General features: G+C 36.1%; 3 protein-coding genes, 1 long non-coding RNA gene and 1 other non-coding gene across 8 annotated transcripts; 3 read left to right on the forward strand and 2 right to left on the reverse strand.

Moving 5' to 3' along the window:
• The first annotated feature begins 16,182 nt into the window (after positions 1-16,182).
• On the forward strand, positions 16,183-54,402 carry LOC149081732 (uncharacterized). Its single transcript, XM_089237155.1, has 3 exons — positions 16,183-16,485; positions 28,567-28,662; positions 49,542-54,402. The coding sequence occupies exons 2-3, from the start codon at positions 28,627-28,629 to the stop codon at positions 52,107-52,109; spliced, it is 2,604 nt and encodes an 867-aa protein (XP_089093281.1). The 5' UTR covers positions 16,183-16,485; positions 28,567-28,626; the 3' UTR covers positions 52,110-54,402.
• Positions 54,403-57,599: 3,197 nt separating this feature from the next.
• LOC149081733 (uncharacterized) lies at positions 57,600-65,377 on the forward strand. The gene is made up of 4 exons (XM_089237156.1): positions 57,600-58,066; positions 59,770-59,838; positions 62,533-62,654; positions 64,917-65,377. Exons 1-4 carry the CDS (start codon positions 57,985-57,987, stop codon positions 65,241-65,243), a joined length of 600 nt encoding a protein of 199 aa, XP_089093282.1. The 5' UTR covers positions 57,600-57,984; the 3' UTR covers positions 65,244-65,377.
• A 3,055-nt stretch (positions 65,378-68,432) lies between these two features.
• LOC149081734 (uncharacterized) lies at positions 68,433-82,092 on the reverse strand. Its single transcript, XR_016193331.1, has 3 exons — positions 81,739-82,092; positions 72,575-72,680; positions 68,433-71,189 (listed from the first exon to the last, which is right to left on the reverse strand). It is a non-coding gene; the product is annotated as an uncharacterized LOC149081734 (long non-coding RNA).
• A 17,757-nt stretch (positions 82,093-99,849) lies between these two features.
• Positions 99,850-99,922, forward strand: TRNAA-AGC (transfer RNA alanine (anticodon AGC)). Its single transcript has one exon. It is a non-coding gene; the product is annotated as a tRNA-Ala (tRNA).
• A 2,415-nt stretch (positions 99,923-102,337) lies between these two features.
• On the reverse strand, positions 102,338-128,199 carry LOC149081736 (solute carrier family 41 member 1-like). 4 transcript variants are annotated; one of them, XM_089237157.1, is made up of 12 exons: positions 127,985-128,199; positions 124,002-124,107; positions 121,868-122,284; positions 120,383-120,490; positions 120,072-120,143; positions 119,775-119,919; positions 116,449-116,595; positions 114,562-114,706; positions 113,196-113,269; positions 109,199-109,333; positions 107,763-107,911; positions 102,338-106,829 (listed from the first exon to the last, which is right to left on the reverse strand). In XM_089237157.1, exons 3-12 carry the CDS (start codon positions 122,258-122,260, stop codon positions 106,644-106,646), a joined length of 1,554 nt encoding a protein of 517 aa, XP_089093283.1. In that variant the 5' UTR covers positions 122,261-122,284; positions 124,002-124,107; positions 127,985-128,199; the 3' UTR covers positions 102,338-106,643. The 4 variants fall into 4 exon arrangements, with proteins under 4 accessions (XP_089093283.1, XP_089093285.1, XP_089093286.1 ...); XM_089237159.1 differs by having other exon boundaries at positions 128,112-128,190; XM_089237160.1 differs by lacking the exon at positions 124,002-124,107 and having other exon boundaries at positions 106,517-106,829; positions 128,112-128,178.
• Between the last annotated feature and the right edge of the window lie 4,180 nt (positions 128,200-132,379).

Consider the following 132,379-nt stretch of genomic DNA (forward strand, 5'->3'; position numbering starts at 1 on the left):
CTCACAAAAGTGAGACCTGTTTGGAATTTTCCAGAAATTGCCAGATAGGGCCTCAGAAAAACCACTTGACCCGTGGGCCCCATGATGCTCTTAAGACGGCCCTGGTTTCAGATTGGGAAAAAGAAATACCGATTCCTGAAAAAAAAAAATGATGAAACCTTAAAAAAAAGAAAACGAATTTTCCGAAACGTAGGAGGACGCATCCAGGGGCGGCATAAGCGAGGGTACAAGGGGTGCGGCAGGTTTAAAGGGGCGGCAAACTAGACTTTAGTTAAGACCCCAAAATTTAACACAGTAAAAATTCACATGACATTACACTTTTGAGTCATACTTCGACAACGGAAAAGTTGAGAAAATAGATGGAAAATTCCAGAAACAAGAATGTAAAGCTATAGGTGTGGCTGGAGAAAAAATCTGTACCCGTGCGGGACTCATTTTTGGTGGTGCTTCCTGTCTGTGCCCCCCCCCCCATAGCCCCTACATCTTGCGCCAGGACCCCCAAGACTGGAATCGCGCGGCGGTAGCCCCGGTCGATAAGATACTCGCCTAAAGTAGCAAAGGATGTTTAGATGTGTCGCGAGTTCGATACCCGGTTCGTCCTTGTCAGAAAACTTTCCTGACACAGGGGTACAACAGAAACTTCGACGTGACCCCAGAAAAAATTGCTACCGCAGGGAGCTCCCCCATCGAGGGGTTAGCGCACCAACCTATCGATGAGTATTAAAAAAACAAGCCTGCGTTCAGAATCTGCAATAAATTGTAGGTCCCGGTCTAATTAGCCTTCGTGTGCAGAATACATAGCTGCCAACTTTTGAAAATGAAAATTCGGGAGATTTTCGCGCAAACCCGTATTTTATGCTAAAACCACTCCCTAATAAATACAATAGGGATTTTTCCAAATAAAATAGGGATTTTCCAAACATAAAAGTTAAAGCGTAGGGAATAAAATCCCTACTGAAGTCAAATTAAAATAAGTATTTCACACACATGGAAGTTAAACCCTTGGGAATAAAATTCCTACTCAAAAAACAAGTGAAATTGGAGGTAAAAACTTCAATGATGTAATAATCAATATTGTGTTCAATCAGAAACGCTGTGAAAAAACATTCTGCGCGAATGACCCCAAAATCATCGGAAGATGAAGGAAAACACCGTCAATTTTTGAAGAACACTGACTTTTTGTGACTCTTGCTTGATGTTTTTTTTTCACTTCACGAGTGATGATGGCAGTCCTTCTATGACAGATGTTTATGTCCGTAACACAGCTTGTACAAAAAGGAAAAGTCGGAACTCTTCTGGAACGTTTGATGAAAGGAAATTCATCGGAATAAGTATCTTTAAAATTGATTAAATATGTTTTTGCTTATCAGTATTCATGCTTTGTTATATCGCACGTACGTAACTTAAACAAAAGAAATTTTGACCACATGCGCGTCACTAGAATCTTCAATTATTATCCAGGACTATTGGCTGCTAAGCCATTTCCCTGCACGATAAGACAAACAACTTTCTTGTTACCATCAGAGGGTTTGTAAAACTTCCTTAAAAAGGGAATTTCCCCATTTACGACGTGTGACGTCATTTCGAAAGGGAAAAAAAAAGAGGCTTCATGCCCCACAAGAAATTCCTTAGGGATTGTTTTCATAAGCGGGGATTTTTTTTTAATGAAGTGGGAAATTTTTAGGGACAATTAGGGATTTTTGTGATTTTCATAAAAATTCGGGAGATTTAAGAACTTTTCGGGAGGTCGAGCGATGAAGCTAAAATTCGGGAGATTCCCGAAAAATTCGGGAGACTTGGCAGCTATGAGAATATGACCGTGGTGCGACAAAAATGATCAAATAACCAGGCTGGAATCTTTCGCGGGACCCAAGCCAGATTTTCCGCAGGGTCCCTTCTACAGTTAATTTACAGTATGGGAAAAAAAAGAAAAATTATAAAGATTTATGTCCCGGACCCAAGCTGGAGCCCTGTCAGCCCAACTCATGGGGGTCATGCCCCTCCCTCAAAACCGATCCAAACAATTCCGAACAAAAAATTCGCCTTTTCATCTCGGATTTTGCGTCTCTCCAGAGCAGACAGAAAACATTTCCTTTGATTTTTTTTCGGCCAATGGAACTTTTTTTTTACTCATTCACTTCGGATTTGGCACCCGTTTTGAGCGGCACCCCGTGCAGCCGCAATGGGTAGCATGGACAAGAGCCACTCCTGTACTCTATCACATGGCAGCAAGTGTGTATTTTGGTTCTCTCACCCAGCATTTGTCCCAGAATAGTCAAATGAAAGTAAAGGAAATATTCGGCTTCACACTTGTCCGGGGCCCTGGAGTACCAGAAACATCTTTCAAAAAAATTTCTTAATAAAAGTAACAAATACAAATACAACGCCACAACAGGCAAATTGCCCAACGAGGTGGCTGACTTAAGAACATCATGGATCCCCGAGCCATTTTTTGGAGGCCCTACCTACTACTGCTACACCCCACATGCACCCAGCCCACCCTCACCCCCCTTCCCCCGCGGAACCCCCAACGAATCGGTACATGCGGGAATGTGCGTGTACGTGTAGTGTAACCTGACGTGAAGGCTTCACGTGATGGTATATGAGGCTTCACACCCGGGCGGCAGGTAAGATCGAGCACCCTTGGAGGTGTCCTTCTAAAGCCGGGTTTTCCTAAGAGCAGGTTACCTGCACCCGTGTGCAGCGTAGAAAACCCGGCTTTAAGAAATATTATTGGTAACCCTATTCCAAAACTGTAATTCTGGTCTGGGATGCGATAGTGCTGCTATCTCGTTCAAAATAATTGTACTACAAAAATGACTACAGTGGTATGGTGTTAGTGCTGCCATCTAGTCAACTAATTTACAACAAGTTGTATTCAGAAATTTTTTTTTCCCTTTTCTGGAAATAGTTTTTGAACTGTGCCTTTCTGTTTTCTGAATTCCCGCCCTATTCTTCGAAAAGTTTTCGCCCCTTACTTGCGTCGGATTGAGTTTCCGACTGACTCATCCTTCTTTTGAATTTCAGCTCCAGTTTTTCATAAATTAGCCCCGGGTAGCCCTGGGGACGCGGATAATTACCATCACTTTTTGTTTCATACTATAAATTCATTATAGAAGCACCCGTGATAAGTCTGGTTTGGAGGCCCGCTTTGCTCTATTTTAAATTTCTATCCCTTGCCCCCGTTCGTAATTATGCCCTCATTTCCCTTTTTTTTTAATGTATAATTTTTTAAATATAAATTATTTAATTATTAAATAATTTATATTTAAAAATTATACATTAATATAAATTATTACCATTTTTTTAAATATGAATTTATGTACCCCCTGTATCGACTTTTTTTAAACTTTTTCCCTTTTCTGAATTTTTGCCAACCCCTTTTGCCTTTTCCGACTCTGGTTTTGCTTTAACCCATGTATGTTTAACCTACGACCAGCGGACCAAATGTGGCCTTCGAAGTCATCTGATGTGACCCGTGGCACATTTACAAACCATTGAAGTGACCCGCGACATATTTGCAGATCACTTAAGTGATATGTAGCATAGTTCCAGAGCATTTAAATGGACCGCGGTGCAGTTCCACATACTCTAGTTACTCGTGGCACAGTTGTAGATCACTCAATTGGCCCAATGCGTATTTACTGATCATTCAAGTGACCCGTGGCGTATTTGCATATTACTTGAGTGACTCGCGGCATATTTACAGACCACTTGAGTGACCAGCGGCAAACTACCATAACACTTAAGTGGCCCGTAGTGCAGTTCTACATCACTCAAGTTACCCGCAATATATTTTCAGATCACTTAAGTGGCGGATAGTGCATTTCCAGATCCCTAAAGTGACCCGTGGCGCAGTTCCAGATGGATAATGTAAGTGACGACCAGCGCACCTCCAGATGGATCATGTAAGTGACCAACAATGCAGTTCCACATCAGTTGAGTGACCCGCGACACAGCCATAGATCGCTTAAGTGGCTCGCACTCACCCAAAGCTTCAGTATTTTTGTTTTAATCGCTATCAATGATGCTATGGAGCAGCGTTTCTTAAACGGTGCTTCGCGTAGCCCTTGGGGCACCGTGGGCACTCCCCAGGGGCTCCGCCGCCGCGCGAGGAAAATAAATAAAAAAACAGCCAGTTGAAAAAATAATAATTATAAATATTTTAAATAAATATGAATAAAAATCAGTAACTTTGATGAATAAATAAAAAATAGGCCTACGGGGCTCAACCATGGAAATTATCGACGAAAAGGGCTCCACGAGTCAAAAAAGGTTGAGAGCCGCTGATATAAAGATAGTCTCGTTCTGTATGTGTACAATAGCACAATGTTCCTCAATCATACTGTCAACGGGCCGGGTGCCGATCAGCGAACCATTTCACCAAAAATTCTTAAATTTGCTGTTACATGATTGGAGAGCTGCATTGCGTCCTTTACTCACCAACCGTCCGTTTTAGAGGAATAGTTTCAATTTTAAAAATGCTCGAAATTCATTCAAAAAATTGCGCTGCACCAGTTTTGAGAGTGGAAACACAGCGTGTAACAAAGTTAAAAAAAAAAAAAATCTAAATTTTAATACGGTTCCCCTGTCTTCTAATTTCCAAGTAGAAAGTTCTTTCCCTGTCTCTGCCAAGGCCAAAAAAAAAAAAAATCCCTAGTTTCTGAGTGGAATATTCGCTGAGATATTCGAATTCCAAAATCGTAGGGCACGTACGATTCCATAGTGAACACGTATATAATACTACACGGTTATAATACTACACCACATGAAGAGAAAACGCGTTAGTGGAGAAAGAAGAAAGTCGAACTCTCTTGGCTCCTATAATGGGATTGAATATTTCAGTTCATTTTCAAAGAGTGGCAACTTGCTTCTGGTGGAGAAATTTACATTCGTTGGGTGTTTGGCACGTAACTGACCATTAGAAAAAAATGACACGTCACAAAAATTCAAAACGCTATAACTCATTATATATTTGTCAGATCCTAAAATGGAGAACACGAATGGTAGCTTGCAAAATGATGACTTTCAAAATTGGGGAATGATTTGGAATTCTATTTGCTTCCCGCTCTGTGTAGAAGAGAAATGCTCATAAATATTGCTTAAAACAAAGAAATCAAGCAATATTTCTGCGCATTTGTTTTCTACACAAAAATCGGGAAATTTTATAATCAAAAATACGGGACCCTGCTGCCACCTATCAAACGAAAATTAAACTAACTGTTACGATTTTTTTTTTTTTTTCTTTTTGAAGTACATTTGGTTGTTGTTTTCAAACCGGTATGCAGCATGACAAAGACCAAAATATGTTATACAAATACAAAAACAACGCCACAACACGCAAAACGCCCAACGAGGTGGCTGAGAAACATATATGGTATAATTTACATTTTGTAATGCTCACCGGTGTAAATTTCATGCGCTAAAATACCCGTTGCTATGTTTTTACTTTTTTCGCGAAATCAGTCCTTGTAAACGCCGAAAACATATCAATCGGCATTTTGGCGCATAAAATTAACGCTCGTATGCGGTATAAAAACAAACACTGTACGGTATACTACATATTTTTATAACGGATCTATTTTTGCAGTGTGGACATTCTTGCTAACTCTCTGTGGCCTAACAGCACATAATGCGTTTTGTTTGTTTATACGTTGTTAAAAGAAGGTGAGAAGAGAAAATCCATCTTCCAAGAAAGGAGAACGTGAGTTGGAATGTGGCTTCCGTCTTGGAAGGTTGTCTGTTTTGAGTGTGCTTCGAAATAAAGGCTTCTTCGTTAAGTTCCGTAGTTTCGTGTATAAATCGGACACCCATCCAACATCAAGTGTCTAGGGATATTCCGGCACCTCACGGAAAAGAGATGCACCCTCCGACACGATGCCCCTTATGTCTAATGCCCAACGTGGGGAGCAAGAGTGATAGATAGAGGTAGCATGCTCTTGCCCGGTTTGCAAGAGGGCCTGTGTTCGAATGCTGGCGGAGACCAGATGGCTTTTCTTTCCGAGTTCATCTTGGCATAATATCCAGAAAATACCTGATTCCTTGATATTTTGGGCTGAGAGAGAGAGAGAGAAAAGCCGTCTATCATACCATACAGCCTGTTCATTTTTTGGCTTACATGGCCTCTACATCCTTTCTTTCTTTCAAACCGAGTAGCAGCCGGGCTCCTAGGAGCTTTGACAGGCCCTTGTATGTATGGTGAATTTATAGTGTGAAAAACAAAGAATGATAAGAATATCGTCGCGGACCTCAAGGCTAGAGACCTGTCAACCCGGCCCTTGTAGGTTTTATGCACATGTGCCGGTTTCATACCAATAACTAATTTTACTTCAAGAAATATGACAGCTAGTTTTGTATTTATTCGGTTGGTGGCAACAGATGTCCCAACTCAACACTGTTTCTCAAAGTAAAGAATAAAAATAAATACTCTCTCAGAATAAAAATACTGCTCTAGAACAGGAAGTGCAAAATCATATTGTACCATAGACTTTAGGTTAACATTAAGTGTTGCATTATAATCTATGTATTGCACCTTAAAATTTTAGAATTCAAAGCCCGTTAGGCGCAGAAATCCACTATATTTATAGAGTTTTGCTTATTTATGAATTTATATATATAGACATAATGAGTAGAAAGAGTTACATTCCTACATGTGCGGAAGGGGGGGGGCAGAGGGTGTCACGAGAAGAAAATGTGAGACACGGTTAAAAGAAAAATTGTTACGAAACACTACTGTATATTGTATTATCATCAGTGGCGCATTTACAAGGGGCTTAGCTGGTCAGAGCGGCGACAAATTTGAGGAATGGGGTTGCCAAAAAAAATTAGTGGCGTGAAAGAGCGGCAAAATTTGTATAGCCTACCATAAATCCAGCTCAGCCCAGAGAGCAACTAGTTCAGTGAGTGACCTTGAGAGTTTGCAAGCATGCGAGTGAACAAAATAGTGTGCAGACATGTGAGTGAACAAAATAGTGTGCAGACATGTGAGTGAACAAAATAGTGTGCAGACATGTGAGTGAACAAAATAGTGTTCAGTCACGTGAGTGAACAAAAGATGTTGCAAACATGTGAGTTAGCAAAAGAAGCAAAAGAGTGAACCGGAAAGTGAGGGACCAGATTAGTGATTGACCTAGAGCGTGTGCAAAAATGATCGAAAGAGTGACCTAAAAAAGGAATGACCAGGTCAGTGAGTGGCCAAAATAGTGACCTAGAGCATGTGCAAGCATATGAATGACCAAGAGAGTGTTTGAGCATGGAGTAACCAAAAGAGTAATGTAAAGAACAAGGAGCTAGGTCATTTAGCGACCAAAAGCGTGTACAAAACAAATGGGAGTGACCAAAACAGTGTACATGTGAATGATCAAAATAATGACTTAGGAAGTGTGTGAGCATGAAAGTGACCGAAAAAGGGACTTAGAAACATTATCGTATTTGCAGGGGCGAAGGCCAAGTGGGTATAGCACAGGATGGTGATTCCGAGGAATAAGCTGTCGAGAAAATTGGACTAGAATGGGAGAAGGACGGGGCAAAATTCGTTGTCCCATACGCGGTAAAACCATAAATCCGCCACCAATTATGATATTTGTGTGAACTGGTATCACATTCCATATAACTTGATCCACGTATAAAAATAGACAAGTAATGCCCGAATCTCGATCGATTATCCTATCATAGGCACACATAAACTAGAGCGTGAAAGCTTCAGGTTATAAAAATAATTATAATAATTACGAACAGTAAGCATTTAATGAACACCTTTCAATCCATAATCACAGCGACAACCTGGATATACAAACCAACAATAAGCAAACTATATCATTGTAAAAATTATGTGATAACCTATAACAAAACAAAAAACGTGATCATCGGCGTCGACGTTGGCCTAATTTTTCGGACGTATCCGGATCACGGTCTTTATAGATACCACACGGGGCTCTCCCTCTATATGTAATAACAACGCCTACGTTGTATGAGACGAGGGCCCCCGAGGGATAGGCTACTACTCTTGGAAAACAAAAATCAGGCTTTACAAGGGAAAGAAACAACAAGTGGTATGCAATGTAGATGCCTACCTAGACATAACCCAACTAACCTAAACTAGTAGAGAGGTGAAATCTGGCCGATATGCTCGTATCATGGAACAGGTCCTCCAGACAACATTGAGGAATCTTACTCGACTTGGACGGTTAAACTATAATGGGAGGTTGGTGTGAGGGGATAAGAGTTAAGGTGAAGACTCTTAGAGGTTGATCATATGCATTGAGTGCTTCCTAGAGAGAGAAAGAAAGATCTTTAATACAGTGGAACCTCGTTTATACGACGCTCAAGAGGCCCGGTCAAAATCAAAACATCGTATAAATGCGTACGGAGATTTCTTTAAAAAAATGACTCCATCTCTTCCCATAGCAGACACATACCGATATCATAATATTCAATGTTTTGCATCTCTAATTCTGTTAAAAAATTCATTTCAATCATAGTTAGGGGGGAGGGGAATTTAATTTTAAAATTGATTCTTATATTTTAAAATTTCATTTTTAATTTTAAAATTTCAAATCGGTTAGAAAGGGGGGGATTGCACAACCTTTTCAGTCCATGGGCCAGAAACAGGGCCGTCTTAAGAGAATCATGGGCGTCCCGGGCCAAGTGAGTTTTCTGGGGGCCCCACCTGGTTAATTCTAGAAAATTTCAACCAGATCTCATTTTTGTGTGGGGCCCCTCTCTTCTCTTGAGGGCCCCCGGGCAGTGACAGGGTCGATCCATGGGTTAAGACGGCACTGGCCAGCAGAAACTCGTATATATACAGGGTAAGCATATGGCCTGTAATTTACGGGACGTTCCAGCAATTTTGTGGCCGTCCCAACATTTTCATAAAATGTCCCGTTTCTTCCCCATATGAGGCTTACTCTAAATTTTGAAATAAAGAATTAAGTATATTTTCAAGACTTCTAAATTACATTATGATAATTCTGGCTCTATCATAACTAATGATAGTCATAAAAATTTATTCATCTCATAAATTTGTCAAAACTACGCCTTTTCTTGGTATGAATTACATTTTTACTCATTACAACTTTCAGTAACCTTCTATTTCCCACCGCTGGAGGTTTTTCAGTAATTTTAGCTGTAGGTGGCAACTTCAATTGCCTTTGACAATTTTTTAGCTGTAATTGTCACTTTTACTGGCATTTGGCAATTTTTGGCGATAATTGGTGATGTCGCGTATGGATCCTGAATTCCCGTATTTTTATGAAGGAAATGTGGTCACCCTAGGTATTTATCGTGCTGTGTGTATTGATACTTTGCTACCGGAACGACATTCGCGAGCCGGATGAAACCCATGGCCGGTTCGCATTTGGCCCACGGACCAGAGGGTACGTATCCATGACTAACGAACGTATTCACAGACAGAGTTTAACCACAATCACAGGTTGAAAAGTTAGAGATTGACACGGATTGGTTAAAATCCCGAATTTAACCAATCCATGTGGATTTCTAATCCTTTAACCTGCGATTGCAGTTAATCTCACTGTTGGTGAATACGGCCGTCAGAGGAAAAGAAAATTAGCTGAACACACATTTCTTTTGCTTAGAAAAAATTGTCATTTTGCACTCTCAGCTTTTTAGCTGCAGATTATCTGCAACCAGCAGCTTGATCTTTGATGTTACTTCTTTGCTTTATAATCGTTCTCAAAGTTGACACAAAATTTTGCAAGATCAAATTTTGTCATTAATTTAAAATTCTTGTCGAATTCTTCGAAAATTTCAAGTTCATCTTTTAGAGAAACTGCTTTTCGTTCTCTGTACATTACGATTGGTGGATCGTAAGCGGATCGATCACAGCCAGCAGCAAGCAATGCATCACCATCATCCTTTGGTGTCCCATTAGGGAAAAGCCTAGGCAAATTTTGTCCATTGCTCTAACACTAAGTGGTGTAACATGAGTTGTGGGTCATATGAATATGAAGAGAAATATTATTCTGTGGAAATTTCCAGAGTTTGGTGACCGCTCTGGGGCCGAAAGTTATGGTATCTGTTACCATTATATTGAATCTCTGTATGTGGGAGATTATGGAAAACCGCAACCGGTAAAGGCCATATCAGAAAATTTGAGGCTGATCCTGTCTGCGGTAACCTTTTTTTAGAAAAGGAGCAGAGGAGGTCTCAGAAAGATATGGCCGAGAACTCGACATGAAGTTAATAAATAGTAACGCATGAGAGTTCAAGTTAGAGCAGAATTGAAACTCACCATGAATTCAGGTGGTTAGTGTAATTAAGAAAATTTACCAGGTTGTAAATGCTGGGCGCATTTACAACTTCACTTAGTGTCACCTGATGATCACCGAAGTAGTTCCTTCTCGGGCTAGAGAAGGCCACTCCACTATGTGGGACGATGTCCCACATAGTGGAGTGGAGTTCCGTCTTCTGCTCCACACGCATGACAAATAGGTGAAGCTGCATAGCTACAGTTGTGTAGGTGTTTTGCTAGGTTAGCATGACCAGTGATGATCTGTATAACCTGTCGAATTTGTTTCCTGTTCAATGAGATAAGTTTTTTTGGCAGTATTCGGATGGGTTCCCAAGGCCAACTTGGCCTGTCTGCAGTCCTGCCTTGAGTTCCATTGCCGCAAATGTTTGTCTCCTATCCATTGTTTGACATCTCCTTTGATGGTTCACATCGAAACAGGATAGAAAGGCTAAGGTCCAGATAGCTTCAGGTTCGCTGCCTCTTTGGCTATCTGGTCTGCGAGTTCATTTCCCTGGAAATTTACATGCCAACCCAAGCAATGCATCACAACGAAAGAAAATTCCACTGAAAATGATCGCAAGAACTGATACAATACTGTGTATGTGTGCCAAGTATGTCTCTTATTTGTGAACATGTACCCTCCAAAAGTTTACAATGGACCTTCCCACTCTCTGGGGGGATAACGATGAAAACAATGGGAGAAAAAATTTTGGAAAGGCATATGACCATCTTCCAAATAATTGAAACCCGTTTCTTTGCGGCTCGCCGCGTCTGCGTATTCTCTGAAATTAACAACAAACAAATCATTTAAGTGTCCACTCTAAATGGTCGCTAGCCAGCTTAAATGTCATTTTCGTGTGTCAGCAATCACCAAAAGAATTTATGGCTTTTGTGGTGTGACAAGATGCAATAAGAACTGTTTCAGCAACGCGTTTCCACTGCCTACAGAAATATCGCACGCATTTGATAGATATCATTTTTTTTAAAAGTTCTGGAGTTCGATCCGAATTAAAAATGTGTCGAATAAATGAATTATTTTAACCCTAAACTTCGACTGAAGCCAAACGTCGTATAAATATGAACGTCGTATAACTGAGCGACGTGTAAACGAGGTTCCACCGTATCCGGCTTTCTTCAAAAGAGACGTGATTTTTTTTTTTTCCGTGTGGCCCGCGGCCTGTTGCTGCTACTAGTAACGCTGGACCGGTTACCGGCTGCGTTACGACATGCAAACACACTGTGGCCTCTAGAAGACCAATTAATAAGCGGATGGTCCGGTATGCCGTGCAGGTAGGCAATAAAAACGCTGAAAGATGATGAAGAGAAGAAGAAAACGCACACCACACGTAAGATAGCGAATAATTACAATTAAGACAACTAGTAGCATCAACTATTGGGACATTGACACCCATCGATGGTTACTTTGGTAAAATACCGATGAAGGGTGAAGATTGTTGAGGAGTTGGGAGGGGAAAAAGAGTGACGGAGATAAGATCCTTTAATGGTTCCTTGTTAAAAGTTTTTTGTTTTAGTGTCGTTGAAACACGTGGTTAGTGGTTAGCTACGTTTCTATTTGTAGTTCTGGTCATTTACTTAATGATACATCCCATATAATATACAACTCGTGGCTAAAAGTGTTCGATCATGTACAAACACGATGGTGCGTTTGTATACGAATGTAAAAAACTCGGCTTATATATACGAGTACCTTTAATGGTTCCTTTAAGTACCTTTGTAATACATTTCAGGAAAATATATTACAAATAATTCTTTTTTCTCTCAGTGACAACTTTTAGGGGAAAATTTTTTTTCTGCACACGGAAAATAAATGAAAAAAAATCATGAATTCATTTCAATGTGTCCTTGAAAATCAACTTATGAAGTACCGTATATACTCGTGTATAAGCCGAGTTTTTTTTTTGAAAAATGTGTTCTTTAATTGGGGGAGGGGGTGGGGAGGAATAAGCATATACATGGGTCAGGGGCGTAGCCAGAAATTTCGTTCGGGCGGGACCACTTTTATTTCGGGGGGGGGGGGCAAAGTGGTTGATAGAACAATAGATTTGGCCATCTTTTTCAATTTTTTCGGGCATTTTCTCACATTTTGGGGGGAGGGGACCAGACCCAAAGTCCCCCCCCCCCCGCTACGCCCTTGACATGGGTCAGTTTTTGAGAAGAAAATATCGATCCTTCACTTCACCAAATCATATAGCTACGTGGACTCCCGCACGGCTAGCTTGAAGATCCGCGACCTCATTGGACTACTTTTGATGGCGTTACCATAGGCGTACGTGAAATTTTCTTAAGGAAGGGGATTATTTTCTCTAAAACGTCGTCGGTTTTGATCCCCGGTGGCTCAACGTAGATTTTAAATGTGAGCATCAACAAGCCTTTAACAGATTATTTATAGAATTTTTGACCGAATTGGATGAATTCCGAAGATAAAGAAACATCAATACAAGTTGTGCCTTAAAAAAAACCCCCGACATTGGCCTATAGTGTGTCAGTGGGTTCAGTTCACGAGGCGTGGAATTCTGTTTCCATCGAAATTATCGTCAAATCTGTTAAGTGTTGTATCAGTAACGCGATAGACGCAGTGCCGTCTTAACGCATGGTCCGGGCACAGCCCGGGGGCCACAAGAGAAGAGGGGGGCCCCACGAAAATGAGAACCGGTTGAAATCTTGGCCAGGCAGGGCTATATATATATATATTTCGTATATTTCGAGCAGACATATATTTTTTAATAGTAATCACTTATCAAGTATTTCCAAAGTGATGATGGAACATTTTTTTCCCCTGGGTGTTGCCAGTTCATAAACTGACTTTCAAGGTCACATTGGAATACATTTATGATTTTTTTTTCCTTATTTATTGCGTATTGAGAATGGTTGTTTCAATGACAATTTTCACAGAAAGAAAATTGAATTTATTATCTTTTTTTATTCATTTTTTTTAAACGTACCATTGGTAGTGTGTTTGTATCTGATCGAACACTTTTGCTACGAATTGTAGATATTGAATGTTTTATTCTTGTCAATACCGTGAAGACGATTTGTAAAATTATTTTATTATACGAAAGCTATCTCTCGATACAGAGGCGCCTAAATAAAGAAAACATCAAGGAGGGAAAGAGGTGCTAGAAAGTTTCCAGTTGGTTGTCCCGTATATATACAGGACTAAAGCCCTTATGCATGAACCCCAGGTCACATAGCTTATATCACTGGTGCGACGGAGCCTGATCGTGCTCGATTCGTTTAGTTTAGTTAGCCCCCAGGTTCTGGCCCCTATGTATCGATACAACAAATGAAGCTATTTTCGATAAACAGTCGGTACCGCCTAAACGAATATATTCGTTTGATATATGTCATTGATTCCAGCACATAATATTCTGTAGTGTAGATGGTAGCATGCTTGAGGCCGCTGTGGTGGTCGAGTGGTTATAGTGACGGACTCGCGATGCGAGGATCCGGGTTCGAACCCCACAGTGATGGTCGGCTGAAGTTGGTTTTCTGTGTTTCCCAACTTCAAGGCGCAAATGCGAGCCGATCTCCCCGTTAAAAAGTCTCGCCACAGAGAGCAACAGTCCTACAACGATAAATCATTCAATCATAACACTTAGTTAGAAAAACTAGTGGCAGATGGCAGGACTACACATAACAAGCATTACAGAGAAACAAAAACAAAAACAAAAAAAAACCTTCACGTCAGGTTTCACTACACGTACACGCACATTCCCGCATGTACCGATTCGTTGGGGGTTCCGCGGGGTAGGGGGGTGTGTGGGCGGGGTGCATGTGTGGTGTAGCAGTAGTAGGTAGGGCCTCCAAAAAATGGCTCGGGGATCCATGATGTTCTTAAGTCAGCCACCTCGTTGGGCAATTTGCCTGTTGTGGCGTTGTATTTGTATAAGAGGGCCTGGGTTCGAGTTCTGGCGGAGACTGGAAGACTTTTCTTTCCGAGTTCACCTCGCCATAAAATCCAGCAAAAATACTCTATTACACAGGGAACAGTTCAATCAATATTCCATTACTTTTTTTCTTGGAAATTGATGACGGATTAATGATATTTGAAAAAAGAAGAGAATTAATTGTAAAGAAAAATGGGCTGTAGGAATAAATTGAACTTCTAAATGGAACGAAAATTGAGTCGAACATTACGATATCTCCCTCTCTTCTTGTATTTTTCGTGCCTAGACATTTTGCTTTTAACAAAAAGAGGTCAAGACTTTTTTTCCCTCACCCGTGTTGTTCATGGATAAAAGTATAGGTGTCAATACCTTCCGACCAGGAAACCTTCTAATTTTTTAGCCCTATTGAAATATTCCTGTCGGAAACTAGATTCTTCCAGTTTTCCGTATCTTTTTGAGAAAAAAAAACTGCAACTCCAAAAACCGTGTTTCAAAAAAAATTAAAATTCCTCCAAGAAAATCCCTCGATCTTTGCATTTTCAGTCTGACCTCGGACCAGATTTCCCCAAAGGCAACATAGGCATTTGCCCGGGGTCCCCAAATTTATATAAGTACATATTTTACTGAAATTGTTGTAAATTTTATTTGACAAAATTTTGGATAATCAAAGAATTTCCCCTAAATCACATCATACTATTTCGAAAGCACCAATTATTAGCAAACCCTAATAAATATCAATTTTAATATTATACCAATTAGTAATAGACTTAACACAGCATGTACAATGCAATATATGTTTATCAACATGATAACGATATAAATATGTTCCAATGAGTCACAATCTTATTTTGTTCGATTCCTCAATTTTGCATCTTTTTGACAGTAAAATCATTTATGAAACGATGGTAAGAACGTTTCTAGGCTCGATCAACATGAAATCCTCAAATCTTCATGAAGATTCTGTATAGCTGCAATGCAAAACTTTATACACCTGGTCTGCAAACACGTTTTTTCAGATTAACTGCAACAATTTTCATCTCTGGTTCAGGTTAGTGACACAATGCCACAAATTTTATATAAGGCTAAAGCTTTAGAAGGGACATTTCTCAAAATGTTGAGACAGCTCTGAATTATCATTGACAACATCACTAATCTGAAACTGTTCGAGAGAAAGATAATTCTTTTTGTTAAAAAGGATAAAATCACCAATTTGCTCATCTTTTTACAAGAACTGTCTTTTGCTTTTTTGTGTATTGATGCAGAGATGATTGACAAATTAGATTTTGGAGACATTATCAATGATTTTGCACATATGAGAGTGCGAAAAAAAACATTTATTGTAAGATATTTCAGAGAATTTTACATTAAATTTCTCATTCGAAATAGTGTATATCCTTTTCTGATGGGTTTGTATTTGCAGACATACAGTCAGGGGGATCCTCCCAATACCTCTTTTGACCAGGGCCCCATCAGGTCAATATCGGGCCCTGAGTTTGACCAACACCTCTAAAGAGGAGGGTGTTCGACTGAACATGTTTCCTCGTGAAAAATACGGGAAATTGGAATTCCAAATTCAGCAATTATTACGAAATATGATGCCATAATTCAGCAGATGCATACAAATCAGCGGTAACAATGAAATCGAAGATTTTCATTTTTGCCGTGAAATATGAAAAATATAAATCGTTCCAAAAACGCGAACAAATTCTTTGAATAGTTTTCGCCAAAAATAAGCACGTTCATAAAGTACTATAGGAAGAAAAATTGTCTCATTTTTACTTTGCGTCCTTTTCTTCACTACTGCCCTTATGGAAATCTGCCCGCATTCATCAACAGGTTTTTTGTAAGAGCATTAACGTCGGAAAGAAGTCGTCCAAACACAGGCAAAAAAAATAAATAAAACGCCGGTTGTTGCTCATTATGAATTCAATGAATGCAATTTTTCTTTTCTTTCTTACTTGATGCTAGTTGCTTCCTATAGTTAGCCACTCGGTCACGTGGTTTCGCGGCCAAGATCAACTCTCTGGTGTTGGTAGGATCAGGTCGACCTCTCGACATCATTTCTCCTCAGTTCTTCCTCACGGATCGACACTCGTTTCTCAACATCAACGGCGGCTCGAACCCGTTATCCACTCCACTCGTGGGAGAAAAAAAAACAACATTATTTTCGGCTAGTGTTGAAAATTTATTTCAATTTATCTTTAGAAGTTTGTTTGTTCAGTGAAATAACAGTGAACCGCTATTGCATGAAGCATTCCGGAAGGATTTGGAACTTTTATCCATAATTTGGATAATAATTATAACAATCTATTTTGATTTGGGCGAAAGGTAAGTAATGGAATTTTTATTAACCCTTTATGTGGTCCAGTGTATATTTGAATGTACAGTAAAACCCCTCTTAACGGTCATTCCTCTTTTACGACCAAATAATAGTTGCCCCTTTGTATAATAAAAGTATGCATTTTGAACCCCTGATTAATGGTCACTCCTGTTTTACGGACGGGTTTTTTTGTCCGCAAAAGAGAGATTTTACTGTACTTGGTGAATGAATATTTAAAAATCCATTATACGAATTTCTTTTCTAGCTTTATTTTGTTTTCTTAGAAAGCACACTTTTCAGTGCAAAATACGGCTTTACAAGTACAATACTTTTTTCCCCAGAAAGAGTTCATTTTTTTTGACAGATTCTGAAATTTTGGGTGTTCTGCGATTTATAAAATCGTGCAAAAAATTGGGAGCATTTGAAGTAAAATTCAAAATAAAAGCTATTCAAATTTGTTCAGCAAGATTTTTATCAATTCATAAATATCATTATAATCAAGGGAAAACGTATATTTTACCCTTAATTAAAAATTTTAGCCAATTAAAAAATCCACTCTAAATTGTTGCGCTGACATATTTTTTTAAATTAAATACAAATACAAGGCCGCAACAAGCAAATTGCCCAACGAGGTGGCTAAGAGAAAGATGCCCATAACAAATATGGATGTCATGTATTTCAAAAATACAGCAACCCAATTAAAGATGCAGTTACAAAAACTGTAAACAATATGTATAAATATGCTAACACATCGCCCATTTTTAAAAAAATAATTTTTTCAATGCGTTTTTATGAAGATGAATATAATAGAGGGTTAAGGAGGTGGATTAAATTTTCCAAAAAATGCATTTTGCAATTTTTAAATACTATGCACTTTTGTGCGTCTAACACTGTGTTCAAGTTTTTGTTCCACCTGCACTATAAGTATTTTTGAAATATTTCAATATAAACCGCTGGCAGTCATTATATCGTCCGTCCGTCCCTCCCTCACTTTAGAAGCAAGTACGCGCAAATTTTTCCTTTTTGGGTTTATCACAGTGTTTTCCAAAGTTGGGAATATCGCCTCCTGGGGGCGAGGGGCGATGGAAGAGTCGGGGGAGGGGGCGGTAGAAGCTTTTGGTTTAGGATCCTATGTGTGAGCTGACGTTGAGGCCATGAGAAGAAAAATTTTCTGAAGAAAGGTGGGCGATGGAACAAAAAGTTTTGGGAACTATGATTTGTCAGCTGGTTGGATCCCTTATTTTATACGAATACAAATACAACGCCACAACTGGCAAAATGCCCAAAACGAGGTGGCTGAGACATTTGTTATCTAAGTTTTGTCAGAAGCGCGAATGTTTAATCCTCTAAATTGTAACGCATGTTACAAAGCATTTCAGGAAAATGACGCTCACAGAGTAACATGGGTGGAGTAAACATTCAAACGTCATTTCCCACGTTTTGAATATTTGCACATTCATGCTTCTGGAATGAGGGGGAAGGCGATGTATGCTAATGTTTTTCATTAAAATGCTCTTTCTCAAAAGTATGTTTTTATTTGCTAGATGAGGGACATTTTTTCAGACACTATTTATTCAAATTCTTGAGATTTTGTTTGCCTTTCAGCACTGATATATTACAGGCTTTTACGAGAGGACTTCTCATTAAAGTTATTTAAAAAATTTTTATAGATCAAAATACGAATAAATTTCAATGGCTTTAAAAAAATCCCATGCTGTGGAAGTTAAAATTAAAAATAAAATATAGGCAGCAACTGTGAAATCCTAAAAGATCTCGTTAAATTGAACAAAAATATTCTCAAAATTTGAGAAGAAAAAAATTAAAGGCTCGAAAGTGGATCGAAAATGTTTTAAATCTTCCTTAAAGGCAGGGGATTTTTCCCATAGGAAAGCCAAGATCGGGCACCAACCCTACGTTGAAATGTTGCCCATGCTTATATCAAATAAGATTTGATAGTAGAGAGGAGGATTTGATAGAGACGGTCTAAAAATGTAATAAAAACAATCTTAACTGTAACAATTGCATACAGACGTATATATACTTGTATTATACTGATATCGATTCGGATAATTGAGAGTCTGTAATAACAACTAAAATTATTCCTTTGGTAATTATTTTAAACTAGAATATATCTATCATTAAAACGTGGAAATTTCATCATTTTCAAGAATTACTATGAGTATATATACCTCTGAAGTGATTTAGAGGTAATTTTAATTTTCCAGCTAAGAGAAAAAGGTGTATATATATTTTTTCGATGGAATCCTATGCAATGACGCATTTTTTTCGATTTAAAATTGAATTTTTTTCACCTGAATTCCAAAAAAAAATTAAAAAATTCCCTGAATTCTAAAAAAAAATCCTCTCAATTAAAAACATTTTTTTCCTGAATTTAAATAAATTTTATTTTTTCCCTGAATTATAAAAAAAAATTTCCTTTGTGAAAAATAAAATAGTTTCCCCGAATTTAAGAAAGAATATTTCCTTCAATTAAAAAAAAAAAATTTCCCCTTCAAAATTTGAAAAAAATGTTATTTTTCCCCGAATTGAAAAATTTCTTCCCAAAATCCAAAAAATATTTTTCCCCTGAATCCAAATACATTATTTGCTTCGAATTTCAATATAAACGTTATTTTCTTTTTATTAAAATTTTATTTTAAGCTCCAATAAATTTAATTTTTCCCTGAATTAAAAATGATATAAATTATTTTACTAAATTCATTTTCCAATTGAATTACAAAAAAATTTTATTTTCTTTGATAAAAATATTGTTACCCCCCATATATAAATATCACTTTTCTTGGCCCATTAGATTTTCGGCGTCCATGCTTGTCAGTTGCCACTCTACGGCACTGCATATTGGACAAATACCAGTGACCACGATTACTCCCGTCTCTCCCACGTGATACAGACAAAATAAATCGCCGAGTTGTTTGCTTCCGAATTCTGGAGACAAATAGAAGTACTTTTGTAACTGACAGGCATTTCTCAGAAACAAATTTGACGATGGTACACGCTGCATACCAGTTCGTTAGAAAATTTTCAGAGGAATGTTTACGTGGTGCATATGCGGTTCAGTAATAATAGTAGTAGTACTGACATAAGGACCAAGTCCTGTTTCTCGCATTGGCAAACGGGCACGTACCCAGGGTCTACAAATAATTTTCAAGATCTGAAATTGACTATCTCTTGTACTTTGAGCGCAGTCTGCATGCTCCTCACCTTCTTCCCCTGCAGCAGGTAATTAAATAACACCTGAAATGGTACTAAACACTTTCAAGGGTACCGTTTCGACATGTGTAGAGTCACGAATAGTGCTCACATTGAACTTTATTAACCTTCAAATAGTCTCGGATCCAGGACGATATGGCGGGAGGGTGTCAGTTCATCCCGTATTTTACTGGACAGACAAACTATTCCAATTTACTGTGCTGTTGGGAAGAGAGGTCGTTCCCATAACCCTCCTTTGGATTCACTCCCTGAACGAAGTCAAACATCTTCGACTACGAATGGAGCCGAGACAGATATCTTCAGCTGTGAATGGTGCTGTATTCTGTATTCTGTGAATGCTGCTGAGTTGGGCATCTTCACCTACGAATGAAGCCGAGGCAGATATCTTCAGCTGCGAACGAAGGCGATGTAGACATCCTAACCTGGGAATAAAGCCGAGGCAGATGTCTCTGTTCTAGACGTTACTAAAGGTGGACCCGATGCTGGAATTGACATTTTTGAAGTTCCGGCGTCACTAGAAGTATGTATACTTCAGACTGGGGATAAATAAATAACAATTAAAATTCAGTACGCTGTAGGAAAGCAGATCACAGACTTCTGGACCTGAACATTTCTTCAATCTTTTCTTTGTCCGAAGCTCTCGTAAAGCTTGAGCCAGCGGTTCGTGGCCGATGTAAAACAACTTCACCAATAGTGATTTATCTACCCATGCGAACGTCATAACGAAAACCTTATGTAGCCCCAGAAATAGGAAAATTCAGATATAAGCTGTTAATAGTATACCTTGGACTCTTTACATAGGATATATTATTTTTGTTTCCTTTCTGTACCAAAAAAAATCTTCCTTTCTTGAGAATAACTTTATCACAAATTGCACTCAAATATACTGATTCCTTCAATTTTTATGGGTTTTTAAACGAAAATTGTTATTATTTATTATTAATAATACATATAATAATAATATATTTAACATTATATTACATAATAATATTATATATAATAATGGTTATTATTATTATTATATACATTATTAATGGGTTACTATATGGTTTAAAAATGTGTAGAAATAGGTGTATACTGTCAATGTTTAAGGAATGAAATACAGTCAAACTCGGTTGTAACGACATTGTAGATTCCGCGAAGTTTGTCGTTATGACCGAAATGTCGTTAGAACCGATGTGTGTGTGTTGACGTTTTAAAGACCTTTTTACCAAAAAATACAATCAGGTACACTCAAATACTGCGCAGTGGTGTTGTAATTAGTACAAGTTGTGTACTTAGAGTGATCATATTTAATCGAGAAAAATACTACAATCGGAATAATGAATACGGTACATCGCCCATTCTTGAAAAAAATGTTGCCTATTACCTATTACGGTGAGCAAGGTTACAATTACCCTTTTCTCGCCAAAGATAATTTATAACCTTTGGCGAGAAAAGTGCTGCCGCATATCTGCGATGATTTAAAATATACTTCACTGAAAACAAAATGAAAACCAATTTTCATTTGTTTTTGAGAATATTTTGTATCTAATTATTAATTTACAGTAACTTATTATTTACAAGTAATATTTAGCAACATTTTTGACAAGAATCGCGGTTATGCACCGTTTTTTAACTACCAAATTCATGGCATTTCTCCTTCATCAAATATGAGAGATGAATATTTACATATATTTATAGTCATACTCACAATATAACAAATGTATAACAAATGTAATCACAATATGTCAAAATGGTCAAGTCTGAGCGTCAATCATGTAATAACTCTCATTTTCAGAATTAGATGTGACGGAACAAAATACAAGCATTTACTTAATATGCTGAACTCAAATTCTAGGAATCTCTTGGGAAAACGCCATTGAGAAACGGTCGAAAAATGCGTCGTTAAATCCGAGGTCGATGCGTTTTCATCGACGTTATAAGTAAGGCTCATTAATATTATTCTTTGTGGGAACCAGCCGCGATCGCCAATTACTAACGTTACAACCGAAGTGTCGTTACAAAAAGCCGAGGCTAAACATTGGAGAGCTGGTGTATTGCTAAATATAAAATAGCGTTACTCGTACAGGCTCTGTTTTGCGGTCGGTCAAGTTGAAAAAATTTCTGACGATTTTTTTTTTCCTTTGCAAAACCATACAATAAAAATTTATGGTAGCCATAAATTGAAAAAAAAAAAAAAATTGAATTAGAGTTGAATGGTGTTACTATACCCCGGATGCAACTGGGCCACCGATTTGGGGATTCTCATTTTGAATTAAGTTTTCCTGAACATTATTCAGCGGTGGTCAAAAAGTCGAATAAAATGCTCTGTTTCATTCTTGAAAATGTTCTTCGCGTTCTCCTTAAGTCATTCTTCCGCTTCGGTTCGTCCTGGACAGGAGTATGCTGTAAGGTTTTGAAGACCCATACCTCCAGAGGGATATAGACTTGGTTGAAGGGGTGCAGAGAAGAGCTATGCGTGTCCCTATTGGCATACGGGGCTTGAGTTATGAAGATAAACTTCATTTTTTGAATATGTTTACTTTTGGCGGAACGCAGGTGTCGGGGGAGTTATGATCGAGGTGTTCAAAATTTTCAACGGATAGGAGATAGGACGCGTGCGTGGACCATGAGTTATTGATATTCCATCAATCAACTGCTTCGAAAAGGGAACACTAATGTCGTTTACTAAGGGACAATTCTAGGTTGTGGTGTCACCGGGAGTTTTTCTGTAATAGGGTTGTTAATAAATGGAATAGCTTACCTCCGGGGTAGTAAATTCTAACACAATTGACACGCTTATAAAGAAGTACGGTAAACATAGTGGGATAAATCGAGAAGCTATTCATACTTACGTAAGACATTCATAATCTATTTTACGGGCAGTGTATTATATATTATTATTTGTTGTTGTTTTTCGTCATATATGTTTTTATATTGGGTTGCTGTATTTTGGTTGTATTGACATCCATATATTTTATGGGCATTTTTTTTTCCAGAAACCTTGTTGGTCAAATTATTTATATTTAATTAAAATAACCATATTTTGTTGAGAAAAATACGGGAACTAGGGATCCCCTCACAGAACCAAAGAATGGAGTCAAGTGTCGGCCGATTTTGCTAATCATACTGCTGAAAAAATTTTAACTCGCCCTTGGCGAGTAATAAAGGGCTACAGCAGATCTGCAGTGAATTATAATGCATTTCATGAGGAAGAAAAGTGGTGAACATGGCAAATATGTGAGATGAATAATTATATATTTTTATTCCTTTTATATATGTATTATTATGTAGTTGTTCCCAACTAGTGCTCTACGGAACCTTTAGGGCTCTACGTGCACTTTCCAGGGGCTTCGCGGCCTCCCCAGGAAAATAAAATGAATCAGTAAATGTAGTGAGAATGAATCCAAAAAAGGCCTAAGGGCCTCCGTGAGTCAAAAAGGTTGGGGAACCGCTAATATAATGTATAAATTAGACAAATTATATTCAACCGTGATTTTTGTAAAGGATCAAAATCCAAATAGATGTGTCATTAAATGAAATTTGACATTTTTATACAAACCTTCAAAGTTACGGGAAAAATATGAGAATGTCCCATAAAATATGGGTCATATGGCCATACTGATAATTTGAAATGAGTGATTGCTCATTTCCCAATTTTCTTACGTCAACACAAAGGCACATCAAAACTCGATCAATAATTTCTGAAATATCACCTCCATGTTGGAAAAAAAAAATTTCATGAAAAAATATTTGAATTTTTATTCAATGAGCCGTGCAAAAAACATCATACATTCATACTGTCATATCAACATATTGATATTAGGTCAATGAAAAAAATAGACCGATTGTAAAATCGATTAGTCTGATTGTTGTCCGTGTCATTAAAGTTGACTGTTCATGAACGAACGCAAAAAGAAATAATAATAATTTTTATAAATGCAATTTTTAATTATTGTTTTTTGTTATTAAATTAATTGCAGTGTAATTATGAAATAATCAGTAAATAAATAGGTTGTGACAATTTATGAAAATGTTTTTCTCATGAGAAATTCGTCCATAGTTAGCGACGAGAGAAAATTTCCAGTAAAAAAATCGTTTTCACTCAGCTTATTACGTAATATTATACACTATCAAACTTTCACGATCGAAGCTAATGGGTCGCATCACTGATAAAGCGTATCATCTGTTCAGTGGGTAAATAACACGGTAGGAAATGGCTTTAAATAGGCGGGCACAATTTTTCGATAACACTGTGCTAGATTTCGCCTTCATCGATTTCCGCCCGTATGAGTATCGAACATCTCAATTTCATGCACGATTTCCGTATTAACTTGGTCATGATGCATGTTATAAAGACAGTCATTTCTCTCGCCATCATAATAATCATATTATCAAAAATGATCATGTATCGAGAGAAAATCCCACCAAAATAAAATCATACATTAACAGAAATATCGATATTTACCTTAGTAATATAATCAAGATTAGAGTAAAATATTTTAAAATCAGTTTTTACGACATCGACGATTCCGTGTTTAAATTTGTCGTTGTAAAATCAAATTCAAAAATTAAGGAATTCCGATGGAATTAAAAGTGACAAATTTTAACGAGAAAATTAGGGAAATTCGAGATACCTCGTAACCCCTGGACATCGTCAGTTCTTGTCAGGAATGTTGCAAATTATCAGCAAGGTTGTCAGATATTGCTTATAAATAATAATAATTTACCAATAAATAATTATTAATTACGAAATACTGCCGTAAAACAAATAAACATTGGTTCAATTTCTTTCGGTGAAATATATTTTAAATTACTGCGTATATGCGGTTTTTGTCACCTAGGTGAGCAATATTTGGCAATTTCTAACGACAATTAGCAACATTTTTTGGCAAGAAAGGGGGTGATCTACCGTATTTATTATTCCAATTTCAAGAATTTCTACCCAATTTTATGCGCGGTATTTGACTGCATCTGATAATATTTTTCTCCAAAAAAGGAAAGCTCTTTAAATAGTCGATCTCGGTTATAACGACAAAATTTCGAGGAATCTTCAATGTCGTTATACCCGAGGTGTCGTTACAATCGAGACTGACGTTTTTCCCAAAGCCATATTTCAGTCGAATCTCGTTACAACGAACTCTAAGAGACCGGAGAAATCACTTCGTTGTCACGAAATTTCGTTATAAAGGAATTCCAGGTTTTTGCTTTGCTCCTATGTAAACTTATCTGAAGTGGGGGGGGGGGGGATTAGAAAAGTGTTCGTCGAAACGAGATTTTTCGTTATAACGTTGTTCGTTAAAAAGTGGATTCGACTGTATTAGGTACAATCAAATGAGAAAGTGAAGGAATTCCACTGAATTTAGGGTGATCATTTCATTTCCGAATAAATTATCAGGAAATCGGGATTATAAATTCCGAACATTGTCAATTCATGTCAGAATTTTTTTCAATTGTCAAAGAAATCGCCACTACAAATAATTGTTGGCAGGAAATTAAGTGCTACAACAAGTCTGCAAGAAATTACAAATTATTTTACGTTAATAAAAAGCTCGCGAGATGAATAATGTTATTTGTATTTCCAGAATAAAAATGTCTAAAAAAAATGAAAATTATCTTCATCTCTGATTTTAGTACAGTTTCTGAATTAAAGCACCATTCGTAGAGGAAAACGGGACATTTTGATAAGAATTTTCTTGTGTAATTTATTTGGAAACAGAAGTTAAGTAACAAAAATGTGTTGTTATATCCGAGCCGTTGCGTTTTCATCAACGTTATTAGAAAGGTTCGTTTACGTAATTCTCCATAGGAATCATCGGACGGCCACAATTACACAGGTCTGCGATGAAAAAGTTTCCTTAAAAATAAATAGCATTTTTTATGGTTTTTTTGAATGCCAATTACTGGAAAAATGATCAAAATATTCCATCATCTCTAATTTTTGAGACAAAGTGAAAATTGAATTTCAATAGTACCGCACACATAGCCACCTTACAAACCACATTGGAACTGTGCGTTTTAAACAAATATAACAAATTATTTCCAAAGATATTCCAGTGAATTTCGGGCGCTGATTCTGAATCTGGAATTGGTTTTTTTCATACTGGCGCTAGTCTTTCAGATAAAGTGAAAACTAAATTTCAATGGTAATACCTACATAAGCAGCGTACAAATCACATTCGAAGTGGACGTTATAAATAAATGCAGTAAATCATTGCCAGAGATAATTCAGTGATTTTCGGGTGCTATTAAGACGCTGATTCCGAATCTGGCATTGGTTTTATCACACTGGCTCCACTTTTTGAGAAAAAGGGAAAATTAAATATCAATAGCAAAATACCATAAGCACCATAGGTTGGTTCCCGAACCTTTTATGTCACGGAACACTTTTTAGGAGCAAATTCCATCACGGAACACTGATTTTGAAAAAAGTTGAACGGATCTTGACATACTAGAGTGCTACAGAATCAGGAATAGCAATATACATAACTTGTATCACAGCTCAACTACATTACCCCCTTTACATACAGACTTTTTGTAACAATTCAAACGATATATATAGTTAGAGTACCAACGATAAATCTCTGTAACTAGTACCTTTATTTAACATTTAGGAAATCAAGGGGGAAAAAAGGTGAGAAGAGAGCAGGTTTTCCATTGCCTCCTTAGCCAACCTTCTCCCACACACACAAACGCGCGCGCGCACGCATGCGCGTATTTATTTATTTACTCGTCAAACCGTAGCAAGTGAGAAAAGAATGGTGATGTAACAAGTTCCAGATTCCAGATGCTGAGAGAATCTCTGGGACAGTGGGGTAAAGAGGAAAATCAATTCTGTTTTATAGGATTGCCAACAAAGCGTTTTGATGAGGGAAAGAACAGAGAGGGAGCTTGGGTGTATTTCTGCCATCTACTCTTGGCTAAGATATTTCGCTCTTGGACGGGAAGAGGTTTAGGGAGTGTCCCAACGTACTAAAACGTAACGGAGCATTTCGAAGTAGAAGTCACATATGGAAAATTATCAGCTTCAATTCTACTGTGATTCCCTAAAATTATAATTTGAATAAACGTGAAAATCAAAGGTTTTATGCTATTTACAGTCAAAAAATGCAAACTGGTTAAATTTGAAACTTTTAATTTTATACCGAAAGGAAACCTTGTAACATTTGAAGAAAATTTTCGGAGACCTCGAGGGTTGAAAGTAGTAGAGGATGGTATTAAATGTTAAAAATTTTGACAATCGGTGTTACTCATTCTGTGAGTAAGCTTTACATAATATTACCATCTCATAAAATATAATTTTGTATATTTAAGCTGTAATTTTGTTCCAAACCGGTTGATTTGTCCAGACAAAGTAAAAAAGTTCAAGAATATTTCACCAGGTGGCATTTTGGTTGTTATTATCGGGTAGCTCATGTCCGCTTCAGTATACCTAGACATTTCTTCCATCGCTCTATCTTCATCCATTGAAAAGTTATAACCACTTGAAGATCTCGTATACAGTGACATGCGAAGCCTCTTACAATCATTTTTTGCCTCTGAGAACCATTTTGGAATGCGCGGGAGCAACAAAGGTTGTATTCGAGAGAAATTGAGAATATTAGAAATTTCACATGACCTTGAATAACTCCAGAAATATGCTAGATAGAATCATGAAAGTAGCGTAGTAGTATAGCAATACGTGTACGTTGCCAAAATAATAAGAAAGGTCAGAACGTCACCCTGGTGGAAAATTTGGGAACTTTTCGTGATATCTTGGAATCTATATACAAGCAATATCGACAAAAAAATTCAACACTCAGGTCGTAGAAAGACATTCAGTTAATGACAAACATACTGAGTAAGCTTTATAAGTTATCATCTCATAAGATATAGTTTTGCATATTTTTAAGCAGTAGTTTTGTTATAAACCTGATGATTTGTCAAGACAAAGAAAAACATTCCAAGAACTTTCCACCAGGTGACATTTTGGACATTGAATAATGTGCATGAAAACATTGAAAAAAAAAACTAATGTACTTAACCATTTCACATACGAGGTTTTGGCAAGGAATTTTGATTTCGTCTGTATAATGAATCGGCGATAAATACGGTAACCTTGTCCTAGCAAAATCACATGTTAGAAAAAGGAAGGGGGGAGGAAAGAAAAAATATATATAATAGATAAAATAAAGATAAGAGAGTTTTGTTTTGTGTGTGTGTGTGTGTGGAGTCCTCTTTTTTCACACTCGCCTTATGTGTTTGCTTTCGCTCTTACATGTATATAGTAGAAAGATATCTTATAAAGAAAAAAAGGGTAAAGAAAAAAAGCAACTTCCATAGATGACAGGGTTGCTATAAAGCTTCGCGATGGTAAAGAGAAAACAAAGAGAGGAAAGAAAACACAGAGAACTTGTTTTAATTCATTCCACTGGCGTTTGTACGAAATATTTCGTTTGTGACAGTGAAGGCGTTAAATATTCATTCTTTCCAAATTCCTATCACTGACAACTCTGAGAAAAAAATTTATTTGTCGAAATTTTTTTTTGTTTGTATTTTTTAATTATTTCAATCATAATGAGGTTCCCTCTGCGCTTGAGACTTTTGAGCCATGCCAGGTCGAGCCCACGAGTTAGGGCTGCACAGGTTCCTGTGAATCTTATTCCAAATACGTAGTATACAGTGAGATGGTTTCCCGCGGGCTTCACGGAAAGTTTCAATTTATCCAGCAACGTCTGAAAGTTTGAAAACTCCTGCTCAACGATCCGTATTTTACGGTATATGTCAGCATTTTTACGTAAGTTTGGGCACATTGCAGAAATGTGCCTCCCCCCTCCCCACGTGTAAGTTTATGAATGAAGCTTATGAATTAATATCAATCTATTTCTTGATTTCAGTTCAAATCTTTTTCCATTTGAAGTCACTTTACATTTGGAATAAAGTCAAGAGATTTGAAGATGGATTCAATCCAGATGCCCTTCGCTTTTCTAATGGTGAGTGAAATTATTGCTTATATAATCATCATAATAATTATTTTTTTTGAACATGGATATTGCTCGAACATAATTTTGACATTTTATTTCTATGACATCTATCAAATTCCTACATTTACAGCTGTATTATAACTATAGTTGGCACACAGGGCTTGAGTTATGAAGAGAGACTTCATTTTTTGAATATGTTTACATTGGATGAACGCAGGTGTCGAGGAGATATGATCGAAGTGTTCAAAATTTTCAATGGGATGGATAGGATGGACCATGAACTTTTAGTACACCGCCAATCGACTGCTTTTACAAGGGGACACCAGTATCGATTGGTGAGGGACAACGCAAGGTTATGGTGTCGCAGGGAATTTTTCTCTAATAGGGTTGTTAATAAATGGACTAGCTTACCCCCGGAGGTAGTTAATTGTAACACAATTGACACGTTTAAAAAGAAATACGATAAACATGTTGGGGTAAATCGAGAAGCTATCCATTCTTAGAATAAGACACCCATAAGTATTCTTTATGGGCGTTGTATATTATTTTATCATGTGTATATATTGTTTATAATTTGTGTTAATTGCATTTTTAATTGGGTTGCTGTATTTTTTAAATATATGACATCCATATTTTTATGGGCATCTTTTTATCAGCCACCTCGTTGGGCATTTTGTCTGTTGTGGCGTTGTGTTTGTATTTGTATAGATTTGAATGATTAAATTATTACATATTATGTATTTGTATTAAATTTTCCTTTCTAGTTTCCCAAATATAATTTAAAAAAAAAAAAAAAAAAAAAAAAAAAAATAGAAGAAATTTTTAACAATGTTATATATTTTTATGTAAAATTATAAAATTTCCTGAGAAATTTAGTATCATTAGAACTTTGAATCTCATCTTTCTTTTTCAGAATTTTGTTTCTTCTCAATATAATTTATATTTCTTCGAATTGAAATATCTTTTATACCATTAATTTCTGTGATTTCGATTTTATAATCACCCAAGTTATTCTACTTCAATTAAAGAAATGAGAATGGTTAAAATAGTTTTTTTTTAATAATTAACTTTCAAAAAGTACTATTTCAAGAATTTTCTTATAATTATTTCAGTATTTTCTGTAATTTTATTTCTCATTATTTTTATGTTTTGTTATTTTTTCTACCGATATTATATTAACATAGCAGTGTTTCTAACTATGGCTCGCGGACAAAGGTGGTACGTAAAGACGAGTGGTCCGAGGACAGACTTGAAAATTTAATTTCGATTACATGAAAATTATTCAATTTTAACTAATATTAATGGTGTTAACATAAGTTCAAATAATAAATTAAGCCTGCATACTGTAAGGAAGTGGTCCGTCGAATTGTTTCAGAAATTTTGGTGGTCTTTGGGTTCAGAGAGGTTTGAAACACTGAACTAGAGGAAACATACTCTGTGTTTTCCCGGTTTTCACTAGACTTTGAACATATGCTTCCATTCTGTGTACCGCGGAACCTTGTTGTTCCATGAGAGCTTTTTGGGGGTTCCACAAAATAAAACGTCACGGAACCCTTAAAAATCCTGGATCCTGAAGGACGTTGGAAGAAAATATATTTTTTTTCATTGATACTCGTGAAGCTGCTTCTTATTTTGAATTTTGACATGAAATAGTGTGTCGTTTATAAAAATTCAGACCGTTTAGATGACAAAAAAATAACTCAAAAGCATTAATTCCAGTAGTTTTCTCTTCCAACCACGTCGGTCAGAAACTGGGGGCATTCGAACAAAGGAAGGAATTCAAAAAAACAACTACACAACAATTTTTATCTTCAAATTATTCTTATGTTTAATGTTAAAAACAAAGTATATAGACAATTTTCCACGACAATTCTCCATCAATGCATGATAGTGAACGCAATGGAAATTATGAGACTTCACACCCCAGAAACACGCCGTTATTCTGGCTGTCCAAACCGCACTTGCCATGTATAAAAATATTACGTTTTATGCTTATATTATGTTTTCTTATAACGTCACGTTCACGTGGCAAGCAAAAAAATTTTTTAGCCCCAGAGAATTATGCGCTGTCTAGCTTAATGCTCACCGTCTTTCCATGTTCTTTTGGTTTGTGTAATGTGTAATTTTTTGTAGTTTTTTTATAACTGAATTTTTATACCATAAGCGCTGGTTCCAGCTCCATGCCATGGATAATATTGATGACATTAATGGAAGTTCTATGATAAGCATGCGTCTGTGATTATTGAAAAAACGCATTTTTCACGAACTATATCAATCAGAATAAACGTTACAAAGGCTACTGTTTAGAAGTTGAGTACGTTGAACAATTTTCTTTCCGATCATTACGGAATTGTCAAGCTTTGACAAATTTTTGTATGGCCAATCGTTCGTGGTGGGAATAGTAGCCAAGCGGCTATTGAGATTTCTATTCAGAACATACTCACAGAGGTATTCGAGACACATCTACACATTTATTTAACTCTGCCACCGTATCAGATGTACCGTTTCGTCCAGGTTAAGAGATCAATCTACTTGAAAATGCTTCATTTCATCGACCCATATATCGCATCATGATTTTAAAAACGATTAATCTTTTTTTTTTTTTTGCTTTATTGACTGGTATTTTACAAAAAAAACAATAATTCAATTTGTGCTACATCCGAAATCGATCGTGATAAATCAAATTTTCTAGATATTTTGATGCAAATTTAAAAATCCACAATTCGTCTTATCTGCACCAGAAATCGGCCCATCCCTGGATAGAAAAGAACCTAAATGGACTTTTTTTATTTCATCATGAACTTATCGTATTTTTATCAGCCCAAGAATCACATACAAAAATAAAACTCTCCTTCGAAGCTACTCATTCAAGACGGAAGAGAATTACTCCAAACTGTCTATTCATTACCAAATATACACACTTGTATAAAAAAAAAAAATAAAATGCAGACGTATACGGATAGATTCTTCACGAGATCCAGATGAGGTAATAATTTTTCTTTCAAAGGACTTTAATGGAAGATCGTAAGATACATATCTTGTGATATTCCCGCCGTTCCCCGTCAATGGAAACCGGTTAAGCAGCTGTAAAAATAAATGAACAAGAAGTGAGCCCAAAAAGCTCCTTCGCTAGGTCAGTGGGTAGGCAGCCTAGAACCTCGCGGCCTGAATACTTGCTTGAGTCCAGCGGAGATTTAGAAGGAATGGATTGAAACGGGTTTTCCGTGTGTTTTTGATATTCCCAATCAGGGGCTTCCGCCAAGAGGAGAAAAAAAAAGGTAAATAATGTTTAAAAAAACCTGACCATGACCCGGTGGCCGTTAATGACCTGTGTTCGTCTTTTTTTTCCCATCATTCTCACACACCGAAACTCTTCTCTGCAATAATTCTCGTGTCTACCTCAATCTCGAAACCTTTCAAAATTTGATACGACCCTGCAGCTGTCGCATTAAAAACACGTGCTACCTTCAGGATCCGGATCTTCGTCAGTGAGAAATCAATCACAATCTTTTTTTATTTATTTTGAGTCGATTCGAGGGGGTAGTACCTATATCGATTCGAATTTCCCCAAATGACACTCGCACGAGTATATATATGTTGCATTCAGGGTGACTATATGACTCGTATTTTATGGAAACACGTATTTTCCCTTATTGTTTAACCGTCCCGACGATTTTTATAGAAATATGCATTTTTGTACGCACAGCCTACTTAATTTCTAATATTTACTAAACCATTGATAAATGATGGACATAAAATGCATTTATCGATTGTAACTGTGAATATCATTATATCCATCAAACATATTCGTAATTTTTTTAATGAAATTTTTAATTACTCTTCCATTACGATTTTTATCAATTTTAGGAATGATTTAGCAATTCCACTATCAATAGACACCTTTTTTCTTTGATAATAATTTGAAAATGCCCCGTATTTTCTTGAATTTAGATCCCAATTTTTCATCGTTTGTCGATGATTTATTGTTAGTTGCTCATAGTTCTCGTTAATATTGGGATTGAGAGTCAGTTCCTTATTTCTATCGAACTGAAATTTCTAAGAAAACTTTTCTGAACTCAGGTGATAGCTAATTTGACTAACTTTTGTATTGATATTAGTTGAAATAGAAATTTCCAGAGGTTTTTCTGTGATCCCCAAAAGTTCTCTTCTGATAATTCACATTCCCGGTATCGCTATTGGAGATAATTTACAGAAGGAAAACTTTTTTTTTTTCAAAGAATCCACACATAAATGAGAGAAAAGTTAATAATAATGATATAATTATATAATGACATAATATAAAAAAATACTACCTAGACAACGCATAGAAGAAAAATATACACACCTTGCGAGAAGGAAGATCTTTTTTTTTATTAAAATATAGTCAATCTCGTAGAAATGCACGGAAAATATTTCAAAACTCAGTGGCGATAATGGAACGCATGCATTAATTTACATTGTTTAGAATAAAAATTTGGTTTGTCAAACATAATAATTTACGTGTCATGTATAAAGATCAAGAAAATTTCATGATTAGCTAGCAATCGAAAATAATGCCTAGATATTAATTTGCTATCACATCGATTATAAAAAAAAGCAAACACTAAATCATTCCGTGATTAATCGTACAATTGTTCTGAAATAGCTTTGCAAATTATCACAAGGAAGGAACGCTGGAGAAACACATGCATCGCCACTGATAATCATAATAAAAACACACGAAAGTGTATTAAGAAATAGAGTTTAAGAGATTTTTTTTTTTTATGTATGCGTCAGGCATGTGGTTGAAAGAAATGCATGTCCGATAAGAATTTTTACATTCCCCGGGCATGTCGGCAATAGATTTGTCCAGCCCTGGTATGCTGTTAATTTTGTTTTTTTTTTTGATAAATTCTATTTAAGGTGAATGCAACAATTCTATTTTTAATTATATTTAAGTCGATAAATTCACATGGCAATTGAATGTCTTCTTAAAAGACTGGAAAACAACCAAGTTGGCAGCATACATGTCTCAGATCTCTGTGTGATCATCCCGCGTATTCATAAAATGATTGTAGCGTCTTAATGGGTAATTAAACGAGGACCCTGGCTCAGGTCTCCGAATCAAACAATGGCCGGCCCTAATATTACTGAAGACTCTTACTAATTCTGATTATTCACTGAAGACTTACTAATTCTAATTATTTTTCCGACAAATTCTGTATTTTCTTTTGAATTCTGGAATTATTTTTCTCAATAATTTTCAACTGTTTCTTTCGGTAATCTTCAATTATATCGCTCATCAATTCAAAATTTTCATTCGTTCTGGCATTATTCCTTCAGTTCAGTATATCTATTCTAAAACTATTCTTTTAGTTCTATATCTCAATTCTGAATCTCCATTAATTTTGGAATCGTTTGTCTGAGGCTTTCACACACAGTAGGAGTTCAATAGTAGATTTACGTCTTTTCCGTAAATTTCCTGGACAGTGGCCTGACAGCACGGAAGTAGTTTTTGGATAATTCTGAAATAATTAATTATCTAATTTGAATTTCCATCACTTCCTTATTCTCATCAATTCTGAATTTTCATTAGTTCTGCGAATTTTTATTAATCTTTGGTAAGGCCGGTATTACACTATAAAAGTTTCATGAAAAAAAGTTAATTTATAATTAGTTCTAGTTTATAATTATGGACATCTTTTTCTCAGCCAGCTCGTTGGCCATTTTGCTTGTTATGGCGTTGTATTTGTATTTAAAAAATGCAACCAATAAGGGCATCTGTTGCATTTGCTGGAATGTAACCGATAACTTTATTAGTTAAATTTTTAAAGTTTTATAAATGAACTTTTATGAAACTTTTATAGTGTAATCCCGGCTTAAGAGTGTTCACATTATTTTTAATTTTTTCAGCATTACCGTGTACATTCTGTAATAATGCATGTCTTTCTGAATGCCACCCCCCCCCCTTCCCAAATATATCAAAGAAGTTCAATGGCCCACACCCGTTAAGATGTCCCTGACTATAGTGAGTCAAATTGTAATGAACTGTTGCATTACTTCACTTGAATACTTATCTTCGATGCAATTCCATTGCATGTTCTATTTTTCGATTCTGGTTTTTTTTTATATTCTGGTTGAAGCATCATTTACTATTTTCAAGACATGAATGTTCAAATGCGATGACATGATTGCAACTTGATTTTTCTCCCAACCGGCTCATTTGTCCAGTAAGGCCTTAAATAAATATTTCTTCTAAGAACTAAAAATATTTCCGTAAACCAAATACATTATAAGAAAGAAATATGTGATGTTTTGACCTCTCTGAAATGAATTTGCCCGCAAGGGAAAAATGTCTCTGGCCTAGATCTGGCAATAAATGAATAGCATTTTCTTTCTTTCTTTCTTTTTTAAAAAAAAGCAGTCTTCTCGTAAAAGTCAGGCTTGATAGTTTTCTTCTCCCTTTGAAAGCCTCGTATTTTGATACGGTGTGTTTCAATGGCCCGATTTCCTGTCATCAAAACTGTTGATAGCCCCTTCGGGTGGTATACGAGATTCCACCGGTCAGTAGATGGACCATTAGTAAGAAAATAGAGTATATAGCCCAAGTGTTGATGGAGCTCGTTTCTAATAATAAAAAATTTACATCTATAGTAGGGGGAGGGGAGAGGTGTCGATGACTGTACTTAAATTGAAGGTATATTTCGTGCCTCATCCTGATAAGATCTGGTAATAACCTTTATACCTGAATTCTAAATTATTAATGAATCTGAGAGCCGTATTTCACAATGTTTCTGGGTCTCTCAACAGGGATATTTCCAATAAAACGTTGTCCATCGTTTTTGGGGCATACGGGGACAGTATAAAAAGTTATTTTTTTCTATTTTAATAACTATACAACCCCTTGAAACATGAATAACATATGTGAGTGCTACACATTATTCGGAAACTTTTTTCAATCGGAGGTATACCTCTAGGATCAACGGTTCTCCAAAAATGCTGTATCCCCCTGTTTGCTATGCACCCTGTATATGTATACGTTTATACGGAACATACACAATTACGAAAGTTTTTCTTGCATAGAGAGAGAATTTGTATATCCTCTATACACATCTTATCACCAAAAACCAATCAACTTTTTTCTTTAACTTGACGAATGTTACTTCAAAACTTGTTCAGCTCTTCATCGTAAAAGCGATGGAAGCAGATCAGGCTTGGTCTACCCTAGGGGAATTTCCACGCTAATATGATTATATTCAACATCACGATCTGCTGCCGAAAGGCATATTTTTTCAGAATTATTAAGTTATTTTTATCGATAACCTACGTTAAGAGAGGAAAAGGACGAAAAATCCGGTCGATATTTATTAATGAACATTTACATAGGAACGCGGAATACTACGCATACATTTGAATATTCGTAATTGAGGCTATTGATGGAATCTTCGTTCGGGACCTCTGACCACGGTGTATAACTACCGACAATAAAAATTCGAATAGTATATTTCTTCAATTAATTTTGCTCACACTTTTCATCTCACTTATTTAAAATGATGAATTCGTTACAAATTCGTGAAAAAGGCCAAGAATGTACTTATCGAATTGGGAAATGAATGTGTTAGTGATTGATGATATAGCAGGGCAATGCTGTATTCAGACATACCCTGAGGTGCCAGTAGAGCTCACTAAACAAACATTCCTGACCAAAGATTATACGAACCGAATTGAAACTTGAGAGCGGCTTCTTCAAGCTAACATAGCGTACTTAAAAATAGTTTTCTCTCATTCTTTTAGGGTTTTTAATAAATGGAATAGTTTACTCCCGGGGTTGTAAATTCTAACACAATTGACTCGTTCAAAAAGAAGTACGATAAACATGTTGGGGTTAAATCGAGAAGTTATCCATACTTACAGTAAGATAACCATGAATATTTTTATGGGTATTGTATAATATTTTATCATGTATAAGAATAGTTATAATTTCATTTTTGATTGAGTTGCTGCATTCAAGAAATATATGACATCCATATTTGTTATGGACATCTTTTTCTCAGCTACCTACCTCGTTGGGCATTTTGCTTGCTGTGGCCTTGTATTTGTATATCCTAGAGAGGTGATAGAGTATTTAATATACATGCTGCTCATATTTCGACTAATGACAAACCACACTCTTTGGGACTGCATGCTTAATAGCAATGATTATCAATATTTTTGAGTATATAATATTGTCAGTGATTTTATGAGATCTAGTTATATATCAGTCACTTCGGTGCCACAAAAGAAGTGAAAGTATGAACAGATGGCTAAGGAGACGAAATGTTTTTTACACAATTTTTTCCCTAGTTGAGTTCTGACGTGTCAAGATTGTTAAAAATACTTTCACAGAAGGAGTTGTGCTCAGTTTGAAAGAAAAGAAAGTCCACGGGCCAGATACTTGTATACATAGGGGTGACCATGAGACCCATATTTTAAGGGACATCCCAGTAATTTTGGCAGAAGCTTTTTATAAAATGTCCCGTTCTTTCAGCGAGAATTGCTTAAAATTTTATTTTTTACTGAGTACTGAAATCCAGAATTAAGAGGGAGTTGATACCTTTACCATAGTGAAAAACTATGCTTTAATAAAAATATCATTAAAAATGCTATTTAACCACTGATTTATTTCAAATTTTTTACACTTGTTGTTGATTGCATGCGCTATCCTACGCTGATATATGGTTTTCATATCGTATAAAGATACTTAATTTCTTTGCAAATTTTTTTTTTTTTTAAATGCATTGAAAACAACTTGCGTGCATGATAAAATACCGTATTAATCTCAACCTTTTGGTTCATTTCATGAACTGAACAGTTTCCTTTATTTTGAATCAATTTTTATTCAATTAAATTGATGCATTACCGTACGCAAAGGGTGAGGGGAGGTTTGTGGTTATACCCCCCCCTCCCCCAAGCCGAGATTAAAGTGACGCCTATGCATTGATGTCATGGTAAATTATCATGCACACAAGCTATTTTTAATGCATTTTTCATGAAAATTTACAAAAAAAATTAAGTATTCACGATATGTAAAACTTATATGCAAAAGCCACGGCCGTAACTAGGCTGGGGGCAACCGGGGCACTGCCCCTGATTCCCGAGCTCAATGGGGCCCCACAAAAGTTTAAATTTGTTTTGCCTAATAATAATCCTTTCAAGAGGGAGCCCCAAGGCAAAGTCTGCTCCTTGGCCACGAGAAGGAACATTACGTCCCTAATACCAGCATAGGATAGCACATAAAATCAAGAACATGAGTAAATCATTTGAAATAAATCAATTGTTAAATAGTATTTTTAATGATGTTTCTATTAGAGCATACTTTTTCCACCATGTGAAAGGTATCAACTTCCCTTAAGATTATCCTAATGATATAGATTGTATTATGATAATTATGGTTCTATCTCATTCGATTAAAGTCATATAAATATATTCGTGTCCCATTTTTTTGTCCAACAAATACTTTTTTTTTTGGTGAATAACATTTCAATGTATTGGTACTTGCAGTAGTCGTATATTTCCCGTCGTTGGACGTTTTTCCAGCAATTTTAGCGATAGCTGGCAACTCTAAAAACTTTTGAATATTGTATATTGTCTATGATTATCAACTTTACTTGCTTTTAACAATTATTTTTGTCTATAATTGGCAGTTTTACTTGCCATTGGCAACGTTTTTGGGGATTATTCGCGATGTCTCGCATGAATTCCGATTTCCCGTATTTTTTATCGAGGACATATGGTCACATTGTTACTTTTCTCAGCTCCGGATGGAACACCTTTGCGGGCCGCATTTGGTCTACGGCCTGAAGGTTGTACACCCGTGATCAATCTCAAATGATCAAATGAACATTAATTACATACATCTATAACTTAGTTTCGCAATACTTATAGATCCATTCTGCTGTATACAGTATACTCGTAGAAAGAATTTCCTAAGCTAGGGAAAAGGGGGGGGGCATGTAGGAATAAAAGGAACAGTAAATGCCGACGTCCCCTCAACAGGAGATATAAAAGAAAGACAGGTACACACACATTATAAATATTTATCAATATTTTTAGTAACTTGCCTAAAGGAACGGAACTCTGTTGAATGAAGTTCGAGGCCGAAGTCGTCAGGTCAAGGAGTTGGGCTCGACTTCGGGCTGGTCATACATAATGCGTTGGATGCTCATTACCATATTCATCAGGGAACTCTTTCGGTTCACTTTTAAGGTACGTACGACAATGTGAAGTGAAGAAGAAGAAGCCTCTATATTATCGATCGAGCAACGGAATATCAATTGGATAATAAGATGTAAACGTGTGATGAGGGGAGGAAAGGACAGATTTCTTGGTATAATAACATTAAGTCGTTGGGTCACGGGATAATTATAACAAGACATGCTGGTCCGCTAGTTAATAATATAATAATGATAAGAAGAACCGAATAAAGACATCGATGATTTATTCGGTTCCGGATCGCGTTGAAGATTTGAACTCGGGGGAGAACTACTCACGCAAGAACTAAAAACGGTTTCCTTCGGTTATTATTCAAGCAATTCTCAAAACTCTTGAACTGATACATACACAGACTTGAAGGATCCATAATTCCGGGCTGCGTAAACGCAAGCGCACACCTTAGTGCAGGAGTCTTCAATGCATGGCCCGTGGACCACGTGTGGCCCTTTAAGCCTTTTACAGTTACTCGTCGACAAGAAAGATTACACAGAACTTATAGAAATGCTGGGGGGAAAACTCAATGAAAGAAGGTATTTCAGAATTGGTGAAAGAAGTAATTTTTTTTCAAAATTAATTTTAGGAGACATTTCAGAACTAATGAGAGAAATAATTTCAGAATTAATGAGAAATAGTTTTATAATTATTGAAAGAAACAATTTTTTAGAATTATTAGGAGAAACTATTTTGAAATTATTGAGAGAAACAATTTTTGAACTATAAAGAGAAATGAATAAATAATTATTATTTAATAATTTCTTATTAATAATAATTTAATAATTATTGCAAGAAATAATTTCTGGCATTTGTGCGAAAAATTATTCACTATGCACTTCATGAAAATACAATGAAAAATAATTCCGGAATTATTAAAAGAAATACTCAATATAACGATCCCCCTCATTCCGTCGAAAACGGACGTTATATTGGGAGGGTCGTTATATCGAAAGTAAAACACATGATTGTAGTTCTATGGAAACATTTGGGACTTACCATACCGGTCGTTATAATGGAATAGTCGTTATAACGTGGAGTGTCGTTATAACGAGTGTCGACTATTTGCAGAATTATTAAACGAAATATTTCCAGAACTAATGAAATAAATGTATTCAGAAATAACGAAATAAATGTATTCAGAAATAACGAAAATGCACTTTTTGAATGAAAAAATAATCCCAGAGAATTTTGATGTGAATTCATATTTAATTATTATTAATATAAAAGAAAATACCTTTATATGCTATCTTAATCAATTTCCGATGATTTAAAATGCTTTACGAAGGTCATTAACTCAAATTTCTCTGAAAGCAATTCCATGTGCTTTCCCCCCCCTCCCCTCAAACCCTGTGTGTCTCGTCTCTTCACTGCGTACACCTCTGGCAGCATGATAATGCGATTTGGTAACGTAATCTTTGACAGTGAGTATGAGAAAATGGCAGTTCACGTACTCCGAGCTCGGGGTGGGGGTGCTGTGGTGCTTTTAAGACTCCCTGGTGGTCCTTGGGATCCAGATCAACTCTGGTAGTTTGTGTGATTCAAAACTGTGTTTGATGGTCTACGATAGCGTTTCTCAACCTATGGTCCGTGACGATGGCATAGGTGGTCTGTAGGCAGATTTGATAATTCGATTCTATCTGAATGAAAAATTATTCATTTGTTGTAATTGATATTAATAACAATGGGGGATTTAATATTGATAATAATAACAATTGTGAACCCATATGGGTTCAAATAAAAATTGCACCTTCATATTTGAGTACACCATACATCATCAAGGAAAATGCTGGAAATTACGATCCTAAATACGGAATATCACTAATTGTCAAAAGATGCAATTCACGATAAGTCCGCTAATTATCCTACTGTAAAAATGGGTGAAGGGTGGGGGAAATAAAGGGCTGCTAAAAATCCAAGTAAACAAAAATTTATTTGACGGGAAAAACATTCAAATGACTAGATGACGATATTTCATTTAGAAAAATAAGGGGAACTGAGGTTTTAAATACGGTAAAATACGGGGCACCGCCAATTGCCATCAAAAACGTTACCATAGGTTAACTTAACAAATGCCCTATTGTGGTTAAAATCGCTGAAAAATTGAGGAAAAAACGTTGTGTGTGAACCTGACAGATATGTAAGATGAATATTTGTATTTATAGCTATAACAAACTATCGTAATAAGTTATGAAAACGCCGTTTATTCACGATTTTAGTAAAGATTACAAATTAAAATGGGCATCGTTGAAAAAACGGGAAAAATGTATAAAACAATTCGAAACAACTAAAAATCCAGTAACGTCCCTAATACATAATTGTTTTAGACATTTTACAGATCCTTAGGTTCAGAAAGGTTGAGAAACGTTGGTCTACGAGATTCAAAATTAAGTTGGATAGTCTGCGGGATCCAAAATTCAATTTAATAATCCATAATGGTGGATTTACATCTACAGACACTCACCGTGTCGTGTCAGACACAGCAAACATTCTTTAGCACAAAAATGTATGCGCCTGCGCAGCCACGATACAATAGATATGAATGCGTTCATTGGTTTTTATATTGAACAATTTTTTCCGTATCTGACCAACAACTTCTATAGCAGAAAGACGCGAAGCTTTGACGTCACTGAAGTCGTCCATTTCACCTGTAGCCATTGGATAAAGAAGGCCGACGTATGCGAAATCTTTCCCTTCTTTTTCAGTATGACTATAGGTGAAATGGACGTCTTCAGTGACGTCATGAGCTACGCGAGGAGGCTTTCTGCTGTAGAAAGTGTTGATCTGACACGACACGTGTGTATTCTAGTTAACTTTTTTTTGTAAAAAATGAGCACAAAACTCATGAACAGTTCAGTACCTAGAAACAATTTTTATGCATCGCACATTCAGCAAAAATGCGGATCTTCCTCGTCACATACACAAGGTCATGGTTGTTTTGATATTATTTTTTCTCTACCACTGTTATAAAAAAGGGCAATAGTTATACCTCATAATAAACTTAAAAGTTTAATCCCACGATGTTTATCCCAGTTATCCCTAAATTCACATCGCAAGGGGCTAGTTGATAGCCATTAACTATCCGTAAATAATATAATAACTATCTTCAAGTTTAGTGTGCCTGGATGGCTTTCGGGATGGGTCGGGTGTGGTCAGCTAGGTCGAATATTACATCATCTTTAGTTGTGGATATAGAAGACAATTATAAATAGTCAGTTATGAATTCTTATTCTTCTCGTAAATTATTGGGTGCAGCCTGTATTTTCCCGTTCCCAAAAGTTCTAATTTGTGTGTATAACCTTCTTTCGGATTTGATGGTTGTTTACTAACAGTATTATGTAAGTAAAATATTGCAATGAAAATGATTAAATTTTCTATTAGATAAAACTTATTACTCACTGTATACATTATATTCGTACTTTATATCGAATATTTTCAAACTGTTGCTCTTGAGCACTGCTGTGCTCCCGGAAGCAGCCAAATTAGCACGATGGTTGCACCTCAATAATTTGGATTCCGTGAGTTATTATGGACAACTTTTCAATTCCTCGAAGAATAGAGCATCATGACAATATTAGTTTGAGCGTATGTAATAGTTGCCGTATGAATACTCTTATTTAGATGATTATTTTCGGTGGTCGAAACCTGAAAAGACTTTCTACAAATATACAGTGAGCATAAGGAAGTCCTTTTATCTTGGGTTAACTTTCGAACCGTTAGTCCTAGAAGCATACTCTCAATTGAAAAAGTATCCAAAGGGTATTTACAAAAGCTCAACAAATTTTGTGTAAAACATCCAAAGAGTATAAAAGTGTAGACCCCAGATAAGTCTTGCAAAGAGTTAGTTGTATTGTTGTTAAAATTAAAATTAAAAAATAACTTTTCATTCGGTAACCTCGGTCTTAACCAACAAGAAAGTTGTTGTCCTGTCTCTCCTGAGCCCAACAAAAAAAAAATCATGTTTTCAATTCAATTCCCTTTATTGTTTCATTTTGTTACATAAATATACAAGATGAGACAAAAAAAATCAGTGTCAAAGGGTCTAGAGACCCATACTAGTTGATACATTGCAAGTTTATAATGACTACTAATAAACTCGGTTACTCTAGCGTTGCAGTGTATGACTCCATATTGAATATACGAACTCGAAAAAGGATCAACAACTATTTATTAAACTATTAACAATTAAACATTCAACAATTAAACGATTAAATATTAGGACATAATTAATAACATGAAACTTAAGAATTTAGATCATCAGCACGACCAGAGTGGATGTGGTGGCTAGTGACTAGGAAAGAGTAGCACTGCTTCCAGGTTGATGCCGGTTTATATGCGAGTGGACTGCAGCGCCAGATGTGCACGTCACAGCACGACAATTTGCATACGCCACATTACTTATTAGTGAACAATATCAATAAACTGAAACGGAAAGAAGAAATAGTTTTTAACCCTTTATATCCTGACGGTATCTTAAAGTACCAGGTTAGATAATTTGTTTTGAACTAACTAATTGTTTCAAAAAAAATTTTTTTTCTGTCTTCAATTAGAACTAACATGACCTACCAAATAGGTTACACGATGACTATTTATCATACTTTTATTTTAATTTATTATAATTTCCTTCTCTCTTATTCTACTTTCCACAATGTTGTATATAAAGGGTCAAGTGAAATATTCACTTAGATGTTTGATTTCGAATATCGCTGAAAATTAAGAAAAGAACCGCATAAACAAACAAGCTCATTCTATGCTTCATGTACTGTTATTTTTCTCATTTTCAGCGATTTTCGAATTCAAATGTCTCAACTAATATTGAGACACTGGAAAAATTGCACTTAGAAACGAGGATTTTTTTTTTTTTTTTGGGCTGATGAAATAATGAGGCTAATGAAATAATGAGAGATATGGTAAAATTTTCCAATTGGAATTCTTAGGACGGGGTTATAAAAAGAAAGTTTTTGAATAATATTTTGACCACAACAGGTTGATAACGTGGTGAGAAACTTATTTTTTTAAATATATGTTTAAATTACTAAGAGAAATAGAGCTGTTTATTCAAAATATTTGTGATAAGGCATCAGCATTAGGTTTTTGGCTTCAGAAACCAACAAAAACTTATTTACTTACGTATTAAAACAGTCAAAAACTTATTGTCAATGTTGTCAAATAGTTCTTTTTTAACCTGATAGATATGAAAAATATCAAAAAATGACTTGCTTTTATGCAGATTAACGTGTTTTATATTTGTAATTACCGTATAGTTACTGAATAATAAAATATCTATTTTGATATTTTACATTTTCTGATCTGCTCAAAATTTTATTCCATATAGAAGCGATTAACTATATTTCTCGAGCAGCATCTGTTAATGCACTAATTAAACTCATTTATTACCACCTAAAAATTTTATTGGCTTAGGTTGTATAAAAATACATAGTTTTAAAGAGTATTTTCAATCAAAGCAGAGCTGGCTGCACTTGATATCCAAAGCATTGTTTTGCACGTTTAGATACATCTTCAATTGTAAAACCATTGCATATTATGAATAATAGTAAATATACCATATAATAGTCAAACTTAGTCATTCTTACTATTGTGCTTAAAATAAGTTACAGGAGATTCTTAAACGTATCATATGGTCCAACAATTTAGTATTTTGATAGCCAGATATATTCTCATGTTACGCACAATAAAGGTATTGTTTCAAGTAATCAGTGTGATTATATGTAGATAATTTTATAATAACAAAAATCAACGTTACATTTTTGGCACAAAAGAACTTTCAAACACCTATATGTTATGAAAAGAGTAAAGCAGATGGTTTCTATCAGTATTCCCAAAGTGGGTAATATCGCCCCCTAGTGGGCGATGGAATAGTCCGGGGGGGGGGGGCGATAGAAGTTACGGATTTAACATTGGACCCTATGGGTAAACTTGAGTTTGGGTGACGATGAGACAAAAAAAATTCTGCAGAAGGGGGCAATGGAATGAAAAGTTTGGGAAACTGGTTTATATCAATACACACATATAAGCAGTTGAAGAAATTTTGGAAGGTTGAGAATCTCATCTTGAATTCAAGAATATCGAATCATATTCCATAGTTTTTCTCTTCAGCATTTATGCTATGCTCTATTGAAATTGTATATTTTACAAGAAAAAATACTCATATCTTGTCCAAAATAATTCTGTAGACAGCAGAATATTATTTTACAATCATATTAAGTATTTATTATTTGTGTATAAAGTAGTCACTTTTAAACATTACATGAAATCAATGTATGCATTTTCAATGGGAATTGTTAAATTGAAAAGCAATATTTGAGGTTTTTTACAGTTTTTGACGGAGGGTTTTTGACGTGACAGTACCATGCGTCCAAAAATCTGCCAATCCTGATCCAATACTTTCTCTTATAGAAATATGAATCCAAATATCAATTCTATCATGAATCTTCAACTTATTTCAGAACACCACGGTGATGATGGAAGTATCTAAAAATGGTCGGTGGTTGAGTTCGATTTATGAATCACTAATTATTTTACGTACAACCACTCAACCAAACACACTCATTAAAGTATTAGAATTCTACCAATTTGCGTTTTATAAGTCAGAGTTACTTGAGCATATATCAAGTTACCGAAGGGATGCTGTTATTATGATGATGGCCATAGACCAAGGATTCTTAACCTTTGGCCCATAGGAAGCCTTCAGAAACTTTTTACTTTTAGCTTTGGTGATAAAACAGATAATAACTAATTATTTTTAAAGTACATCATATCCTGAATATTATCCTGAAAATGGATCCGGGACATTCATTTTATTGGTACAAGGGGTCCGTGCAACGGAAAAGGTTATGATCCCTTCCTGCCTATAGACGATGTTTGGGACTGATAAAAAAATCAAATAATTAAAGACACCCTTCATTACACACGTATAAAAAAATACATGAGCTGTAAAATCGTTCATAGACCCTCTGATTATCTTCTTTTAAAGACTTGGAGGAATAATTTGATCATTAATCAGTTTGTCGCACCACGGTTATTTTCTGCACACGAGGGATAATTATAACCAACAATTTATTGCCGATTCCGAACGGCAGCCTTTCTTTTTATACTTTTTTAGAGGTTGGTGCACTAACCCCTCAGTGTGGGACTCCCTGCGGTAGCAATCTTTTTCTGTGAGATGGGGAGGAATCGACTACAAGTTGAGACTCAAAGTGTCATTCATACCCAGGGAGCCTTATTTCGTACTTATTATTGACAACCCTGTCATATTTTTGACGGAACCTGCATACAGGAAGTGAACGAAATTCCATTAAGAAGGATCAAAGAGTTCGTGACATCATTTGTAGAGATATAGCATTTCCATAGCTTCTAAACCTTACTTTTAATCTCGGAAGACATTGACATTGTACAGCAGAAAGCATTAAAGTTATTATAAAGTGACACTAAACTCTTCAAACATGATTGCCCTTAAATAAAAGAAGCAGCAAAATTGGTGAATAACTTCCCTGGTTGCTCACCAGAGCGCGAACATATCTTGTCTACAAGAAAAGAATAAAAAAAAAATCACGTACAAAAACACAATAGATCTCCTTCACCAAGACAAATGTTCACAATAGCCAGTCAATCAGAAGTCACCGGAAAGGTCATGGTACCGGATCATGGTCACTTGTCACAGTGACACCGTCGAGAGGAAAATAGGCAATAAGGCACCTCGTGAGAACTAGGACGGATCATTCCACAGACGAAAAAAAAAAAACCCGTTAAAAAAAAGCCTTTCGGAACTCATTTCCAAACTCCAATATTGACAGCAAAATGATGACGCGAATCATTGAAATTTCAGTGACAATCGTTGAAACGGCGGAATTCATATTCCAAATTATTATCAGTTGACACTTGATGTAGGACAGTTTGTCCAAGTATTGTAGTCTGAAGGGTGGAAAAAAAAAAGCACTATATACAATACCTATCTTGTAACATCTCAAAGGTGAGCAGGGTGTTACAAATTTGTTTGCTCTCTTTTTCCGTCTTCTTTCGGCAACACGTTCATCGTGAAAGATTGGCGAATTTCTGCGTCATTGTGGCCGGAACTGAGATAATTGCTTCTTGTTGTTCTTCCTGTCGGGGCTCAAGTAGCGAAAGGTCATTAGCTCTCTGATACCTTTTGGCTATTCTTCCACCTCGTTTATTTTACAATAGAAAAAAGAAGAAAACTCTTATAAGAGGATTTTCTTTATTCCGTCTTTTGTGTCTTGGGAAACTAAATCTCTTATAAACATTATATACCAAAGATCGAGCCACTTGATCTGGGTCAGTGTGTTTTCTTGTATCTCTGGATATCTCTGTCGCTCTCTTTTAGCCTTCTTCAAGGCCAAAGCCGGTGTGGCTAGTATGAACTTCTTCAATGAAGGTCCTTCCTGTTATGAAGGTCTCGAGGGGATAGATGTGATTTTTTTTTTTTTCCGGTCATCGTTGAATTATGTAGATCATTATTCAACAGCTTGTATGTTTGGAATTCTACGTGGACTTCATGGGTGGTTTTTGGAATAGTATTTGAAAAATTGAATTCCAGTTGCACGTCTCAAAATGATCGTAATATATAGGATAATTCTATGTTTTCAATGCTACGGGTGTAGAGCCGTGTGGTAATCTGAATAAATTTGTTTAAAGCAAAATAGGTTAGTAAATATTTTTCCGAACAGCATTTCTTACACGGACATTGTGAATCGGTACCACAAGTGTTCTCTAGAAATTTTCTAATTAAATAATAATAATGACACTCTCTTCATGAAATTTCATGGAAATTTTCTCCAGGTTCCAGAATGCCTGGAAATTTAAGCACCAGACCTACTCTCCTTAGTTTCACCCTGAGTGGTCCTGATTATTTTAAGGTGTCCGATTACGTTTAAAACATCATTTTTGAAGAAGATATTGATTTTTATTTTGGTGTTATTATTATTTTTATGTCACGTTTTTGCGATTTCAAAACAGGCTTTGTTTTGTTTATGTGACGCTTAGAACCGAAGTTACGTCGACTTTAGCGTTGCGTTCTGACATACAAGTAATCAGTGAATAAAAATTTTAAACGTCTTTTTGTGCGAAGAATGCTATTTTTGACATTTTACTTGAGATTAAAACATGATTTCTAAAAGTCTATTGATTCTAAAAATCGATATATCTTTATCTATCTATTGATAATGAAAATATATTTAATGCATCTTTACAAAATTTTTATATGATATTTTGCCGTATATTGTTGATGTTTTGTTCCAAAATCTAAGGACTATCTCAGGTATTTGGCTAATTACAGTGTTTTGTACACGACATGTAAGATGCAATTTCAAAAAATTCATACATACAACAGATTTGGGAGTAAGTTATGAGCATACCATACAATTCTGTAAATTTTGATTCATAACCTGCTTCATTACTAGCTGAATGTACCATGAAAGTGATAAAACATTTCATTCGTAGAATTTTTTTTGCAATCGTGTTTCGAATATTAAAGGAATTTCGCGTAAGTTTTGACATAAAAATAACTTTTTCAAAGAAAATGACATTGATAATGCAAAATTTATTATTCTTTTCACTATTCTGGGGCACTTTCTATCAAAAAATGTTATTAAAGTTCACTCCAGTACCATTTTATTAAAAAGTTCTAAGAAAAGTAGTCGGATATCCCCTAAATGCAATTAAAAATCAGATTAACACCATCTTTTGTTAAACTAAACTACAATTTAAAAAGTGTAAATTAATTTCTTTTTTATTAAATTGAGCATAAAATTATTGTTGAAGCTCATAGAAGATAATTCCAGTACACACACATTCTTTGTTTTTTACCTTTCTTTTTTTAGAATTACACCCATATTCAACCAGAATTAGGCTTAAAAGTAACAAAGACAAAATCGAAGTCTTTGGAAAAAGTTTTTGCTAGACCAATACAAAGGTTATCATTAGGGGTTCCCATGCATTGATCCGAAAGGAAATTTAAGATATTACTGGTGCCTAGAAGAGCAAAAAGGAAGAAGAAAAACACATTTGATTCAACTCTTGTCCTATTAAGGATAAGAATATTTCAAATAAAAAATGAAATATGCAATTGAGATTCCGTATTTGAAATTATATTGCAAAATGACATTAAAAAAAAAATAGTTTTAAAAAATGGTACACACAAATTGAATACGTTTGAAAGAATATATCTAAGAGAAGAAGAAAAAGCCTCGAGTTTTTTAAGATTCTTCTTTCGCGTGCGTAAAAGGAAGAAATGTCAAATAAATCAAGAATTTGAAAGATCGGGAGTAAAAAATATTTTCACAGATTCTTCAATTTTGCCTTTGTTCATTCCAATTGAGAAACAAAAACAATTAGTTTACGTAATGAAAAACTTTTCACAAACTTTTTAATCTTTACAGTGACGCCTGACCATGGCCCCCCATACAAGGCTCACCTTTACTGGGGGGACTGGGATTGACCTTATACATATTCTTATTTTTTCACTCGGTGAATTCACGATAAACTCAATAGGGAAGGGGACTGCCGGAAATACTGGGCTAGAGGGGTCTCACTTCAGGAATTTGATGGGGAAATGCCTATATACCAGTATATTATTTTGTTTTTTGGCCAGCTGAATAATAGTGGCTAAAACGTTTATCTTTTTATTGCAGGTGAGCTTGCTGGCTGGTCTTCTTGGGCCCGAAAGCACTGGCGTTGACTCTCAACGGATACATCATGGCAACCGAGAACCAATTCCAGTGCCCTTGCCGTTGCCAGCACAACCGGGGTACATCATCATCCCGAAAGCTAATTATAAGCAACAGCAACCCGGAAATAACCCTCCCAGAGATCAACTGCAACGTAGGCCACCTAACCATCCGGCTCATCTTCCTAATAAACATGACAAGCCACCATCGCAACACCTTCTATCCAACGGTATGCCTGTACAGAGGGGTCCACCTCCTCATGCTGTACATCACGCCAACCGTCAGAGCAACGAGCCACTTCGCAGACCACCCATCTCTTCCCACGTGCTTCCACAAAATGAAAGAGTCGTTTGGGCATCAGAAAATGTTCATATAAAGAGCCACCAGCCACCTCAACATCACATGGGAATGACCCTTCATGGGAACCACAACCTACAAAATGGATTTCCAAATCAAAGAAACAAACAGCAACAAGGGCAGAATGTTGTTATTGGACCGAATATCAAATTCAATAACGGAGTACCGCCCCAGGTTACTCATATGATGCAGAATCCAAACGGTGTGCCACCCTCACCGTCAGACATTCACATTGCGCATTTCTTGAGCGAAGACCCATCCGTTGGACCAAACCACGAAGTTATAAAACAGAACTCGTACCAGAAAGATATTGCTCAACAACATGCTGCTGTCATGTTTCCAGGTCATGGCTTCCCCGAAGGTGATACCAATAACAACGGCAAGAAACCAGACAACCTGATACTGCCGCAAAGCAACTCGGATCTCCCTCCTGAAATAGCCCACCTACTGCTAGAAAACGATGAGAATATCATTCCGGATCACGCTGGTCGCGAAAACTTCCCGTCGCCACATGATGATCGTCATCACGTGGGGAAAGAGGTTGTTTTCTTGAACAACGAGATAGAGCCGAAGTCTCCAGGTCCAAACAAGATTATCACGCCCGAGCAGCCATCTTATGCTTCCGCACAAGCTCTACACTCGTCCCAGCAACATCCGCAGCACGATCGTCACCACCACCAAGGTGGTTCGCAGGTCGCACCACCAGAGAACAAAAGAACGCACGAGCCCTCATACCACATTCCTCACCCCGAATATAATGAAAACGAACTCATCAGTCCTCAAAACCAACCTTTCAAACCGCCACCAGCTAGAGCCATCAACAACCGAATCTTAACGCCACAAGAATTGGCTCAGGGATCCCACAACGACAGAGATTATCACGTCGCAGAAGAGACGGCCCCGATCTCGTTATACGGAGAGGTTCTGCCAGCGAACGAACCTGCTTTCAGCTCCGAAATCAGTAACTACCATGGACTTTACGATGGATCAAGCAACGACCCTTGGCCCGTGTCATCGCCAGAAATGCCGAAGATAATCAACCTGGACGTCAAGTGCGCCAAAAACATGATGAGGATATCCATAGATTTCGATAAACCATTCCACGGCATCATATACAGCAAAGGACACTACAGCCAGGGTCGTTGCGTACATTTGCCAGCTGGATCCGGTCACACCAGCGTCAACTTCGACATATCTATCAACAGCTGCGGAATGCATGGGAATTCTGCCAGCGGTAATTACGGTCCCACAGAAACCGGATCGTATTTCGAGAACATCATCATAGTACAATACGATCCTCTTGTACAAGAAGTTTGGGATCAAGCTCGCAGACTAAGATGTAATTGGCACGATCAGTACGAGAAGACGGTAACTTTCAGGCCATTCAACGTAGACATGCTGCATGTCGTACGTGCTGATTTTGCCGGTGACAACGTTGGTTGCTGGATGCAGATTCAGGTCGGAAAAGGGCCATGGGCGAGTGAAGTCTCCGGTATAGTCAGGATCGGACAGACGATGACTCTCGTACTCGCTATCAAAGACGACGAGAACAAATTCGATATGCTGGTCAGGAACTGCATCGCTCATGACGGACATCGAGCACCGATCGAACTAGTCGATTCTGACGGATGCATAGCGAGACCAAAACTCATGAGCCGCTTCACGAAAGTCAAGAACTTTGGATCTTCGGCATCCGTGCTATCTTTTGCTCACTTCCAGGCGTTCAAGTTCCCTGATTCCACCGACGTACATATACAATGTACCGTGCAGATATGTCGCGGACAGTGTATCGATCAATGTACTTCAATGAGGAAAAAACGAGACCTACAAACCTCCCCCGTACAAGATTCCCGTGAAGTCGGTCTCAACAGTCTTTTGCAAGTCATCGCCGTCGAAGACCTGAGCTTCTCTCCTTACGGAAACGAGACATCGGAAACCGCCAGAGAGATGATCATCGATGACAAGGAAGCCGTCTGTATGTCCAAGTCCGGTTTCGCAGCCTCGCTGATACTTCTCCTGTCTGTCGTGATCATAGCTTGCCTCTTGGCTTCATTCTTATACCTGAGGCAGAGAGTCGAGCTCAACGCTCCACCTCCACCTTACGACCTGGCGGTCTTCAAGAAGGCGACCGAGAAAGAGACCAAGAAACACTTGAAAGAGCTCGGCAAACTCTAGTTCCAATCCGCGAGACTTGCTCTTCGATAGAGCGTTGTTTTAATTTTATTTTATTCTGTGGTATTTATTTGACGAAAGATTGTTATTTAGTTTTTATTTGTGCCTTATTGTCGTTTCTCGGTCCAACAGTTTATCGGGTGGAAGATGGAAACGCCAACACTGAGCTGCCGGCAGCTAATCATAACCATCCGGCAAAAAACAATCATCTTTCGAACACACTTATAGTGAGATCATGGTTTTTGGAACTTCAATTTGTGATTCTCTTTTTGAGTGTTCGGAACGAAAAAAGTCTTGGTAGCCGATATTCGTGCATATGTTATGTATTTGTATACGTCTTTGTACGTGTGCGTGTTTGTGTGCATGTGAGTATATCTTCAAGAGTGAGTGGATATTTAATATGAAAAAAACGCGTAACGAACCCCAAGGGACGGATTAGTAGGTTCGGTAGTGCCGTCTTAACACACAGGGCCCACAGGAGCACTGGCTTGGGGAGGAGGGGGGGGGGACTTAAGAGGAGAGGACCTCAAAAATGAGATCTGGCTGAGATTTTTGAGCCTGAGAGAGAGGGCCCAGTTAGCAACCTTATTATTTTTAATTTCTTACACTACAAGTTTGCTAAAAAACGATATTTAGGTAACCCAAAAAGTCGTGGCCTAGGAACTCATCAAATATCCTGATCTAGTGGTTTCGCTCAAGAATACGGGATCTCTGTCACCCTCCCTCTTAATCGCTTAACATTTTATCCCGAATATACTCGGGCGAATCGTTCGTGTTCCTGTGGATTTGTGTATGAGCTCTCTAAGTGGGATAATCATATATTTCCTTTATTTAAGATTTTTAAAACACAGTTATACAAAACATTTAGGGGCTAAGCAAGCTATTTTTATAAAGCAAACTCATTTCTATATTGTTAAAATAAAAGATTTAAATTTTGGCCAAAAAAGTACTTTTTCTTACAAGTACTTGTTCATTACAAAGCATTTTCTTTTCAATTCCTGGAAATAATAATATTAATTTTATTTGATAACCTTTTTTTTAGGAGGAGGGTTCTTTTTAATCTAATTAAGCTTTTTATACAACGGTTAAACGAGCTCATAAAATTTTTTACCAAATTCCAAAGGAAGACGTCACCCACTTTGGAAAACCACGACGTAAAGGAGAACATCATTGATTTTCCCACTGTATAATTGAATGCATGTCTGATGAGTGAATGAAAAGCATGTACGTGATATAGGTTTTAAGTGCATAAGCATGAATTAAATTGTTATATTTTACAATGAATGGTTGTATTGATCATATTGGATATATTTAATTTTGTTTTCGATTTTATTTTCCTTTCTTTTTCCATAGGTATGTGCACCCGCGTCCTTATCTGCAAGAGAATACAATCAAAATAATACATTCATAATTTTTTTTGCATATTCTACGTCTCAGGCACACTATTCTGGTGATATTCCAATAAAAATTTATTTTACTAAAATTCATATATCAAGACCAAAAAGACTATTTTTCTTCAATTAATATTTGGATGATCCTTCTGTGGACATCACGAAATAATTCCCAGCTCAAACTACAAATTCAAAGAGAACATTTCAAAGTAAGATATACAGCATGAGAGCCAAAACCTGGTTGGCTCAACCCTCTCAATAACTCATGAATGTAAAATTTCCTTAACACCCCATTCCTTTGCATATTCCCTTAATTTCCGTACATCACATGTATACGGGATGTATAGCACCTTTGGCATATCCACTGTGAAAAGCGCATTGCTTATGCTCAAATACCACTCTGCTCAAATGATCACATGAATATTTACTGTGATACAAAATTAAGCAGAAATCTCTAAGAATTGGGTCTCCAAAGCAAACATCCAGAATTTTAGGTAGCTATTGCAACTTTATACTGTTATAGGCATTGTAATTTTAAGTACGTAATCGATAAAAAAATTATATTATTAAATTTAGAATTAATTATTAAATTAATTGTTAAATTTTGACAGATTACAACTACACAAAATTTTGAGTGTGAATAGTCTTCAGTTTTTGTGTAGCAATCATAGAAAAAAGTTAAATTATTTTTGGACCAGGTTTAAGAAGATGCCAAATAATAGTAACTTATTCATTCCGTTGCTTTCACGTTATTTCTCCAGTATTTAGTGTCTCATTTATTTAATTTTTTTTTCTTTCAAATATGTGAATTTTATGTCGTGTCTGTAAAAAGTGAATAAAAAGTGTTATACTACCTAGACATTTTTTTTCTGTTTGTTAATGATAATAAATTGTTCTTCGATTCATCGTGTCTGAATTGTTTCTTTCAAGAGATTATGTTTTTTCCCTCTGTTCTTTCTACAGTAATGTAAATGATCCCCCCCCCCCACATATAATGTATCTTTCTACTACAGTATATATATGTGACGGCGAAAGAGAACACGTAGGGTTAGGATAAAAGAAAAATCTACTGTAATCTCTCTCGCCCTCTTATCTATAACACTGTTTTTTCCTCTTTTATTCATTTTTTCTTTTCCCTACTTAGTTACCAAGTTAGTTTAAGTTACCAATTTTATCACCGATACGTCAAATAGATATCATCCAAATTTGTTGCCAAAAGCCTTTACGTAAAGGGGTTAAACGCCTGTTCTGACAAGTAAAATATTACGAAAAAAGAGAACGTTGAAAACATTTAAGTATACAAAAGGAACTTCGTAATCCAGGAACATTAGTCAAGCTATGTTATCTGTCGGACCAGACACGACCCGAGCTATGTTATCTGGCAGCCCATACTTGGTATTTACTTTATTTGAAGTAAACGAATTGTTTCCTCTCAATCGCTTCTTCTAGCAAAAGAATTGAAAGGATCCGTCTTTAATTGACAGATTATTTTCTAAAAAATTTTAATCGCTCATTCGTTGGTTAAAAATTTAATTTTTTTCTGACGTTATTTGGTAACAAGGTTATCTTGTTACCAAATAACGTCAATTAGCAATCTTGACATTGACAGTCCCACCACGGTCCCACTGCGACCAATGCCTCTCGCATACCCTGTTTTGCAGCCACCAAGGAAATTTATTTGCTGTAATCATTTTTTTAAGTACTTGTTCATTATGCCTCCCACATCCTGCAACTAGGCCAGACATTTCAAGGGCTCACTTAGTGAATTCATAGAGAGAAAAACAAAAAAAAAAAAAGAATCGTTCTCCGGGCCACTGGGCTATAGAGCCTTGTAAGCCCCACTCTTTTTTGGGAGGGTATGATGCTTATTTTATATATAAATGTGATAGTATGTATGTATGTATGTACATGGGCGTACGCAGGGGGGTTTTGGGGTTCTAACCCCCCCCCCCGAGCCAAGATTATAGTGTTATTTTGCAGGAAAAAAAAGTAAACCCCCCTTCAGAAGGAAAAAATCGGAACCGCCCTTCGAGAAAACTGCGTACGCCTATGTGTATGTATGTTTGTTCTTTGTACAAATATACAATTTTAGACCGATCGTTGTAAAATTTTGCAAATATGCCAAACAGGACCGGGATTGAACCATGGGCTGCTTTAAAAGTTCGTCAGAGCAGGGCAAGTGCCCGAAATGGGCAAAAAACCGTCGGGAAACAATGATTACCAGCTCCGTCCCCCAACAATCTCTTTCGGAATGTTTACTTTCGTTTCCGAATAATTTAACAATGCGTTTCAGACATGTACATGCCTTTACAACGGTTTGTCACGTCTTCGATGTACTGCCAGTATTATGTAAAACACTTTATTCCTTTATAACGGTTTTTCACTTTTTCAATCTTCCCAGTAATTGAAGAAAACCCGTGAAGCGCCGGGTGTTTTTGATAGCATTGTATAAACTTGAATAATTAATTTTTCACTGATAAAATCACGTACAATTAATATCAGGGTCCATGGGCGGAGATACGGGATGCCTCCCTTAGCTTCACTTGTGCCTAGAACCGGACCACTCTTATCAGACACAGATCTCGGTGTTAAACTAATAACGGGGCCAGAGGCGTCTTAAAAATTTCGGAGTCCCTTAGCTCTGATTTTACATATTCTGCGGGTTGGGGGGGAGGGTTGAATCAGCACCTACAAATTCATATAATACATTATTACAGATTATGCAAAAACTTGTAATATATTGGACCAATATACATGTTATACTGGGGAGGAGGGGGCTGAACACTCAAGTTAAATGAAAACAAGTAACCTCCCTCAGCTGTGATCCCTCAGAATGTTCTTAGTGTCGAAGCCAGGCCCGTCATTTGGGGGCTCAGGAAGCTGTCGGTCACACTTGTCACCCCCCCCCCTCTCCGGCTTTGAAAAATACATTTTTTATATATTCTGGTGGTGGGCAGGAATCAGCACCTAAAAATTCATATCGTATATTATTACAGAAATTTACAAAAATCCTGAAATATATGCATACAAATAAATAGAGACATAATTAATTGTAAATTAATGCAAAAATTAATGAAAATTTTGAATTGATGAAAATTTGAAACTGAAAAAAAAAAAAAATTTGATTGATCAAGGAAACTAAGAAAAAATTAGGATTTAATGAAAGAATTTAACTGAAAACAAATTAAAATGATTAAAATTGATGAACTGAAAATCAGAAAAATGATTGAAAGAAATAATTCTAAAATTTATGAAAAAAAAGAATTTCATAGCAGTTTGAACCTCATACACACCGTTTACTAGAAAAAATGTATTTGATATATATTTTTTCACGGGGGGGGGGGGGGGAGAGCCATAAAGACGCGAGACGCTGTGCGACACCCGTAATGGCAGCTGTTGACTGCACCTTCAACATAGGGTTACCAAACGTCCTCCTCTTTGATGTCCTTTCAAGCGTCCTCCTACGTTTCGGAAATTCACCCTTTTGTCCCCCTTCTCAGGTTTTCGGAATTATTTTTAGGTTTTTTTCCCCACTTTGAAACTCATATCTTCATTAACATGAGTGTTTTTGTGGTTTTGTCTATATTGGCAAATAGTCGTTGAAATTCCCAAAAATTTTCCTTTTTGCGGTTCTTCTGTTTGTCCCGAAAAATGATTGTTGTGGCCGGTTTAAATGTTCGGAATAGTGGAGCCATCTTTTGTGAAAATTAGTGGGGAAACGTCACTATGGATGCGCTCTCCGGCGTCCTCCTTTTCTCAGTTTTTGAATCTGGAAACCATCGAGCTTATATTACTATATAATATAAGATCGATGGTTTCCAGGTTCAAAAACAGATAAAAGGAAAAACTAAAATGTTATATAGCAATATAAGCTCGAGCTCGATGCTGGAAACCCTACCTTCAACATTGCTTTGCGATTTAAACTTGGCGCGTTTTCTTTCATGCGGAACTTTTATTTGAAGCTTATGCTGCCATCTATCAACTTGATAAATGTTTAGAGGCTGTACAGTGTTTTAATTAGTTTCTAGAGGGCAGCAAGAGTTCCATATCTTGTTGAAACATTTCAAAACCAACCAAACAACTATTTTATGTATATGACATCACAAATCATGAAAAACTCAGATAGTGCTGTCAAATTATTTCATCAACTGTTCCGATTCAAATTATAATGTCGAAAATACTGAGAGTGCATTCTTATGAATAATAATATTGAAAAAAAAAATCGCATTTCAGATTTTCGTTCATGAACTGAAATGGGGAGCAAAAGTCCGCTAGTTGTGAACCATTGACTCAATCCATTGACTATTGAACTAATTTGTTGTTTGTAAACAGACTTGCGAGTGCATGCCGCATTTCGTATTCGGTTATTGACAGGATTTTAAAGATTGCAGTTTAATACCCGTATAATTAAGGTTTAATTTATGTTAATTAGTTTTAATTAGAGCAATTTATAGGTTTTTTTTTATAGTGTAAACCTTGAATTGACGATGGAAGAGACGAATCAAATCGTGGCACCCACCGCCATCACTTGCGATGACTTGCTGCGTTGTGAATACGTTGACGCCAAAGGTTTCGTATAAAATAGAGTTTATTTACTAAAATAAATTATATAACTAAGTTAACAAGTTACCGTTTTGTCGCGAATTTTTCGAATTGGCGATGTGTTGGATATTTTTTTTCTTTGGCGAGAAAAACGTTCGAAAGCATGACGAGAAGTCGCCAAGAGGGGAAGGCAGTCGAGCCGGTCGTCCACTGAAAGCGACCGGTAGCGATAACGCCGGGTTTTCCCCTAGTAGTAGGTTCTGCCGGAAAAAAAGTCGCCAAAACTCGCCAACCTGTCTCTTATACCAAAGCTGTTCCAACAAGAAAACCTGCTCCTAGGAAAAGATGGCTTAAACCAGTTGTGTGCAATCATCCATGTTCGTTTAGACTGATCCCATTGCACAGAAAGTAATAGAACGCAATCTACTGCAGGGGTGGCTTAAGCGAGGGGTGCGGTGTAACCGGGTAGCAGGATGTTAAGGATGGCGACTTAAGGTTTAGTTAGACAATAATTTTTTACTTTTTAATTTCCAATAGTAAAAACTAACATGACAACGTTTTTGAGCCATATTTTGACACCGAAGACTTTGAGGAAACTTGGGGGAAATGGAGAAGGCCCTCTATAGAATCATGATACCAAAAATGAGAAATTTTTTTGTTATGGGGAGAAGAAGTGTGTATTTAGTGCACCCCCCCCCCCCAGTAATTTTTTCTGGGACGGTAAAATAAATTTAAAGGAAAAATTTGGCTTCCTCTCCGGCCCTGGAGCAATCATCCATGTTAATTTTTAATAAAAGTTGCCTCATTATATTTCCTATTTAAGGGATAAGTAATAATCATTTCCCCCCCCCCCCCATCCCATGGTGGGCGAGATTGCACGACTCTAGTCAAGGGGCATTCTCATAATTTTTTATTGTTTCTTCATGCTAGCCTATGAATTCACCATGGGGGGGGGGGGGCTCTCCCAATAGGTCCCAGCCCATAGGCTCTGCTACAGGTTGTGGGGGCCATGGTAATGATGGCTGATCAATAAGAGCTGTAATGAAGATCAAGTTATCTGGTGTAATTAAGCATTAAAATAATCTGCAACAAAAATATGGGTCAGTTTGTTCAAAAGTGGGACGTATAGTATACTTATTTCACTCAGCAAACAATGGGGTGAGTGGCTTTGTTTAAAAAAAAATCAGGTTTATCCCAGGGTTACATAAGCTAATTCCTGCTCAGTCATTCGCCGAGATAGTCTTTAGGGGCGGCACGTGTGGCTTTGCACCCTGGCGGCAGATAAGCTTGAGCCGCCCCTGATCTACTGCAAATAATCCTGAGCAAGCGAAAACAGCAGATGACGGAGGAATCGCAATGAATCTATTTGGGTTGGGATTTTCATGTCCTGCACTTCTGGCACAACTCAATAGGTAGTAAATTGCATATGGCGATAGATATGAGTTGTACTCAGCTCTTGAAAGAAAGAAAGGTTCTATTTTTTGTATCAACTCGATTGTGTTTTGTTGTTTGTATAAAACTTAATGAAAGGTGAGGGCCGAATTCCAAATTCTCCTCCCTATTGACTAGCAGCAACATTGCAACCATGAATAACCCGATGGCATCCTGTTAATTATCACCTTCTATCTTAAAAAAGACATCTATTTTCTCATGAAATATATTTCAAAACAAACAATATAAAAAAAATTTCCAAGTGTTCATTTCAAAAGTTATCATTTGTCTATTTACAGAGAATATCGTGGAAAAGTTACTCCATGAAGATCGCAAGCGTCCGGAATTCAAGTTTGAAAGAAGTTCTGGTATTCATTTTCTTTGAAACTCCTTACTATCAGAAAAGTTGTGCTTAAATTGGGACATTACTAATCCTGGGTAGCCATGGCATAGCTGCCAAGTCTCCCGAATTTTTCAGGAATCTCCCGAATTTTAGCTTCATCGCTCGACCTCCCGAAAAGTTCTTAAATCTCCCGAATTTTTACAAAAATCACAAAAATCCCTAATTGTCCCTAAAAATTCCCTACTTCGTTAAAAAAAATCCCGTTCATGAAAACAATCCCTAAGGAATTTCTTGTGGGGCATGAATTTTTTTTCCCCCTTTCGAAATGACGTCACACGTCGTAAATGGGGAAATTCCCTTTTTAAGGAAGTTTTACAAACCCTCTGATAGTAACAAGAAAGTTGTTTGTCTTATCGTGCAGGGAAATGGCTTAGCAGCCAATAGTCCTGGATAATAATTGAAGATTATAGTGACGCGTATATGGTCAAAATTTCTTTTGTTGAAGTTACGTACGTGCGATATAACAAAACATGAATACTGATGAACAAAAACATATTTAATCAATTTTAAAGATACTTATTCCGATGAATTTCCTTTCATCAAACGTTCCAGAAGAGGGCCGACTTTTCCTTTTTGTACAAGTTGTGTTACGGACATAAACATCGGTCATGGAAAGACTGTAATCATCATTCGTGAAATGGAAAAAAAAAAAAAAAATCAAGCAAGTGTCTTAGTCAGTGTTCTTCAAAAATTTACGCTTTTTTCCTTCATCTTTCGATGATTTTGGGGTCATTCGCGCAGAATGTTTGTTCACAGCGTTTCTAATTGAACACAATATTTATTTTTACATCATTGAAGTTTTGGCCTCCAATTTCACTTGTTTTTTGCGTAGGAATTTCACATTCCCAAGGGTTTTACTTCCATGTGTGTAAAATCCCTATTTTAATTTGACTTTAGTTTTTGAGTAGGGATTTTATTCCCTACACTTTAACTTTTATGTTTGGAAAATCCCTATTTTATTTGGAAAAATCCCTATTGTATTTATTAGGGAGTGGTTTTAGCATAAACTACGGGTTTACGCGAAAATCTCCCGAATTTTCATTTTCAAAAGTTGGCAGCTATGCCATGGTGACTAAAAAGTTACGTCGATGTTTTCTAAAATGTTCTATGCATGATTACTTTATTACGCCGCATGCATAATGCGCCAACCAAGGGGTACAGTAGTGTATAATAGAGACTAGCAATAAAAACCAATTGTACTGCTTTGTTCTACACCTCGCATAGTCGAGAAGCAAAGCGAAGGAGAGAAAGAGGCCACTCAATGAGGTGTGCATGACTTGAACTAGCCTGTTTATTTTCACCTAGATGTGCTGATTGGTCTGTTTCTCTCTTTTTTTTTTCTTTCTGTCTTCTGTGGAGGAATCATCATCATCACACCCTTACATTTCAGAACCCATCCAGTCATTTTATCTTCCTTCATCCTCGACTGTGTGAATATCTCCACCCCCCATGCTATTTTTTCTTCCTGGCCGCAATTCTCAGATCGCACACTTTTTTGTTCTACTATGTGCTTAGCCTTAGAGTTTGACGATACACAAAATTTACTGAATTTGTCTTCTTGTACACCAACATGAAAGTAATAAGTCTAAACAAAAAAAAATGTCAAAAGCAGTTATAATTATGTTTTTTTTTTTACAAAAAGTGTGCTTGGCTCCAAAGAAATTTGGTTGGTTTTTTTTAGGTTTGTCGAACCCTGATTTGAATATTAAATGCATGGTCAAACGTTGATTCAACAAATCAGATGCTGTCAAAATTTTTATTCGATAAATCATTCAAATTGTTGCGTTTCGGCAAAGATGAACAGAATAATGTATATAGGGACCACAAAATATTTGTTTGATCAAGGAAATTTGTTTAATGGATGTAAGGGACAGGTTTGACTATACCTGGTGTTCTGTTAATGTACCGATAAACTCAGAGGGTCATTAGTAGGCATCAAGAGGAACAAAAATTGCAATGGAACATGGTATCGCAAACCACGTTGAGAGTGAAAATTGCAAAAAATGCATGCAGGCTCTGAGTCCACAGGAGACGAAAGGTGGATGTCAGTTAATCGCTGAATGCGTTCATGGGTTCGCTCACCATATCTGACATAAGCAGCGTCGTGAAACGCATATGCTGAGGACAACGTAAATTAGCACTATTGCTGTAGTAAGCATGTGTAGCAGTTAGTTGTCTGTTTCAGCAAGTATCCTCCACGTTCGCTAAATCTCAATCCACGTGACTTTTTCCTATGGAGTCACCTTAAATCATTTGTTTATGCGATGCCTGTACTAGCAATAGGTTTTCTTGGACGTTCTAGGTAACTCACTGACCTAACCCCCCTGCTCTGTAGGACACTCTTTTGCTCACTCACATGCTAGCAAACTCTAGGTCATTTTTCTGGCAGATCATTCCTCAAATTTGCCACTCCTCTGAACTTGTCGCCCTGAGCTATAAATACGGCACTGATTGCTATCATGGATATCTGAATGTATTTACTTCCCTCATCCTATTGTGTTTTTTCCCTCCTTCATGTTTTCTCTCATTGCTCGTATTGTGAGGCATCCCTTGTTCACCAGTTCTAAATTTGATAAAAATTTCTGCTTGTTCTCCAAAACACCCTTAAACAGAGTTACTCGTAATTGAAAGTTTCACTGTCTCTTTTGTTTCCTTTCAGTACTCGACAGGGTGAAAAATTTCATACCGATGCTGCAGAAAGCTCAAGAAGAACTGGACTTGAAATCTCCCCATGAGTATAATATTGAAGATGTAGAGGATGATTCCCAAGTCATTGAGTTTGTAAGTCATTTAAACTAATCTACCTTTTTTATTTAATTTTGTCATGGCAGTTTCATTTGGTGCACTTAGTCGTAATAACATCAAAGGGCTATGGTTAGACTAAATAAGAAAATTATTTATCTGCAAAATTTCATTTCCATCTATAAATTTACCAAATACTTTGCAAATTTATTTAAAGTTTATTGTAAAAAGAGTTCACACAGTAACTGAAAAAATTGTTGTCACGATTAGGGCCGGAACTAGAGGGAGACAACTCTGCCCAGGGCAACAAAATTTAAGGGGGCAGTTTTAGATGAGATCAAAAAATACTGTTACAAAATTATCGAATTTTAAAGTTGAAAAGGGCGGGAAAATAACGTTTGCCCTGAGCAGCTGAATCATGTTTGCTCTGGACAGCAAAAATCCTAGTTACAGCCCTGGTCACGATAGCCTATTTGTAATAAGCAGCAGAAAAGCTGAAATGAAGAAAACAACACATTGAGGGCACTGAAAGTTGTCAGTCCTGTATACCCCAAAGCAGAATGTGCCAAAATCTGCGACGCACGTCGCAGAACAATTAGCGCTACTGCAGAACAATTTGGAAGAATTTTAAGAAAAAGTGCAAAAAACACTATTACATGTATGAGGATTTTTACTGTTAAGTGCATGCGTAGATGTAAATATCTTGGTCAAAGGTCTTTTGTATACAAGAATTATTTCAAAGATTATTTCTACAAGAAGGCTTTTGAAGACCAAACACATCCCGCTTCCCATCTCCGTGAGATATCGAAGCGGTAATGTGTCGAGACAGTAAGACGACCCTGGTGGGAGGCTGAAAGGGTTTTTGGTATAGGGTAACTCTGGGATAAACCTGATTTTTTTTATCTGTCCAGAGCTGTACACATTGTTTTCCATCAAAATATACTTGACAATACATCTGCTTTCAAAGAAACTTTCTGGTTTTTTTGGTTCAGAGCTATTTCGCAGTTCTCAATTATGTCAGTTTTTTAACTTTTTTTCCATATTGTAGCTCTTATTGATGAGCCATTGTATTTCCGTTCCTCTTGGGGACACATCATTATTGGTCTGCACCTTACTGTGCTCTGGAGGTCAGTGAACTTCCTTCTTTTGGGAGTTCTATGCATGGCCGTCTCACTGTAATGGTTCCTCAGGCAAAATGATATTCTGGGGCAACCTTTACGTAATTGAAACAGCTTACATATTTACACTTAAAAATCATAGTACCATACGTGACCATGGAGGTCCTCCATGAGCACCCCAAGCCATGCCCACATAGGTTTAGATGGCTCCTGCTTCATTGCTTCATGGACAGCTCTGCTGGATTCTGAAAGTTTAGTCACACTTTTTTTCCCAACATATTTCACTTGAAAATTTGATTTCTTCATATCTCTCTGCGAGGCCCCTTTCACCATTTGTCATGACCCCCCCTTTCATCTGATTTTCACTTGTGGCCCCGTTAGAATATCCCAGGGCTGCAAGGGGGTCATATGGCCCCAGGTTGAGAAACACTGAATTAGTGTACCAATGGATTGATTATTTAAACACAAGATAAGTTTCGATTTTTTTTTTAAATCCTGCGGATTATGCACCACTGTAGATTATGTGCAGGAAAATACGGTATATGTTCTCCACTGCCTACAGCCTTAACTAACCATCGTCAAATTATTAAACTTCAGGTAAATCTTGATGAATTAATAGGGAGAATTTTCAAAGCCCCTTTAAAGATAAAAAATTTTGCATAGCTTTTCGTGCGGAATAACAATGCTCATTTAAAGAGTCTCAAAAGCAAAGGATACCCTAGTCAGCTCAACGTCTTAGTCTTTAAAAAAGAAATGAGAATGAAAATGGTTGTGCTGGTGATGATTAGATGAGGCTTGAAAAATGACCTTGTCATATCATGATGCTTGACCAATTTGGCAGCATGTTTGCAAAACATCAGCATCTGCACTACAATTTTCATGGAAAACATCCTTTCATGATGAATGTCAAAACTTTTTTCTCCTGATTTCTTTGCTATCGCTTCAGTAAGACATTCCTAAACTTTCATGATTCTGATGTGTACTTGAATCCATGGACAGTTCAGAGCTTGCCACTCTGTATTGACAAAATTATCAAAATGACATTGCTTTTGTGTGGATAATTCAAAAAACATGACTAATCTTTTAGATTCTTATCATATTTTTTGTTATAATATTCACATCTGAGCTCTATATAAATAAAATAAATTTTCATAAATTTTAATTTTTCATGCTTCTCCTAAAGGATATTGGTTTGGTGGAAAATCCAAATAAAGCGTTTGCTTTACTCTGTGATGACTGCTCTGGTGCTAGTGAAGACGAAGACAGTGATGATGATGATAATGAAAGTGACAGTGATGATGATGCTGAAGAGGATAGTGACTCTACAGAAAATGAAGAAACAGTTTCATTTCCAGTGAAGGAAAATCATGGTACAGGACTTTCATCAAATAAACAAAGTAACAACACAGTTCTTAATGAATCTGAAAGAAAGTGTGCAAAAGATGCAAAGCCTGTTCTAATCCAAGTTCTTTCAGATGAGCATGAAAATATTTCCATTGAAGATAAGTGAAAAAAAAATATGAATTTTGCTCAAAATGTATATACAGTTCATTTTCCTCAAAAAAACTTTTGAGCATTCCTGTGTTGAACATTCTGTCATGTTTTCATCAAAGAAACACCCAGGAATTAAAAAAAAAATAATAATTCAGTTTTGTAAATTTTTTGTCAGTTCTAAACTACAAAACTATATACAGTACAGTATGAACTGGACATGACCGAGATCTGTTTTCACCATAATATAAGCTCATTGCCCCAAGGAATGTGGTCATGCTGGAAGATATTTTAAACTGGCTATCCAGTTGACAAAAATTACATACAGCAGAACAGTGCTAATCTTTAAACTAATTGCAACCATTACCATCTGACTTTGGGAAAAATTCAAATTACTTGGGTTTTTTTATGTCATCTTCACACCGAAGTAAAAACTGACTATTGAAAAAAATTTATTTTTGATGGCAAAAATATCCTTTAGAAAGGAAAAAAATTAATTGAATCTATATCTTTACTGGGATCATTTGTAATAGGTTCTTAACTTGAAAGAAAGAATCAATAAGAATCATTTAAACCCATTAAAAATAAGATACATACATGTACCTCTGGAGCAAAGAAGGTATACATATTTTTTAAAACATCTGATAACAGTGGACAGGCCTGCGCTTAGTCAGAAATTTTGTTCGGAGTGAGGGCAAAGTGATAGAAGAACAATAGATTTGGCCATTTTTTTCCGTTTTTTGAGTCAGTTTCTCACATTTCCGGGGGAGGGGAGACCAGACCCCCCCCTCAAGTTACCCCCCCCCCCATAGCCTTGACAGTGGGTATTCCTAGCCTACATGTTAGACAAGAGTTACAGACCTAATGATTTTCTTTTTCAAGGGTCATCTTAACAAGAGTTCATAGAACTAAGGCCCAATTTTAGTCCCCACCCATCAATGTTAGTAAAAATTTCTTTCAGTGGTTAAACCAAGAATGACAAAACAAAATTTTGAATGAAAGAGAAAAATAATTTGTAAAATCAATAAAAATAATTTGTAAAATCAATAAAAATAATTTGTAAAATCAATAAAAATTTTCAATGATATGTAAACCCTTTCTGAACTTTTGACCCAAGCTCTGTTTGGTCACCCAGTAAGATGCTACTATGTTTAATATTGATCAAGATCCCATAGAACCTACTAGTACCTATCTCTCTTATTCATTGAATAAGTTAATAATTTTATTTGGTATTTTCACATGACATACATGTATATGCTATCGCTAAAGCTAGAAAGCAGTTAATGTGCACATTACCTAGCTAATCTGCAAATTAATTGATTGGATACCTAGATAATCTGCAGAATAACTGATTTCTGCACTTTAGCGGCAAGATATATATACAGTAGACACTCAATAATTTGGCCGTGCACTAGTCCAGCGCATCCAGTAATCCAGCATTTTTTAGCTTCGAGCATAGAAGAAGAAAACATGTCACTGCATGTCTTTGCCCAGAAGTTTATATTATTTAAATGGGCTTTCTTAATTGACTTCTAGTAATCCGTTGATTTCTTTAATTTGACACACCATGATCTAATATGTGCAAGATTACCGAGAGCATACTGTATTGCTATTTTTATTCAAATGCTTGGTAAATAAAATAGCATGATGTTGACTTGGATGGGAAAAGTAATATGCATATATAGTTCATATAAATATGGCCGATCAAAATAAGTATGATTGACATATGTTAAAAATCATAAGAAAACTAACATGGTAGTCAGTCATTCAGTGAGACTGGATCACAGCTGCCAATACATTGACAGAGTCATACTACTACTAGATGCAACCTGCACCTCGCATAAAAATGCAGCCAAAGCAGAACTAAAAAGCAGTGTAGTTGAGTAGCTGAATGCGAGATCTCTATGTAGTTGAATATGAGATCTCTTGTTTATTAGAGAAGCCATATGCTAAGGTCTCTCTGTTTAGGGTGTACTGTCAAATCTCTGCTTGTGAATGTGTGTACATAGTCGTTCTGTGTAATAAATCTATGTTGTCCTTCAAACCGCCTCATGCTTTGCCATCTCGAGTGCTTGTGTGAGACATTATCTGGAACAATATTTCTATTTTCTCACTAGGTAGTAAATTGCCTATGGCAATAGACCTGAGTTGTGCTCGTTTTGAAAATAAAAAATATATATATATTTCTATTTGAAAAAAAAAAAAAGGCTAGAAAAGTATGCAAGTTGATTTACTAAAGTCTGTGTAAGTGAGATTTGTGGAATGACAAATGATCTTTAGCCAAAACTTAGTGGGTTTTTGTTGGTGGACCTGCACTTTGTATACGTTAGAATGGCAATATATTCTCCCATCCGAAGAAATTGCATTTAGCTACATACCATAATTTTTATTTAAAAAATAATAATAAGGCTTAAAAGTTAAAGTTTTTTTGCTGATGGTAAATGTAAGTGGGATTTTGTGGGCTAACAAATGATTTTTAGCAAAAACATGGGTGGGTTTTTTCTTGGATTGGGCCCAGCTTTACAACCCTGGAGCCTATTAAGGATGAAATTAATAACATATAACTCTTGATATGTTATGCTGTAATATACACCTGTATTTTTCTTGACATACATTCAAAGATCTTAGCATTGATTCTTTTGAACCTGCCATAAGCTTATTTCATTTTATGGTATATTTTTGTCAATTCAGTCTGCCATTTTTTAAATTTAAGAATTTTGTGTGTGTGCAAGGTTTAACTTTGGCCTGAGGGCAGAGACGTCACATCTAAGATCAAAGTTGCTTGTGAAAATTTATGTTGCTTGCAACTGGAGTCTGCCTCTATTCACCCATATAGACCCAGAGTACTTGTTTGTAGCAATAGAATGCATATTATTTCCCCCACCCCTAATATTTTTACAATCCATGTAATAAGACCTTGAAAATTTAAGTTCATGTATAGAAATATACGAAGCTTAACTTTTTCAATAACCAAGGATGTATGATCAGAGTTCTCTCGAGAAATTGTTTTTTAAATTTCGTGGTGACTCCATGATAAGATAGAATCCTTTCATATTATTGTCCCATGTTAATTAAAATTGTGTTTTTTAAATGTTTATTTGTTAGAAATCCACATGCATCTCTTAATCATGAACTAAAGATTCCAGTGATTCTATAATGAATAATCTTTTCCTCAAGAGATACAAATAACAATTGATTAAGCCATAACTACAAACAACCATTTATTATCAGCAAGTGGAAGCTATACATGCAAAAATTGCATATACACCAGCAATGCACGTCATACCGATCACACAAAGTGACGCAGAAGCAGAAAAACCAGACCTTTATTGTTTAAGTAAACATTGATCAACAGTATGTTATATATTTAACATATGCTGACCACAACATGCTTGAATGATGCATTTTGAATTCACCACAACATGAAATTCTTCTTTATTATTACTAAATTATTAACTTTAAAATTGAAATTATTAACTTTAACACATGTAATCCTTTTACTCTGCCACATCAATATTTCCGTGTTCATTGTGAAAAATAGTTTAGATTTAAAATTATTTGATAATTGAACGTTTTTATGCATAATTTTTAATTTCAAAATGAATTAACTGAATCATGGCCAGAAAAATTCAATTTTAGTTCATTGAAGTATCTCTCTGCAAGATTATCTCTTCAAGATAAATACAACCTGGCAGTGTTTGGCTAGCGTTTTCCCTCCTAATACAGTTAATGAGTTCCAATCTTAGTTAGAGCCTGAACCAAAATTATATCTGTGTAATTCAGAAAGAAATAGAAACATGAATAAATTAATATGTGTGCAGTGAAGTGCAATAAAACTAATAAACAGTGCATCTATTAACTATTTAACAGTGCAGTGTGCAAGTAAATGAGAAAAAGTTATTCATCTATGCTACAGCAGAATTCCCGTATAACAAATTTTTACTCAAACACTCACATTTTCACATTAATTTATTCTATATCGATATTTATTTCTCTATAACTATTTTTTTTAACTTCGTTATATGGGGACTCAACTGCATATAACTATATCCAGGCTCTAACATAACCTTTTCCTTGTAATTGATTGGTTGCATTTTCATCAGAAGAAACTAAACAGACTGATACTGTCAATACATTACCAAAGCTATGCAAGACCTCGTAAATTTTAATTCACCAATTATTAAAATTTAGTCTCCCGTAAAGAAGAGGTTTTGCCTTATCTCTCACCAGGAGCAAGCTTTTATTACAACTTCAGATTCAATATAAGTTTGGATTACTAATTTTGATCACAAAAATTATCTGCCTTTGTGTAAATGTTACTTTTGATGAGAAGCTAATCATAGAGATTTTCGCTCTTGATATTGCATCCATTGCTTTCATGAACCATTATGACTGTTTTTGATTGATGGTAAAGAAGTATGTTATTTTCTTATATGCCAGTGGAGTTCAATACCATACATGGATCAAAAACTTAATTTATGAGATTTAGGAAACATGGTATAGCAGAGTAATTTTCTGTGTTGCCTGTAATAGGTTAATTTTTTAATTATGCCAAAACTGGTTCTTCCTCATCATCAAGAATGTGTGGTTCAGCATTCATCCAACCCATGAGCAGTAAATTAAACAGGAAAGACCATACAAAATGCAATATATATAAATGTCACACTTCACACTGTGTCACAAAATCATATACCACAATCCTATTCACTTATCCACCCCTGTAGCAAATATTTTTGGAATTGCAGCATTCACTCATAACAAAAATCTCACATCATCTTTCGTACTTGCTAACGTGCAGGAAAATTTTTATTATTTTTTTATAAAAAGTACTTTTATTGCTGAGATGATTTTTGTTACGCATTTTGTTTTTTAAAAAATTTGACATCGTTATCAGTGACGTAAAAGTCAAAGATTCAGTGATGTCAAAGCAGCACTCTGGAAGAAGTTAATTATGAGTGTTATGAACATTCTTCCACAGTGCTAAATAGCATGCCATTGTGGCATATCTTCTATATCAACTTTTCATGGAAGAGAAATTTGCTTCAAACCTCTGGTTCTTAACTCCACATTCTTCATCATTCAAGCATTTGATTCTGTGCCACCGTGTGTATAGTGTGCGTAGAAAAAACCACTGGCTCTTCAACACTTGCATAAAACATTAACAGCAAGATGCTATAAAGCTAGAATATATGATAATAACAATGTTATGAAGGTGATTGTGATTTCTGTAAGAAGGAAAAAGAGATGTGTTATGTTAGATTATAAAAGAAGAAAGAAAGATGATGAATGAAAAATTCACATAAAATATTTCAGGGTTGGGTAGTGTGTATGTGTGTGTGTAGAAATACATATATATAAACTACATAAATCATTTACATTTTTCACCGGGATTCAACACCTTATCTCCACAAAAGTGAGATCAATAACATTAAATATGAATAGAGTTATAAATTTTATATATTTCTCTCTTATTCTCCCAAAAAGACATGTGCCGAAACACATTTACTACAGACTAGACACATGCTTCTATTTCTTTTTTTTTTACATTAACAGCAAAGCACAAACACCCTAATATATATGCATGTATATATTAACAATAATGGACAATGAGATACCACAACAGGTACATATGAACAAAAAAACACTTCTCCTCATACATGATGCTTTAAAAATCAATGTGTGCTGAATGAAGCTTTAATACATTTGATTCAAGTCGATTTACCTTTACTTTTGTCTGCATATTTAACTTTTAAAAACTTTGCTTGTTATTAAGCGCGAGTGAGAAAAGTCAACAATAAGCCCCGAAGATAACAATAGTAGAACAATTAACATCATAAACATGACAGACAATAATGTTGATGACGTCTCTGCTTCTGGGTGACGGTGTGAGTCGTTGGAAAGAAAAATGGTAAATCCTTACATCTTATTTTGTTTTTAGAGAAATGTTTCAGCCAGGAATGAGATTCTGCAAAATTAAGAAAGAACTAGACAATTATGTTGTACATTATTATATATTAGAGCTTACATGTTATCATGCTACTATATCCCCCTTTTTTTAATGCCAGAAACATGAATGTGAAAATTTCAGAAAATTGAGAAATGATCTTTGAATGCTCACTCTACCCATGTTACTCCATGGATGTCATTTTCCTAAAAAGACATGTTTTTTAACACAGGATACACATTCGTGTTTCTGATAGCAAAATATAAGTAATCCAACCAGATCCGTAACTAGGATTTTTGGCACCCGGGGCAAACACGATTGGACCGCGCGACAACTTTAAAATTCGATAATTTTTTAACTTTCTTTGTTTCCACCTAAAATTGCCGCCCCTGGCCGTTGCCTTCCCTGCATCCCCCAGTTACTGCCCTGGATTCAACCATCTGATTCACCCAAAAAGTGAAAATCTGCACATTCATGTCTGGCATGATGGGGTGGCGGACGATATGTAATACAGAATTTTTAATGCCAAAGGATGTTTAGAGGTGCCGCGAGTTCGATACCCGCTTCGTCCTTGTCAGAAAACTTTCCTGACACAGGGGTACAACAGAAACGGCGACATGACCGCAGAAAAAATTGCTGCAGAGTGTCCCCCATCAAGGGGTTAGCACATCAACATCTCGATGAGTATAAAAACAAGCCTGCCGTTCGGAATCGGAAATAAATTGTAGATCCCGGTCTAATTAGCCCCTCGTGTGCAGAAAATGACCGTGGTGTGGCAAAAATGATCAAATTTACCAGCGATTATGCATGATTCCCAAATAAAGTTGGAAAGTCTGATAAAAATATATAACCTTCTCCTTTTCATTAAACTAGTTCATTATTTTTATTATTGTTGATTATTTACGTAGCTGTACATGATACGTGCACACACTACATATCTGTATTTTGCAATAAAAATTAAATTAAGTGTGAAGATAAAATCATTCATGACAACATTATCAGTTATGTTGGCTTTCTTCGCACGTATCGACATGCAAACAAAACCAATTACCATTCGGAATGAACATCCTGGACCATAGTTATGTTAATCAAGTAATTAATAGATGGGTTATCATATTTACCAATACGAGCTTGGGATTATACATAGTCGTCATTGCATATGATAAATTCTCGATTTATGAACAAAAATTAGACTTCGGAAAAAAAAATAGTTTGTCTGAGATATTTTATTGTCCGCTATCAGGGAGTGAAATACATTAAAGTCTTATTCCACTGGACCGGGTGTCAGAAAAGTGTCCGCTAACAGGGAGTGCCCGTTAAGGGAGGTTCCACTGTAGTATTTTTAGCGTGTTAAAAAAGAATGTCAACTATGTCAGCATATAGCATAGAAGAATGGTCGTACTCACAACATAAGAGATTTTTTGAAAACCCGAAATGCTTCACTTGCTTCATAAAGATGTGCATTGCTTTTATGGTGCCCCGGTGAGAGGTTTTTTCTTCCGCTTCTTGTAACTGATGAAAAAGAATTGAATTTTCAATCAGTAACAAAATCAAACATTAAAATTTTTCTTCATTGAAATTGGTTTATAATCAGGTTTCCATATTTCAAGAATAATACACACATACAGTATTTATTAGAGAGCTACACACTGGTTTCAAATATAAATGGCAGCACTTAACAAAATGAATAATCGTATATACGATTATTAACTCTACATATGTAGAGTTACCTCCTATATAACCGGTTATATAGGAGGTCGTGGTAGAGAGCCCGGATTATATAGTGTTACCAGATTCGAGAACTGAGAAAGGAGGATGACTGCGCGCACCCTAAGTGATGTCACTTATTCTACTGAGATTTCGATACTGTTTAACTTCGCTCCCGATATCGTTCGATGTAAAAATGACATACATTTGTTGACGTAGTTCGACATAGAGGAATTTAGATTTTTCAAAAAGGCTAGCTATCATACAAGATATTCTCTTTCGAAATGGAATGCTGTAAAAATTAGAAACTATTTGAGAGAAAAATCGAAGATATTTTGGCGTTTATTCGACGCCACATACACCAATTTCTCCAATCGATGGCGCCACTATTCCGACCAATAAAACCGGCTGCAGCAGAATAATTTTTCCCAACTCTAAAACAGAACCTCTAAAAAATCAGAAACACAAAAATTCTGAGAATTTCGACGGCAATTTATGAATGTATGGGGCAAGAACAACAAAAAAACGTCGTATCAATGAAGAAATATGTTTCAAAGTGGAGAAAAGAAAAATTTCCCCAGAAAAAATGAAAAATAATTCCGGAAACCTGAAAATGAGGGCAAAAACGCGAATTTTCCGAAACGCAGGAGGACGCTTGAAATGACATGAAAAAGGAGGACAGTTGGTGACCATAGCCTAGGGTTGCCATATTCGAAAACTGAGAAAGGAGGATGCCTGCGTGCACCCTTTGTGACTTCACGTTTCCCAATTTCCACCACAGATGGCGGCCCTATACTGACTAAAAAAATCACCACCGCAATAGTATTTCCCAATAAACCGCTAAAAAAGCAAAAAAAAAAAAAAAAAAGGATCGAACAACGATCTGTCTTCTTTCGCTAAAAATTCATTGTTCCCCTCCGTCTGGTCAGTTTTATTTCTTTGCCTCGAGCACGTCCTTAGCAAAGAAAACGGTATTTTATTACATTTATTCACATTTTTGAAAACTTCCACAGCCTTATTAAGGTCTACTCCGGGCATTTTCAACCCGTTGCTCCCTGAAGCATGCGGAGTTCTCGTTGATCGTGCCTGATTTATTGCTCGTGAGCACTTGATCAACGTTCCAATTAAACTCCTTGTACGAATCGCATTCAAGCATTGAAATCATCCTACTTTTATGCATTTGTATGTCAAGCATGCCTTAAGGGTGTTATTTTTTATGATAGGTACACAAGCGGTGACCATTAAAGACCTCTGGTCCACCCTTAAAACTTTGTTTTTCCTCTCGGAGAGTTGCTTTTTTGTGAGAATGTTTGTCATGTAGGAATTAGCATTGAGTGTGTTGCTTGCATCCTATTTTCTTTGTTTCTCAATGGAGGAGGTAAGATCCCCCGCCTTCCTACTTCAGTACACGGTATTTGCTGTTGGTGAACAAACGTTGGCATTCTTAAAATGTATGTTACGGTTTTGTTCTTCCAGAGACAGACTGTCTTTTTCATATTATCTTGTAGCAAGCTAGGCCATGTTATGGTTCTGTTAGAATAGCATCTGCCTTGCTTGGAGGTAAGGCGATTGGAATAAGGCTGGAACAAAGCTATATCCAGAACAAATCTATATCCAGTGGCTATACTTGAACTTCCCAGAGTACCGTGGTTCTTGTACTCTGGGAATTTGGCCGGCGATTGATAAAAAAAAAGCGTGTAAAAATTTGTTGGGGGGGGGGATGAACACACTTATGTCAATGAAGAGAGATATATTTCAGAGTGAAAAGAAAATAAAGAAAATATTGTCGGAAACCCCTTAAAAGAAGGACAAAAGGGCGAATTTTCTAAAACGTAGGCGGACGCTTGAAATGACATTCAAAAAAAGAGGTTGTCTGGTAATCTTACCTTAGCTCGCCAAGAAATCTGTGAAATTGGCCCACTCGTTTGCCTCTGAGCAAACGAATGGGCAGATCGGAAGTATCAGAAGTTATGTTCCTGGCTAATTTGTCCATGCCGTAAATAGGAGCAAAAAATTTACCGTGTCACCTAGGCAAGCATACATTTTGGCTCGTAAATTTCAAAGAACAAAGGTGAATGTCCTAGACCTCAGGCCAAAGTTGCATTAGGAGCATTAGCGGAGATAGACATGAAAGTCTGGGGGGATGATGATATTGCCAATTCATAATGAATACACAGTAGATCAGTCGCCTCCGTCATTGACACTGTGGATGGGGTTGGGGGGGGGGCGTATCTCCACCCATGATTAAGAGTTTCTTAACTAAGAGTCTCTATTAAGAGTTTCTTTCTTAATTTTCAAGTGGCTTTGGGCTGATCCTTGTCAGTCTCTACCCTTAAGGTGGCTATTATTAATAAGTAGGCTAACCAAATTTTTTCGAGAAAAATGCGGGACATCATCAATTTTCGCCAAAAATTATGACAAAAGAAAGTGAAAAGTTGCCGACTATTGCTAAAGTTTATTGAAAAATCGCAATCGTGAGAAATGAAGCTCTACTGCAATTCGCAGTGAATTAAAAAGGATTCTATGTAATAAAACATTTAGAAAAACATAACAAATATATGAGATATGCATACTCTTATTTACAGTCATAATTATCATAATACAATTTGTGAATTGGGAATGTTTCATTTCAGTTAAAATCAACAATTCAAGTTGGCGTTGTTGAGAATTTGTGAAAAAAAGAACATTTTTATAAAAACAAAATTGAGATGGACAAAATTACGAGAATTTCCTGGAAACTAAAAACTAGGTGATGTATGGCCATCTTATTAATGAGACTGCAAGTACGGGACACTATTAGCTAACAGTGTGAGGGGGTAGAGACCTAGGGGCAGTGTCGTCTTAACGCATGGGCCCACCCGGGCCACAAAAATGAGATTTGGTTGAAATTTTCCAGAATTTACTAGGTAGGGCTTCAGAAAAACCACTTGGCCCGGGTCCATGATGCTCTTAAGACGACCCTGCCTAGGGGACGAATTATGAAGAAATAACTGATAAATATGGAATAACATGGTTAACAGTGTATTATTCTACAACTTCATCTTCCCTCCCCCTTGAAAGAAATTTCGGGCTACGGTCCCGGAGCTCTAAAAACAATTCTTTAATATATTAACCACCTATAATGATACTGTAATTTTGAAATTCATCCACATTATGGTAATTTTAAATGCAAAACAGTAGTTTCTAAGTGGACACTCCTAGCTTGTAAGGAACAGAAACCTATGATTAAAGATCGCTATGAATCATAATACTATAATATGAATTATTGTGATCGTACAGTCCTAATTATGGGAAAAAAGATCATTAATATTAAATTATAATACCTAAGGGGGTTTGCTTAATTGTTATACATTATTATTATTATATTCTTTTTCTCTTCTTTCATCATCTCTTTTTTATCAACAGTAAACATTTCCGGTATTTTCTACAGAACTTACTCATTTTCTTAGAAGGTCAGATAGAGGAAGCTATAGTATGGGTATTTAGTTCTAGAAGCATTATCTGGGATATATATATAAGAATAAATGTTTGAAGAATGTCTGCGGTGTCATAATGTTAATGTTGAGACGTATAGAGTGGGCTGATGTAGACAAGTAAGCATGCGTATGAGATTTCAAGGCTGTAAGTCCAGCAGCTATTAGGGAAAAAAAGTCCTTGAATAGTGTCTGGAGAATGTTTGGAAATGAGCCAAACACTTTCCTCTAAATTCAAGGTCTTGGTAGCGAAAAAAAAGACTTCCGCCATCTTAAATGGAATTCCTCAAACTAAATTTTAAAATTAATATTACTACGGGTTATATTCTTCTGAGAGGAAATCTTTTATGAACTTTCCTGAATACCGGGGTGTTTTAACAAACCTAGATCTAGATGGAACCTAAATCTAAACAGATCTAGATGGAATATATATATATTGTGGTTGATTCTAAAATTGAAGAAAAAACATAAGGGGCCGTTCAAGTATTACGTAAGCAAATTTTTAGAAATTTTTGACCCCCTCCCCCCCTTGTCAGCAAAATTTCGTCATCAGCTCTGCCCCTCTGAATCCTAACTCATATTTTCATAAGGGGTGGTTGATGACGTAAACATTATCCAAACCCCCCCCCCCTTGTCATCAAAATTCAGCAAATCGGACACCCCTCCCCCCAAACTTAAACGGCCCCTAATAATCGGTAAAGGGAGTAGAATTTTGCTGTGATAGTTTTGCCTCCAAAAATAATTATTGGAGAAAATGCAAAAATTGAAATTTTTATACGGCTATAAAATCAAAGAATTTTCAATTAGTAATGTCTTTGTCTTTTTTGGTACCGAAAGAAATTTATCCTGTGAGAATTGAATGAAGATTCACTGAGATATCGGTGATTATAAAATTCTTGATTTTTGTCCCTGAATTTTCATTTTACGCACACTTTTGAAATTATTCAACAGAATTCGATAAAATTCATTCAGATTTATTTTCTGCGACTTGTTCATTTGTTTGAAGATCATGTTGTTTATTACGGCTGGGCCTGGGGTGCTACTAAGAATCAGTTGCCAAAGGCGAAAGGTGAATTCTTTTGCGTGCCTTTGAATTTGTGTTCAATTACGTGATGGGAAAGATTGGAAGTTTCAGAAGTTATGTGTTCCTGGCTAATACAGTACTTTGTCCATGCCGTAAATAGGAGCAAAAATTTACTGTGTCACCCAGGCAAGCATACATTTTGGCCCGTAAATTTCAAAGAACAAAAGGTGAATTCAGTGCCCAGGGTACAAGATCCATCATGCACCTTCCATTTCTTGTTCTGTTTATGTGACTTTGAATGTTTACAATCATTCCAGGCTGTCATATTTTCAAAGTCTGTCATATGTTCAGTGGTGGCCCACCTCGACTAGCAACTTGAATTCACAACCTGATCTGCTAAAACTGAAGCCTCCCAAAATTAGCATCCAACACTACACAAAAATACACTCATTATATATTAATGCCAATTTGTACAACAGACGGCAGCAGCTGACGAGCACTAATGACACGCACCAGCATGTTGAGTTGAATCCATATGCCTTACCACTTGTCTTATGGTTGTCGTAGGGCTCATCGGTCTCGACTTGTTCACACTATATTACTGTTGCTCGTTATTCTTTGGCCCTGGAGGATCCATAAAGTCAAGTTGTCAACTACGCTGTCAACCCTACTCGAGCAGCTCGACACAAAACTGTTCAAATGATAACAGCCCCCCCTCCCCCCACGAGCAGCTGTATTGGCTGACACTCGTTACTTGTCTTGGGACTTGTCATCTCATTAGCATTACTCGCGAGCGCATCAAGTCAAATAGATGCAATAGTATTAATCCTCATTTCTGGTACAGTACTAAATATTTCAGAGCAGTTCATATAACCAAGTGCGAAACGGCAAGAAATGGTCTCTAGTCTCATTGAGCAGTCATCTTGATAGGGGATACTTACGTCTTCCAAACCGTGTGTGCACCATCTATTTCATTTCATTGATTGTCTACAATACTGGTATATCACCAAGGAGACAGTTTACGTCCGAAAAGAGGTGAACTGTGTGATAATTATGTTGTATTCGAGGTAGGTCCTCCTTTTTCATGCAATTTTAAGCGTCTTATCCTACGTTTCAGAAAATTCGTCCCATATACATTTATATTGTCCTACTTTTCAGATATTTCCGGAATTTTTTTCTGAACATTTTTTTTCACTCCGAAACATTGTTATGCGAGTTTTTGTGTGGTTTTTCTTTCCATTCGTTTACACGCTTATTCCAATCATTGCCGTCAAAATTCCCAGAATATAAGAACCCAAGTTGTCTCCAATCAGGGCCGATACTATTCTAACCATGGTCCAGCTAGCCCCAGGATTCGATACAAACTGCAAAGTGCCTCCGGCAACCATCACAAAACGGCTAGAAATACTGCCGAGCTTCAGCGGTCAGCATCAAAGTAGCAGGCGGCCTGTGCTTCGTAAAAACAGCCTACTTACAAGGCTATGAAAGATTTCACAAATGCCACAGTAAATGTAACAAAAAAACATAACGTTCTTGGCAAAGAAAACCTGCCATGTTTCAGGAGAAGGTCACAAAACGATATAACTGATCGGAATATATACCGATATAACTGGTAGGAACAATTATAAGCGAAGGTTGATGGATTAGTATTTGCTATTTTTTTCTGGTTTGTTTTTTAGTGGCTCTGTTTTGATTGGGAAAAATTATTGTAGTGACTCCCCACTTTTTTTTCATCATTATAGTGGCACCACCTGTTGTGAAAATTGGTAAAAGTGACGTAATAAAGGGTGCGTATGCAGGCACCCTCCTTTCTCAGTTTTCGAATCTGGTAACCTCCATGTGAATCTAAATGTAAAGTTTGTTTGTGTTAGGTTACCAGACGTCCTACTTTTTGATGTCAGTTTTATTGGCCAGAATAGTAGCGTCATCTGTTGTGAAAATTGGCAAAAGTGACGTTACTGAGAGTGTGAGTGCAGTTGTCCTTCTTTTTTAGTTTCCGAATCTGGTACCCTAATTCGAGGAAACCTATCAGTTCTGTATGTTGATATTGTGTACGAATGTGTTCGGGAGGTGCTGCCATCTACCTTACGAATCAGAGGGTGAGAAACTTTCTGAGTGTGCGAATATTGCATGTTACGGGTGTGCCGTTTGTAGACAGTAATTTTTTCAGTAATTCAGAATTTAAATTAATTCTAAAAGTTTTTTTCATTAATTGGAATATTACTCGTGCAAAAACCTTGAAAGAAGGGGGAAAACATCAATTCTTTGATCCTAGTCATCGAATCCCATCGATTTCTACTTTGCCTAGGACCAGGACTGTCTTAAGAGCATCATGGACCCCCGGGGCCAGTTAGTTTTTCCTGAGGCCTTGCCTGAAAAATTCTCGAAAATTTCAATTAGTTCTCATTTTTGTTAGGCGCCGGGGGGGGGGGCCTCATACATTAATAAGACGGCACTGCCCGTGGCACCTTTATAGCCCCGTTTACATGTGCAATAAAATATCCCGGGAAGTTACCCGTAAAAGGGATTTTCGCTACAACCCGTTTACATAGCGTTTAGTTTATGCCGGTATTCTCCCTCTTCTTTCCGGAAGTCGTCACTGTTTACGTGGGTTGAACGGAAGTGGTTAGTTCAAGATGGCTGACGAAGACGCTTACAGTTTTCGCGACACAAAGGATTATGGGAGAGGTGGTCGGAGTCACCCACCATTATTCCGCAACAAAGATGGGACTCTTTTGACGGATCTTTGTCTCTCCCTTTTTTCCGAATGAGCAAAAAAGTTGAGTTGCCATGCAGGTAATTAATCACCAAAGCGACCCCCCCCCCCCAATCTTTCACTTGTAAACGGGGCTTAAATCTAAGTCACATCTTACCCATAATTTAACTACATTAAAATGCCTTAAATTATAAATTAATAGAAGAAACTACTGTACAGTAATTTACTTCCTGCTTAATTACAAATTCTGTCACTAATCAACGCTAACCTTCTATAGTCCCGTGTATATTTGAATACACATGGCAAATAAAAATATATGGCATGTAAAAAGAAAGCTCATCATGCAGTCGATTCCTGCTTTAACGAATACCGTTGTAGCAAAAATCTCGTTTTAACGAAAACTTCCCAAATAAGTTTACGAAAGAACAATGTAAAAATCTGGAATTCCTTTATAACGAAATTTCGTTATTACGAAGTGATTTCTCTGGTCTCCAAAATACGGTATTACAAGAACAGGGCCGCAACTAGTTGCTTGGGGTCCCCTTTTTTAATGTTGAAGGAGAGGTTAAAGAGTAAAATTTTCGCCCCCTCTCGTCCGGCGTCGGGGCCACCAGACCCGTTTGCTCCCCCCCCCCCCCAGTTGCGGCCCTGTACAAGAACAATACTTTTTCATCTGGAAAGAGCTGATTCTTTGTTGGTGTCATTTTTTGAGATCTGCTGACACTTTATAGATTTCAAATATTTATAAAATCGAACCAAATCGAGGGGGATTGAAAATAGAATTCAAGATAAAAACTTAGCTAAGTAAGATTTTATCTGTTCATAAGTAACATTAAAATCGTGGCAAACTGGATATTTTACCTTTAAGTAACCCTTTTGATTAATCAAACCCCCCCCCCCTCTAATTAATTAAATTTATGTACTGACGTATCGTTTCAATTGAAAATAATATAACATCACGCATTTAGATCCATGTGTTTGTCTTTTAAATTTTCTAAGAAGTTTTTCAAGGGTGAACCCTTAGAGAGTTAAAAAAAACATTATACTTACATTCTATAGAAAAAAATACCTCATGTACAAATTAAACTTATTTCTATTTCCATGAAAAACTCGGCTTTATTAAAAATTCTATAAATAAATTCATTATATGACACCATAAATGAAATATTTTTTTTCTAATGACACTTTGAAGTATTTAATTTACGTTTGGATAATAGCGAATTTTAATTTTTGATAATTATATTTAAAGTTTTTTTTTCATAATATGTCAATAATAATATCAACATCATTCATTTTTGGACACATAAAAATAAAAACGGGCCATTTTGCGAATATATTAATGCGTTGATCGATAACCGGCATAGGTAGGTGTTGAGGCTGCGTTAAACGAATGTGCAAAGGATCCGGTTAAGAAAGATACCCTTGGAGAACAAAAATTCTTGAACATTCTTAAAATTTTCATGGTAATATAACACACGGTTTTTTTTAAAAATGGACATCCTAAGAAAAAAAATTTACCATATTTAATTGTTAAGGTAGTAGATGTCGATGACGGATATTTTATAAGGTATATCAATGGAATGAATTGATATAAAAAAATTTTAAAGTTAAATTTTAGGCATATGAAATTATGTGTGAGTTAAGACTTACCAGCTGTTCCGGTACATGATCAGTGCCTGTCCGGGACAACCCCTGGTTCTTGCCTTGTCGGCTCCAGGAACGTCCCTGGGAAAAAAAGGACTAAAGAGTCGTTAACCTCTTCCCAAACCAGGAAGTGAAATGAGCTGCCGACTCGACTCAGACGAGCAGATCGACTGAGCGAGCCGTGTCTGCAGTCTGGGACACGCACACACACACACACACATACACACACACACCGCCGCTCACACTCGCTTACGCCACTGCTGCCTTATTGCCTATGCTTTGCTCCGGTCGGTGGCGGTGGTAGTGGCGTATATGGTGTGTGGTGGCGCGTTCTCCATCCATAAAGCTCTTTCTCTTTCTGACCATTCTATGGTATTCTTGCCTGTCTTTGATAGAGAGTGGGGGGGGGGGGGGGTGAAGGATGCTGCTGCGGCCCACCTCCGCAAAACATGGCCGTCGACTCCGACTGCAGAGGAAAAACCTGAACATGTACATGAATCTCATCCGACCAATCGCCAATAGTGCTATAGCACATGCATGGTGCCATTAACCGAGGTCTTTCACCTCATCCTCTGAGATGAGAATTTCTGTTATTTTAATTACACTGATTCGGTCTAATTATACCTGTGAAAAAAATTAGATAAATTTAATGAGAAAAAAATGAATTAATTGTAACTCCTTCCATTAAAAAATTATAATAACAATTATAAAAATTAACTTGTATTCTCGGAGCCGTCCTCGAAATCCAGGAATTTTTTTTTACCCCCCCCCCCCCAATTAAGCCCAATTAATGTATATATCTATTAAATAGGTCTTGGCACGAAAATAATAGCGGAGTTTGAGGCGTCTTAATAATTTCGGGGCCCCTTATCCCCTATTTTATATATTCTGAGGGATCGGGGAATCGGCACCCAAAAATTCATACATTACTGCAAAATATACGGGTGCTGAAAACATCCATACAAAAAAATATAGGCACAATTTAATTTATACAGTAAAGCCTCTTTTACGGACACCAACAGGGCAAAAAAATTCGTCTGTAAGAGAGGGGTCATCGTAAATCAGGGGTTTGAAATGCATACTTTTTATTACACAAGGGGAAAATATTATTTGGCCGTAAACGAGGGGGTGACCGCATCTGAGGGGTTTTCCTGTATTAACAAAAAAGTAATGAAAATTTGGAGCTGAAGATAATTTTAAGATGGCAGAAATAATTACAAAACCAATTAAAATTAGGACAATGAAAGAAATTGTCTGAGAGCTATTGAATATTCAGAATCGATGAATTGAAAATAAGAAAAATGATTGACAGAGCTGAATTTCCATCACCCATCAAAATTCAGAATAAATGTAGGAAAATACTTTTAGAATTGATGAAAATTCTCTTCCCTCTCTTCCCTCATATCCAGTCAAACTCGGTTACAGAGACCTCGGTTGTACCTAAAACTCGGATATAGCATTAACAGTTGGTGGTCCCGGTTGATTCCTGATGAGAGTAATGTTAATGAACATTGCTTTTAACGTCAATGAAAACGTAGCCGCCATCCCCCGGATATAACGACACTCTTTCGACACTTTTGCTCTTGTTTTAATGATATTTTCTGAAGAAATTCACAGAATAAGAGCTGTTCGCATTAAGGGGATGTTCAGCTGATGTTCAATTGATACGTACCAATTAAAAAAATTGAGTACAAGTTTGCCGCTAATACTTGTTAGTTGGCATGACCTGTACACGGGATATTGCCATATTTTCCCCGTAATTTTGCCCGGCTTTCTCATAACAATGTCCCGTCTTTCAATGAAACTTACTTTATTTCACAATGCTTGTTAAACTCGGGGATGGATGTAATTTGCATAATTTATAAATTATATTAATATAAATATCACTTGAATAAAAAATTCATACTGTATTAGTCATATAGAACGTTTTTTTCGTAAAATTACATTTTAGTTCTCTGGATACTTACTAGAGTATTTTATTTCTCGCCAGATGTTGTTTGTATACACTAAATGGCAATTTTGTCGACAATAGGAAACGGTTTTTGGTGAGAATTCCATATTTACGATCCTTATTTCGATTTCCCATATTTTTTTCCCTAAAATACTCCTAATCATACTGAAATAATAATGAAAGAACAATTTTATGTATAGTACAGTATTTGGCTGCATGTGATAAAATTGGTCGTTATTGAAAGGTCTTGAAAACGTCAACCTCGGTTTGAACTAAAAAATTTCATGAAATCTTCGATATTTTTATAACCGAGTTCGACTGCATACAAATGCAGGAAAATACTATCGACCACTCAATAACTTTGGGATCCAGACCAGACCAGAATTAAAGTTTTAGTCGATTCCTAGCCCTGTGGGGCCAACTGTCGGCATATAAATTGGCCAGGAGTTTCGGGATCGGACGAATGTTAAGGAACGTTTCGAAATTTTGTGACATGTCAGATTTCTAATGGTCAGTTACGCACAAACATCCAACGAAAAAAAAATCCCTTGCAGGGGTTGCCACTAATTGAAAATGAACTAAAAATATTCAATCCCGTTAGAAGTCAGGTCCACTTATTTTCTTTCACGATTGGCGCTTTTTCCTCTTTGTGTTGAGTGATGTTAACTAGGGTGACCATACGTCCCGTATTTGCCAGGAAAGTTCCCTAGTTTTCTCTATTTGTCCCGACTTTTTTTTGCAAAAATGACCAGGCTTTTCACGTATTTCCAACTAAGCCAACTTGACTTTTATTCTTAAATTCAACGATTAAAAATATCTTCCCAACTCTGAAATTATATCACGATAATTACGACTACAAATAATAATATTTCACATATTTGTCATTTCTTTTTAATTCACTGCAATTTGATGGCTTTTATATGATTTCAGCACCTTGGTGACTGCTTACTTTTGGCAATTTTTAGCAATGCCCCGTATTTTCTCGTATTTTGAGGCCCAATTTCACGTATTTTTATCGAGGAAATATGATCAGCCTAGTTATAACTCCATAACTTCTGGTCAAATGAAAAAACTAAAAACACTTTTCCGCATTAGTTTTACACAAGGAATCAAGTATGTAATTATTAGGCGGTCGATAGCATCCACACACACCCTGTATAAAGGCAACAACAGGAAAAACTCCCAACGAGGTCGCTGAAAAAAAAAAAACTCTTAAAAAAATAAGAATGCCTATTTAAGAATACAGCAATTTTCTAAAAACTATAAATTTTCTGAAATTATGAGTTCTTAATTTATTTTTTTGTCCAAAATTTTTTGCAAGTCAGACCGCATTTTCTAGAAGAGATGAAATAATTGAAAACTTGATTAGAAGTAAATTGTGAGCAGCAGCAAACTTGAACAATATTTTATAATTTGATAAGAAAGACGCGTTATGAAAATCTACTTCTTCGTTCGGATCGTTCAATATTGCAATCAAAAAGTTTATTATCTATTAATTCACCTGCTCTCTTGGGGAGCTTTCAGGCTATCCACCTGGTATCGGGCCAAACCGTCCATTTTTCCATTTATCGAGAATTTTTTCAAGCACTTTCAACTACTGGAAAAAAACCCATCTGCAATCTCAAAGTCGTAGATAACAAAAATAGATACTGTACACGAGGGTGACTTTGCGTCACATTTTGAGGATTTTCTTTGATACATTTTCCCCAATACTTTAGGCTTACTATTACTATTACTCCCTAGGCTGCTGGGAATTTTAATAAAAGTAACCTCTCATATCAGCTTTCGATTTCTAGTTTGAAAAAAGTTCTGATGACAAAGAATTTTGAAAGTGAATTTTTTTCGCGTGGCACATAGTGGCCCCTGGGAAAGGGTGGCGACTATGTGACATCTCTTTTTCCTTTCCTATAACACCCCGGAAACAAGTCTTGACACATTGCCGTACCCAGTTTTATTGAATTCCGGGTGTTATCTTTATTAGGAACCCTTTGAAAAAAATATTTCTGTTCAAAATAAGGTGACTTTTGAATTTTTAAATAAAATGGTGTTTAAAAACTAAAAAAAACCAGTTTATAGACATTTTTAAGTAACAAAACTTTTATTTTTACTTGTTTTTGGAACATTTTAATTTTCTGAAACAAACAAGAATAAAGAAGACTCAAAACTTGAAAACATAAGGCACTTCTTAAAAAAATAACACTATATAAATAAAATATTAATTTTTTCAAATCCACTGCAAACTTGTTGTCACTGCCAATCGGTCGAGGTTACTTGATTTTCATTATGATTTGGCTCCTATGATACACAATTTTATCGGCTGGGTCGGGCCATGAGTAAAATTTGCCATCTTTCTTCATGGCCCTTACATAAGCCTCTTCAATGTGATTAAAATTTGTGAGCATATTCTTGTTTCTTATCGGGCGAAGAGTCTCTTCGCTGGGAGGTAGACGAGAGTCGACCACCCAGCTTCCGCACGTACTTGCGCGAACCATAGCTTGAACACAAAAAAATAACGAACTAGTGAAAAAAAAGGAAAAACATTGAAAAAACAGATGGCACAAAGTCGCCACCTGAATTTCCATTTTTTTGTTTATGCGTTATATTTCTGATATTTCAGCCAAAATGTAGCATTTTTGTAATTTTAATCGGTATTTCTAATCGTAACTTCTACATGGAAACCAAAACCAAACTTTAACCCACCTAGTTTCCACGAAACATACACTAGCTGCACCAGGAGAGGTTTACACGCACTTGAAAAATTTCGTGTAAATCACGATATAATCTAAAAAATCCTACAGGCAACACAACTGACAGGAGATGCAATGAATGTTGTCTGTGAGTGCATCAAGTCAAAACATTCAGCTCCTGAATCGGCATGAAAAATCTTGAAACTGATAGCTCATCCATACGCTCCCAGAAAGCACTTGCGTCCTAAACTGCGTGAATGGCACATAGTTGGAACCTTGGCACAAAGCCACCCCAGTTTACGGTACCTCGCTACCCACATTTTACCTTTTATAAATAGTTATCAGGATATTGTGAGTTAATGAGAATTAACCTTTGACAGACCGAATTCAGATTAGAATTGGTTTTCTAATTTTTTACTTCTCTCTTATTTCTCCTTTAGTTTAGAGCAGCGGTTCTCAACCGGTGCTCCGCGGAGCTCTCGAGGTTCCGCGGGCACTTTCCGTGGGCTCCACGTCCACTCGAGGAAAATAAAATAAACCAGTAAATTTGATTTTTGAAGAAATGAAGCTTACGGCGTTCCGCCACAGAAATTATATATTGAAAAGGGCAATAAAATTTGAGAACCGCTTATTCAAAGATTTATCAACCAAAAAAATTCATAAAAAAATTTCCTCTGTTTCCTGGACTTGCCCATGTTCATGGAAAAAACATCAAAATTTAATTGAATAAAAAAAATTAAATTTTATTCTTAAAAATTGATAAAAATTAAATTTTTAGCGTAATTGCTGCAACGAATGAAATTTTTGTTTTGTAAATTGAGTATGGAACCTAAAAACTTAAGAGGAAAAAAATCAAGTGTTTTTATGAACGAAAGATATTTTTTCTAATGTGTGTGTGTGAATAAAATCGATGTGCCCCATTAAGAACATTGGCCGTTAGAAGGTTTGTATGAATATACTGAATCTGTGTGTGTGTATGTGAGATCAAGATTTTGTGAGATGATCTCGCATTAAACGAATTCCAGTACACAAGTATGGAGAATAAATATAGTCCGCTTCAGAAGTTTACGCACAGTAAGAAAATTTCCTGGAACAGAAAATTAGGTAATTCAGCAAAGAAAATCTCTTGAGATTTATTTACACACACACATACAAGGCTATATTTATGCATAGTATCAAATTTCGAAAATGCAAGCAAATATACAGGGTGTCTTTTAAGTCCTAATCTGACCTTTATCTCATCAACCGCTCATCATAGGTATGGTTTCGCATTGAAAAATGTTCGAAATGTGTTCCACAATCACCCTGAACCAGTTTTGAGAGTGAAAATACAGTGTATCACAAAATGAAAAATCTAAATTTTTATTTGGTCATCCTCCTAAACCCCCCCCCCCCCCAATTTGTATGCGTGCGTGTGTGAATGCTTTTGCCCTGTCTCTTATGTGGCGCTGCGCCGGAGTGGCGTAGTGATAAGATGTTCGTCTTCCACGATGAAGGTTACCGTCAATGTTCGCAGGTTCAAATCCGGGGAATAGAACATTAAAAGCAAGTACTTTACCTATCGAGCTTTTGGCGACATCGGTAGATGGCGCCTTCTTTTCCTACCCAACTGCACTGGTTTGAAATTGCCATTTAGCGATATGACCGCAGTTGATGTACGGTGAAGTATTTCGCTTGCTTATGGCGATGTTTCAAGAAAGGTACACGGATCATGCTACTTTTTACGGTCTGATAGGTACGGGAATACCTCTCTTGCAACTGTCTCTTCTGAGGAAAACAAAAAAAAAATGTTCACGTTTCCAAGTGAGATATTTGGATTCAAAAATCGTAGAAAAGCTGTTAAATAACAGCATATAAACTAATGGATGGACGATGCTTCTTTCATTACGCTCTCATTTACGCTCAAAATTTTGTTCATTTAATTCAATTTTTTTCAAAAATTTCTCATTTATGTTTTCGAAATAAATCTTTTTCACCTGAAAAAGTACTTAAAAAAGTAATTTTAGTACAGTAGTATCGATAACTTTTTATACGTACATGATAAATTTTTATACCAATTCGGATCAAACGCACGAAGGTATTGTATGTCCATACTTAGTTGGCCTCTTACCTTGACGCGCGAAGGGAGGGTTCATTTTCCAAGGAGGGGAAACGGGGGAAAAAACTCGCTAAAATAGCGCAGAAGACGCCAACGGAAAATACCAACCTGTTCCTTTTCCCTGCGACCTTTTTACCGAGAGAAGATAAATGGAATCGCCCATCGTGACGTTTCATGACGTAGCCAGAGGCAAACTCAGGGTGGGTGTACTGTGTCTCTTCAAAAATTAGTATAAAGTGAAGCCACAATTAATTGGACAACATCAATTATTTAGTGAGTCTCATCGCTTATAACAGCGTTTCCTAACCTTTCTGAACCCAAGGACCAGTAGAATGTCTGAAACAATTTTGAGAAACATTTGTGTCTCGTATTGCGGGACATTCCTGTAATTTTGGTTGTTTCTGTGATTTTTTTTTTTTTTTTTTTTTTATAAATTTGTGACGTTTTTTTCAACGATGCTTTCATTTGAATTTGTAATACAGCATTCACTAATGTCGCGAATGCACAGTTTTCCTAACACAGTATATATAAATCATATTATGATTATTATATCAAATAATATAGACATTAATTTTACATATTTGTAGGTTCAACGCTTTTTCCGCAGTTTTTCAGCAATTTTAATAAAAATTTATGATTGTCCCTACTTCCGGCGACGTATTTGATGACAGTTGGTAATGTCTCGTATTTTACCCTATTTCAGATCCCAGTTTACCGTATTTTTCCATCAATGAAATACAGTAGAGCGTCCGTTATCCACATACCGATCAACCGAAACATCGGTTAACTGAAAGCGTTCTAACCGGCAAGTTCACTGCCTTGAGACGGCTATGAAGGGGTTAGAATAACAAGAGGAATGGGATGCTGTCTAATTGCTGTCTTTAAAGCGTTTGCGATATTTAGTGGCAAAAAAAACGCTTCTAAGCTACGAAGCAAAAGGAAAATTTCGGAATTCTTTTCCTAAACTGTAGGCCATTTTGTACTTTAATGGCCATTTTGAACTTGTCAAACTAGGCTAGTCAGTTCTCTGTGTTATTTGTAAGACGTATGATACAAAATGCATAAAGTTTTGTGTTAGTATCTATGTTTCTTTGTTTCATATTGCTCCTAAAACACTGATATAATTTTTTTCCGTAAATGATCGGTTATCCGACAAATCAGTTATCCGAACACCTACAGTCCCCAATGATCTGATGACTATACAGTAGAGCATTTGAATACTTTTTCGTGCAATTCATTTTGTTTACTGCGCTTTGTAGCAGCCCTTTATTTCCCCATCCTTCAGCGATTTAAGAAGTAATTAAAAAATTGCATTCAAGGCGATAAATTGAATTTTTTGGCAAAAGGGTAATGATAAAGGGGGTTTGAATGGGTTTTAGCTACCTCGGCATCACCAATTATGGTTTTCAGGTTTGACAAAATTAAGTGATGTCCCGTATTTACGATCGCAATTTCCCGCATTTTTCTTGATGTATGAAGTAAATTTTAACACCTATAAGTATGAAGGTATATTTTTAATTGAACCCATATGGATATTAACTTTTGCTTATATGATTTTTTAAACCAAAAACGTCATTACCCGTGGCATAGGTATACTGTATTATTTATGTTACTGCTAAAGCCCGAAGTCGGCCAATTCGCGAACCGGTCAGCCCAGTTCACCCTGCCAATGTCCGAAATACCGGCTTTCGTCGGGCTTTGGCTGGCACCTATATGTTGATTCCTATATATGGATAATTAAGATATCGATATTCAGATTCCTTTGATCGTTAGAGTTGCCATAGCTAACCATAATAATTTTGATTAGCTATGGCTAATCATAAATGACCATAATTATCACACAAAAAACATACGCCAAAGCGGCGATTACCCCGAATCATAGGGATTGGTATACGAGACCGGCCAAAGCCCCTATTCTGCACATTGACCAGGTCAACTGGGCTGTCCAGTTCACGAAGTGGTCAATTTCGGGGTTTGGCAGTAACACACACATATATATAAAATATATATAATATATTACAAGCTATTATACAAGATATATATAGATAGTATGTATTACTTCATACCATATAGTAAATTTGGGTATTACGCTAATATACACATATATGGATATTGCTGTTAAATAACTGTAAAATTATTCAACATTTTAATAATTTTTCAGTGAGAATTAAATCATGGAGTTTGAGACCACCATCAGGAAATCGCCACGGACCCATACCTGATCCACGGACCATAGGTTGAGAAACGCTGACGAAAGCCGGGATTACACAATAAAAGTGCTATAAACTCTTTTATAAAACTTAAAAAATCCAACTGATAAGCGCATTGGTTTCATTCGAGTGCAACCAATAGGCTTATTACTTTTTTTTTTCTTCCAAGTTTCGTAAAAGCTCTGTTGCAAAACTTTTATAGTGTAATCCCGGCCTTAAAACCATTGAAAAATTCCCTTGATGGCATCGAAATACGATTTTTCTATAGCCCATACAGTATTTTATTTATTTTTTCCATTCGAACATGTATTGAAATTTATAGTCTTTTTTTTTTTTTTTTTGCACGGTAACCTACTGTATAAGGCCAGTATTAGAATATAAATGTTTGATCAAAGATCTTTTACAAAAAAAACCAATAATTGGTCTACATTTAAATGTAACCAATACGCTTATTGGTTGAATTTTTCAATTTTGATAACAGAATTTTTATGAAACTTTTAAACTGGAATAAAGGATGGCATAACACTATAAAAGTTTAGTTAAATCCCTTTTATAAGACTTAAAAAAATCCAACCAATATAGCTTATAGGTTACATTCGAGCGAATGCAACCGATAAACCTATTGGTTGAATTTTTCAAGTTTTATAAAAGAACTTTAAGATAACTTTTATAGTGTAATCCCGGCCTAAAAATTATTTCTGATTGTGATTATAATTCACAAAAATATTTTGTTTTCCTTATATTGGATTCATGCATTGTCTATTTTGGATGAAAGGCATTTTCCGCAAAAAAGGAAAAAGCCAAAAAAGTACTTCATTTCCGCTATCATTTCCTAAAGACGGGGTCAATGACCTCCTCGGTTTAGGAAGACGCGAACAGCGCATGCGCCGGATTCGGGTCCTCGAAAAGGTCCCGTTTTGCGGATGAATCTTTGTGTATGTGTGTGTGTACGTGCACATTCCTTTTTCCGGACAATTTTTCGGGCTTCTTCGGAAAAATATTATGAAATAGCTGAGAGACCTTGCAAAAATCGATCCGAAACGTAAATTTTCTGCACTAGTCTGCGTCTGTTAACCCTTTTAGAAGCGTTTTTTTATTTAATGCAATATTTAAACTTTTACCCGCTGAATTATAAGAATTTGATTTTTCTAATTTTTTCCTTTCGTTTCCTCTTCCGATCCTTTAGTTTAGAGACATAATTCAAAAAAATCATTAAATTTTGTTTTTCCAGTATGTTTTCTGGATTTGCCACATGGCCATTGAAACAACATTAAAATTGAAAACGTAAAAAAAAAAATTAAATTTTATTGTTTCTTAAAAGTGGGTGATTTAAAAAAAATTAAATTTGTATCGTGGGTGCTGAAATGAATGAAGTTTTTGTTTTGTAAATTAAGTTTGGAAACAAACACCTTCGGGAAAAACAAATCAAGTGCTTAAATGTAAGAAAAAAAAATATTTTTTCTAATTTATAAGATCCATGTTCTCAATTGGGAACATTGGCCGTTTTTAATGAAATAACTTAATAACTACATAACTTTTTAATGAAATAATAAATGTATGTCTGGGCTTTATGAATATGAGAAATTCATACGGTGAGAAATGTTTTTTTTCGCATCCCTGAGAGGGAAGGCATTTAGCGCCTTTATATACCATGATATTGATTAATTTTGAAGATGTTAGTTATACTCGTATTTATATCATAAGGATAAATATAGTATAATAGTTATTTATTATTTCTTTTTGGTAAATATTTAATAAAAATTAATTATTATAAAAAATTTTATTTATTACAAAAAATGAAAAATTTTCAAAAAATTTAGGTTGTTAAAAAACAAATGAAAAATATAGTTTCTATTCTTATTCAACTTTGTACGATTCTGTATCAGCCAGCACTGAACAGAAAAAAAATGTGCGAAATAAAATCATAAATTACAGAAAGTTATCTAGGGTCATTCAAACAAAATTTATATACAAAATTCATTCATATACATAGGCGGAGATAGACTTGGAAGTCTGGGGGGGGGGCAGGTCATTATTGATGGGGGGGGGGGCACTATGATGATGATGTCACATTTATACATTAGATCAGTCTAAGACGCCTTCATATACCGTGTATTAAGGAGTTCTAGATCAGTCGTCAGTCGACTCCACCTTTGACGCTGGGGGGGAGGGCAATGCCCCCACGCCCCCCGTATCTTCGCCCATGAAAAGAACCATCTTTATGCCGTACACTTTACTGGTATTTGGATGACGATGGCGTTGGAGCTGGGAGTGCTGTGGGTGCTCCAGCACCCACGATAATACGTTGCAAGGGTCCACGCATGGGCGGAGATACTGGGGAGGGGTCCCCCCCCCCCCCAGAGTCGAAGGTGGAGTCGACTGATCTAACGCATATGTGTGTATATGAATTGGCATTATCATCATCGTGCCCCCCCCCCCCAGCATTAATGACGTTGCCCCCCCCCGGACTTCCAAGTCAATCACCGCCTATGGGTCCACGTATTATTTCCCATGTAAAGCTTAAGACGAGCACCCACAGGTTTGAAACACATCTGACGCCCCTGTTGGATGATGTCTTTTTATTCAGAAAAAGGGGAAGGACATCAACCTCCCACATGCAAGCATATCATATTATAGCCTATAGGAGTCTTCGATGTTGTTATAAGCGAGTTTTAAATGCATTAAATACTGATACTTTTTATGGGGCATTATATACACTGCTGGCCACCGTAAATGCAACACCCTGAAGGAAGCATGCAAATAATATGAAATTTACAACATGCATTAGCGGAGGTGAGATATGCAAATGATTAGAATTTCAGCGCAGACGCACATCACGCGCGCCTGTGGCGCCACTTCAAAGCGCTATTTAAGGCTTGGAGATTTCGACGATTTGAAGTACGGCAATTGTGTTTTTCTTGTGGTTTTTTCAAAAAAACGATCAATTATGCCTCGTAGAAAACAGCGATCATCTTTTGATCAAGTATCCGAGTTCGACAGAGGAAGGATAGTGGCCTACCGAGATTGTGGATTACCTTCCTGGGAAATCGGTAGTCGTGTTGGACGAAACCAAACAACTGTAATGCGGATATGTGATCGTTGGATGCAGGAGGGTACGACGGACCGACGTGTTCGATCGCATCCACCTCAGTGCACCACTTCACGTGATGACAGGCGTATTGTGCGTATGTCAGTGACGGATCGCTCAGCCACATCACGAACCATAGCACAGCACATTCAGTCTGTACCGCATCATCCAGTGTCTGCGCGTACCATTCGACGCCGTTTACAGCAGAGTGGTCTGTCCGCAAGACGTCCATTGCTTTGTCACGGTGGGAAAAGTAGGACACTTTCCCCCCCTTTGACAAAGAAGCCTGACATATTTTAACCCAGAATTGTCATGTCAAATAAGTGAAATTTGCTAAATGTAAATATAATTGTGTTTGTCGCGTGGAAAATATTTGAGCTTCTGTCTTTATATTTTTGTGGAAAGCTGAACCGAATTTCGTGGTTGTCTAGTTCCTTTCTTCTTGTGTTATCATTCCGTCTGATATTCATAAAATGCCCGAGATCTGAACCACAGATCGTTTGTGTAGAGTGGACACACACTCTTTATGCATCACACTGTATGTGTTTGTCGGAAAATCCTAAATATTAAATGCTTTGACATCTCAATCATTTGAGCTCAACAACAAATTCCTTGAATTTTTCTGATTCTTCCTGTGAAATTTTGAGAAATTCCGAGTTAAATTGAACGAGAAAATGTGTGTTCTTTTGAATAATATATTCTTTCTTTTGTGAGAGACACACCTGAGAGACACATCCACTGATAATCAAAGATATTATCGCCATCTTGATGAGTCAGTTTTCTTGTTCCCACACGAACGCGTTCGTTCGGTACGTGTAAAAGGAAGATAAGATTCCTTTTCTTTTTTTTCTTTCTCTCTCACTTGTTCGTAATCTGTTGTATATTTTTTTTTATACTTGAAAAGCCGATTTTTCGCTTTTTACATATTCCAAGTCGATGTTTTTTTTTTAATAAGAGAAACAAACATATTTGTTAATCAAGAGATCGAGTTAAATAATTTTGAGACCGTGTGAGTATTTCAATTTTAAAAATTTATATATTTTTTTTTCTTTTTCTCTCCACTGTTTCCAATGCTTTGAAGAAAAAAAAAAAGGCTTGTGTTGTAAAATATTTTGAGGGAGAGAAACTTTTGAAATAATGTTATATGCTTGAAATTATTCTCTGTTATCGAGAAAGTGTTGAATTTGAATTTTTTTAAGAATTTCCTTTGTTTAGATTTAAATTTTTCGGCATGTCGCGAAACAAGAATATTTATATATGATGTCGCATATCGTTGGAAAGCTAATTTTTTTCTCCACACAATGATGTTAATTTTTTTTGATTTTGATGAATATTTCTGCATTTTATTCGGAAATCTTATATTGAAAATTATTGTTGTAATTATAAACTTTGCTGAAAGCCGTTCATTTTCTTAAATCGACCCCGTATTGAGAGAAGATGTTTTTCTTTTGGTTTCATGTTTGTGTTCGCGCCTCGGGATACAATTGGGTAAAATTTTGGATGACGCAGTTTGCGCGACGAATTAGAGGGTGCGCTTTCTCAAGCCCCGCCCATCACTCAATTTACATATTATCACTGAAAAACTTTGGAGGCGTGCAGTTCATCGGGACCAGTTGCACGAGAAAGCGTGGTCCCGCCGTTGAAGAATTCCCCCCCCCCACGTAACTTGAAGAGCCCCTGAAACTCAAATCCCAAGTCAAGTCACTCAAACCCCTATTTAGTTTTGAACTGCCAAAAGTCGTAACATTTTACTTGAAGATGTAAGTTCAAGAAAAACAGCTATAAAAATAACGGTATGAAGCTTCTGTCTTTATATTTTTGTGGAAAGCTGAACCGAATTTCGTGGTTGTCTAGTTCCTTTCTTCTTGTGTTATCATTCCGTCTGATATTCATAAAATGCCCGAGATCTGAACCACAGATCGTTTGTGTAGAGTGGACACACACTCTTTATGCATCACACTGTATGTGTTTGTCGGAAAATCCTAAATATTAAATGCTTTGACATCTCAATCATTTGAGCTCAACAACAAATTCCTTGAATTTTTCTGATTCTTCCTGTGAAATTTTGAGAAATTCCGAGTTAAATTGAACGAGAAAATGTGTGTTCTTTTGAATAATATATTCTTTCTTTTGTGAGAGACACACCTGAGAGACACATCCACTGATAATCAAAGATATTATCGCCATCTTGATGAGTCAGTTTTCTTGTTCCCACACGAACGCGTTCGTTCGGTACGTGTAAAAGGAAGATAAGATTCCTTTTCTTTTTTTTCTTTCTCTCTCACTTGTTCGTAATCTGTTGTATATTTTTTTTTATACTTGAAAAGCCGATTTTTCGCTTTTTACATATTCCAAGTCGATGTTTTTTTTTTAATAAGAGAAACAAACATATTTGTTAATCAAGAGATCGAGTTAAATAATTTTGAGACCGTGTGAGTATTTCAATTTTAAAAATTTATATATTTTTTTTTCTTTTTCTCTCCACTGTTTCCAATGCTTTGAAGAAAAAAAAAAAGGCTTGTGTTGTAAAATATTTTGAGGGAGAGAAACTTTTGAAATAATGTTATATGCTTGAAATTATTCTCTGTTATCGAGAAAGTGTTGAATTTGAATTTTTTTAAGAATTTCCTTTGTTTAGATTTAAATTTTTCGGCATGTCGCGAAACAAGAATATTTATATATGATGTCGCATATCGTTGGAAAGCTAATTTTTTTCTCCACACAATGATGTTAATTTTTTTTGATTTTGATGAATATTTCTGCATTTTATTCGGAAATCTTATATTGAAAATTATTGTTGTAATTATAAACTTTGCTGAAAGCCGTTCATTTTCTTAAATCGACCCCGTATTGAGAGAAGATGTTTTTCTTTTGGTTTCATGTTTGTGTTCGCGCCTCGGGATACAATTGGGTAAAATTTTGGATGACGCAGTTTGCGCGACGAATTAGAGGGTGCGCTTTCTCAAGCCCCGCCCATCACTCAATTTACATATTATCACTGAAAAACTTTGGAGGCGTGCAGTTCATCGGGACCAGTTGCACGAGAAAGCGTGGTCCCGCCGTTGAAGAATTCCCCCCCCCCACGTAACTTGAAGAGCCCCTGAAACTCAAATCCCAAGTCAAGTCACTCAAACCCCTATTTAGTTTTGAACTGCCAAAAGTCGTAACATTTTACTTGAAGATGTAAGTTCAAGAAAAACAGCTATAAAAATAACGGTATGAAGCATCGTCTCGTCATATCAGTTGCTCCAAACTGATCCAGAAAGGAAGGTTTACTGTCATGCCAGAAAGATGAAGCCCAGCAGCTGTCTCTTGCAGTCCAGTCCAAGGTTGGTACTTCGACCACACTACCCCGAGTGGTAGTACAGATGGAGAACTTTGATGCTCCGACATCGTAAAGTATGAGCACGGACCGTCGCTTCAACAGATACAGAGGACATTAATCGTTCAATTCGCCAAGCAGATTCGCCAGTCAAAGGATGACTTATGAGATAACGAACTGTCCGTACTGAGTGTTCAAGTTAAAGGGAACTGTTCATCGAAATCCGGTTGTCAAGAATGAAGTGACCTTAATATGGGAGATAGTGAGTAAATTTTCTCTTATAAATTTTGTTGAGTGGTCAGGAAAAACCAAACTGCAGCAATATTTAGTTTTTTGTGTTTTGCACCCAAATAATTAATAAATTTTGATAGGTAAAATAAGGTATTTCAGCATAGTTTTTTCTTTTTGGTATTTTGTTTTTGGTTATATGAATTAAGAATTAAAGAACTTAAAGTAATTTAGACCTCTGTGTGTTGACATATTATTTTTTCTTTGTGACTTTATTGTTTAGGTTAAAATGCTGTAGTACATATTTATTCAGGAGAATTACTCACCGACACACAAAGGGTTATTGCGGACACGGTAACAACTCAAAAATGGTACCCCACTAATATGATCACCAGGCCAAAAGTTTTCTTTCTTGGAGTACTGTAAACTTAAATAGTACTCAACAATTTTGCACCACAACAGCTTCGTCTACCCTTGACGGAGAACCACAGACGTCTCCGCCGCCAATAGTGCGATGAATGAAGGATGTGGACGGCACAATGGAATGAAATTGTCTTTACTGACGAGTCACGCTTCTGTCTGCAACACCACGATGGTCGGATTCGAGTCTGGAGACACCGTGGAGAGAGGATGCTGAACAGCTGCGTTATGCACCGCCACACTGCTCCTGCACCGGGTATTATGGTATGGGGCGGTATTGGATATCACTCTCGCACTCCTCTAGTACGCATTGCCGGTACTTTAAAAAGCCAGCGCTACATCTCCGAGGTGTTGGAGCCAGTTGTCCTTCCTTACCTTCAGGGCTTGCCCACAGCCATATTTCAACAGGATAATGCGCGACCACACGTGGCACGCATTGTCCAAAGGTTCTTCGTTAATCGCCAGATTGAATTGCTTCCCTGGCCAGCTCGCTCTCCGGATCTTTCACCGATAGAAAACATGTGGTCCATGGTTGCTCAACGATTGACCCAGATTACATCCCCAGCTGCCACACCAGATCAACTTTGGCAATGCGTGGAAGCTGCTAGGTCTGCTGTACCCCAAGAACACATCCAAAGTCTCTTTGAATCAATGCCGAGGCTTGTGGCAGCGGTGATCTCCAACAATGGCGGCTACTCTGGCTACTGATTTTGGCAGGAACCACACTTCACAGAAGTCTATAAATTTAATCATTTGATGCTTGGTCAACATGTTATCTACAAAATAAATATTGTTGCGATATCTCTTGTCTTTCTTGGTGTTGCAATTTGGGTGGCCAGCAGTGTATATATATTATATATACATATACCTGGTTGGTCATTTTTGTCTAGCGTGGCCCTTGAATTTGTAATTGGAAAGAAAATTCTGAATAAAGTATCTCAAGATGGGCACAAAATCTTCAGTTAGTACATAAATAAAGGAAATAAAATAAAAATTTAATTTAATTTAGTATAGAGGGAAAAAAAGTTCAGTTTTTTTGTTAGTGAGGTTATCGAAACATTTTGCATACCAGAAATTTCCCCTCTTATTATTATGGGGTTAGCGGGAGGGGTACATATTTGTTTTATAGGGGTACGCACAATGTTTTCATACCTTCCCAAATATTATTATTATTTTTTTTTAAGAAAGCAAGAATTTTCCTGAAATTTATCCCAATCAATGACCTAATTGCACAATTTTTTTCATATATGATAACTGTGGTTACTTAAATAACATATTTGAGAAGTTTAAAAAAATTGGAAATTAATTCAGCATGTTTTTCTTTGTAATTAATGCAAATTTCCAATTAATTAGCTATTTAATTAATATAAATTAATTAACTTTTTATTCAGTCAAAACAACTAAAGTGGTTATGAATATGAAAAGCCTCCATTTTCACAAGATAAAAAATCAGGAAAAAAACAATTTTCTTTTTTTTTATATTAATATTATTTCTGTTCATGGTCATGGGAAATTTTCCTTTAGATAAAAAATTCGGGTGAAATTTCTGAAAATTTCATTTTTAAAAAGTCGTAAAAAATCAAATTTCTTTACAAATTGGAACTATTTGTTGAACTCTTTTCTAGTCGTGAGCACCGCCCGTACCCACCACCCAAAAAAAGAGCACCCTTACGGGGCAACTTTGGCATAACTTACGAATGCATGAAATCAAGATGATAGGAGGTAATGGTTGAAGATGCCTGCATTACACCTGTTAATTTCCAAAAATTTTCGTATTAAATTAAATAAGCATCATTATCAAACATCATCCATAAAAATTATTTTACCGGTGTAAATTTCATATTTTTTTCAACGGAATTATTTAAGAATAAAAAATTCATGCAGTTTTTTTTCCCTATTTTAAACAAAAATTTTCTTATTATGATAAAATTTAATAATTCACGCAGAAAAAACCGTTCAATCTTGAAACATATATGCATTTTGATTGAAAAAAAATATTTGTATTTAGTATTTTCAAAGTTTTTCTCATTATATAGAATTGTTTGAATTTTCCAAAATATACTTTGCATCCGGGAAAACGGTACTGTTGGTTTTGAAGCTCCCATAGTACATCGGGGGCGTAGCTCAGATGGTAGAGCGCTCGCTTAGCATGCGAGAGGTACCGGGATCGATACCCGGCGCCTCCAACACCGTGAACTTTTTTTTCTCCTCTTTCGTACAGTTTTCATAACCAAAATAAGGAAATCGCCGAATAAATTGAAAAAGAATGCTACTTTTTTCTGTGTGTGTACACAATGTAAATGCGCGCGCGCAAAATAAAATAAAATAAAAATAAATAAATAAATATATATATAATAATAATATTAAGTTTCTGACGATACTCTTAACTGTTTTGTGCGTAAAGCAACGATGCTCAACCTTCAGGAACGTGCGGGCCACTTGACTAATTTGAAAACATCCCACGGGCCACTCAAAGGAATCTGGAACTGTGTACGGGGTCACCTAAGTGATCTGTGACTGCACCGCGGGTCACTCAAGGGATATATATATAAATATGTCGCGGTTCAATTAAATGATCTGAAACAGGACCGACCTAGAAATGTACCGCGGGGCACCAAAATACACCGTTGGCCATTTAATTGCCCTGAAATTGTGCCGCACGTTACTCAAAGGAATTGCTCGCGGGTCCCTCAAGTAAGGTAGAACTGCATAGCGGGTCACTTAAGCGATCTGTTTATGGACCATATGTTCATCTTTACAAAATTAGGTTTTGGGGGTCACGGATCAGATGACTCCGAGGGCCACAGTTCCAGCATATATGGCTTAATTAAAGCTTTCTCCCGGAAGATGGCAGGAAATATTTATCAATCCGTTGTCCAGTTCGTCTCTCCCTGTTTAAATGGATCATTCTCCCCATAGCATATAATTAGCAGCAGATACTGTATTTTTTTCGACATCCCAACACGCTTACGAACAGAAATAACAATGACAGGTTCAACCCTTTTTCACAACTGCGTGAAGTAGTGTTACTACTTTCATTGACCGATAAAAGCGTGAGAAATAATTTGAGGACCGGCAAAAAATGAATAAATAGGAAAAATAACTCGCGGACCAGAGAAAATAAACAAACGGGAGAAACAATTTGGGAATCGGCAAAAAAATAAATTAGAAATAATTTGGGGACAGTAAACAATTAGAAATAATTCATGGTTCTGCTGACGGCTGAGACAATAATGAAAATCAATAGAGACGATGTACCTATTAGATATAAAATTATTTAACGACTTTATGAAATATGAATTGAAGCTTTCAAGAGCAATGTAATTTTCTATTATTCCATCAATAATTATCACTTTTTTTTAACCCTTACACTGGCAATCCCGAAATATCTCGTCAAACTTGATTTGCTTTATTTCGGTCAGCCCGAAATATCTCGGGTTCTTAAAGGCGCGTATCCATTAGCACGCCGATCTTGCAACGTACGACCCTCTGCAGTGGTTTTAATCCGTTCGTGGGTACGCAGACTTCCTTTGTGTTCGTTAAGAAACTGATTCCGGGTGGGTCAAGTTCAAACAGCTTAAGAATCACTCACAACACCGTACAAAATACTGAACCATTGTGAATGCTTTCATTGCATGATCCGCGCGCTGTATAATGTTGTCCGAGTTTAGCTTGTTTTAAGTTCCTGCTGGTGCTGCCATCTGTTTTCCATCTTTTGAAGCAAAGATGGTAAATACGTGAATTTTTTATGTGATGTAAGTATCATGTTGAAGGTCTTCCTGCTCTCTGTGGTAATTTAGTACTGACATACAGTATCCAAATTTGCAAGGCGCGAATGCGAGCCGGTCTTTCATTTGAAAAAATATCTCTGTACAGAACAGCAGACCTTCAACATACTTACAAAATTAAAGCATATACCATCTTTACCTAAAAATATGAAACATAGATGGCAGCAGAGGTGTATGCAGGACAGACCTTTGGGGAAGAAAGAGCACAAATTTTCTTCCCAAGAAATTTTGTTACCCCGAAAAAAATTTAAATTTACAAAAATTGGTTAATATAGCATATAGAATATTTTCTTTCTACATTTTATTTTTTTCACAAAAAAAACTTCCCCTAATTTTTATGTGCCCTGTCCAACTATTTAGGTGGCACTAGCAAGAACATAGAGCAAGCATAATCCTAACATGAACATGTTAGGACCCATGCATATGCATACACGTTTCAATTCATTAGAAATTCCACAGAGGAATGTGTATAAGGTGCATGTACGGGTAAGTAGCAGTAGTTTCCTAACCTGAGAAAACTCCTGCAAAGCAAGTATTAAGGAATAACCATGATCAAGATCAAAGATGTTCGGTTATATATAGACAGCAAATTCATATAGTCTACATTTTTTGCCAACAAATTAGTGTATGTAGGAGTCCTGCGGAAAATACCCTTATTTGACCATGCCGAAATCTGGGCCATTTTGAAGGATCAATATTATTTGTGACACTCATTTAACTTATCAGATTCAATTTGATTTTCTCACCATTTTATTTGATTTAAAATTCCAAATAAAAAATACACAAATTTAAAGTAACACAAGAAAACAAACTAAATTTTTGCAGAGATTTATTTAAAATCCAAAGGGTAATAAATTTTCGTTTTTTGAACTGCTGTATGATAAAAATATTCTCCAAGAAATTTCATCTTTGAACTAATTACATCATTATCATTTTCAGTTATTACTGTATATACAGTATATGCATAATTTTAAAACATCACAAAAATAAACCAATAAAGTTTAAATATGTATATATAAATACCGTATATATTTTTTTCTTTAATGTAAGAAAAAAGTTATGAAGAATTCGTAGTTCATTAATTTAATCATCGATAATTTCATTATTCATAAACTTCATCGATCACAATTTTATTTTATGGACTACTTTTTTTAAGTGCAAAAGCAATTGTATAAATATTGTACACAGAGACACTCTCTGACTTATGAACATTTGAAGTTTCCAACAGCAATACTGTAGTGGCTTCGGCATAATTTGACAAAAAAAAAAAAAAGATTCAAATTCACTTCATGAAATCGTCTTGAGAAAACTTGTTTTGTAGCATTCAAATTTTTGATGGTATTGTTCAAGTGGAACGATTATGGGAAATCTGTAAAATGATGGAATAAAAAAAAAGCCACAATAATTTTGGATCTACTGCACTTGATTCAAGTTGCTGTATTACCTGGAACGAGCTAATACTTTCAATAACATACCTTGCCCCCTTTTGCTTATCGAACCAAATTTTACTAAGGTTCATCAATATGTAATACATTTTAATACATAAAACTTGTTCATTTACATCACAAAAATCAAATACTTCATTCAATTTTAAATTAAGTGGTTCCTTATTTTAGCAATTAATATAAAATCAACTTATTGCAGGTGGGTATCTCTATACTTCCTATCACAGTTTTCAGTTATGTACTCATATGTATGCTCAGAATGTACTAGTAAGTTAGAGTGTGATTGTATAATGGCTTATCAGCACAAGAATCCAACTGATTCACATAATTTTCATGAAGATACTACGAACAGAAACAATTAACCATACCATGATGAGTCATGGGGGGAGGAAAGATAAAATAATGGGAAATTTTTTTTGTAGCGATGAATGAAAGAAAGGCAGATTAGCTATTGTTATCGGGTGAGATTTGAATTTCAGCAGAATTTCAAAAGCAAAGAAAATTATATAGAACATAACATAGTTAACCCTTTAAGCAGCACCAGAAACCACTAAAAATCCCATTAACCCAATCAACTCTGTTTTAAATACCCAATCAACTCGTATGATCAATCACCTTGTAGCACTAAGTGTGATGTTCATGTCAATGAAATTAAAAGCCTAGTTACGAAAGTACATGAATGTCACATCATGCAAGTTGATTGGGTTACATACCATATTTTTTTAATGAAGTAGGCTTTCTTCAGATTTTCAGCAGGTACAAGCTAAGGGTGATATGGGGAAAATTGCTCCACTGAGAAATCAGCTTCACAAAATATCTAGGCTTGTCAATGCAAAAACAAGAAGTGACATCTCTCATTAATGCCACTTAAAGGGTTAATAATTAACTGTTTCATCATTAGCAATTATAAATAAATAATTATTTGTCAGGTACTGTGTTTCCAGACGGAAACTAAAGTGTCCGAGTGGCATGTGGGGGGGGGGGGAAGATGCTCGTCTACCACTGTGAAGGTTGCAGTGTACGGTCCCTGGTTCAAGCCCGAGGAAGGATATCGATAAGATTTTTCCCCTAATGAAGTTGAGGCGACCACCAACAGACAGCACCTTCATTTCCAATCCATCTCATTAATGGCAGTAAATTGCAGTATGGCTAGAGTTGGTGTTTGGTAAAGTAGAAGGAAACAGTGCAGAAGAAAACTAAAATTATTAAAAACTAAGCTAACACCAATATTCTAATTCAAAATCCATCAATGGATTTCTGAACATGAATAATATATTTGAGCAATCACAACAAACCTCATCAAAGTAATTAGAAAATTGAGTATGTGATGGAGATTCTTCAAAAGATTCCATAGCAAAATATCATAGGAAAAAAGATGGACATTTCTGTGAATAAGGAGGTAAACTTAAAAACCCTACAAGTTGAACATGTGCTTAAAACATTGAGTAATGCATAGAAATTGCTACTTCTCTCAAGTGTCTAATTTAAGATGATTAAAACTCAACCTATAACTAACTGATAGATCACAGTAATTTATTAGTACCAGTATGTTATAGGTTATGAATTTATAACATAAATCACATACATAAAATACATTAAAATATTTTATAAAATGTTATATTGTACATCAGGAGCTTCAGATTGGCACATTCCATGTTTTAATTTTATTTGAATGCCCTCACTTTGGGCAGAAAAACTCCATTTCATTAGATCCTGTGCATGACCATGTGCAAAATTGAATATGTGGCACATGAAAGAATAAATATAAAAAAATTTCACCGGGTGAAAAACACATAAGTCATGCACAGTGAAGCAAGTGCACATTGAAATTAATTTCAAAAAAAGCGAAGTGTAACAAAATTTGCAGATGAACCAGGGCTAGACAAATCGCAAAAAAATTTAGGCACCAGAAAAATTTCTAAGGCGCCAAAAAAATTTCCATCCGAACAAAAAGGTCTAAAATAATGCTTCTTTTGACTTTTTCAGGGAACAGTGATCCTCTTTCATGTTGGCAGATGTGCTGATATCAATTCCAAGTATGTTGTGCTGCTCTCAGCCTACAATTTTGAAACTACACAAAGAAAATTTTGAGCACCAATGCAAATTTATTAGTTGCTATGGCGACCTGGCGCCTGGGATTTGTCTAGCCCTGAAATGAACTGCATATTGAATAGGAACCAAAGACTCTACAAGTCAAAAAACATTTTCCAAAAGTGAAAATACTTGAAAAATACAAAAAAGAAAAAAAAGTACTTAAAAAAAATCTTTGTACTAGCCAAGGTGGTTGCAGGAATACAGGATAATAACCCTGAAACATGCCAGGATTCATCCATATGAAAACTAGTAATGTTTCTGGTTATTGATAGAAAATAAATACTTAGAAATACTGTGTTCACATGTACATTATCGCATGTAGCTTTGAGATCATTAAGCCAGCTGTTTTAATAGGTCATTGCAATGGAAGGTTAAATAACCCTTTGCCTGATATAATCACAAATGAGGAATGATAAAGGCAAATACACAGAAAAATATGGAATTTCTGATGCATTTCGGCATACTACGAGTGCTGGCCGTCTTCGGATGATAAATATGACCAATGTGTCGCTGACTGGAGATTCCACTGGATTTATACCAAATGTTAAGTCCTGGTTGCTCAGCATAAAAAATGCCTGCTTAATCAAATGTCACAGTCAGAATGAAGCTGAGCACATACATGTAAGACTAATGCAATGTTCTGGTGAATTATTTCATTTCTTTCATTTTCTTTTTAAGAAAGCAACCAATCAGAATGTTGCATGATATGTACATAAAGGCACTCAGCTTCATTCGGACCATGATGTTTGACTTGAGCAGACACCTGTTAAGCAAACCGTTGTTAAGATTTGGTAACCAATCCAAATGGGATCACTGGCACAAGAGTGATAGTGGTTATATTTATCCCCTGAAGATGGCACACAAAGTTTGTGGAAATGTATTAGGAATTTCAAATTTTTCCATGTATTGGCCTTTATCATTGTGCTCCATTTGCAATGTAACATAATACAAATAATCAGGATATTCCTATTAGCAGCACAATTATGTATTACTCCCTGAATTTTATGAATGCTTTGCAAATACTAGCTGCATGAGAATTTTTGTAACAATAACAAGTGATGGTGGAGGCTGTCAGAATACATATTCAAGCCCTTAATTAGGGAATAAATATAAAAATAATTCACACAATAAAAAAAAGACAACATTCCAATAATACATCAGTTGCAAAAAATAAAAGGGGAAATAGAAAACAAATACTCAAGGAATCTCAAAATAGGATCTTTGTAGTACAACAAACCACTTAGTTTCTAAAAAAAAAAGAAAAAAAGAGTCCATAACAGGTGTCTCAAATAAGGATATTTACAATAGGTTTTTTTAGTTATGGATTAGAAATGTTATTACAAAATATATTTGGACCAAAGGGGAATGGATGGGAATGTGATCACATAATTTCTGTTAAAAAAACATAACTTGAAACATTCCAGACATACGCATATAAAAATTTCATGTATCATATAACAATACTCAATTTGATTATCACAATAATGAAGATTAAAAAAAAAGAATTTTGATCAATTCTGTTTGTCAAAAAGTATTAAAAAAATGTGTTAAAATTAATCAACCATTTCAGTAATTAATCATTACTCTCCAACATCAGCATCTCTATCGCCTATGGTATATAAAATAATGAAGGCGGCAGCCAATAGTGCTGTACCGAACAAATCTCCTAAGGCAGTCAAATAAGGTATAGCGGAATTGTCTGGGTCAATGTGTTTCTTCCACATCCAGTGTACCATACAATGGGCAATGTAAAGAAGGAAAAGAACCTAAAGAGAAGAAATTATAAGGGAAAAACACTTCATTTCATTATAATATGCAATAAAATTACAAAGAAACTTGAGAGACCAAATGGAGTCGTGCTAGAACCAAAGATTTCCACTTTCTAAAAAAACATTTAAAATATGAAGGAAACAATGCCTCTCAAAATTCTTAAAAATTATTCAATTCAGCAAAGTTTGGTACTTAGAAAATACCTGCTGTAACTACTAACTTACATACTACACATATCTATATCTGTTGTGTTACATCAAATGAAAAAGAAGATAGTTTTTATGAGTAAAGAACTATTAAGACCTAGAAATTAACGAAAATCAAGAAATGTGGTTCTTACACCAGGCTGTTTTCATAAGAATAAAGTGGTACAGATCTAGTAAGCATGATCTCATGCAGACATGCCAACATTGGGAAGAATACAATTGGAGGGGGCAATCACCTCATTGCACCCCTTTTGATTCATACATGGCCAGGGATCCCTCCCAGAGAACATAATCAGAGTACAATAAAAAAAAAAACTCACAATTAAAAAAAATATCCATTTAAATATAGAACCCTAAAGGTTTTAAAACCTAAGAGGGTTGAGCTCCTTCCCCAAGAAACTCTGCAAGGTTGGCAACACTCAGCAATTCAAGAATATTTGATGTGATCCTTTCGTGCATACATACACAATTGTGCTTGTATAAATGAACATCTGCAGACACTATATTCTACTAATGTTTTCTTTGTATCAAACTTTGTTCTCAGATCAAGGTAATTTTAATAATTTATCTACTTATCAAATGCTATACAAGAATATATAAAGTACCACATGTTGGCAGCCACTGTTCGAGAAAATAATTCATACCTTAAACATTGAGACAATTTAAATTGAACAATGTTTTTCTTCACTTACAAAATGACACTTTACAAAAATGAAGCATTACCTGGAGCAAAGCTGCAACTAAGTATACAGATAGGAAAACCGGTGTCAGGGATGTATGGCCAGCATTCATGAAACGTATGCCATAAGTGAAGACCAGATGTCCAGGTACTACCATAAGCATTAAGACTCTGGCTGTTTTTGCATGAATACCTAGGATACGAGAATGAATATGAAAATGAAAACATGGTCCATACTCTTTGAAAGTAAAAAAAGCACTTTTCCAGGCGAAATTGAAAAATTCAAGGACATTCATAAGTTTTATCATGGCTTTAAAAAAAAAAAATTAATTGCATTTTTTAAATTTATACTCAACATTTACACACATTTTTAATTTCAAATTTTAAATGCTAATTTTGTTAATGATATATAATTTTTAAAACAAGTATAGTTCTCATTTGAACTCCTAAATATAAAGCTCTAAGGGTCTTGCGAGAAAAACAAAATTATTGTATGTCAATATACAAATGGCATTTAAGCAGAATCATTTTATGTTTGCACTACTATTGAATTTCGCCTTCGATAAAAAAATCAGAAAGCTTGTGGTTATATATGGTGTGTGACCATATGACTTGCATTTCCCAGGACATTCCTGTATTTTCATGTAATTTTGGCCCTTCTGACTTTTTCGCAAGTCTCATAATTTTCAGTATATTTTTAACAATACCTATGTGAATTTTTATTCTTTTTACTGAAATTAAGTCTTAAATTATTTTCGAAATCCTATAAATCATATTATGATAATTACGATTTTAAATATGAATATTCATCTGACACATTGAACTGAATCTACTGATTCAGTGCAATGGTACTTAATTTTTTTGCCTTTGTTCATTTTTTTTTTCAATTGGCAATGATTGTCACCTTCACTTATGTTAGGGATAATTTTTGGTGAAAATTAGCGATTTTCCCGTATTTTTATTGAGGAAATATGGTCAACGTATATGTTCCTATATGTAACTGAAATTCAATAGCTCAAAATATTTTGAAGCAATATCTCCAGCCAAGCCCATAGCCAGAAATTCCATTCGGGGGGGGGGGGGAAAGGAGGGAAAACCAAAGTGATAAAACATTAGATTTGTCCATTTTTTTGGTCATTTATTTTCTCACATTTCGGGGGGGGGGGGGGGGGAGGCAGCTCCAGCACAGTGTTTAGCTACCAGATTTTAGGCAACATATTTTTAGGCAGAAATACCTCATATATGCATGGCCCTGTGCCGTTTTGAACATTGTCGCGTAACTCATAGCCGTTGCTCTACTCATTTTTGTCACAACGGAACATGGTCTGGGGGATTTAGTTGAGGGAGTCACAAAAATTTATGGACAAAATTCACATTAAAAACTTGAAAATGGAGGATTTTTAAGGACTATGAACCCTGGAAAACAAAAATATTGGATTCTTAATAAAATTATTTCACACAATCTACAATTAAGTCTTACTTTTCCCAAAGAATGCAGCAATTGGATTCATGCACAAACTTTTGTCATCTGGGGGAAGAACACCAAGTTTGGATGTGCGGTGCAGATGAGTTGATAGGCGACTGGCCTGTACAGCAACCAGATTACCTCCAACACCTGGAAAAAAATCCATGAGGTTTCAGTAAGAGTCAAGTTTGGAATTAATTTCAGAGACAATGATTTCTTAAACATTAATGTTAATTTTAAACAAGCTGAAGACTGCATATAATTTTAAATTACAAATACAATAAGACAGTTTTATAAATGAGTCAACACTAATAACTAGGCTAGGGCTCGGATTTCTATATCTTTGCACATTTTTTTGCATATTTTAAGTTATAGAACATACTTTAACAATTTTCAGGCATATTTCATAATTTTTTATAAAAACAGGGCTCCCACTCAAAAAATGAGAAAAAAGTAGGAAAAAGCAGGACTAAAAAGTAGGATGGGAGAGGGTAACCCCCTCAGACAACATAATCATAGCATAATGGAAAAAAATCCCTGAAAAAAAAAAATTGTTTTGCAAAAAAAAATTTCAAATTTAAAAAAAAAAATTAATTTTGAACTAACTTTTTTTTTCATAGCACTATTTCAGTTTCCTATAAGATTGACTCAAGCCAAAGCAAAATGATAAATGACTTGGTTACAAAACCAATTTTTGGCCAAAACAGTGTATTAGCAACCACAGATAATTCTTTGCTGTCTCTCCTCATATATATTACATTCTTTTTTTGGAGTCTTCTAAAGTGCAGAGCTTGTCAACTCTCTTCGACAAGGCACATCATATTTTGAAGACGTAAGTTTTTTAAGAATGACGCTCCTTTGAGACCACTTTCAAAAGCACAGAGCAAAATGGGTAGATTAAAAGATCCGATATAAATAAGGCAAAGTGAACCTGTTTTACTGCATTGTCCATCATTTTTTAAAGGGATTTGTTCACATTTAACTGTTCAATGCCAGTGTAATCATTTTTGACAAATGAAGCACTTCAATTTCTAGCTCTTTGTTGAGCATTGTAAATATTGTTTATGCCTCTTCATGCCTTAAAAATACAGAAGACAACTGAATGCTATTGGGTAGCATCAGAATCACCAAACCTAGAATAGGCCTATGTATCCAACTGCTTTGAAATGCAAACTGTTGTTTCACCTATTTGCACCGTAATTTTGAATGATGAATGTTAGTTACTGTCCACGACCATGAAGTAATAAATACAAAATTATTTTTCCCATCCAGAAAGCAGTTTTTAATGACTACTATACGTGTTGAGCCCTCAAACTAAGCAAATGAAAAATTAATCAACCAAATGGTTCACATACACACCCCCCCCCCCCCAAATAACCTTAAAATGATAAAATTTCTGCTTTGGCAGAATCATTAATTGCATTCTACAACATTTGTAATATTTGGCAATATATCAATGATTTCCTGCTCAATTAAAATCAATTACACAAATTTTGTCGATAGGATTTGTGGTAAAAAAGTAGAAAAAGTAGGACATTTTACCAAAAAGTAAGAAAAGTAGGAGCCCTGTAAAAAGTAAATTTTTTCCCTTGCTATTCCAATCCCGCTTCAGACTGGTTTTTTGCAGTTCCTCCCTCTGACAAGAGCTCTTGGGGCTAGAATTTTTATGCACTAAAAATGGAACGTCGCTGATGATTGGTAAAAAATCCCGAAATTCAGGTTTTTGAATTGTGTCAATAACATTGAATTTTCTGAGCATAAAAATAATAGCCCTTCAAGGACACTGGTGTGTGGCTGTAAATAGATTAATAATCAGAGTCGGTGATGGTAACTCATGAGAAAAATTGGCTAAAATTGGTAAATGGGGGAATTTTTCAACATTTGTGCGAAATTTTACGAGTTTTAATCAATTAAAAATAATTATTTATTTATTTTAGTTTTGTGCAATGCTTTTCTAAAGCTAAATACCATACTTGGCTAAGTATTTTTACCTATACATGACAACACATTAATTCTGAATTTGTAAGGAAAAACTTACTCAAAACGGAAATTCGTGAGGATGAGATTAATTAGTAAAATGAAGAATTTTTGTTCATACAATAAGTAATGGTTTAAAATAATTTAGACTGCATCAATACTTCTCATTATCATATTATTTTGCTAAAACTAATGTTATTTCAGATATGAATGAAAAATTTTTTAGGACATATTTTTTGCGTTTTCTAGGGCATATATTTACTCTATTAAGCATATTTACAGTAATTTAAATTACTGTAAATATGCTTAATAGAGTATAAATGGCTATATTAATCCTAGAGCATAAATGCATCTCTTTTAGAATTTTTTAGAACATAAAAACTCTAGCACTACTAATAATGCTAGTATGAGAGAATAATAAATATCAAGTTTATTCAAATAAGTGAAAGACAAATTAGAGTTTAAAATCGGTCTACTAAGAGGTATATCAACCTATAATCTGGACAGCGTACATTTGAAATAATTTTCCAATAACAATAAAGAAAAAGTCTTAAATTTTTGTAAACAGCTATTTTCTGTTGTAGTAGCACTGATTTAGCTAAACCATAATGAGCTTTCACCAAACCAAAATATTGGAGATTTTTTTTACTTTATAATGCATAATTCTAAAAATTAAATCAGTAAAAAAAATAAAAATAAAATAAAAATAATAAATAAATAAATAAATAAATATATATATAATAATAGTAGTAGTAGGGGATATTGAAATGCATAAAATACCAGAGGTGCTGTGTATATTAGATCCAAGGATGTGATCCAAAAGGGAGGGGGGGGGGGTGACATGCCCTGCATTGTATATTTATTATTTACTAGGAGGGCTCTGCCCCCCCCTTCTCTTCGGAAAGAGACGTGTGAAAGCAATAGACTGTCTTTATCTCGGGCATCTGCTGTTGCAAATTCTGCAACAGAAAATAATGAGATTCATCCAGGGCCCCCAAAATGAAACCTGTAAACATGGGGCCCCGACTTAGAAGCTTGTTGGTCATCCCCCGCTGCAATTGCAGTGAAACATTTTCATTTGTATTCGTTTTACCAACGAATAAAATCCAGGGCCCCCAACCTATTACCCGGGACACCAATTCACATACTTTTAGTGGGGCCCCAGACTGACTTTATCTCGGGCATTCGCTGTTGCAAATTCTACAACAGAAAAGAATGAGATTCATCCAGGCCCCCAAAATTAAACCTGTACACGTGGGGCCCCGACTTGGAAGCTTGTCGGTCATCCCCCGGTGCGAATGCCATGAAAAATTTTCATTTGTATTCGTTTTACCAACAAATAAAATCCAGGACCAACCACGCAACTACCCGTGACCGAATTTGCAAATTTTTTGGAGCCCCCAGACTGGATATATCTTGTGCTTCCGCTATCGCAAATTTTTCAATGTTAAAGCAGCAAGAAAACAATGAGATCCATCAAGGGCCCCTGGAAATGAAAACTTTTAACTTTCCCATGAAAGTATACGTACAATCCCCCCCGGGTACCCTGACCCTGTGTGTTGGGAGCACTGTTGTTATATGTATATTATACATACCTCTCGGCATGACCCCCCCCCCCCCACACAAGGGCAGGGCTGACAGGACCAGAACGATTCTTATCACTTTTTGATTTTTCACACTATAAATTAACCACAGAGGGGCCCTGCAAAGCTGGTTTGGGGGCTCGCCATGGGAGCCTGTCGGTACATGCACATAACATGGTCCTGATGGGTCAAATGGGTCCCAATATGTGCTAGTGTTAAATGAGTACTTGACCCAAAATCGTAACAGACTTCCGTAAGACAAAAACGTAACAGATTTCCGTCACTCAAAAACTTCACCCACTTCCGTCACTTGGTTGCTTAACAACAGGCCCTTTTCGAGTGTGTGATTTTATATTATAGAGTAGATAAATTACTGTCCCATCTAATGCCCATGTCAAACACCATATGCATTACAGGTGAGTTAGCACAGTATTAACAGTTACAATAATTACCATTAATCACAGGTTGGAAAACAGCTATGCCTCTGAATTTATCCACTGCAAAATCCAGAATGCATCCACCAACACTGAAATGAATTTAATCACTGATATTACAACATTATAAATAACTGCTGTAATGAAGATTTTATTGCAAAATAAAGATTAAATCACCAAAATAAAGATTTAGTTGCAGAACAGCAATATCCATACAGCAGTGGTTCTCAAACTTTTGCAACCAATTGGCTATCTTATCATGACAACGCTTATCTGTGGCTACCCAGATAAGACAAAGAAGAAACTTCAAAGCACTGGCAATACACATATCAATGCTACCAGCTCACCACACCGCTAACATAGGCTGCAGATGCCCCTACAAGCCCAGAATACACACTTTGAGAACCACTGTTATACAGTCAAGACCTTGATATAACATCACCTCCGGTGGTAGTAAAAAAATGACTATACATAACGGGAATGGCATAATAATGAGTAAGCCTTGTTATTTAGGGGCCATTCAAGTATTACGTAAGCAGATTTTCAGCCATTTTTGACCCCCCTCCCTCCTTGTCAGCAAAAGTAGGGAAAACACTGACACCCCCCCCCCCCCGTCAGCAAAATTTCGTCAGCAGCTTAGAATATTTCATATCTTCAAAAAGGGGTGGTTGATGATGTAAGCAACCCCCAAAACCCCCTCTTCCCTTATCATCAAAAATCAGCAAATCCGAAACCACCCCCCCCCCGATGCTGACGTAATACTTGAATGTGTTGCGAAACAACGGAGTTGGCGGACTGGATACATCGCATAAGTGAAAGACACTAATCACACAAGGAAACGCACATCCTTCATCATCGGGAACCAATCCACTTAACATGTTGCCAAAGGGCCAACTACAATACTCTTCATGCTTTTGGCATAACCAGCCATTATCAAGACTTCACTTTTGTATCGTAACAGAATGACCCCTTACTAATTAAGCAGATTGAAAAATGTTATACTAAAGTCTGGCATGTTCATGATTTATTCAGTTATATCACTTACAAGGAAACTTGATTCTCTCGTTTAAATGTGTATGCTTGAATAAAAGTACAATATGGGAATTTAATAAAATTAAATACCTACATGAACGAAAGTGCAGTAAAAAATTGTGTTCATACCGAAACACAAATGTAGTTAATAAGCATTTCACTTTCTAAACTGATTCATTTTAGAGGTAAAAGTTCTAAAATTTAATATGTGCAAAGAGAAGACAGAGAGAGAGAAAGGGAGGGGATAATCCTGGGCTCTAAAGCTGAAGCTTCATCAGAATCCAATGCATTTTCTAAAGTACTTTAATTTCTTGTTAATTTTTTTGTCATTTGTTTAAAATGAAATGAATACCTTGATATAGCCATGGCACTTATAACTGGAGTCCAGCCAGAATATAGAACCTCCTTTGTGAATTTATTTCTTTTTGCAACAACTACCCAGAAAGGTAACAGTAACAAAAACCCTACAATCAGTGAGATTGGAAGCCAATACGATTCTGGAATAAAAGAACCTTTTTTTTTTCATAAAATATATTGACTAAATACAATAAATATATTATACTAAATACTAAAATACATTAAATTTTGACTTTTGTCTTTTACGTATTTGAAAAACATGTGAAAAAAAAATTGTTATGCAAATTTTTAAAAATGAAGAAATAAGCAATCATTGGCATCCTGATGAGGAGACACGTTACAATGGTTGTTTTACATTGTAATTCCTATACGCAAGATTTGTTCACTGGAAATTTCTAGCACTAAACAGAGTTGGTGCTATATCTGGGTTCAACTTTATTTCTACATAATTGTTTCTCTTAAGTATGTTTTTAAATTTACAAATTCATATTTTTTTACCCACCGTATATACTTGTGTATAAGCAGAGTGTTATTGTTGAAAAATTTGTTCCTTAATTTTTTAGGGGGGGCTGGCTTATACACAGGCCAGTTTCTGAGGACAAAATATTGAACCCCAACTTTATCAATTCATATAGCAACATGGCTTGCTTGAAGATCCGCTACATCATTGGATTACTTTAGATGACATCACTAAACAGTAGAGTAATTTTTGTAGCTATGCTCAAACCCCACAGCACTGATAATGTTAAAGCCAAAGGAAAAAAAAATCTAAAGTGTCGTTAGATTCAATACCTGATGGAATAACGCCAATTTTAGCCTTTAGATGTCCCGTCATGATAGACCTGAGTTGTGCTCTCAGTTTGGGAAAAAAACTCTTTAGATGTGAGCATCAAAAACAAGATTATTTAAGGAATGTAAGGCAGAATGGACGAGTTCTGAAGATAAAGAAACAACAAAAAAGTGGTGCCTTAAAGAAACCAGACATAGTGTGCCAGTTGGTTAACAAGTGGAATTGTCCCCACCAAAATCAATCAAATACTTAAAAAAGTGCTGTATTAGTATGCTATGGATGGAACTGAAAAGGTCTGTAGTGTGCCTTCTTGGGGAGGGGGGCCCAGGACAATTTTACCTTAGGGCTCCTCTTGAAAGGTTTATTATTAAGCATAACAAATGTAAACTTTTGTTGGGCCCCCCATTCGGCTCAGGGCCCAGGGATAGGGCTCCGGTTTCACCAGCCTAGTTACGGCCCTGGAACTGAGAAGACGACATTCTCTTTGAAATTGTGCTATTACCACAGTCATCACGACTAATAGCACAGTTGAAGATGCCACACTGTATGATGACTTGGCTCTTGATGTAGAGCTTGGAGAATCAGAAGGAGAAATGGATCAGACAGTTTGAATCATTTTTCACTAACTTTTATTGCATGAAAATATAAGTCCCGGGCTAAAATGCATTGATTTTTGGCCGTCGGCTTATACACAGGTTTTAAATTTATTGTGGTTTTAGTGGTACTGAAGTGAGAGGGGGTTGGCTTCTTCTTCTTCATAGCATCTTCTTTAAGATCTGAACACAGTATCTACTGAACAAGATTATTCTTCATATGAGTATGCACATGCTATGCATACAGTGCTCTTTGCAGAATGTTTCCGCAGCCCAGATATGTGAAAAAAAGAAACTTCTGAGTGAGTGCTTGAATGCACAGTATGATATTATAAACATTTCAGATAGTCCTACATACAAAAAATACATAAAAAATGATATTCACCAGCAATGTAATGCCATGTAATAATGGCTCTGGGAGGAGCACAGTCATGAATCGATAGTTTAATCAATCATAACAATTAACAATTTATTCTTTTGTTAATTAAAATAAACACACCTAATTTATTGTACAAGAGATAACTTATCCCAGCTAAAAGACTCAACGTAGTTAAATCACCCAGTGATGCTGCTATTGGTGTGGCAACATTATCAGGATTAATATGGCATTTCCTTGAAAAAATAACCACAGCCACCATTACAATCCCTGAAAAGGAAAAAAAAAAATTGTGTCAGATCACATGGTGCAACAGAGATAATCCAATGACATAAAACCTGCAATTTTCTTGCAAAGTTTGTTAAGATGCATATTTTATGTATTCAAAGCATAACTTACAGTTGGAGCCGTGTGTAAAAATAGTTGAAATAGGCAGGTAAAAAGGCATTTATAATAAATAGAAGAAAAAAAAAGTTAAGTAAAAATTACGATAGTAAGGGTCCAAATACAGGCCAAAAAATTGGCTGCACTCACTGAATCTACCGTTTCAATAATAGATAATAATAACTGTATTAATCAAGTTGATATCACTAAGTCAAAAAAAAGTGTGTGTGTTTTATCAAGGTCACATGTTGGACCTTGATTCAGTCGAATACTTAATGCATAATTTTCTGACATGAAAAAACTGCGCTGCCTGAATATAAAGAATAATTATACAAAAACTATGTACAACGTTTTCACACATATAGAATTATTCAAAAAGCATTTTTATAAATAACTACATATTTTTCTCAAAATTTTCAAATATTGAGCTTTGTATATTGATCAGTTTGCACAATTTCAAAAAAAGATCTCTGAAATTCTGAAGATGATTTTTGCATATCTAAAATAACATGTCATGGTTGACTGCAGTTAATTTATGGATTAGGAAAATGATGGTTAGTATCAAACCAAAATAACATGGGCTTTAGGGTCCTGTCAGCTACTGCATCATCCTTTGTGAGCCATGATATCCACCGATGGGCTATTGAGACAGTCATCTGTCAGCTATTCATTTACAGTGCTGTACAATATGTCAGCATGTGGAGAGGAAACAAACTTTTCTATTTATTCTCAGCTTTTCTTATACATGGGTTTCTTTTGTCTAGAACTTTAACAATAATTTTCCCTATCACTGATGCACTTATGGCTATTTGTGTTAAATAGGTCCAGGAGGGTGGGAGCCTTGCTGATTAAGAATTAATACTAAGGTTTGAAAAATAAAAAAAAATTCTTCTTAATTCCTCAATGTTAAAAATATCTAAATTCTACAGAACATGGCCTCTAAAATTCACTAATAAACATAAAACAATGTTGAAATAGGAATTTAGGCTACAGCAGGTGAAAAAATCAAAAAGGCATTTTCACAAAAAAAAAAAATATTTATGGCATTTTGCCTGAACTTTTGGGCTCTAGCCGGGCAATTGAATACACACAGTGTGCAAATGAATACACAGAGCCGGGATTCTCAATCGGTGGTCTGTGGAACACGAGTCCATGAAGCTACTTCAAGTGTTCCACAAAAAAAATCAAAAACACAAAAATTATTGCAAAAGAAAAATACAATGTGTAAAATAGTTTTTGCACTGGATTTTAATCAGCAAACACAAATGACAATTAAACTCCTTAGTTATATACGTAATATCATAAACTTAATACACCTTAATTGCTATGAAAAATGATGTCATACACTACTTTACTGCACCTCAACTCCAGTCATATATCGCCATATAGCAATTTCCAACCAGTGGAATTAGATGGGAAATGAAGGCACCATCCATCATTGGTCAAACTCAGTAGGTAAAGAACTTGTTCCTGATGTTCTTGCCAGGATTTGAAATCATGGACCTTGACGGTAACCTTCATAGCGGAAGACTAGCATTTTGCAACTGTGCCACTCGGGCACAATATCCAGATGCCATATGCTAAACCGACTGGTATAGAAAAACGAAGCAACCGAGCAAGTTATGTCACAATGATTATCAGGGAAAGGGTCTATTCAGTGCCGTCCTAGAGGAAAGCTAAGACCCTAGGGTCTTGGCTCCAGAATGTGGGTGGTGGACACCCCCGCTTTAAAATTTATGTTGCATTGTAAATGTTTTGTACAAAAAAAAAATAATTATTAGAGTTTAGTGTTCCAGACTTTAAAAAGATTGAAAACAAAGGAGGCAGCATTGCAAACAAAAAAAATTGGGGCAAGGAAATATAGCTATTTACTACTAATCTTTAATCGCTTGCAGGATAAGTCAAAACTGAAATTATTTTTGACATCAGCACCATAAAAAACATATGAATTAAATAAATTAAGTCCAAGACAAAAAAATAATTTTCATATTTAAAAAATTCACAGTTTAACCAAAAGGAGTGAAAGTTTCAGAAGTCTCATTATGAATTTGTTACCGCTGGATTTACGAACCAACTGTTCAAGTCAGTGGTTTTTAAAATTTGAACATTGCCGCTTATGGAGAGACAATGCCTATTTCAATTCAATTCATTTTGTTTCACAAAATACAAGATGAGATGAAAAAATCAGCCAAGGGGTCTAGAGACCAATACTGGTTGATACATTGCAAGCTTATAGCACCTTTGTAATGGATGTCCTGGCCTGCTGGCGATATTGATGTGTTCCTGTTCTCGGTGCTTTGAAGTAGTTCTTTTATGGATGCACAATATCCACTGGACTATTGCGGGGAGCCGAGGATGAACTATGACAAAAGCAAGGGAGCGGGGAGCAGTATGTGGGGGGGGGGGGGTCTAGGGGTCAGGCAATGTATCAGATGTACAGCGTTAATGACAGTGGAATGTGTGCTTCATTCATTCAAAGTCAGTTTTACAAAGTTTCAGAGAGAGAAGCACTGGTCCAAGTCCATCCGCATATACAAAAGTGAGCATCAATTGTATTACCCTCTATTTCAAGATCAAAATTAAGGTCCCCCAAAAAAGGTTTGCCCTCCCTTCTCTTGTAGAGTTGACCCAGGTAGCCCCTCAAGGGTGGAGCTGATAGGACTCTAGCTTGAGGGAGAGGGGGGCGGTATGGTATTATTAAAAAGAATTTTGTTCTCACACTATAAATTCCCTACAGTGGGATCCATGAAAAATCTGACCAGGGGCCTGCCAAAAACCCGTCTAGGGGCCTCAGCTGCAGTATGCGGAGGGAGGGCTAGGGATCAGGCAATGTATCAGATGTACAGCGTTAATGATAGTGGAATGTGTTCTTCATTCATTTATTTATTTTTTATTCCATTGTCTCTCAATGTTTTTCATCTATATCCTAAAAATGGTTGGCGAGTCACAGCGAAGAAGTCAGAAGGTTGTATTAAGTCCGTGGGTTCTGCGTTAAAGACTTGTTCTAATGTTTGCATAGATGAGAAATAATACTATCAAAGTAAAAAGCTTGTAAAAACACTTGCCAAGAATCAAACTAGCAATTGACGCTGTCACAATGCTTGAGGAGCATAGAATCAACGCATGCCCTACATCGAACTGACCCTCGGGTATCCATCCCATGATCATAGCAAAAAGTGATGCGAGAAACCCAACAACTATTGCCTGTACCTGTAAAAAAAGATAGTTTGAAGACAACTATTTCTATTCACAATTATAAAATAAGATACGAGATATAACTATCTAAACTAATGATAAAAAAAAGATAAAGTGTATAATGAACCAAAAAGTAACAAAAATGAATATCAGCATTTCTTTATTACCTGTATTAAAGCGAGATTACCAGATGCTAAGGCCCACTGTTCTTTGAAAGTGTCCATGTGTCCTAAATTAGCCTGTAATATACATAACAAAATAAAAGCTGCAGTTGGTCTGCAAAAAAAAAACAAAAAAAAAAAAAAACAACTGAACTGAATAGAGGCTGGCTTTATAAAACATATTTCTTATTTGATGTCATGTTACTACAAAACATGGCAAATAGGTACATTATCGGAATCAATGAGTAATGGTGCGTGAGACGGTGGATTATTTCTGAATATGGTTGATTTATCATACAGGCCATATCATACTTTACCTGAGTGGACAACCTTGAAGCTAGAGTCATTTCTAAATTTCCTTTCAGACCCAGCAGGGCTGGTACAAGTATGAAGATTTCAGAAACTGTTTGGAATACAGTCCAATGCTTCAACGAAAATAATAAATAATTACATAAGAGGAAATTTTTCTTTGCTGGGAAAAAAAAATCTGCATTTAACTTATATACAGTGAAAAATTTCAGTTTGTGAGCATAATTTTCTATGTGAATGCAATTTTTTTAAGTAATACAAGTGATACAATACAATATTATGGAGAAGACCTTATTTTATAAACTTAAAAAAATTCTACTTCAATGATTAATGTTAAAAGTTGTTTTACTAATCATCTGTGAAAACCAGCAATTCCATTTATATCTCTTCTGGGTTTGAGGGATTAATACACATATGTATACCATATACAGGTTGCATAGGTTATAGCATGCACAGCATTTTATAGGCAAAATGTTGATCCTAGAGGAATATTTCCAATTAGAAAAATATCCAAATAATGTCTAGAGTTCAGATTTGTCAATCATGTTGCAAGGGGCTGTATAGTTATTGAAATAAAAAAACTTTTTATACAGACATCCTGTGTTCGAAAACCCAATCGGAAAGTTGTTGCAGTCTCTTCTGAGAACCCCCTCCCCCCCAAAAAAACATGTTTTCAAGTACAATGTTGACTTGGATATTTGAGCATGAAAATCACTGAAATGGTAAAATAGCATTATCAGCTTTTCCATTGGTTTATGCTGCTCTTTCCCCTCATTTTCAGTGATTTTTGAATTTAAAATATTTTAACAAATATTACAATTAAAAACACAGATTTTTTTTTTTTTGCTAACGTCAGGAGAGACCGGGCAACAACTTTCTACTAGGGTTTTTTTTTGGATAGGGTGATCAAATAATAAATTATTTTCTATTTTAATAACTACACAACCCCTTGCAATATAAATGACATATTTTAAATCTACATGGTATTTGGACAAGGTTCTAAATTGAAAGTATGTCTGTAGGATCAATGGTTTGCCATTAATTTGCAGCCAAGGGACTTAAGGCATCACCCTGTAAGCACACCATAGGCGAACTTGAACAACTCTGACAGCATTTGATGAGCCTGGGTCCAATATATGAATGTGAATTAATTTTTTTTCCACATAAATGACATATCTAAACATAAGCTAAGAGAGGTCCCTATCACAGTATTTCATAGTACAAAAAATTAAATTTCAATTCACTGTGTACAATTGACATTTTCATGAAAATAACTGTGGCAGTGTCAGACACTGCCTATTATTATCATTTCTTGAATTTGTCCAGCCTTCACATACGCCAATTTTTCAGTCACCATGATCCTAATGCCTGGGTTTCATCAAGTCCTGATATTTGTATCGAATGAGGAACTTAAATTAAGCAAGAAGTCTATTTTTTCCACAACTTTCACATAATTTATAACCTTAAAAATTTGGCCCAAAATATTCAATTACCTGAACGATATCCAGCACCAGTCCAGCCCCCACAGTTCCAAAACCAGCAATTAAAAAAGGCACAAAGACTTGAAGAGCTATGGACAACATTGTTTCTTCATTTTTCTGAGAAACAACTTTGACTTCTTCAGTCAGAGGTTGGAGAGCATGATATTCTTTGCCATCATGACCAGGATGATGTCTTCTCTTTGAGGACGACTTGGTCTTGACAAACCTTTGGCTCTTTGCACTGGGAAGCCGATCCAGTTTGTCATAGCATTCATTATCTGATCCCGATTGGCTGACCGAGCCATCATCGAGGAGTGAAGTGGCCTGGTCACCTTCCGCTAAAACCCTGGGAACCATTTTTCTTCGTCTAGCAGAACCCTTCTTACCACGCCCAGATCGCGGCATTTTGACAAGTTATTATGTTCAACACTAGAAAATAAAAGTATCATAATTAAAAGTATCATAATCAAACAAAAAGTTTGATATGCTTTAATTTTTTTTTTCTTCAGCATCATGATTGCTAGTGTAGGTACTGGTATGTTATCAGGATGACAGGCAAGTCTTTTGTGAGAGTTTTTAAAAAAGTTGGTTAAATTGCAAGCACAAATAGAAACAATGCCAGGCTACCATCAATGTGCAAATTCAAAAAAATGTGCCACTAATCATCCAGATAAGTGACCAGCCCAATACACATTTGTTTAAAAAAAAATGAGAATTTACAAGCGCAGTTCATGTAATGCTGAAGTTAGACAGCCGAAATTTACAGTTAAGCTGTAATTTTCACATCCATCTTCTAAGAGATTCTTCTTGTACATATCAGTGGCAAAAAATTTGCATTAAGTAAATGAATCCATCCTAAAATACAAAATTACTTTTTCCTCTTTGTTTCACAAAATCAGAACATCTGACTTGATACGGATTATTACATGAATATTTTCATAAAATCTGCATCAACTTGGGTCACAGAAGCATTGCGTGTCTTTCGTGGTTATGTATGTGAAACTAGAGTAGTTCAATCTTCCTGTGGTCATCTTTGGTCTTGTCCATGGATTTTATGCATCAAGATATTGAATTGATAAATCCCTTGCACACAGATATGGAACGGACCTCAACCGCAAATCCCATCATCTCTATTGTAGAGCCTATAGCAGCTGGTGTGCTGTTTTTTTAGCAAGACACCACAATCTCTTGATAGGATCAGTACCAGGTACAATCATCAGGTATCACAAAACCATTGAAGGATACATGAAGTTTGATAGCATGGCAAAATTTTTGATCCAAAATCTGCATTTTCCATCTTCAAACTATCTTCAACTGCTGGAAACCAAAAGATTGATACTAGTGAATCAGAAGAATTCTTTAGATGCATGTGCGCATTAGGCTCGTCACCTTTTGATTCCAGAAGTTGAAACTTCAACATAGATGGGAATTTTATTTTGTAACCAAGATTTTAACCATGTCCAAGAAGTTGTATTGATGCTGCAGCAATTCACATAGACAATAAGTGCCAGAGGCTTATCAATTCAATGCCTTACTGCATAAAATCTATGGTCAAGTCCAAAGATGGCTGCAGTATAATGTATTTGTACAATATTATAATAGCATGTTTTCTCATACTGTTAAAGCAAATGCATGTGTAATTTTGCATTTGCAGTAATGTCTCTTTTTTTACCGATAATGCAAAGATTGGATTACTCTAGGTTTACATACATAACCAGGAAAGGCATAAAACATTTCTTCGATAAAGTTGATGTAAATTTGCATGAAAGTATTCATGTAGGCTAATAATCAGTTTCAAAATAGTTTGAAACAAAGAGAAAAAAAAAATAGTTTGGCATATTAGGATGTAAAATTTTTCACCACCGATTTTCTCAAAAAGAACCTCTCAGACGATAGAAATGAAAATTACGGCCATATTGTAAATTTTGGTTCACATTTCATAAACTATACTCCTAAATTCCAGGTATGTTCAGATTTTTTGAAACAAGCAGGTACATAGACACAATATAACTTCTACCCCACAATCCTATCAATAATAAGAAAAACTTGACATTTAGGATAAAAATTCATATTAATTAGAACTGCCAAAATCAAGTAGTAACATGCACAAATGTAGATTTACAATTAAGGAAATTTCAATACTTACTTTTAACCTGATTTCAGGAGCTTCACACCATGCATATAAGGAGACACGATTAGGAGAACATGGAAAGCATTCTCATGCAAAGATCGACAGGGAGGAATTCAAAACTCTTATAAGGAAAAAACAAAATTGTTAGTCAGGATAAAAGAAGATAAAAAGCACATGGATTATATTTTTTTAAAAAACTTTGAAGACGGACAAAACAATCAGAACATCATGAAATTCTCGTCTGAATGTCAAATTGAACTAAATCATAATGAAATCAGCATAACTTTTTAGTAAATTTCTTATATCTGTATTTGCTACAGTGAGACTCACTTATAGCAAATACAGATATAAGAAAGTATAACATGTAAAAGAGTTTTTCTATATCTCTTTGTACCACTTTCCTACGTTATTTTAATCCCAAATAACTTGAGAAAATGCTAGAATTACAAATACAAATACAACGCCACATCAGGCAAATTGTCCAACGAGGTGGCTGACTTAAGAACATCATGGATCCCCGAGCCATTTTTTGGGGGCCCTACCTACTACTGCTACACCACACATGCACCCCCCCCCCCGCGGAACCCCCAACGAATCGGTACATGCGGGAATGTGCGTGTACGTGTAGTGAAACCTGACGTGAAGTTTTTTTTTGTTTCTCTGTAATGCTTGTTATGTGTAATGCTGCCATCTGCCACCAGTTTTTCTAACTATGAGTGAAGTGTTATGATTGAATGATTTATCGTTGTAGGACTGTTGCTCTCTGTGGCGAGACTTTTTAACGGGGAGATCGGCTCGCATTTGCGAGTGTGGTTCAACTGATCATAATTTTAATCATAATTTTTTCTATCACTGAATTCAAACTAATGTCATCTACACAATCTTCAAATGCATTTTTACAATTGATAATGACATATTTTTTCCTGGAAGACAAAGAAGCAGTGCTTTAATTCACCAGCAAATTGAACCCTCGCTATACTGGCCATAGAGTATTGAAACATATTCAAGTTATTGTAGAATTTCGCGTGCCTCATCTCTCTCTCTCACATTTTCATTTAATATTTTCCTTTTGAATCCTATTTCATTGCAGCAGTAGAAAACATGCTTAACCCTTTGAGAGGCGCATTGATGAGATATATTACCTACTTAAAAGTCCCTCATTTAAACATTATGTGATATATATATAAGCCCAGATATATTCCCTATACCACTTACTTTGCACCTGCTGAAAATCGATCGGAAGAAAGCCTACTTCATTGAAAAAGATGGCATTTTGAAGGTGGGGCAGATAGTGATTTCTGATTAATGCTTAAAGGGTTAAGGGAAACGTATAGCAAGGTTGTTGGAAGCGTTTATCCTTTTAAATGTTTTTTTTTTAAATTTTCCTGAGCTGTATTATAACTGCTAAAGTGGAAATCCCTAAACCTTTCAGAAATTGCCGCCAATTTTTAAGAAAATTTTTTTTTCCTTCTGATTTTGTGCGAGATGATAAATGATTTCTCGCAACACTGAAAATAATAATAAAAAAACAAGGAAGGAGGAAAACTCTACAATTTTCTGTCACTTACGCTGTGTGTATAATTGCATACTGTCTCGAATGAAAATGAAAAAAAAAACAACATATATTCACTCTCCTCTCCTGTTATTACACTTTGAAAACAAAAGTTGATTTTGCCCATGGTCAGTTGACCGACAGGTTGAATGGGGGGATGGGAAACATGGTTGTAGCAACCATGGTCGCAACTAGATGCCTGGTCAGCTGGGGCAAGCACACATTTTAACACCCCCTTCTAATGTTGTTGTTTTTTTCAAACGGAACACAACTCAGGTCTATCGCCATGGGCAATTAACGGATAATTGTTCGTGATGGAACTAGAAGTGTAAGTGCATGTGCCTAACAGTCTGAGTGCATATCTAGCATTATGTATGATTTTTCAGTGCTGTCATATATATATTTCAGAAGTGAAGTGAGTGAAGTATAATGACTGAATACTTGTACTGTTTGTAGGCCTGTTGTTCTCTGTGGAGAGACTTTTTAATGAGGAGATCAGCTTGCATATGCGCCTCAAAGTTGGGAACCAGAGAAAACCAACTTCAGCTAATCACCACTGTGGTGGTAGTGGGGCTCGAACCTGGGTCCCTGCGATGTGGTGCTCGAACCTGCAAGTTCGTCACTATGACCACCACAGCAGGCCCTTGTAATGTAGAAGGGTAAAATTTTGCGCTCTTTCTAGTCTGGCATCCAGGCACCAGAGCCATCTGCTCCTCTCCAGTTGCGGCCCTGGTAACAGCAACTTCAATGCAATAGCTGGGTTCGGGATTGCCAAAATGAGAGGGTGTTAGGAAGTTGAGATATTTCATGATTTCAGAAATAAAGCAGATAAAGTTAAACAAGATATCTTGCGATAGCCACTGCAAGCATTAAGAATTGTGGGTGCTAAAGTTGAGCTTGATCGAAGGACTTTTTTTTAATTCTGGTGTCGTATATGAGCAGCCACAACTGTGATGCAGCTGTAGGTAAGAGGTTCATTTGCTGCTCTGAAATCTGAGCATTGAAACATCCTTACTAAGTATTTCACTAATTTGGTGAATAATAGAGCTGATAAGTTCTAAATCATTGATTAATAATTTCTTAGAAGTGTCATTTACTGTTTTCGTTTTGGACTTCTACTAATTCGCTTTGGTGGACTATAGTTCCGTGCAATCTCACATTGCAGAGTTTTTTGTTATAACATATCATCCATCCTCCTGCCAGAAGCATGAATGCAAAAATTTACAAAACTTGGGAAAATGATGTTTGAATGTTTATTCCATATGTTTACTCACCATTTAAAATTGTTAGCATACCAGCCATTTTTGTTTTTATTCCGCAATCAAGTTTTTATTCAACCTGGAGAGCTTTTTTTGTTCTGACTGTTATATCAATTGAAAGAAAGAATGGGTTTTTATTATTTGCAATCCTGTATCTGGTCTAAGGATGCTATATTTGCAATTTCAATCCCCTATTTAGTCTAAGAATGTTTTGTTACTTTGTGGTTCATTATTCATCATCCTTTTTCCGTTTTTAACAGCCGCATAGTATTATACTTTTTGGGAAATGTTCTGGCGAGTTCTTTCTTTGGCAGGAAAGAAATCCAAAAGAATGACTGTTTCCCCTCTTGGCGACTTCTCATGTTTTCCAACATTTTTCTCGCCAAAGAAAAAAAATCGCCAACACATCACCAAAAGAGGGATTATACCACACACAGCTATTCCAGGGCTTCCGAGATAGGTTGTACAAATCCACTTTTACAGCCAAGGATTCTTAAGCTATGGGTCACAATCCAAACATGATTCACAAGGGGCCTTCAAGATGGGTCGTATAAATCCATTTACAGTCAGAGATTCTTGAGCAATGAGTCAAGACTGAAACTTGATTCATGAGAGCTTTCAAGATGGGTCTTATACATGCACATACAGCCAGGGATTCTTCAGCTGTATGTTACGACCGAAACTTGATTTGCAAGTGCTTCTAAGATAGGTTGTACAAATCCATTTACAATCGGGGATACTTGGTATATGGGTCAAGTCCCAAACCTGATTCATGAGGGGTTTCCAATACGGGTTGTACAAATCCACTTTCAGCCAGGGATTCCCCAGCTGTGCCTCACAACCCCAATTTTATTTGCAACTGCTTTCAAGATGATCCATGCAAACCCGCTTACAGTCCTGTTACAAATGCGCTTATCGCGTCACTGGTTTTACTAACTTTCGAAAAACAAACAGTACCATGGGTAGCGGCTGAAAAAAAAGTTAAGAACCCCCTACATTTTAATTGTATCAAAACTATTTAAACAGCAGGCTTGAAACTGTAGTTTCGGCCATGCTCATACGTTATTCATATGCTTATTACATTTTTCGAGCATAAATATCATTAACTGACCATTAAATGCCATTACGAAAAATAATTAATAATACCGATTATTAAACGGAGTAAGTAATAAAAGGTGTCAGCTTACAAAGCTTTGGATTGCGTGTTAGTTAATGGGTACAAGCAACTATATTTCAATCAAAGCAAATAGCGAATTTAGTTTATATTTTCGTTTCAACAAACACAAGGCACGCGAACAAACACAATATACGTACGGTACACGAAGAAGGGAGAGAGAGAGAAAAACTAATGAACAATCATCAAAATCTATTTACGGACACGCACGATGTAAATAAATTATTTCCAAGAAGGCTAGTTTTATAAAATTCACTTCTTCTTGCGCGGAAGACAAAACTCGCTAGTGTTGAAGATGGCGCTGCAGATCCACTATATTGCAAGATTTTTTGTGTACCACAAATGTTCGGTTTTTCAAATTTTCGATCTCCCTCTCTCGTCTGGAACTGCAAAATTTTTTTTTCCATAAAATTTCGATTTTATTAATACTGCAACGTGATTGGCTGAACAACCGAAAGCGCACAAAAACGAAACCAGACTACAGTCGAATATTTGAAAAATAAATGTTGGTCATAAAACAATTAATGCTTTCTGCCGATGAAAATTTAGCTTCTATCGAAGAAACTATGTGTATTTGGTGAAGTTCCATCAATTCAATCAAATTTATGCATTCTGACGCTTGAGACCCGTTATGTGAAGTCGATTCTGAATAACTAAGATGAACCACGTAGGTATAACGACGTGGCGTTCGAATATAATGGGAGGGGCTCAAAAATCGTGTGCGGAAAATTTACCGACCACCACGCAATTTACCACTTGGAAAATAAAGCACGACGCAATTCACAGACATGACAATTTTCACTGCGAAGAAAACTCACCTCCACTCAATTCACTGACATGACAATTCACAGCTAGGAAAATTCTTTGCCGAACAATGCATCGACACAAAGCGACAAAGTGAGTGAGTGGATGAGCAGGTGAGTGAGTCAATGAGCGAGTGAAGGGGTAAGTGACCGATTGATCAAGTCTCAAGTGAGTGAGTGAGTAGATGAGCAAATGAGTGAGTGGCGAAGTTGGTGAATGAACAAGTGAGCCAGTGAGAGAGTGAGTAAGTGAAAAAATCAGTAGGGGAATGAGCAAGTGAGTTAACATATAAGTAAGTGAGTACAGATCCACTAGCAGGTGAGATAATGAGCGAGTGAGCTTATTCTAACTATTTGGTTGGATCGCAGTACGAAAAACCGAAAGAGTGAAGAAACAAACCATACTTTACCCGTGTAATCCTTTTTTACCCATTAACGATTACGAATGAGATATCTCATCCAAATGAAGATGAAAGAAATTCATTCCGGCCTCCCTATTTTTTTACTTCTTTTCTCATAATTTCAAAGCCTTATTGGAAAGGCCCCCTATGAAAAGAAATGGTTCTTCCCCCGTCTTTTCTATACTTCTATTTAATGATTTTTTCCATCCACATATCTTATGTATATCTTTATACTAATTATTTATAAGAGAGCGAACGAAATAGAACTAATGGGGAGGGTGAGAAAGAAAGAGAGAGAGAGAGAGAGAGAGAGAGAGAGAGAGAGAGAGAAGGTGAAAGCAAAAGTGAAATGCACTACCACTAATATTTTTTTCCTTCTATTTCTAACATGTGAACTATAAAATCAGGTTTATTACCGATATTTCAAATACACATCATCCAAATTTGCACATGAATGGGTTAAATGAAAATAGAGAAAAGTAAAAGGAAAATTCAATACAAAAAGTAATTTTTACAGTCGACAGTTTGGCAATAACCAGTGACTTTAATACCCTAGCTTTATTTTGCACGTAGATTCCTAAGTGACAGGAACTTAGAATTAAAAGAAATTTGATAATAGAATCAGAAAGAGGGAAGAAAGTGGGGAGGGGTTATTTTTACAAGTACTGAGCTGAATGAAAGTTTTGGTGCCCAAATTTTGCATATGAGTCATAGGTGTAACGAAAGGTGTTTTTTTAAACGAATTAACAAAAAAAAGAGAAGCCATTCTGCTGTTACTTGAAAAAGATTGCTTTTGGCGATGGAATGATCCAAGGAGGATGTAGAAGCTACGGGTATAACATAGGATCCTATGGGTTCGATTGAGTTGGAGAAAAATAAATTGAAGAAGGGGGCGATGAAACAAAAAGAGTTTGAGAAACTATGCTTTAGACCAGTGATTCCCAACGTGGGCGTTAACGCTCTCTTGGGGGCGATGGAAAGTTCCAGGGGGCGGTAGAAGTTACGGGTATAGCATAGGATCCTATGGCTTAGATTTCGTTGGGGGGCGATGGGAGAAAAAAATTTCTGAAGAAGGGGGCGCTGGGACAAAAAAGGTTGGGACCATAATTTAAATTAAATCTCAATTGACGGAGAATTTTATTCTATAACTACAATATCTCAGAGAACGTTAAGGAATATGCAATGTGCAAATGAGTTAAAGGATATGGGGAAAAAAAGGAACTTGCTTTAACCAACGCCGGTTTCCTCCTACCGCTTTACATTGAAATTGGAAATAAATATTTATACTAAAAAAATTTGATTCATCATATCTGCAAAAAAAAAAAAAAAATCTGCTGTTTACTTATTGCATGTGACTTACTTTTAATTCTAATTTTTTATATGTTCTTATCGTTTTTCCACCACCGTAGTTTGAGAATGATACGTGCTTAAAGAGATACTCTCTCTCTCTTATCAATCACTATGCAATCACTTCAAATATAGCATATAGCCCACATTACAAACCTTTTTTCAAATCATTCACCTCGATTCCATGCGAGATAAAAGTCGATTTTTCTTTTTTTTTATCTTATTGAAGATCCGGGAGATATTTTTGGTCATTGGTAACAAATATGCAAGAAAACCAGAGTAAATGTAAGAGGTAAAAATGATGATCGTCTTTGGTATCGTATCCTCTTAGAGGATGTAAAAGGAGTAACAACAATACACATTTAAATAATTATGCTTTTTGCCAAACACCTTTACCTTGCGATTTATATTTTTCCATAATGGTTTTCCCACTATATGAAATTGGATTTCCGTTAACCTTGAGAAATCCGATTGGTTTAGAATTTTTATTTTCAATCATCTCGAAGTTTTGTTAAAGATTATCTATGACACTGTTAACACGTGCTGCGATTATCTGTACATTTAACCAACTAAATGGTACTCACCAGAACACAACTCGATTGGCAGTAAATTACTGTAAGGCGATATGGTTAGAATTGGTGTTCGGTGAAAATAAATAAGCAATTGTATTTAATGTAAGAAAGGTAACACGGAACAGTTTTCTCGCTGTGATTGTGTAGATTAATCTTCTCAGCTACAGATCTCTTACCAGATCCGGGTGAGTTTTTTTAGATATTTGTAGCAAATATCAGAGAATTGGAGACAACTTGCAATGAATCATTTAAGGTCACACCCTCAAGCTATGACTACACTCACAGACAGAATAAGGCCATGCACATAGTGCGGCGACCAAGAGGTACGGGAGTGCATAATAGAGACTAGCAACGAAAACAATTGTATTGTTTTGTTCTATACCGCACATACTCAAGAAGCGAGACAAAAGAAAGAAGAAGGCTACTCAACGAGGTGCGGGAGTTGAACATACATATTTGTTTTCACCTCGATCTACTGATTTTCGCTATCTGCTGATTGGTCCGTTTCTCCTTTTTTATTCTTTCCCTCTTCTGTGGAGGGATCATCATCATCACACCCTTACATTTCAGAACACCTCTCCGGCCATTTTATTTATTCTCCTTTTTTACTATATGCGGACATCTCTTTCTCCATCCCATGCATTTTTTTTCCTAGTCACAATTCTTGGCCTCGTCCCTCTTCGCTCTACTATGAGCGCAACCTAACGCGACTGTTGTAGAACAAATCCGCGATTTGTCAACAGACAGTCACGAAAAAATTGCCATCAAGACTGTCTATCAACTTATCTCATGTCCACACTCACATTTAATCCACATAACACCATGAATAGTGAGATTTATGCTCGTGCATAATTGTTTAAAATGAAAAAATAAGAAAAGGGTGAATCGCAAACATTAGGAGAACGTGAAATGTTTTTATCACATAGACTTAAATTTCGAATCAACCTTCTTGAAAGATTGAAGGTAGAAAAACCGTTGAAAAAATTGTTCTGGTTTTTCAAAATTTCTCTCGACTAACTTTGAGAGATCGCTGCAACAGATGGTTGGTGACTTTTTTCGGTGCGATTATTATAGTCAGCTACTGCGACATCCCATGGAGTAGGATGCGCCATGAAAATCTTTTATTAGCACAACGAAATGTTATGCAATTTGTCTTGTTTTCTTCCGAAATGATTGATCATAGACCTGCGATTTTGATCTATTAGTAGTTGCAGAACACTCAATTTGTTGCGTGATTGTCGCTAAACCAGTGATTCCCAAATACAAAGTCATGCACTCCCACTTT

The sequence above is a fragment of the Pholcus phalangioides genome, unplaced genomic scaffold (genome assembly GCF_987345545.1).
Source record: "Pholcus phalangioides strain wild (caught in Gottingen) unplaced genomic scaffold, Ppha-v1.0 ptg000009l_1, whole genome shotgun sequence".
In the NCBI taxonomy this organism is placed as follows: domain Eukaryota; kingdom Metazoa; phylum Arthropoda; class Arachnida; order Araneae; family Pholcidae; genus Pholcus; species Pholcus phalangioides.

What these genes read in the sequence shown, in the direction of transcription:
- LOC149081732 (XM_089237155.1), top strand. Translation starts at nt 28,627, where the DNA reads ATGGATTCAATCCAGATGCCCTTCGCTTTTCTAATG. An exon ending in TGCCCTTCGCTTTTCTAATG is followed by an intron (nt 28,663 to 49,541) that starts GTGAGTGAAATT and finishes TTTTTATTGCAG; the next exon opens with GTGAGCTTGCTGGCTGGTCT.
- LOC149081733 (XM_089237156.1), top strand. Translation starts at nt 57,985, where the DNA reads ATGGAAGAGACGAATCAAATCGTGGCACCCACCGCCATCACTTGCGAT. An exon ending in CAAGTTTGAAAGAAGTTCTG is followed by an intron (nt 59,839 to 62,532) that starts GTATTCATTTTC and finishes GTTTCCTTTCAG; the next exon opens with TACTCGACAGGGTGAAAAAT. An exon ending in ATTCCCAAGTCATTGAGTTT is followed by an intron (nt 62,655 to 64,916) that starts GTAAGTCATTTA and finishes CTTCTCCTAAAG; the next exon opens with GATATTGGTTTGGTGGAAAA.
- LOC149081736 (XM_089237157.1), bottom strand. Translation starts at nt 122,260, where the DNA reads ATGCCGCGATCTGGGCGTGGTAAGAAGGGTTCTGCTAGACGAAGAAAA. An exon ending in CTTCAAGGTTGTCCACTCAG is followed by an intron (nt 120,144 to 120,382) that starts GTAAAGTATGAT and finishes TGTATATTACAG; the next exon opens with GCTAATTTAGGACACATGGA. An exon ending in TTTCCAACCTGTGATTAATG is followed by an intron (nt 109,334 to 113,195) that starts GTAATTATTGTA and finishes ATTTTTTTCCAG; the next exon opens with GTGTTGGAGGTAATCTGGTT.